At 43.5% G+C, this 144179-nt stretch overlaps 1 protein-coding gene across 2 annotated transcripts; it reads right to left on the reverse strand.

The window, feature by feature from the left end:
- Positions 1-53205: 53205 nt before the first annotated feature.
- Positions 53206-121040, reverse strand: SLC16A1 (solute carrier family 16 member 1). 2 transcript variants are annotated; one of them, XM_048496051.1, is made up of 5 exons: positions 120895-121040; positions 80399-80655; positions 66237-66380; positions 58220-59089; positions 53206-57204 (listed from the first exon to the last, which is right to left on the reverse strand). In XM_048496051.1, the coding sequence occupies exons 2-5, from the start codon at positions 80613-80615 to the stop codon at positions 56927-56929; spliced, it is 1509 nt and encodes a 502-aa protein (XP_048352008.1). In that variant the 5' UTR covers positions 80616-80655; positions 120895-121040; the 3' UTR covers positions 53206-56926. The 2 variants fall into 2 exon arrangements, with proteins under 2 accessions (XP_048352008.1, XP_048352009.1); XM_048496052.1 differs by lacking the exon at positions 120895-121040 and adding an exon at positions 106974-107077.
- Between the last annotated feature and the right edge of the window lie 23139 nt (positions 121041-144179).

Here is a 144179-nt window from a genome sequence, read left to right on the forward strand (position 1 = left end):
AACACAGCTTTGCCCAAACATCTTCCCTTCACCCACAGCCAAGCTACCTAACTTCACCATTCCTGCTCCCTTACACTGTTTTCCACCCCTTGCCCCCAGTTCCATGTTGCCAGCTTATTCCTGCTTAACCTGCCAGCATTTTTCAATAGCCAGCAAGTGGAAGTCAAAGAAAAGAAGCTGAACCACATGGGCTTAGCCAAAATACACTTAATGCTAAATTCTAATATCAATATATTGATATCCTGATATAAGAATTACAGAAAATGTTTGTTCCCATCATACACCCAATGTTCTCGTGAGCTCAGCCCCCCCCCCCCCCCCACTTCCAGGGATCGTGTAAAACTCACACACACTACAGGGCTTTTAAAAACTTTATTTCAACTTCACGTATTTGTACCATATTAGATCTATCAAAATAATGATGAATCTAATACAGGACTATACAAATAATAAGCTTCTTTCTCTTCCTGTAACAGCAGCAGTGGCGGGAAGAATGTGAATGTGTGTGTGTGCAAGCACAGGCGGGCGGGCGCAAGGAGAGGAGGGGAGAGGGAGAGAATATCATGTCGAGAACATGGTCTTTTTCTTCAGCAACATGTGGTCCAGGAAATTGTTTTGTCTCTTTCATTTGGGGGAAGAGAATTATTTTTGTAAAGGGCTACAATCTCTCTATATAAAAATCTAAACATGTGTTTGTCCCTGATGGTCTCCCTCAGAAGCTGCTAGATGGATCACCCCCAAATTTTCACAGGACGTTCCTCCCTGTTGCGGGCAGGTACTCTGACCTTCAAATCACCGAAAGTCCATACCTGAGCCAGGTAAAACGTCTTTTTCCTGGCGCACCAGGCCATGAAGCTGGCTGTGTTTAACTGTCACCCTTAGAATGTTCGTGCAGCATGTCTGTGGCCTGAGGGGTTGGTATGCCCTTAGAATGTTCGCGCAGATGGCCAGAGATGAGCAGTTAAAACAGTAAATAGGTAATACTGGTAACTAATACGAGTGGAAGTGAAACACATACACACTTTGCCATGTGAGACGTCAGGTGGGGTCCCCTTCACACACACCCGCAGGTAACTTTCACTCTCTGTGCCTCACTCACTGCTGACACACATACTCTCATACACATCCAGCTCATCCTCACACACCTCACTCTGCCCTCCCTCACATCCAACCACCACTTACCCACTTCCTCACCCATATTTGCCACAGCTCTCTTTTACTAAAAGCGAGCTGGAGTTTCCCTTTTTCTTCTAAGACAATCCGCAGGGTGGGAGCGAACCAACACTACTGGCTCCTCTTCTTTTGCACGTGGCCCTTTACGAACCCAGGGAGCTGGCCTCGATCTGAGCGCCTCACCACCCTGCCTCTGCTGCCTGACTGGGATAGCCTTCTTGCCCCAGTTCTGCCTTACCCAAGCCAGGACTGTGTGTGTCAACTAGCCTCATAGACAGCGGAATTCGCACTCTGGACAGTTCCGTTGTGGAATGGGAAGGGTTACCTTATACTAAAAAAACAAGACAGCATATAATGATGTGCATTGAAAAGGGAAAGAGGGATTCCATTTGACCACCCCAAAAGGCTATGCTGTGGATCATTGGACCTGCATGGACATCTGTGTGGCACTGTGCGGACTGTGATGAGAAGGACAATTGCCACAGCAACGCATGGCCGGGCCCGCTAGTATCAATATAACTACAATAACAGCAATATCAGTATGACAATAATGTAAACGGTTTTACAAAGCCAGCAGTCTTGAGACTAGATGTGATTACGTCTGTGCCATTAAGAGTGAGCAGATTGGTAAAATTAAGAGAACAAGGAAAAGCAGACCTGGAAGAGATTTCAGCAGACAAGCTGCATAGCAAGGAATGAGTGCTTCCTCCCATGTAAACAGAGAAATGTGAGGAGACCCCACTACAAGCCCACTGTACTGTGGGGAGCCCTGAGGTCATTGTTCCATGCATAATGGACCAGTGTTCCCTCAAGTAGACTTATACCTTTCTAAACCCAATTGATGCAGTAGAATGTAACTTTGCATAAGATGGTACTGTGAGTTTTCATGCACACACATTTTATATCCGTGTACACAAAATACAAGACTGTAAAACGAATCTACCTTCTGGCTAAAATTAATTTATAGATATTGTGTGCAAGAAACTGAACTCAAGAAGGAGAAGTCCAGCAATTTACATTAGGAATTTTAACATTCCAAAGGAAAAACAGCATATAGTGATTGGCCAGAAAAGGTACTCTTAAAATAGGGGCAGTGTCCTGTAACAGGGACATTTGAAGTGTAATGCAGCCTAAACATCTTCCTAACATGCTAGTTTCCCATGCTGCAAGGATTTTTCTCCATAAGGAACATTTTTATATGAGTCCCCACCACCAGTTTGAAATCTATAACCTAAATACATAAAATTGCCATCTCTGCTGCTGCTGTTTGCAAGATCTAGGTCTGAGTGATTCATCATCACTGATCAGTATAAAGCTGCAGACAAAAAATCCTTTTAATTGGCCTACAGAGAAGATGGTTTTTCATACTGCTGATTTGGGGCAGGATAGGGAGGGACTCCCCAGGACCTTGAATTACAGGCAAGGGCCTAGTGAGTGGATCCTTAAAGGGCAAGGACCTAATTATGAAATCCTAGTGAAATGGCTGTATTCACACTAAAAAAGGAACAGAGTGCTAGGGGTTTAGACATTTTACAGTGGTAACATTGGTAATTACTTCACAATAAAAGTTTGTGCAAGAGGTTTTGAATTCTTCTTAGAACCATAGAATCATAGAGTTGGAAGGGGCCATGTAGGCCATCTGGTCCAACTCCCTGCTCAATGTAGGATCAGCTTTCAGTATCCCAGACAAGTGTTTTTCCAGCAGCTGCTTAAAGACTGCCAGTGAGAGGAGAACGCACCACCTCCATAGATAACTGGTTCCACTGTTGCACAATTTTAAAAAATCTTAATATTCAGACAGAACCTTTCCACTCATAATTTAGACCCATTATTGCAAGTCCTATTTTTTCCTAGCCTTTCATCTATTTGGATTAGCAATGCCAACAGATCCATGTTTGCAGAATGAAAGTTGTAAGAGATCTCTCATGATACAATAGCTATCCTGTGAGTCAGGCTGCTCTAGTATGTAGTATGTAGATGATTGCAGGCGGTACACAGAAGGTTTAGCATTGACAGACCAGCAAATCCTCCTGACCTGAGTTTTAACATCTTCATCCAGACTGCAGGGGATTTCACACATATCTCACCCCTAAAATGAGTCTGTGATTTTCCCCAAACCAGGTTTTTTGAGAATTGCGCTATTAGCGAGTCTTTTCAAAAATAGCGTGTTGCAGCCGCTCGCAAGTGAATGGCCCGGCAGGAGGTGCTTTATCCACCTCCATTTTCCTTTTTAAAAATTGTTTCACTGCATACATCTGTGTAGCTATGCAGGTGCAGATGGTTGAATCATGAGACATTAGCATAATTGTGGGGGTTCATTTGTGCATGCCTGCATAGCTATGCATCGGTGGGAAGTAAATAAAAAGAGAGACTCATCTCCCTGCGAAGGTGCGACAGCAACCTGGCTTGTTTCCATGAGCTCCAATCGCTCCCTGCATGGATGCATGTGAATGCAAAAACAGGAAAACAGATTCCTTTATCCCGACTGCAAGCAGTTGTACACTTGATGTACAGAAGGGGCCTGTGTAAATATTGCCTGTTTAGAAACTTTATATTTATGTTTTATATTCGTTACTTCACCAAACCACTTAGTTGTTTTAAATAAATTCTTCTAGTTCATTTTTGTTAAACTGTTAAGAAACCTCTGGTGCCTAATTATTTCTGACAAGGAAAAGTGTGGAGAGAGAACACCAACACTCTTCTGCTTTCAAGGAGGTTCGCTGGATCTGAGTAAAAGTAACCCAATTAACTGTGTATTTATTTAAGTGAAGAGTGGGAAAAACAATTATATTCTAAAATAAAATCACTCACATGCTGCATTTTCAAAAAGAACCATTATGAAAGGGCTGCTCAGTTCCTGAAGGACAGGCTGTTTAACATCTCCTCAGGGCGCTTGAGGGTGGAGGATACATTGCAGCAGGCTGAAATGTTAATCTTTTGCTTTAAAGCAAGTCATTGTTAACCTAACCAATACAGTAAACACTACAGAAATAATTAATTGTCACAGAGTATTGAAGTGAATATGAACTGCTTGTCTCAAGTAACACCAGCTACCACTTTTGTCCTTTTCTTTAAGGAAACTGGGCTCCTTTTTTTTATCCCAGTGTGTGGCACATAGACGCAGCTCCCAGAATCTAATATTGTGGTACATCAGCGTGTACTTTGTGATGGAGAAAGTGGATTGAGTTAGAGTGAGTGATATTTGTGTCAAACTAGTATCTATGATGGATAGAACATTGGCAGGCAAGTCAAGCTAGTGAAGAAAGGGGTTGTCAGAGACTTATAGTAAATTCGCATCCAAGGATGGAACTTTAATTGAGCCAGCCTACACTGTACAAGGTGTGCTCTTTTGCAAGACAGACATTTATATGGCCACCATTCATGTGTCATTCTCAAAAAAACCCACGCCAGTCTGAAAATAACTTTCTCTACTCTTTTCCTTCATCAAATAGGTTATGGAGTTTTCTATGTAGTGCCAGTAAAACACCAACCTTTATGTGAGATTTGTAATTATCCTCCTAGGGTTTTGGACTTATTAAGGAAGTAAACCCAAAAGTGATCCTTTGATTAAAACACTGTTTCTACGGCAGAAATTCCACTGTACAAATTTACATGAGTGCATATATTGGCTTTATTAATGTGATGTATTTTGGTTGCATGGTAGATTTTTAGGGTGTTTTCATACCCAAGATTTATTATTTCAACATTCATGTATTTATTTGTATTTACATTTTTGTATGCCACATTTCTCACCATGGTGTCACTGACCCACAATGAAACCTGTAAACAGACAGTAGTAGAATTATAAATTTAGCAGTCAAATATAAGGACAACTGTATGGTCATGGGGCCATAATGCAATTATGCTACTCCCATGCTAATACCTCAGGAAAGCACTATGGCTAATTGAGCTTCCAGCCAGGAGGCACTCACATGGTGAAAGTGGGAATTACTCCTTCCAGGGATGTAATGTGGGAGATGCTATGGTGGAACAGCTGCTTTGCATGCAAATAGTCCAAGGTTCAATTTCTGGATTCTGCAAAAGTATTCTAATAACAGGTGTTGATAAGGCCTTTATCTGCATGGGACTATGGAGAATGACTGCTGGAAATGGTAGACAACCCTAAGTTAGATGAATTAGCATAAGGCCACTTCATACATGGTCATATGTTCATGCACCTGCTGTTATTTGTGCTTTTGCTATTGCTCAAAAGAAGCTGGTATGACTGATGGAGCCACCAGTGGTCTGAAATGGACTCTGGAATATTGGGAATGGAACTAAAGAGCATGAAGGAAAGAATTAAGAATGACTGAGTGAAGTTGTTCTACTGTCCCTTCTCTGCATCCTGGAACAGTCAGATTGCTCCAGTTTCTCAGAAGAAATTTCCTAGAATTTTTCAACTCCCCTTGTTCAGATTCAAATTCTCCATGGGGTGGATCCAACCATCTTTTGTACTGGTGAAAAAGAGAGGAGTTGTCCAATTTGATTATCCAAAATAAATTTATCCTGAGTGTCATGGGACTTTGAATGGACAAAAACGATGTGGGATGGGCTGTTGAATGCAGTAAAAAAAGCTGATCTAATCCATTGCCTGTACATTGAAATGTAATTATATCCATGCTGATTTCTAGATCATGAGGTGTATAATTACAGTGTATTTTGGTACACGTTGGAAACCATATTCCAGTTACCAATTTCTCAGCTACTTGAAACTGGAGCTGTAAGGCCTCTGCTAGTATCAGTAAACAGAAATAGAAGAGAATGTATGCTCATAATGGAATGGAAATCACTGTGTGGATGGGGAAATGATTTCAAAAGCATATCCAAAATTACCACAGATTTCAAAGGAGGGTCCAAGAGGTGGATCCTTCATCCTTCTGGTCGCCACATCTCAAAAAGGATATCAAAGAGATAGAAAAAGTGCAGAGAAGGGCAACAAGGATGATTGAGGGATTGGAGCACCTTCCTTAAGAGGAGAGGCTGCAGTGTTTGGGACTCTTTAGTTTGGAGAGGAGACGTCTGAGGGGGGATATGATTGAAGTCTATAAAATTATGCATGGGGTAGAAAATGTTGACAGAGAGAAATTTTTCTCTCTTTCTCACAATACTAGAACCAGGGGGCAGTGGCGTATCTACCTAGGGACAAGGGGTACCCCTTGTCCCCGGGCGCCACTCTTCTGGTCACCTGGGGGCGCAAAATTGCCCCCCCACGTGACTAGGAAGTCCTGCTGCCTCGACCCCGTCCGTGTCAGTCGAGGCACGCATGCAAAAATGACGAGGCAGCAGGACTTCTTGCTGCCTCCAAGCGCCCTCAACCCCCCCCTGGACTCCCTCCCTTCCTTCCCCCCCACCAACTGAGCTGCCAGCTGGCAGCCTGTAGTCTCTTCTGACCTCCCCTCCAGGCAGGCCAGAAGAGACTGCAGTCCTGGCCTCGGAGACCTGCTTTTATAAGCACTGAGGCTGGGGGTGGGACTTGGGGAGCAGGAAGGGAAGTGGGCACCCTAGACCTTGCCCATGTCCATGGTGACATGGGTGGGGTCAAGGGCAGTGGGGGGTGGAGCCTGGGGGAATCAGGGGGCAGAGCCAGTGCGGTGGGGGGGGCAGAGCCTGGGGGCATCCTGGAGACAATTTGTCTCCGGGCGCCATTTACCCCCTGTACGCCTCTGCCAGGGGGCATTCATTGAAAATGCTGGGGGGAAGAATTAGGACTAATAAAAGGAAACACTTCTTCATGCAACGTGTGATTGGTGTTTGGAATATGCTGCCACAGGAGGTGGTGATGGCCACTAACCTGGATAGCTTTAAAAGGGGCTTGGACAGATTTATGGAGGAGAAGTCGATTTATGGCTACCAATCTTGATCCTCTTTGATCTGAGATTGCAAATGCCTTAACAGTCCAGGTGCTCAGGAGCAACAGCCGCAGAAGGCCATTGCTTTCACATCCTGCATGTGAGCTCCCAATGGCACCTGGTGGGCCACTGCGAGTAGCAGAGAGCTGGACTAGATGGACTCTGGTCTGATCCAGCTGGCTTGTTCTTATGTTCTTAATAGCTGGGTCTATCTGGGGGCTTACTGGTGGGGTCTAGGGGGCTGCTTAAAGCCTACTGCCCCCCCCTCCTGGTATTGCTGAAGAGCCTAGCTGGAGTCTTCTCTGCCCTCTTCATGCCCTATGTGTGGTTTCCCAGGTTTCCCATGGAGGCATTCTGTCTGGTAAATGGGCACTCAAATCCCCCATATTAGTTAGCCAAATTTTGATCAAGGGAAGCCATGAATGATAGGCAATGAACTCAGTGAGACCTGGGGGGGGGGACCAAGCAGAAAAGTAGAGGACTGGATAGGAGGGGGAGGGAGGGCTGAGACCTTCCCCTGGCCTGAAAAGAGACCTACTCCACAGCTGCCTTCTGCCACCCTGCTGTCCAGCTGGTGTTGTGCAATGAAGATGCCTTGTAAGGCACTATTCATTGCTGAGGTGGCTGCTGCAGCAGACTCACCCTCACAGATGACTATAGGGGTTGGTACTGTGCTGGGGGCCTGCTACACAGGCTGGCTCCTCAGATTGCTAATGTTGGCACCACTTCTCAGCAGCAGTAGCAGCAGGAGATGGCTGAGCTGTTCTTGGTGGTGGACTTTGAGGAGTAGTATGATTCCTCTGCAGAGCTTTTCACGCCAAGGACCCAGATGATTTGGAGTCATCTGAAACCTCCCTAAAAGCTTGGTGCATCTACTTTAAAAATGCACCCAATTCACACATTCCTGGAAATTTCCCAAAGTAGCGGCTCCCATCTCCCATTAGAAACCATATGAAACAATGGGAGATATGTGCTATCCCTTTGGGGACCCCTGAATCAAGCTTCACCAAACCTGGTACGGATACATACAAGTCTCCTGAAGCTACCCTGCAGGTTTGGTGCCTCTAACCTTAAAATGCACTCCCTACAGGCAGAAAACTGCAAAAAAAAATCCTCATGGGCTCAAATGGAGCTGATTAAGGGGAGGGGCTCTGAGCTTTCTTTCAACTAAAAGTCAACGGGGAAAGTACACATCAAAAAACAATTGTGAGGGTGCATAAAGCCTATTCCCTAGTCCTTATCTCATTATGGAAAACATTTAAATTTTCCAAGCATGCTTCCAAGTTCCTCAATGGATAGCAGGTAGCAATTTAAATTTAACAGAGGCTGGAAAAACACTGAAATACATTAACACAGTGCAGGGTTAATCTGCGAGTGTGGGTGTGAATGTGTACAGAGTTTAGTACTGCTTCTGTTTAAAAACAGACTCCTGCCCACCCCAGCATTCCCTTCGTGGGAAAAGACGGAAAGAAAACCACACTGCTACATATACCTCTGTGAGTGTTCTGTGTAAGAGGGAACTTCAGTGGCTTGTACATGGGACTCTTCTATTTGCCTGAAATTTGGCAAGGAAGGCCATTGAGTGAATTCCCAGAAGTGGGATCAACACGATATATTTGGAGTGAAACCTCTGCACTTTGGATTTGGCCAAGGGTAGACAGGCACCACACCAATGAGTGGATGTCCACTGCAATCAGAAGAGGGGCCACTGATTGGATGGAAGTGCAGTCCACTCCCATACACACAAATCCTCATGACAGAGGAAGTTTCCATATTTCCTGAAACAGCCCAGTGTTGTCATCCATAAACATAAACTTTCACCTATGCAGACTCACTCTACATGTTCTGTGATATGTATCCTGCTACAGACACTGCATCCATCTCAGTGTGACTAGGACCGTGGTGGCGAACCTTTGGCACTCCAGATGTTATGGACTACAATTCCCATCAGCCCCTGCCAGTATGGCCAACTGGCCATGCTGGCAGGGGCTGATGGGAATTGTAGTCCATAACATCTGGAGTGCCAAAGGTTCGCCACCACTGGACTAGGAAGTACAAAAGAAGAAGAGTTCAGATTTATATCCCCCCTTTCTCTCCTGCAGGAGACTCAAAGGGGCTGACAATCTCCTTGCCCTTCCCCCCTCACAACAAACACCCTGTGAGTTAGGTGGGGCTGAGGGAGCTCCGAGAAGCTGTGACTAGCCCAAGGTCACCCAGCTGGCATGTGTGGGAGTGTACAGCCATCATGCTTGCCCTATGGTTTGCACAATTCAGTTGGAATATCTTCACACAAACATGGGCACTTATTGTTGCTGTTTACATTACCCATATGTTGGACAACATCCAATAAGTGCTTGAATTTTCTCTACAGTCCTCATCCTCAGACAAGCCTGGAAGGGGGAGGGAGTGTAACTAGCTTGCATGTGGTCATGGCTGCCCAACCTGTCTCAGTGTATAAAAACAACAGCCACAATTTATAGCTGGCTGTAGCTTTGAGCTACACACAGATACTAGCGTCCAGAAATGACTTCATTGCCTTAGAAAAGCAATCTCATCATCGCTGCTCTGTGTGCTGGACACACACACACACAATGCTATCTCTATTCATCTTCATAGGCCAGAAATTTAATAGCAAGCTCCGATGCAGAAAAGCTCCTGTTTCCAAGATGGAAACAGATGATAAAAATGATAAATCATTTCCAAAGACTTATGATAATGGATTATTGATTAATAGGAGAGGGCAAAGGAAACACGGGACATGATGGAGGTCATAAATCCTGTAAATTAGTTAACCCTTCTTGCCCTGAAGCACAATGTGAATTTTGTGGTCAGAGCAATCCAAGGAAGAAGCAAAATTCCTAGGTATTAATATGACGGGGGAATAAATAGAAAGTGATCATCATTTATATCTCCTCTTCTCTCGCCTTGATCTTACTGCATGTTCTCATATGACACTCTATTGCCTAAACAACATCATAAGCAGAATACCATAGCTGAATGCATGTCCTGAGAAGCTTATTTCATTTCATTCCACCTTGATCCTATACAATTTGAGTACTAATTTTCACACATTTTCCCAAACTACTTGCTTTCCTTTTCCAGAACTGTAGGCATAGGATTGTTTAGTTAAGTTTTTTGTTTAGTAAAATGTACAGTCAGCACTACTGTTTACATAACCTGTTCAATTTGAATTGGGTTGTGGGAGGAGGGAGAGAGGTAGGAGGAAACTCAAAACAGAATATTAAAATAGCTGAGGCAGAAATCCTGAAGTCATACAATTGTCCATGGCTGTTGCCTGCTGCTAAAAGAAATTAGCACACCAAATTGATTAAACACACCAAATTAATTAAGGGCACAAATATTTTTTCAAAAGGAGTCAAGAAGACAGATGCTTCAACTATCAAGGGAAAAGGAGTATTGAAATGGTTAAAATGTATATTTAGAAAGCAACTGCATTTTTAAAAAACTGAGTATAAACTGTGACAGATCCCAGAAATCAGTGTGGTCTGCACATTGCCCTCCCCCCTACACTTCCATTAACACAAAAATTAAAATGCTGATCTGCATAAAAACTTAACCAAAACAACTGCACTCCAAAGCAAACCCTAACTGATTTTTATCTTGTATTGCTGCTCTTCTTTTCTTCATTTCCCCTTGCCGTTTCTGTTATGGCATCTCCCTCCTCCTGCTCCATTCCCATCTGTTGGGTATATACAAACAGTTAACCCTTTTATAACTGAGGTGTGACAGACACTTGCAAAATCCCAACACCATCTCCTACTATGTGATCAACTTTTGCTGAGCATTTGCATAACACAATATGCCCCCAGGCTGAGATTCAAAGCACGCTCCTGTTCCAATTGACTTGCACATCTGCATAGGCTGAATCATGGTATCTTGGCAGTATACTCCACGTGGTGCCGGGCTAGCTGAGGTAGGCATAAATTCCTGCTTCATAAAAATCCCCCTCTCAATGGCTGCAACCCACCCTACATAATTTAGACAACCCTGCCAGTCAGTTTTCTGTTGGTTCGGGTGCCTTGGTTTTACTAGCTTGCTCATGTTACTTTTACATTCGTTTTTAGTATTCCTGCCTCCCCTTTTCCAGATATAATCATAATCAGGCCTTTACCCTGCAAATATTTTCAGGCTGAACAGTTAAGATGGATTTAGATAACCAGTTTAACTTCCATTCACACAGTGATACATTTATCACTGAGAGATAAAGCCTGTAAAACTGTTTCTTTAAATGAAACAGATAGGGGAGGAAGGGAAGCTATGCTAATCAAAAGCACTGATGTCATGGCCCCTAGCCAATAGAAGCCCAAGATCCTCTCCCAATCACAGACTGTGCCCATTCTCCTACTTCAAGTGAGAGAGAGAGAGAGTGTGTGTGTGTGTGTGTGAGAGAGAGAGAGAGAGAGAGAGAGAGTGAGAGAGAGAGTTGCTGTCAAGTTGCTTCTGATTCATGGTAACTCTATGAATCAATGTCCTCCAAAGAGTCCCATCATTAACAGTCTTCCTTAAGTCCTTCCTTAAGTCTTACAAATCTAGGCCTTTTCCGCATACATTATTTAAAACATTTGCAGGACTTCAATAAATTGTTTCCTCCATGGTGCTCCACGTTTCAATTCTTACCATTTGTCCCAGAAATGTTTCATTTTCCTTTTAATCCGTTGTATTTGAAAACCCTTTTATGACCATTATTTTGGATGAAAGGTTTCTAAGCCAGCTTTCCTTGCAGTGCAGTATTTTTTAAAAGTTTTAAATTTGCCACCAAAAAGCCAGTCCATTTCTCAAGCTCCTGTGCCCTCACTCAATTTTCCCCTGGGAGCCTAGCCCACTACTTTTTCATGTCCCTCACCTCTTGTTTTTCATCATTCATGCATTTTTTTTGGCTGTTTTTCTCACTCCTCTCCCCCTTACAGTTTCTCTTCTGTGCTGGTAATTTTGCTCACGAGTAAACCCATGGTTACATGAAGCAATGATTCAACAAACTGAAAAATCACCGAATCCAAGGAATACCAGGGTTGTAATGGGGAGGCAGGCAACGGCAAACCACTCTGAATGTGTATTATGTGGATATCCTGTGAGGTCACCATAAGTCACTTGTGATTTAATGGCACCAAAAAAAATCATGACTTACTGATGACTGTGAATGAAATATTTTGCTGGTTTGTTTTGCTAGCTTATTCTACTCCAAATGTTTACCACTGATGTTAATGGAAGGGGAGTGACAGAAATCACTATTTGTCTTGTGCTAGAATTAAATCTGAGTGGGATCCATCCTTCTCCTCCTCTGACATTTTCCCCCAGTGCAGCAATTTTTTGCCCTAGATAATTTTCTCACCTGCTGACACAAGACAATGAAATCGATGCACCAATCAGTCTGGAGATGTTTGAAACTATCTTAATCACACCTTAAAGGAGTATTACAATTGCTAGTTCTGGTTCACTGGTATCTTCCTCCTGGGCAGCTTGTTCTGGCACTATACTGCCCTCTTGTGACTTCCAGCATGAGGAACTATTAAGAAGGAAATGATGGTAAAGCAGAGAGGGGCTAATGGTATCTTGACCTCTGCTGAATGGTCTGTTATTTCAAAGTGTCTTCCAGGATGTGAGTTCCAGCTCCAGTCAGAAAATGCAAGCAAGGTATGAGGACAGAACAAAGAGAATTTAAAGGAGAAGAGAAGGGAAAAGAACATGTTAACGCAGATGTCAATCAGAAAAAATTATATAAATATATAAAATCTAAAAAAGACAACCCACTTAACATGCATAGGATTTATGGTTAGAAAGATTTTAATATAGAGCAGATTGTACCCAAAAAGTGAGAGTCAGCAGCAGAAGGGTGAGAAATCATTCTGTTTTCCCATCTCTATGAATTCCTCACTGTGAGGGAGGGTCTGTCTGCCACTGTCTCAAGAGCCTCAGTCCATCTTGAGGCTTTGCTTGGCACGACATGGGGTGCCGCCAAGGGGCTGGTTCAGATGGAAAGGGTTTTGGATGCTCTGTCCTGCTTGTTGTGGGCTCCTGTGGTGCTTGTCCCTGCCTCCCTGCCAGTGGGGAGGGGTCACCTTTGCCAGTGTGGCCATTCCTCAAGGCAGTGGGGTTCCTGTTGACCATTTTTGATCCCCTGTGTGCTTGTGCTGCTCCCCTCCCCACTGCACCCACTGCCCATTTGTTATAAAGTGAATTAACCCCATCCTTGTTGCAAAATCAATTGGTGCATTAAACCTGTATTTTTCAGACTGACAGGAAGAATGTCATTCTAAAGATGGAAACCACAGAACCGGTGGTGAAAATAGAAAGAGAAGAATTAAGGGCATTTACAGGTGGGACAGGGAGCTAGAGCTCCAGGTCTCCTTAGCTGGGAATGCAGGCAGAGCCCTCCACCCCTGCCCAGGTAGGGTCAAGGTCAGGTGATTTCCAAGGGGTGGAAAATGACTACTGTCATAGGGTTTTGCAAAAACACACATGTTGCAAATCTAGACACACTGACAGTCATTAACCCTGATCAGACTGATGCAGATGAACACCATGTGGTATGACTTTAAACACACATGTGCAAATATTTGTAAATAGCACTGTGAACAGCCTTGGACTGCTTGCAAGGAAGCCAGACTGCCTACTGAATAATTGGATCCCATCACAAGCAGGGCATGAATCAATCGAGCATGTTCTCTAGCTCCTGTATCTGCTGTCTGGTGGCTAGGGTTATCAAATGGAGCAGCCTTATTCCTTCTGAAAGCCCTAGCTGCTTCTTCACAACTAGGCAGACAAAATATTTACATTGACTGCCACCTCTCAAGATGACTTAGCAAAACAAGGAGATGTTGGAAAGATGACAGCTTGTGAACAGTTTCTTTAACATATATATTTAGGGCATATAGGCATAACGCAGGGCATATTTAGCCCATCTGAACTTTAGGGGGAGCTGTAGTATTTTAAATCTACTATTCAGGGTGATCCCCCGCACCTGGAGGCTGCTAACCCTAATATGTGGAGCCTTGATTTGGATCAAGACCACATTGCTGAGTGGGATGGTGTTAAGCAGTCCTCCTATGCCATTTTCCCCTATCTGAAGTGATCTATCTGAAGCTGCTGTTTGCCCCATTGGAGGAAACACTTGTGTCTTTATCTGGATTGGTTTCATGAGGCCAGCAAAAATGGCAAAGGGGGGGGAAACACTCCTTCAGCTGAACCATGGTCACAATCCAAACTGGAGCCCAATCCATCTGCTTTTTGAAAGACAAAAACTGTGTTGGAGCATATTCCTCAAACTTACTATGTGAAGGTCAGGCACTAAGAAATGAATAAGAGAGTTTGAACGGTTTGTTGTGCATGTTGAATTTCCCATTATCTGAATTCTTCAGGATGCTTATTTCTTTATTAATGTTTCCAAAATATTAGTTTATGAGCAATTAAGTTAGTGAGACCTGAATGCGCCAAACTGATGCAAAAATATTGCCAGACTAAGGGCCTTTCCCCACTTACCTTATGCCCCGCACTACTCTCCTCAAGTAGCGCGGGGTTCCGCCGGCACTCCCCACAACAGGGGTGGCAACAACGCAGCTGCCCCGACGCTGCCACTGTCGCACCCCCTCAGTGCACGGCATCCCTGGTCTGGCTTTCTTATAGCGAGCGCCTTTTATTAACATTGCGCATGAAACAGCGCTTGCGACGCATAAGAATTCGTGTTGAGTGGGGAAACGCCTGAAGAAGTTGTTGGGATTTTGCAAGTGTCTGTCACAACCCAGTTATAAAAGAGTTAACTGTTCGTATGTAAACAAGTTGCTGAAGTCCATGCAATGGTCACGTCCAGGCTTGACTATTGTAGTACAAACTCTCGGCTCACAGGCGGGCGCTTCCGCTTGCGTTTGCGATTCGGAAACTGAAAGCTGGTCCAACATGCAGCTGATGCTTGCTCACCAGGGAGGCAACCTTCCATGATCATATTCCAGTCTGTGTTGCGCCAGCTGCATTGGCTCAGTGACGGAATTCCGGGAATCATCTTCAAGAAGTGTGGAGTTTTTGACCTTTAAGGTATACCCTTGCAGCGACCTGGGACTACCTCATACCTGAGGACCGCGTATTACCCCAAATGTCCCTATTCAGCCTCTGCATTCCAGCAGAAGGCAAGGGTGTTACTGGTTGGTTCTTGGCCCCTCAATGATGCTGCAGGCCTCCACACGGGCCAGGACCTTTACTGACCCTGGCCCCGGCCTGGTGGAACACCTCTTCCCTCCAGCTGTCCGGACCCTGACTTGGGACAGCTTGAGTGAGTTCGCAGGGCCTGTAAAGACTGAAGTTGTTCTGGTCGTGGGTTAATCCATGAAGCAGCTGAGTGGCAATAGCTATGCATTCATTTACCATCTTAATTTTGGTTCCATCTATGTTTTTTTGGGAACAAGAATACCTCCATTTCAGAGAGGATTCTGGCCTCTCCCTCTTCTTTTAGGCTGGGAGATTTTTAATGAATTGGGCTGCTGGGAGGCACTGTCATTTGTTTGGGCGTGTTGGCAACCGCTGTCGTTTAACTAGTGGGTTTTAATGGATTTTTAGTTATTATATTGATTGTTGTGTGGTCACTATTGTGAACCCTATCTAATTGTGTATATATTGATGTTGTGCACCGCCCAGAGCCCCTTGGGGATGGGGCGGTTTATAAATCGAATAAATAAATAAATACATACATAAATACATACATACATACATACATACATACATACATACATACATACATACAAGTCACTGTTTACAGCCTGATCTATTGATTCAGGCCATTGCTTACATGTTAGTGAGTGCATTAGGGTGGCACACAATTATCTGAATTAAATGCAAATACTGAACAATCAGTTATGTTTTCCTTGTGTTTTGTTGGTGAGCCAAATACTGGATCAAGTTCTAGAAGGAAGAGTATCTTTCTTCTGTGCTATCTTCTATGATTTTCAGAATCTGGAAGCTGTGTAGTGGGGATGAAGCTTTCATTTGTCATTTTTGGTTTCTGTTGCAGATTCCTGTTTTAGCTTTAAATCTTTTCCTCAGTCCAGACCCAAAGTAGCTACTCTTTTTGCTTCCCACAAACCCTTCCCTTGTTATTCCAACACAACAATAAGAGGAGAAAACAGAAGCAGACAGGGCATCTTCATCTCCAACTTCAGCAGTAGATTTCATGATAAATGGGGCATCGTCAGGTTGCAACTTAGCAACCTCTTTATAACTATTAAAGATACTGAAGAATTGTCTTCCTTTGCATCTGATCATCCAGGGTGGAGTTAGGATGGCATGAGAGTATTGTCTGGTTCTAAAACCAAGAGCAAAGTATTTAAGGCATTGCTCTAAAGTGGTGACAACAAGAGGCACTTGTGGCTTCCTATGGAGAACAAAGTCAATTTGATGAGTTTGTGGGGAGGCACAAGAGCTAAGATTTCACTGAGTGGCTTCAGCTGCCCATGACAACATTAACTACTTTGTCTCAGAGAATGCACTGTGCACTCACAAATCATTACAAATAATTATTGAGGCTGATATCCCCCATAATTAAACGTAATCATTTCATGGTTCTTTGGCTGACCAAGAACCAGGCATTTGATGATAATGGCTTTCCCTGCCTTTTATTCTGAGTGTTATTAACTTCCTTCACTGCCCAAAAGGCAGTTATTAACACAAGAGCATTTTATAATTGGGTTTGTTCTGACTTGCAAGCTATTCATTAAATACTTACAGGCAAACTTGATAAGATCCCATTTCTTGGACAGAACAAAACTGTTATTCACTAATGGGCAATCTTACTCGTTTGGATGTGAGGTTTTATCTCTGAACAACCACCACCATTTTAATATTCAGTTAACAAATGTAATCATGTTAGGTAACAGACATTGTGGCCATCCTGTCTGAGTTGGCAGAGGAGCTCTCTTTTGTGGTACTCAAAACACCCAAAACTGAGCATTCTTCAACATCCATGCTCAGCATTCATATTGGGACCAGCCCAGGATTTTTCAGACTCTTTGGCTGTGTTGGGCCTCTCTCAAGCCATGATGGGTTCAACACATCAAAAGGATATAGCTTGGACTTAATTCTTTTCACTATGCCTTTTAGGGAAGGTCTGGTTTTGGGGTTGGAGGTTCAGTCTTTACCATGACCGGACCACTATCTACTCAATACAAAAATGAATGTAACATTCTGCACTTCATCAATCCATAGAGGGAGAAGATGGATTAAAATGGTCCACCTGTGGAGATTCTCATATCATGGATTCCAGAATGCTCTGGGGGATTTTAGGATTTCAAAAAAATGCTATGTTGAGCGTATCATAAAAACTTGAAACATGATGCTCCTAGAAGCTATCAACATGGCTGTACCTCATCTATAACTCCTGCCCTTGGGGTAGAACCCAGCCTTGTGGTTTACTTTGGAGCATGGTAACATGAATGAGGTCAACAGGCAACTAGAATGACACTGTGGAGTATCCATTCTCAATCCAACAAAGCATGCTATTCACAGATTGGAAGACCTATGAAGTTGCTGTAACAGCAGCAGAGAAATATTAATTCTCTGTTACCATTGCAACAGTTAGTTCACTACTAGCCCGATTATTTAAGGCATTTTTGCATTTGATTACTCCTAAATTTGAGCAGGTGATTTTTTACAAAGTTTTTTTGCTGATAAAATAGCTCAAATACATTCCAATTTTAATGCTAGTTGTAACACAGCAAAAGTAATTTCTTGATAACAGTGTCTGGTCTATTTGCAGATCATTTTGTTGCAGTTATTGCAATCTTGAACTCTCTTGAAGCCACCCCTTTGTGCTTTGGATTCTTGTTCATCCTGGTTGTTGAAATCACATAAGAACCACATTCATGAGTTATTGATGTCTGTCTGAAATTAATCACTGACTCATGGTGCCTTCCCTTGGCCACTTAATTATCTGCCTCATACATCAAAAACTATTGCTATAGAACAGTGGTGGCGAACCTTTGGCACTCCAGATGTTATGGACTACAATTCCCATCAGCCTGCTGGCGTATTGGCCATGCCAGCGCTGATGAAACCAATTATCCCATGCTGAATGCGTTATACCTTCGGAGCTAATAATGGGGAATGATGAAGTGTAGTCGAAGATATAAGGTTATCCCCAATAATTGCTTAATCTCTAATCTGCCTTTTCTGGGGAGGATGATTGCGAGAGTGATCATGGATTCTTCTGCTTTAGACTCTTTTCAATCTGGTTTCAGGCTTGGCGATGAGATGGAGATGGCACTAATGACTTTAGTTGATGACCATCGTCTCGACCATTGTCTCAATGTAGATTAAAGTCATGCTCTTTGTTTCTCCTGTGGGATTTACCTGCAGCCTTGGATACAGTGGACCATACCATCTTATTGAGATGTTCAGAGTTAGAAGAATGTATCAAGGGATTGGTTTAATCATTCCACACCAATCAGATTTAAAAGATTGCCACTAGAGACCGTTTGTTGCCCATGTGGGATTTTCCTTATGGGGTTCTACAAGTGCAGTCCTGGTAAGGGCAAAGCCCTTAGGAAAAATGTCTTGTAGTTTTGGAGTTGGGTGTAATCAATATGTTGATGAACCTAGCTCTGTATCTCCTTATCCAAAACTCCTGATGATCCTATAGAGGTCTTGAGTCATTGCCTGTCTGCTGTACTTAAAATAACTAAAAGTTGAACAAGTTGAAACTTGTTAAAACAAAGGTAAGGGTGGTTGGGAAGACAGAGCTTTTGAAGGACACTGTGGTTTACATATTCAATGAGAAGCTACAAAAAACCCCATTTCCTTTATGTTTGACTCAGGCCCTTTCTGCACAGGCCAATAAACTTGGGTGAAGGGTGGGATGAAACCCATGTTGGGCAGGAACTTCGCATGGTTCCCACCCCTAACACAGGTCGAACCTGCCCCTGACCCGCCCCTAACCCGTGCTGTTGGCTGTAGGGTGGGTTTTTTGACATTCGTGTTTTCAGCTATTCTTATATTTTAAGGCAACCCAAAGCCACGTTCGGTGGCGGGGATCAAATACAAGAATCACAGCCTCCAGCTTCCACCTGCACAGCCATGCAGGGAGAAAGCACCATAACATGGCCCTGGGGGCAGTCCTGCCTCTTCATAGGGAGGCAGGGACCCAAAACAGCATAAGCCTCCATGCAAAGGCACCCCCCCCCCATTCACATGGCTGGCTGTCCACAGGGCAGCCAGCCATGTGAATGGTCCAGGGCGAGGGCTGGTTCATGTAACCTGACTCTCACCAAGGTTTATTTTTCTCTCTTTCTCACAATACTAGAACCAGGGGGCATTCATTGAAAATGCTGGGGGGAAGAATTAGGACTAATAAAATGAAACACTTCTTCACACAACATGTGATTGGTGTTTGGAATATGCTGCCACAGGAGGTGGTGATGGCCACTAACCTGGATAGCTTTAAAAAGGGCTTGGACAGATTTATGGAGGAGAAGTCCATCTATGGCTACCAATCTTGATCCTCCTTGATCTCAGATTGTAAATGCCTTCGCAGACCAGGTGCTCAGGAGCAGCAGCAGCAGAATGCCATTGCTTTCACATCCTGCATGTGAGCTTCCAAAGGCACCTGGTGGGCCACTGAGAGTAGCAGAGTGCTGGACTAGATGGACTCTGGTCTGATCCAGCAGGCTAGTTCTCATGTTCTCATGCGCTGTAAGGGGGTGCACCGTGGGGGGGTGGGGGCACCGCAGAAGGGGGTGGGAGGGCGCCGCGGGGGGAGCGGGGGGCATGGGGGCGGGGGGGTTCCACCCCCCATGTGACCAGAATCGGTACACCCAGTGCACTGCGCACTCCCCATCCCCTGGTGGCTTCGCCACTGCCACGACAGCCTGTAGTCTACAGCAGGGAGAGGCAAATTTTGGGACCCAACTGACAAAAGAATGCAATATGAAGGTTCAAAAAAGGGTAATAGAAGATGCATAGAGGAAATCATACTTGGACTACAGCATAGTTCACCTCTTGATTTTATCATCCCTGTGCTATTATTTGCCCATAAAAAAGCACAGACTACATGAGTTACACTATCCACAATGAAGCAAAACACAAATGGAGCAGGGAGGACCTCTAGCCATCTTGCAAACACTTCTCCTCTGTGCTGTTTGCACAAACCACACAAAAGACATAATGGTTCCCCAGCACACAATTTTGCATGCGCCTAGCTCGTATTCCTTCAAGGCGTGAATGCCAGCATACCTTTTGTTGCTCTGACTCATCCATGCACCATGGGAAGGTGGATGAGAATGCCCCCAGATTCTGCTCTTCTTTCCCTTTTCTGTTTTTATGCTTCCTGGCAAGGCCCACAGCAACTGGGTCTCTGTTTCCCCAGGTGCGCTCTCAAACCTGTGCCCCATTTCCTTTGGCTCTGCAAGGAACCTCATGTACCCCTCTGGCCAGCCACAAGCTTTATTCTGTTTTATGCCTCCCCCAGCCTCATCTGCAGCCCTCTGCATCTCAGGATGCTGGAGTGTCTAGGAACTGCTACAGAAATATTGTTGACAGTTTAATGCAGGGTTGGCGCAGGGGGGAGTGTGGGCCAATTTTTTTTAAAAAAAAACCTTTCTACCATTTAGAGAATATTTAAGCAGAATGGGAAGATTTTTGGAAGTTCTTGTTCCTTTCACACTTATACCAGCTTTATTAACGTTCTGAATTATTTAACATGAAATCCAGTTTTAAAATATTGACCAATTAAATATGCTCACTGTTAAGTTTCTACTGGTAGAAGAAACCAGCAATCTTGTTCCACCCCCTTTCACCTTTTGTGCTGCTTCTGACTCAGCAAAAAGAATCTTCACAGAAAAAAATAGTCTTGGTTTTTGTATTTCCGTCATCCATATTTAAAATTAGTTTCAAAGGTTCATTTTCAAGTGCCAATAAGGCTGAAGGCAACAGAGTTAGGTCTTTAGGTTCTGATGATTCTCAGCCACATCTAGTGGAATGCTTGTGAGAAATGGCTTCACTTACTGACTTTTATGCACTATGCCTTTGCTTCGAGTTGCAACAACCTCAATAAAGGACCTTCTAAATATTTTATACCCAGTTGCATTTGTTTCATTAGATCTGTGTACTGTTTTGCCAGAAAAAAAGATGCTTAATAGGATCTGCTGGTACCTGATGGGAAGCTCCACAAAGAATACTTGTTTTATGTGTGTGTATATGCATTCCAGTTCTCACAGAGGAATTAATGTTGGTAAGAAATGCTATCTGCATATTGGTGCTTTCCAAAGAAACCGATGCTCCTTCTCCCCTCATTCCCTGCATTTAAATATAACATCTGACCCTTAGCTTGCAGGGGCTAGGACCATTCTCTGAAAGTCTTGCTAAATTTGATGCTGACTAATATTGCTTTGGTCCAGATAGCTCTTTTAATTGGATAGAGCCATTACGGATAACAAGACTTGCCATCAGTAAATGTGCATGGGAATGAAGGTAGATAAGCCCTTACAGTTAATGTGACTGAAAGACATGGCGGCAGTCCTAGTTAAATCATGTTAGAACCTTTTCATATGGGTTTTCTTTGGAGGGGAAGTCAGTACAGGCCCCATACATTTGGGAGGGGGGGTTCCACCCCCCACCCCCCCGTTCTTTTGAGTTCGCTTTCACCCCTGATGGTTTCCTGGAAGCCAGTTTGAGTCAGCTTTTTCCTCTTGCATAATGTTTCTGTCAGTTTTCTTTGTCCCAACCACCTCCAGTTCACTATTTAATTATTGGGCTATCATGGTTGAACCACTCCTTCTCCTTTCCCCACCAAGAAGACAAGTTATTTTTTTAATGAATCTAGAATATTGATATATCGCTGGGTTTTTCAAAAATTGTTAAACAAGCAATCTTTTTTCTCCAAGTCCAGTTGAAGACGTTTCCAGCTTGCCCTGTGTGAACAAATCAGGCGAACAAACCTCCTATGCAATTTCTCCCACCTGGATTTGAAGCTCTTCCCCTTCCACTCTGCTACTTACATTTTTACTGCTGACCACAAGGTAGATTCTCTGCCCACCTGCCATTTTATGAAGTTCACCAAGCATGTTTCCTCCTCTGGGAGCGGTGCTGTCCACCATTTTCCTCAGTGAAACAATCATTATAGCATGCCTGTTTTATGAAAGTGCTCTTTTCCCTTTTTTAAAAAATTGTTTGTTGAAAATGAGAAGCCATGAAGTTGCATATGAGGCTAGTCTTGACGGGGCATTTGTGAAGGGATGGGAAAGATTATCGCATTTATTAACATCATATTTTCATTGATTATATCATTAATTTTTAGAAGGATAGAGGGTGGGGTATTCTTTACATTGTTAAAGTGCTGTACTGTATTGGAGAAAAAAGGAGGGAAATATATTAAGTTATTACTACTATAAATCTGCTGTAGAAAGTCACCACCAATCAGAAGTCTTCTCTCATCTGAGGGCAGGAACTATTGTGCAGCTGGGAAAGAGTAAAGGAAGCTGAGTTGAAAAGGCACTGTGCTGCATTGACCAATAGAAGCTAAGGAGACAGGGAGCAATTGATAAATCCAAACAGAGTGTGGGCAACAAGTAACAGCCAATCAAATTGCTGGAAAATTGGCATGGTTGCAATGATTCCTGTCTTTGTGGCTTCAAAGCTATGCATGCATGGTAATTTTTTTTAAACAAGCATTTTCTATGTGAATGAACCAAAACAACATGGTGTACTGGACACAGTGTGTAACAGACTTCCCTCTGTGATATACCTCTGAAGATGCCAGTGACAGATGCAGGCGAAACGTTAGGAGCAAGATCTACCAGACCACAGCCACACAGCCTGGTAAACCCACAACAACTAGTTGAATCCAGTCGTGAAAGCCTTTGACATATCCAAACAATTGCAATTACATTCCTAGACAAAGAAAAGAAATATATACACATAAATTAAACAATAATGTAATAAACAATGAACTATAAATTATAACAATTATGAACAGTACATTGTAACATAATAACAAGCACTTTCTGTAATGTTTTGTTAGTCTGCAAAGTGCTGAATTCCCAGGCTTTTTTTTTTTTAAAAAAAGTAAGGCTCTAGTCTCTTTCCTTGTGAAGATATGTCATTTTCCTTATACATCCATGAAGGAAAGTGCTGGAGATTTTAAAATGAAAGCTGGGAATTCAGAGAAACGTTAGGAACAAGATCTACCAGACCACAGCCACACAGCCCAGAAAACCCACAACAACCTGTTAGGATATGGCTTTTAATTTATTTTCTTTTTATTCTGTTTTGTTTGTAACTATTTAAATAAATTTTTAAAAACTGTTAGTGTGTTGTAGCAAAGTGAAACAAAAACACAAAAACTACATTAGGTCTGACTCAAGAAAGTTTATTCTGGAATAAATCTGGTTAATCTGAAAGATACCATCTGATTTGTGTTTGATTATTTTCTTTGAGAAAGGGGCAGGATACAAATTTAATAATACTTAATCTAAGAATAGATAAATGAAAGCCATGCCTATGCTATAAAAAAATCAGAAATACAAAGTGAATATAAAAGAGAAACATCCAAGTCTCAATTAAATTGAAGAATGGGTAATATAAGGTCATGTTGTCTTCAGTAGAACAGATTAAAAGAAATCCCTCTATTCTACCATTGACATTAAAGGGAAGAATGCTTAAGCTGTCTGGATTGTATTTTTGAATTTTTGTTGTTAATGGGTTGAGAGTTGAGGGTGTAAATTTGAAACACAGCATTTCATCCATTATTCAAACAGAAGCAAGAGATTTGTATACAGTAGAAAGGTAAGTTGTATCATTGCCACGCTGGAGCCAGGATTATGTATGGTCTTTTCTGCACAGCATAAATATAACATTTTCAGGATGTTATAAAAGACCCATTTTCATTTTTTGCATGGTGCCAGACCCGTATTGAGAGGGAACTGCACCTGGGGCATATGTGTGCCCTGTACCCCCGCCACGGCCCCACTCACCCCCGCCATGCCCTGGAACACCTCTGCCACGCCCCCACACCGATGCGTACCTGGTGCGTCATACACCCCCTTTTTCCCTTGGTGCTATACCACTGCATGGTACCTTTCTGCAAGTGTGCTAAGCTCATGAAAATAATCCATGTTGTTTTGGTTCATTCACATAGAAAATGCTTGTTTAAAAAAAATTACCATGCATGCATAGCTTTGAAGCCACAAAGACAGGAATCATTGCAACCATGCCAATTTTCCAGCAATTTGATTGGCTGTTACTTGTTGCCCACACTCTGTTTGGATTTATCAATTGCTCCCTGTCTCCTTAGCTTCTATTGGTCAATGCAGCACAGTGCCTTTTCAACTCAGCTTCCTTTACTCTTTCCCAGCTGCACAATAGTTCCTGCCCTCAGATGAGAGAAGACTTCTGATTGGTGGTGACTTTCTACAGCAGATTTGAGTGGGCTAACGAATATTTTCCCCTCCTTTTTCTCCAATACAGTACAGCACTTTAACAATGTAAAGAATACCCCACCCTCTATCCTTCTAAAAATTAATGATATAATCAATGAAAATATGATGTTAATAAATGCGATAATCTTTCCCATCCCTTCACAAATGCCCCGTCAAGACTAGCCTCATATGCAACTTCATGGCTTCTCATTTTCAACAAACAATTTTTTAAAAAAGGGAAAAGAGCACTTTCATAAAACAGGCATGCTATAATGATTGTTTCACTGAGGAAAATGGTGGACAGCACCGCTCCCAGAGGAGGAAACATGCTTGGTGAACTTCATAAAATGGCAGGTGGGCAGAGAATCTACCTTGTGGTCAGCAGTAAAAATGTAAGTAGCAGAGTGGAAGGGGAAGAGCTTCAAATCCAGGTGGGAGAAATTGCATAGGAGGTTTGTTCGCCTGATTTGTTCACACAGGGCAAGCTGGAAACGTCTTCAACTGGACTTGGAGAAAAAAGATTGCTTGTTTAACAATTTTTGAAAAACCCAGATTGAGAAAAATAAAATGACATGAAACTGTTTTGGAGAAGAGATCTGTGCAAACATCCTCCCCCAAACCCTTTTTATACTGTCCTCAAGACGTTATAATTGTACTGTGCAGAACAGACCCATGATGTAGCCTGTGTTTTGGATATTTGTCTCATATAAAGCAAATTTTTAAAAAGTTTATGCTAGAATAACTGTCATTCATTTTTAAGATGGTGTTGGACTCCTAATTTATTTTGGTAGCAGGTCAAGTCATAGGGTTGCCAGATCCTGGATGGCAATCAGTGGGAGGCTCGGGGGGGTGGGTGCTGAGTATAGAGGGCTTGGTTGCTGGTGATGGTCTGACATCACTTCCAAGAAAACCCAGAAATGACAACACATCTCCCTAGGAAGCACCAGAAAGTTTTTTGTAAGATTGTATTGTGGCAATTCCTTGTGAAATGTGATATTACTTCTAGGTTTTTCTTGGAAGTGGTGTTATATTATTGGCAAAGACTTTATTTTTAAAAAAATCTCCCACTGGCCACTGGAGTGCTGGCAGGCAATACCCACTGAGGGACAGGAGATGTCCTTCCCAAAGCAGGCATATGGCAACCCTAGCTCCCAACCTGTAAAGCCAACTCACATACAAGAATAAATGCAGAAGGCTCTCAATCCATGAAAAATAAAGTTCCCAGTTATACCAAGAGAACGCTGTGCCCTACAGTTACATACACTAGGTATATTTTCCAATTAGTATGCATAAGTTGGGGAAACTCTGCCCCCCCCCCCAATCAAGTTAATTGTGTATGCTTATATACAAAGAGCTTACATGCCTGTGTCCATTTCTATGGAAGAGGCCTGTGAAGAGCACAAAACCAGGTTAATCAAGCACCAAGTGAGTTACAATGGCTGTCGTATCACACATAGCCTGGGGCTGCATATTGTGGAAACCTCCTCTAGAGAGAATGCTGGTCAATTTTGTGAAGTGTTGTTTGTTATTTTGACATGAATTGAACACTAATGAACTCTCAGATCAGCTGCATCCATAAATTTTCTGGAAAATCTTTCACATCCGCTACAAAATCCATTTTTCTTTCTTGATCTCATAAATATCAGGACACACAGCTGAGAGTGCTCATAAATCAGCAGGAATGCTCTTGGGATAAGTTCTGTCATGCTCATCTCAACGTTTATACCCTAGAGAAAAAGCGAAGATCCAGAATGAATTAATCCTTTGCACCATAGCTATTGTCCATTAAATGTGTTTTGCCACATTCAGCAGGAACTGGAGGAGAGGAACTGGTGATGAGGCTTGTTTAAATTGTTGCTTAAAAGTCTGCTGAATATTAAGGTTTGGAGCAAGAAGAATTTAATCTATTGAAACTCTAACACCTGGCACTGAGAGTTAAACAGGAACACACCCAGACCTTTCAGAAGAAAACATTTCAGTCAGGAAGGGCTGAAAGTGATTCCTGGTCCGCTATCGTGAGAGTCCCAGATAGGTATTGCAGTAGAGGTAGTAGTATTTATTTAGCCGGAATCAAAATGTTACCTACACTGTAAACATTTATGAGGGAAATGCAAGGATAGGGAAACGATAGTTTTCTGCCTGTTAAAAATGCAGAGCTTTTACGAGAGGTAGAAAACGAGGTAAATCTAACATTAGCAATGAACTGAGTATTCATCAAGATTCCTTAAAAATGCTATTAAATATATTGTTATTTATTAAAACGTTCATCTTGTCTTTCCTTGTAGTACAAGTCAATGGATCCCTGTGCATTTCCTAGAATCTACACCCAAGAGAATATTTGACACAGATTCTTTGACAGATAATCATGCTGCTCAAAGAAAGGCTGCTCCCATGGATGTCATATTGATCTCGGACCTGGGTTCTAATTGCAGCTCAGTAGCACTGCCAACTTTTTTACTGGCTGGGCCACCAAAACTCTAGTAGCTGCATGCTAGGAAAAATTCAATAAAGCACTTCTTTAGATACAGCCATCTATATGTTGGGAAGAGTTTGCCGTACAATTGCCAGACAAAGGTGGGAATCTCATAGCAGAAAGCTATGGTGAGTGAGGGATCAGCTAAGTGCTGCCGGGTGATTTCCCACAGTAAAAGGTGTTGAGACACCACAGCTCACAGTAGGGTTGCCAGGTCTGGGTTGGAAAATACCTAGAGATTTTTGGAGTGGAGCATGAAGAGGGTGAGGTTTGGAGAGGGGAAGGACGTCAGTTATAATAGTGGGAGATCTGCATCCACCGATTCTGAAGGCATGCAACCCTAGCGCACAGGCTCAGTTCCCTGCCTCAAAGTTAAGAATTCCACCTGGTTACCTTACTGAAATGCTATGGAAGTAAACAATTAAAATAATACAAAGCTATTTGAAAGTTCTATACAGGATACTCCTTATTATGTCTGTATTTGTAACAGAGCCTATAACATGGTTCTAGAAAATCTGTAATATTTACTTCTCCACCATCATCGTCATATGTGGGGCCCACAAGATCTGAATTCATCCAGTTACTGTTGCGACATTCCATCAACTTCAAGAATCTAATGTTACCATTTCCAGCAGTATTACAAGGCAATTTCGACAAATCCCTGTGAGAGAATTTGTAGGAATCTGCACATAACATCTGTCACAAGTAGCTTCATGACATCAAGCCAGATTGCAGGTATTTTAATATCTCTATCACTCACGTTCTGCCAATAAAACAAATGAGAACAAACCTCTGGCAGCTGGAAGCTCTCCCACTGCTGGATACCTTTTAAATAAAGAGATTTGAAACCACTTGATCTTGGCTTATCCTCTCCTGAAAGAAGGGATTAGCAACAGCTTCTTCACTCATATCTTCTCTCTCATTTCCTGTTGAAAGCTACTTCTCCACATGATCACAGCAGCAGCCCTCCCTGCAAACAGCTGGACCAAAGTGCCCTCACTTATTTGTTAAACAGCTACTTCCTCAGTTCTGGAAGACTCAGCACTACCTATAACATAAAGGTAAATAATTCAGGGATCTGTACCAGTAAGTCCCAAATGGAATGGGAAATCAAATCACTGAAAGTTCAAGGGACTTCATCCATTACAGCTGTTCTTGTTTTCTTCTCCCACATAAAGTAGCAATGAAGGTGGTAGAACAGACTGCAAATTTTCACAGCAAGTTAAGTGGGAGTTAGAACCTTTTTCCAGTTGTACTAACATTTTACTTGCACATACTTTTTAACATAGGGGAACATTCCAAAAATGATGGCTTACAGCAATGTTTCTGTCTTTTCACTTCTCCTGTATTTGAGATTTATTAATAACATATTAATCATTTGGATGCATGGAAAAAAATTCTCATGAAAGTTCTTCAGGATTTCAGCAGCTTTACCCCACTATCAACCTGAGAATGGATTACCCCACACAACATTTTCTGGACACCATTGCACAACTATCTGATGAACTTATAACCACAATTTTAGATTTTTTTAAAAAAAACCCTGACTGTCACAGTTACTTCTGTCTACAGCAAGGGTTCCCAATGTGATGCCCAAGAGCACCATGATGCCTCCCAACACCTTTCCTGCCATCCATCAAGTGTTTTTAGAAATTGGGCAGTGATATAGTTTTGAGGTGGGGGAGTTTGGGGAGAGGAAAGACTTCAGCAGGGCATAATGAAACACAGCCCACCCTCCAAAGAAGCAATTTTCTCCAGGGAAACTGATCTTGGTGGTCTGGAGCTCTGATATAATTCTAGGAGGTCTCCAGGCTCCACCTGGAGGTGGGCAGTCCTTGTTGTGGTCCTTTAAAATGGGTTACTTTTCAGATCAGACTGTACAGGCTACATACAGACAATGCAAACATTTTACTAAAATTTGTTTTTAAATCATAGCTGATATGGACCCTTCAATTTTTTAGGGTTTTTTTTAGATCACAAAAGGATGGAAGCCTCTATGGGGTATATAAACAGCATTTGTTGTGCCTCAGTGAGGCAGAGAGGTATGATTTTAATTAGACTTGGGGACTTCAGGATGCTAAACGTTGAGAACCACTGTACAAGTGGTCCTCGTACGTGCCTGTATAGAAGAGAATACTTTATCTCATATTTTAGAAAACCTTCACTTAACTGTAGTTATCTAATTGCAAGGAAACTTAACACATTCTTGATAACTGGTTCACATGTTGTTATGCAGTCAGTCATAGAGCTGTAAAAATATTCTGGAGTTTTTAAACTTATCAACTTCTGGCCCAATTAAGCCCAACCTGATCATTTAATGTGTTACAATCCAATACAATCTTTTTTGCATGTTCTCTGGTCACCCGTACCAGTTCAGCAAGATGAATGTAGGAATAGTAATTCTCTATAAACCTAGCAAATGCCGTAATGTGATGTCACCCCATCAGTCAGTAAAGACCCAGTGCTTGTGCTGGGGACTACCTTTACCTTTTTATAAACCTAGCACCAAGAATCTTATGCACTTCCTCTCATGCCAGCATGGTGTAGTGGTTAAGAGCAGGTGCACTCTAATGCCCATTCACTGTTTCCTTCATTACATCTGGGATGTTGATTATTCTGAAGCTTTGCAATTTCTCATTTATGCTTCTCCTGCCCAGAATGCACTGTTAAATTTATTAAATAAACAACATGCCTCTGAGTCATCCATCCATATGCCACCAGTTCTAATCCTTACTCTCCAAGGAATCATACTGAATTACATTTGTAGAAGGTCAAAGCCTACACAGTTCCTGAACTCACAGTCTGAAGCCACATCCCAAACTGCAGATTGGATGTAATGTTAGACTTCTGGCTCAATGAGCAAAACTAATCAAACGTAATACTTGAATAATTTTCAAATAATTCAAATAGTTTTTCAACTAATGATAATCAATTCATTTTCAAATTTGTTTCAGCACAAATTCGAAAGCAAGAAAAGGGAAAGATAATGTAAAATTCAATTGCCTGGGCAGTACTCTCTGTAAGGAAGGGCATTGACAGCCAGTTTAGGGAGATATTATTCTCTCATGATGGCTTCCACCAAAATCCTCATTTGCGTGTGCTGATCACAAAGTGGGAAGTAACTTTTAAATGTTACTACCATTGGAGTAGGATTCAATACAACCCCCTGAAAAGAGCCATCTAGCTCTGATTCCTGCTACTGTTTACTCCCTCCTTCTCAAGGGACAATGAGTTTGTGGAAGGGTATTATTAAGGGGATAGGAAGGGAAGAAAGGGGAAGGACATAACACGTTAAAATGTGTTTTAGACTTTTGGCCATATCAGAGGAATCAGGAGCACACCCATTCATTTATTCAAGGCAGCCACCTTGGTTGGAAATGTCATGTAATTTGGGGATGTGATCCTCTGGAGATCTCCCATAATTATAGTTTATCTCCAGTTTAATTCCCATGGAGAAAAGGGCTGCTTTGGGGGGTAGGCTCTATGCCATCATTATACTCCCTTCTCCAAACCCTAACCTCTCAAGTCTCTAGTCCCAAATCTCCAGTTATTTCCCAATGAGTTGGCAACCCTAATGTGATTCTTTCTTCTATAGGTTAGGCCTGGCTATTGCTGCCATGCTGTATGAAGCTAGAACGTGTATGAAGCTAGAATCTGCCCAAGAGATAGCTGTGCCATTTCAGTAGTTTCCATCAAAAAGAAAGAAAGACAACAAATGTTTCTAGCTGTTTTCTTTTCCAAGACATATTATTTTGGTTCACATTAGCGACCATATGGCAATTGTGCTGTACTAGTGTCCTATATATTCCGTTGTATTCGGGTTACAATTAAATATTAAAGTAACATCAGAAAGTGCATTTAACCTACCTGGGGATTTTTTGCACCCATGTGGGGTCGCTTCTGACATTTGTTTAACCATAAATTTGCCTCTTCTAAAAAAAAGCTCTCAGTCTTTAAACAGAAGCTGTCTCACATATTAAAAATGTTGTTTTTCAACAGAAATTCTTAGGGAAGGTGCATCACAGTGCCTGGTGGTTCCACTGCCTCTATCACTGGCTACAGTCCTATTCAAAGAAATGAATTTAACAGCAGTAACCTCCCCAGATTCCATCAGTAGCATCAGAACTATTCAGATTGTCAACTGATGGAACACTTCATTTCTTTCCAATCCTTTCTTTTGGGATATTGTAAGATTAGAAAGATATCCTTCTGTCAAGCAGAGCAGCCAGAATAGTTTTTCTAACTATCTTGAGGTAATTTATGGCTGATTAATATTTTTCCAAAATTCACTGATAGCTGACCTTAGAAAAACCTTTCAAGTGATTGCAAGCACTAACTGCAAAGTTATCTACATTCATGGGCAGAGAAGACAGAGAAAGAGCTTAAGTATCAACTCAGAAATCTCGAAATGAATTTTTCTTATCACCAAGACTCCTCTTAAAAATCACAGGCAATGGGAGAGGCTTACTGGTGGGTGGGAGGCAGTCTAACTGTGACAATGTCTCTGTGTGGAAATAATAATATTCCATCTGTAAGCAGTCAGATCCCTTCACCTGCTAAGGAATGCCACAAAGGCACTGGGACCAAAGGCTGGCATAAGAGCAAGACGTTGCTCCCCACAAAATATATGCCTTTCAGAGGCTTTTGGAATCCATCATGTGTGTTAAGTCTGAAAGGCAGTTGGCTGGTGAACTCTTCCCCTGGCTAGACAACGGGGCTAGCTAATCTCCATTGTGTCACCCTAAGGTGATTTAATCAGTGCTCTGACAGAACCATTATTTGCATGTGTCCCAGTAATCAATCAACAGTCAAGGATATAGCCAAGGCATCTTCTTGGGTCTTGATGACTCATCAAGCCTCTCCTATTGTTTTGTTTGAACCCTGGAAAAGCAATCCATTCTTTGCCTTTGGCTTTCCTGCCATTTACCTCATACCATCTCAGGACCCATTTCAGGGCACAAATATTGGTCCTTTGGCCATTCATAATGCATGTGTGTGTGTGTTCTGGATCCATGCACACATCACTGCTTGCATGTGGGCTCTTTCCTTTCCTCCTAGAAATGCTGAAATGCTGGTAATTTTCCTCTTCCACACTGCTTTGCCTAGACATCCATTCAAGACTGGTAACTAACCCCCATCTCTGAAACCCTATCCAACTTTTTTTTCTCTCTCAGAGAAATCTTGTATGTCTTATGTGCATACATTCATTGCTTAAAATATTTTTGTTTTACTATTTTTATTCTTTAATAAAATTATATTTTAATTGTACAATTTACATTTGAGAGTTTTCATCCAGGACTATTCTGGTATACATAGGTTCTCAATCCCAGTTACCCCGTCTTGCTCTCTGTTTCCAGCTAATTCCCCCAACTAAAATAGAGACTGCCTACTTAGGGTAACACATCCATATTCATTCAGGCATGTCTGATCAGGTCACACAATGATTGGGAATGTGTGCCAAACAAGCAGATGTTCAAGCAATACTAAGCATCAGGAAAGTGTTAGTTCATACTTGATCAGACTGATTCCCCTGGATTCCATTGTTTTGAGTTCTGCATAAACTAAACAAAATCTGTTCCAACAGGAAAATCCATGGATATATGGAATACTGAGAATATTTCCTGTGACAGGATATACCCTGGTACGCAACAGAGACATTCTATTAATCAGCATCTTAAAATGAAGTTCCTAAGACTCTGGATGAAGCCATGGGGTTGTTATATTTAAAGTGGCAGAGGTGAGAAAGTGAAGCATCTCACATTGAGAAGAATGTAAACAGAGCCAGATGAAGGTGAGAATGATATATTCTGCTTGTACTGGGCTTGTTTTCACCATGATGTTCTGTAGTCTTTAATGCATTCATTCTCACAGCTTCCCTGCAGTTAAGAAATGTTGAGGCAAATAAAGCGCTTAGCCTTTAGCACACCTGTAGGAAGGGAATAATAAACAATCCATTTGCTTTAACCTCCATTGGAAGTCACTCTGCTATTTCCCTCTTCCATGCAGATGAAGACAATGAAGATATCAAAAAGGTGACAGTCAGCGGTGTGAGACTTGACTCTTCATTACTGACTCATCAAGCTGTGGGATCGATTCTATTTTCCCACAGTTTATTGTAGTTCAAAGCTTGGTTAGCTTTAGCATTTCATTTTCTAAGGGCTCCCTGCACTCCTAAGACAGACATAAAAGACAAGAGGTCAATGAAGCACTCAGAAATAGCAGTGTCACCTGCAGAAGTGGAGCATTCTGTTCATTAAGATGTATGACAATAAGCCTTTGCTCAGAGAACACAGCACAAAGAAATAGCATAACAGGAAAATAGTGTGCTACCTTGAATAGAGAGGGGATGATTTGTTAAATAACCTAAGGTCACAAAATAAGGGAAGCCTAAAACGAAAATACGCATCTTCTAACAATATGTATGATATTGTTCTTAGCCTAAATGTTTTTATGGTATATGAGCTGTTCCTAAATCCAACCCATAATATTCTAATTGTGCACTATAATACTACCAATTTCATGGTGTACAGACATTCCCATCTTTCTCTAGTTTTGCCTACATGTATTGTAACATCAATACTGAGGTATTATAAAATAATGTCTGCTCTTGCTGCTTAGAAGCGCTATGATTATAAGATCATGGCTGACTAGACAGCACTATATCCTTTCATAATATGAAGTGTCTTTTATGTTGAGTAGCATTGTACATTGTGACAAACCTAAGAAGCAGACAGAAGCAGAAAGGCCTGAATGTAAAAAATTAATCCTACAGAGCCTGAGTGTGTGAGTGTCAGGCTGGGAGTTGGTGGAGTTTTAGAAGGAGGAATCAGAGTTTCTGATGGGATTTTAAGGAGTTCAGCTCTGTGATCCAGAGAGAACAGATGTGTTGAGCATCTGTGAAAGAAAGACCTGTGGTGCTGGCAGGAGAAGAGTATTGGGGAAGAAGAGGCCCTACTTTAGCCAAGAAGGGGAATTTACTTTTAGGGAAAGAAGCTCTCCTAAACCAAGGTTCACAGGGCTAGTTCATCTTCTGTTCAGCATGGATAGAACTGTGGGACCTGACTGAAAGAATTTGTGTCAGAGGGGGACTATTCTTCAGTCAGAAGAAGAATTTACACTGGTGAGAGAAAATTTCTCATCCTTAGTTTTTTAGAAGGATTTTCTTCAAATACTGTCAAGTGATCCTTGTTTTCGAAGTCTGGAGGGAAAGAGAGTTGGAAGAATAGTTTACAGACATCAGAGTTGACACATGAACCTCTGAGCGCTAGCTTGGGTAAAATCTGTGGAAAGTTTAGCATACTTTAAAGCATTAAGCATTAAGAACTCTGTTGGGGAAGGAAACAGAGAAAGGGAAAGGATGTAAAATGAAAGAAGCCCAGAAGAGCAAGTAGGGAGAGCAGCAGCCCCTGCCACTGGTAATAGCAGAGCCAACAGTGGGGATCATCAACAGCTAGGAAGAGTGCCAGTAAGGAGGAGGGAAAGGGCAAGCAAAGCATCAGAAAAACCCATTGCAGAGGAAAATGCTGGCTCACCTTTCAAGAGTCCATTGTCTTTCTAGAGTCCTCAATGGGCTTTACTGCTAGTAAATTAATAATTAATAAGTGCAATTTTTGGAATGTTCTTTGTCCAACTCTTAGCATAATCTGAAAGACTCCTCCTATCTTTTATGAAGATGTTTGAATAATACTATTTCCCGCTTTACTGCCATGACTGTTGTACACTGGCATAATGCCCATTGGGCAAGGTGGGCAGCTGCCCAGGGCAACACCTTGTGGGGGGCATCAAAATGCTGGGTTCGGTTTTGGGTATTTTTAGTGGTTTTCCATTTTTGGCCTGCAGGGGGCGAAGTTTTTAGGCTAGTGGCACCCTCAAAAGGGTAGCCCCATCTCCTTAGCAAAGAATGTGGGATGGGGTACCCCCTTTGAGGGTCCATAACTTTGGACCCCCTAAACCAAACTGCACCAAACTCTGGGGGTACCATAAGGACAGTTTCCAGATGATACCCTGAGATTTTGGTGCTGATACATCAAAAAATGCGCCCCCTGAAGGAACATCCCAGAAATTTGCCCAAGAATCTTTGTTCTGCATTGAGTTTTCTGTATTGCTGTCCATGGGGGTTGCAGGCTGGGGGGGGACATTTCTTAAGGCACAGTCTCAAAACTTCCAGGGTCTCATCAGGAGACTACCCTGATGATACTCCCCAGGTTTGGTGCAGTTTGGTTCAGGGGGGCCAAAGTTATGGACCCTCAAAACTGTAGCCCCCATCTCCTATTAGCTCCCATGGGAAACAATGGGGGATGAGACACCCCCTTTGGGAGTCCATAATTTTGGGCTCCTTGAACCAAACCTCACCAAACTTGGGGAGTAGCATAAGGACAGTCTCCTGATGATATGCTGAAATTTTGGTGCTGATATGTCTAAAAACCTCACCCCCTGTAGGCACCAATGTCCTGGTGCAAAAAAAAATTGGTCGTGGTGGAGTGGCCGCCCATGGGGGGGGGGCATCCAACTCAGGTTTTGCCCAGGGCTACAGTTTGACCAGGGCTGCCTCGTTATGCCCCTGCTGTTGTAGTAGTTTTTTTTACTTTGCTGAAGTTTGATTTCACATCTCCACTGCTCCTGAGGTCTGGCTCTGTCCTCAGCTTCCATAGGAGATTCTCTGAACTCCTGGTTGTTATGTGTTTGCAGGATCTTTGTGTCTAAATGGGCACAGCTGAAGTAAATGGCACATTAGCATTTGGACTCATTTTACTTCTCAGACTTTCTGACCTGTCTTGATCTGGAACTATTAGGAATGAACAATCCCTGCCACAGGATAAAGCTGCTGATACAAAGGTTAGGCTCTGCACAGAATATTTGACAGCCACAACCTTTGAAACCAGGGATAGATCAATGAAATGTGGGTTGTTGTTTTTTAATAACAAAGCCTAAACTGGTCCATGTTGAATTAAATTACATAACCTCTGAGACTCCTAAAACCCCCATAAACCTAAATTCAGAGTTTCTAAAATCTGACAAAGTGACAGGTTTAGGTACAGGGAGTAGAATAAGGTTGCCAACAACCTGGAGCGAAAGTGTACTGTCTCTTTAATAGAGGCTTTGTGTATGGAAATAGGCACCTGAAGATTTTAATGGCATGGAGGTAACATTTCCTGGTATATAATGTTCCATGAAGTCTCCAGGAGCTCATGCAGAGGCCTTTCACGTTATCTACTATTTGAGGGGATAGGACACATTTTCTCCAGGCTATTGGCAAGGCTGCATCATGGCTCCTCCTATCCCTTTACTAGCCACATGAAAGGAAACAGTTCAGGGGCTAAAGCTTTTCCATCAGGGCCTCAAGATGCCAGAATTTTTTTTAGTTGCTTAGCTATTAAAACCTTGCCGGGAGGGGAAACCTGGAGGGGAAACCTATTTTTACCATAGTGTTGAGATGCCAGTATGATGAAAGAGAAACTTGGAAACACTTTGAACACTTGTCAACAGATTTTCCTTTCAATTGTACACAGAAATTAGGGCCTACTTGGTGTGTATGGGGTGGCAAAGATCCTGAGCCTTTCACAGCTGAGATGGGGCAAAACTCAGCAGGTCAATTTTGTATGAAAGAACCCTGATAGAGACCTCCTCCGGTCCAGTTGCGGAAGGCTCTTCAGCCAGGATAAAGGTGAGACTAGAATTGTGAGAAGATATTAGCAAGTCTGAATTGACATGCACTGTCATAACGTCCTACACTCTAAAACCCAATGTAATATGTAAAATGTAGAAACCACCTGATGTTCGCTGACATCGTGCAGTTCAGTTTCTTTAGCTGAGCCGTTTGTTGTTGTAGAAGCAGCAAAATCCCAGTAACAATTGCTACAGAAAAGATCTGGAGAGAGTTAGCAGCTTTCCTTTTCACCTGGTCCATTGGCATGAAACCCACCAGGCTCCCTCCTTACCCAGAAAGTCTGAGTGTAAATGGAAGCACTGGGACATGCACTACTGGAGATGGGAGATGGCTAATTGCCTGACAGGGAGGAGAGGAATATGAGATGCTTATATTTAATTGCAAACAAATACATTCACAGGAAACAAGCTCATCCTCATGCATGACATGCAGCTTCTAATTAAATTTTAAACTCATCCTTTTTATTGTTCTCATCCCCCCACCCACAAGATATTCTGTAGAAATTAACTGTCTTGTCTACAGGTAAACCCATAATTAATATTTGGCTCATTCGGATTAAGATCAGATTATTTTTATTTATTTAATGTTACTTTTTTGCTTGATGCAATTATTCTCTCAGGAATGGACAGCAGTGGCTGATCTGTCATTTTTGGGAACTTGGAAGAGGAAGCATACAGTACTTCACAGATGCATAACTGGTGTGATGGTCAGAATTACCAGTGGGCCTGTAGAAAAATGTTGTATCCCTTTAAAAGAGGCTTATCATTATTATTTGATTTTGTTTAATATCACAGCTCCCAGTTCTTTAGCTGGTTGTTGTTGGCCTTTCATTACAACTCGAGCCTTACCCAGAGGCCTAGGATGTTGTAATGTATTGGTATAGCATTTGTGCGAATCCCAGTAGGGCTGCCTTCTGAATCTGACTGATGTTAATTTTGTCAGTTTGAAGATGTTTCAAGTGCTGCCCTAGTGTTTTCAGTATGGCCCCCACAGTGCCAATTACCACTGGGGTGACCTCAACTGGTTTGTGCCATAATTGCTGATTCTTGATTTTCTGACTGTGGTATTTAGTGACCTCCTCAAGTTCTTTTCCAACAACCCTGCAATCATCAGGTACTGCTTTGTCGACTATGGTCACTTTCTTGTCCTCGGTTACTGTGATGTCTGGTGTATTATGTGCTGATACTTTGTCCATTTGGATTTGGAAGTCCCACAAGATCTTGACCTTCTCATTTCCCGTGACTTTCTCTGGACAATGTTCCCACCACTGTTTAGCTGTCTTCTAATGTTCTAATGCCTGCATAAATTCCAGCGGATCATCTCGGTCACTGAGTTGTGCCTCTGCTTGTAATCAGTCTGGGCGATCTTTTTGCAGCTCAGTACATGACGTACAGTTTCGTTGTCTTCCTTGCACAATCCGCACTTTGCATCAGCTGAGGATTTTTCAGTTCTGGCCTTGATTGTACTAAATAAAATCAGTGTACTAAATAAAATCAGTGATTCCGTTTTCTTTTTCAGAGTTCCAGTTGTCAACCACAGGCAGGTCTTTTCAATGTCTACCTTGTCCTTGATTTTCTCTCTTCTTCTCCAGAAATTGGCCATGCAATGCTTTGTTGTGCCAGTTTCCACTCATTTTAACCACATTTTTCTGTACTCCTGCTTGGTTCTCTGGACTTTCAGTAAATACTTGTTCTTCACTTTTCTTCACTTAATTGACCAGTACATGTTTCTCCTCCTCCACTGTTACCTTTACTTGCAGGGCAATTGTTTGGCAACTGTTTGGCCACTGTGTGAGACTTAGCTGCACCACTGGTTTGAACCAGCAGGACTTTTCTTATGTTTTAATGCTTTTATCTGTCATTAGGAAAAAATAATTCCATGTGATTTTTTTCCCCAAAGGGAGTGAAACTTTTGGCACTACTCATCACACCCAGAAAAATATTACCAACTAAATGCCTGTGTTAAAAGTTCAGGGCCATTAAGAGAGAGGAAAGAATCTGAACTGTGCCTACTTAGAGCTGTACAAGTTGTCTTGAAGCAGGTACTTTTGACCATCTGTATCAAATATCTAATCAGACCTTTGGGTTGCCCGGAGATGTAATCAGAGTAATTGCCACTAGAGGATGCCCTAAACTGCAAAATCAGACTGAGTCTTCTGGACTATGTCAATAATACCAGCCCCAGAACAAACATTACAAAAATGGATACAACTGGTAGTCGTCCAGTATTGCCTATCCCAAACTCTCAAAGATACACAGCACAGAATCTTGGCAGACACTTTACACACTGCTTAAAAATGCAGAGTGTTCCAGATTCACATTCCTACCTAAACATTTTTTTAAGGGGGAACAATTTTTTTCCAAATAAGAGATTGTTTAGTACATCCTCCCACTCCAGCAGACATAGCCAGCTGAACTTGCTGGCTTTAATAATATGTAGAGATAGGATTACTGCCTCCCCCACCCTCCCCATTTCCCTCCCATTCATTCCTGGATGAAGAGACAGGTATGGTGGCAAAAAAACAAACCCTGACATTCTAATCTGAAACTTGTTTGCTAACAAGCTTGTGTTTTTCCTCATAAGAAGAAATTCAGCAGTTCCTTATGGTAAACAACTGATGATTTCACAATTTCTTTCTTCTGTTTCCCACTACATTTGAGCTAGGTCCTAAGATATTCAAACGTGGCTAATTTCAAAACATGAACAATCCACACTTCCACTTTACTGTCCTATTTTTCTTCTCATTCTATGATTGCACCAATAGGCAAAAAGGAGTGTCTGCATGATTTAAATCACACCATGTCGGCATTAATACTAAAAGCAGCATTAAATAAAGTATGCTCTGGTAATAATAGGATGACTTTTGGAGTACTAGCACTTGTAATCTGCATTAAGCTACATTTAAGTGAGATATAACCATTTACATGTATATTAAGGAAATGTAAAATATAGGCTTTAACCTGATGTGTTCAGTCTACTGGTACTTCTTCTCTCCAAACACTAGGGCAAGAAATTCTTGGTTGTTTGTCTAAAAGGGAGGACGAGAAGTTCAAGAAAATCAGGGAACATGTTAAGATTCCAGTTTTCCTAGTAGTCTACTTATTTGTGCCCTACTAAAGATAATCCATACCCTGTGGGCATTCTTGTAAGGAAGGCAGTGTACTACATATATTGCTTGTACTGCATAATATTCTGATCGCCACATGCTGATGTGGTTGAAAAACTGATCTTCAGTGCTGCTGGTGTTGTATATCTATGAATGAAATAAAACCATTATTTTCTCTGCTGACAAAGTTTCAAGTCCATTGAGCCTTTGTTCACTTACCTTTGATCCTTCTTTCTTAGATCAGTAAACAACTCCCTTAAATAACTGTGACATAGCAAGATGCCTCCATTGCAACACTGTGCAGACAGATCACTGTGCTCAGAAGGAACAGGAAAACTAACCATCTACAAGGACAGTCTGTGGTTTTAAAGGATCAAAATGGAAACAATTGCCTTTGCTTAAAAAAACCAAACTAACCATAAAAATCCATGTGCCACCAAGGAATCCCTGTGACCACACTGGCGCAGCAAAGCCTGATGCTGCATTTGCCCCAGCAACACTAATGCAGTCTGTAAAATGACACCAGAGCTCTATAAAATAGCTATCTAATGCTTGTAATTCCATACAGCCTCCAATGAGCTCAGGGAGCAATCATGGCTTTCCTCTTCCTTCCTTTAACTCTACAATAAGCCTATGGATAAGTTAGCCCACAAGTGAGGAACTGATCCAGTATGCTTCTCAGCTGAGTAGACATTTTAATATGGTTATCCTAACCTCTCTAACCACTACACCACCCTGGATATTCTCAATGATAGGGATGCCCTACCAATGCCAGCTTTCCTTCCTTCACTTTCCCTGACATCCTCTCCCCAGGAAAACTCTTGCACAGTTGTGCAGTGCTGATCACTAGGGATACAGTGGGAATCTTACAAAATGTGTCAGGGGGTCCTCATTTTCCTCTGCATCCCCCTCTTCACACCACATCCTATTTCCTTCCTTCTGGCAGTCTTCATATCCTTTTTCTTTTCCGTATTTCCTTTTCTCCTCTCACTAACCAATCAGCCTACCTTTTACTTGCTTCTTGAATCTTCAGCTATTGTTATTGTTTATTTTATTTATACCCTGCTTTTCCTCCCAATGAGAACCTATCATTCGCCTCTCCTCAATTTTATCATCACAGCAACTCTGTAAAGTAGGTTAGAGCAAGCTTCCATGGCAGAGTAAACATTTGAACCCGAGAGTCTCAGTTTGTGGTGAATCTCTAATGACGACACCATACTGGCTTTGCTGGAATAGCTGTTGTTCAGCAGTGGCAAGCAGACAAGTCTGTCTTCTAACTGAGGGGACTCACACACTCTCTCATGATTTTGGGAAAATAGGTTTGTTGTGAACTGTAAACCTTTCCCTCAGTTACAAGATGTCCTTAGGGTAGCAAGTGTAAAGTTGTTGGATTCACTGCCATGAGGTAGGTTTGTAGTGAACAAGAACACAGCTGGTTCTGGTGGGTTTTCTGGGCTGTGTGGCTGTGGTCTGGTGGATCTTGTTCCTAACATTTCACCTGCATCTGTGGCTGGCATCTTCAGAGGTGTATCACAGAGGGAAGCCTGTTACACACTGTGTCCAGAGAGAAGGAAATGTTTGGGGTATATATTGTCCATGTCCCAGGATGGGGAACCAATCAGTAAGTGTTTGGGTGGAACTTGTAATGCAAAGATATTGTTGATAGCATTGTACTGCGGGTGTGGTTTATCAGTCCTGGGAGTGATTCACATTTTCATGCCCTATAGCAGCAACAGCATTGGTGAATGCAAATCCTGTGTTAGGGTGGAGCCCATTGTTCATGAACTTAGCATGCCCTTGAGGTTTGCTTTTGGTGTTTTTAAGTACCGGTAGCCAAGCTTTGCTAATTTTCAAAGTCTCTTCTTTCCTGTTGAAATTGTCTTGGTGTTTGTGAATTTCAATGGCCTCCCTGTGCAGTCTGACAAAGTAACCTTCTGAATTGTCCAGAATTTTAGTGTTTTCAAATAAAATGTTATGTTCAGTTTTGTTTAAGACATGTTCTGCAACTGCAGATTTTTCAAGATGGTTAAGCCGACAGTATCTTTTGTGCTCCTTAATACGAGTTTGAATGCTATGTTTTGTGGTTCCTTCCCACAGCTGCAGGGTATGCAATAGACTCCTGCAGAAGTGATGGGGTCTCTTTTGTCCTTTGCTGAGCATAGCATCTACTGTATTTTCCTGGTAGGTTTGAAGATGGTTTGTAGGTTATGTTTCTTCATCAGTTTCCCTATTTGATCAGAACACAGCTATCACTGAGGAAGGAGCTGTATGTAAATAACATGTTTTTTAAAGAATAGATCAGCAGCATAGGTCTCCAGACAGTCAAAGGAGAAGCCTGACGAATGCACAAAAATTTAATCTAATGGTGCCAGAGTGTGGTCTGAATTTTCTTTAATGCTTGTAGGTACAAACAGGCTTCCACTGACTAGCCACTAGTCTGGATCTTTTCATATACAGAGTTCCAACCTGCCCATTCCCAAGAGTCAGACTAAATGGTACAAAGTCCTGTTTCTTGTCAGAGACAGGTCTTACAACTGGTTATTCTATCATCTCCGAGAGGTAGAGTTAAGCTGCTCTTCCATGCTTCCAGACAGAGGTACCCTTCAAACTCTTCTGTTCCTGAGGCAGACCCAAAGCTATCACAGCACCTTCCATGAGGCAGACCTGAATTAAGTGCTCCCCTCCAAAACACTCCATGCTCTGTGAAAGATGATTGGATGCTGAGCAGCACTGCCAAAGGCTGAGTAGATGTTTAACCTCTCAGGGATGGGACAGCTTCCTGTCTAACACAGTGAGTCATGAAAGTCTGAAGGCAGCAAGTCACCTGGTGGTTGCTGCTTGGCCTGGCCCCAATGAGTCATTCTTCAAAGTCCAGAACAGTCCTGGAAAATGTACTGCCCCCTCCTCCTGCTTTTTACTAACAAAAACTGTTACCGCTGCTGCTTGGGTAACATTAAATGATTTCAGCTCAGGCAACGTAGTGAGGCGCAGGAAGCCGGTGTTCTTTGAAAACAGAATATTTTATTCGAAAGTGGTTGCTACAGCTCAGGCAGGGGAATTGTGCTCTCGTAGCCAAGCGCAGGACTTTTTATACACAAAGATCAAAGGAGCACAAGGGGGCAGGTAAGGGGGCAGACCCTTACCTTGCAACAATAAAGAAACATCAACCCAATAAAAGTGAGGTACAATTACAACTTTGTGAATGGAACCGTGAGATCTTACTGTCAGGCGTCTTCCTGCGAGACTTTACAAGAGCCCAGGAACCGGGAGCGGAGAGTGTCCATTCATAAAACTGGGTGAGGCTGTAAACGCACCCAGGTATCTGGTTATCAGATGGGCTGCTTCCTTGAGTTATGTCCTGAGGCTTCTGCGCCTCAGTCCCACAACAAAATAAAGTTCAAATAGTCCAATGGTGGTCTTGGCACGTTCTTCAACAGCTGGGACATCTGGGGTGTTGTCATCAGATTTAATTTGTAATTCCAAGAGGGTCTTTGTTTTGCTAAAGAGATCTACCGGGTGTTGCTCCAAACTGAATTTCTGCACCCATATATATAAACAAGAATATCCTAAACTAACATTAATAAACCTTGAATCAACTGGAAAACTTAGTTAAAATGTATGATTGACAGAAGCATAAACATTAGGCAAACAATAAATCTAACACTAAGGGGCTTACATTAAGTCTTAAAGGAAATAAAAAAACAGGAAGAGAATCATGTGAAATATTGGCACAACCACATATACATGTCCTTTCTAGGCCATATGGAGACTTTTGGGTAACACTGGTCTCTTTGCTTTGGTCCTTAGCCAGTGCAGTCAGGCGATAGGCTTAGGAAAATATTTTTCATATTTTCCTGGCGGTAACAAAACTAAGACTAAAAGGCTAGCAACCCTGTTTGTGTTGTCTAGCAATATCTACTGAGGTCACTCATTTCTTCACACTTGGAAGAGTTTTGACCTGTATTGTTTTTTAAAAAATATTTCAGATTTTTCTGCAAGCCTGGGACATTTTTCATGTTTGTAAAAAGAACTGACTTGTCTGCTCATCTCTCCATTCTCTGGCTTTCAGTGTCCAGAGACTTGACCGTGTTGAGAATTAGATATATTGATGAGGTTAGAATCTGGTAATTGAGGTCTAACTTACATTCTTGAAAAGCAGAGAGGGCAGTGAGGGAAGATAGTGACTCAGTAGATATGTGCCTGACAGGGATATAAACCAGCCAGAAAAATTAACAGTTGTATTGCTAATTCACAGTGCAAGCCTGTAAGCTCCCCTGTGCTTAGTGTCCATAAAATCGGAGCCTGACTATAAATAAAATTATGATATGGAGAAAAAAATATCTGAAAACAACCCAAATAAAATCTCTGGCCATCTCTAGCAATTACAAGTTTTCTTAATTGGATTTAATCATCTGTAGGTGTATTTTAATCTTGCTTAAACCACATTAATCTATATATATATAAATCTAACAGTGTGTTTGTCCCTGATGGATTCCCTCAGAAGCTGCTGGACGGATCGCCCCCAAATTTTCACAGGACATCCCTCCCTGTTGCGGTCAGGTAATTGGACCTTCAAATCACTGAAAGTCCATACCTGAGCCAGGTAAAACGTCTTTTCCCTGATGCACCAGGCCATGAAGCTGTTTGTGTTTAACTGTCACCCTTAGAATGCTTGTGCAGGCTGTCTGTCTGTGGCCTGAGGGGTTGGTATGAGGGCTTAGAATGTTCATGCAGATGGGCAGAGATGAGCAGTGAAAACAGTAAATAGGTAATACTGTTAGGTAATACGAGTGGAAGTGAAACACATACACACTTTGCTGTGTGAGACGTCAGGTGGGGTCCCCCCCTCACACGCAGGTAACTTTCACTCTCTGTGCCTCACCCACTGCTACCACACAATACACATCCAGCTCATCCTCACACACCTCACTCTGCCCTCCCTCACATCCAACCACCACTTACCCACTTCCTTACCCATATTCGCCACAGCTCTCTTTTACTAAAAGCGAGCTGGAGTTTGCCTTTTTCTTCTAAGAAAATCCGCGGGGTGGAGAGTGAACCAACACTACCAGCTCCGCTTCTTTTGCACATGGCCCTTTAAGAACCCAGGGAGCTGGCCTCGATCTGAACGCCTCACCACCCTGCCTCTGCTGCCTGACTGGGATAGCCTGCTTACCCCAGTTCTGCCTTACCCAAGCCAGGACTGTGCGTGTCAACCAGCCTCATGGACAGTGGGATTTTCACACTGGACAGTTCCGTTGTGGAATGGGAAGGGTTATCTTATACTAAAAAAACAAGACAGCACCATATAACGATGCTGGGGATCATTGGACCTGCATGGACATCTGTATGGGTTGCGGACTGTTATGAGAAAGACAATTGTCACAGCTACGCGTGGCCGGGCCCGCTAGTACTTTAATAAAATCTAGTAGTAAAAGTGCTTGCCAAGTCAAAGTCTGGGTTATGTAATAATAGGACAAAATGGCACATGACAAGGACAGGAATAAATGGCAAGGTGACTTTGAGCAGTCAACTGCCTGAGGGAACTTTAGAATGCAAAAGCCTTTCACACCCCTTGCACAGGATGGTTTGAATGTTTTTGGCCCTTTGTGATAGTGTCCAGAGACGCCATGAATGTCAAGCCCAAAGGTTTCACCACCTTTGCTTTACTTTAAAGAACAGGTTTTGGCACAGCTCCCCACATTTCAAATGGCCACAGTTTCAAAGATCATGTGCTGATAGCTCTCAGCCTGCAGCTTCCTCTAGATGCCCAATTGTTCATGGACATTTTGATTGATTTTTCAAAGACATCTGTTGCCTTCCTGAGAGACCTTGCCCAAGGCAGCCTGTGACAAACACTGAACCAATTAAGACATGGATGCTTTAAGGCAGAGAAAGACATAAGCTGATTGACAGGAGAGCTTAGTAGTTAGCTGGCGTTCATAGCTTTCCCACAACTCTTTTCAGACCTAGTTACCCCAACAGACTGAGCTTTGGGTAAGCAGCTTTCTCTCCTTTCTCTCTGGACTCAAGAGATCTTATTTACTCCACACACACACACACACATGCACACACCCCCGGGGCATCTTCACAAAACACACATACAGGGAGCAAAAGATGGCTTGCAGGGCACCAGCTTTTACTATTTAACAAGTGGTCCTGAGTCAACAGGGTTGAATTTAAAAAAAAATATCCCCAAAAGGGAACAGGCAGGAATGCCAATCCCCTCCTCATGGCTATCACATGAACAAGCTAAATGAGCCGGTCTTTGAAAAGGACTGAAGTGCATTATGGCAATGATTAAGCTGCTTTACGATGGCTTGAATGCCTGCCTGTGCGTGTGTGACAAGGAGATTGAGAAAAGATCACAAGGACAGCCTTCACCTATGCCAGCACAGGAAGCAAAAGAGATGCCTTCTTCAAACCTTTGTCTTATAAGGTGCCACGGTGCCAAGAACAGCCATTGAAGCTGCATCAATATAATATTTGAGCAAGAAGTTAAGACAAGAAGCAGAGATAAGACCCAGGTGTGGTTTCAGGAATTTATGTGTGTCACAGTGACATTCTTGTAAATGAAAAGTTGCCCAAACACATGTCACAAGGAGAGCGAGAGCTACAATTTCAGTAAACGCCAGCCTGAATGTTCCTTGTAATTCAGCAACTCCACAGGAGAGGTTGCAGTGCCAGAGGAGCAACCATTTTTTGAGCAGTAAGTATTCCAGACAACTCTAAGCAACGTGGCTGATAAGATACATTATATATATTGTACAAAAAGTTTAAAGCTCCTTTAACTCTGCACTCAGAAGCCTAAGTCACTTACCAAGGATCCAAAACATCATTCTTTTACCACAAATGGCTAGAAGGAACAAAAGTGCTTTCCCAAGGATAGTTTACGGGGGAAGGGGGTCACTTTATGGCATAATAGGCTACTTTAGGAATCTCCAAAATGCAGAGCTTATCCTAGAAGGTATCTATTTATGTATTTAAATTTTAATCATATCTTGGATGCTAAATGTTGCACAACTTTTCATTATGCAGAAGGAAAAAAAGTCCCAGTGGAATGAATAGTGACTAACTTGTTACCCTAAAGATTAATTTATATAAAAAGATTCTCGTGAGGCAAAAAAGCTTTCCTATGCAGAGGCGGAGCAAAGGGAAACTGTGCCTGGGTCGCTTGGGTGCCCTGCGCCCCTGCTGCAGCGCTGCCTGCCCCCGCCCCGAACGTCCCTGCCATACTGCCTCCATGGCCTGGCCATGGCTCTGCCACAGCTCTGCCTGGGACATCACACCCCACCCCCACCCCGTGGGTGCTATGCCAGTGTTTCTATGTTAGGATCTACTTTAAAATGTGCCAGAACCTGTGAAAGACAAGTATTGATGCTTGGTTTGTACACTAGAGATCTGCAGTCTTTGCAAATACTGTATGTGTGTCAACCGAAACAGATATAGATACTGAGTTCAAACTGTAGACAGTTAAATACGTCTGAGCTCCTACACAGTGGTACAGTAAAGACCTTTTACCCGGTCATGTTTGAATCAGACACTAAGAATTCCAAGTCTTCTTGTGAAATAAATTGTTTATTATTTATCTATCGCTTCATTGCTTTATTAAATGCTGTAACCCATCTTGAGTCTTGACAAGAAAGGTGGACAAGTGGTTCAGACTGTAGACAGTTAATAGTTGACAATGAATAAAACTGAGATTCTTCTTCAACAATAGTAGATACCACTTCCACAACTGCTAAGACACATGGAAATTTTCTTGGAACACATGGAACCCACACCTGAAGAAAAACTGTGGAGGCTTAAAAGAGTATTTTAAAAACCCAGAAACTCTCTGTGTCCCAAGGACTGTTCCTTATCATATGGATCAGGCATGCATGCACTTTTGAACCGGCTGCACAGAGGCTACTGTATTTGGCAAGCTGTGTGTGTAATCTCCCTTATGTTGCTAAAAATGCCACCACAAGCTGCTTACAGTGGTGTGAAACCAATGCATGGTTTATCTGCATGGGAAGCTGATAAAAATGAGTTTCTTGCTGCAGAATGGAATGTTTGAACAATTGCTGCACAACATCCTTATGCAAAGCTGTCTGCTAGACAGAATCTGCAGATTTCAAAAGGTGTAGCTAGGCCACTGGGTCATCACATGAACAACTATGCTACAGCTAGTACCAACAGCCTCATCAAGAATCTTTGAACTGAGTTTTTAAGAGATGGCGCAATAAAAATCAAGTGCAATTGCTTTTAAATTGGTCCGTTAAAAAAGCAGAAAACACATTTTTTTGGTCTAGACTTAACCTAGTATGAAGAAAACGAAGAAATAAGGTTCTCTTCAGTGTCACAAAAAGGGCAAAGCAAGAGAGAATCAATGTGAGCCTGCCTTCTCAAATAAACCTAAAGGATCCAAGCAGAGAAAGGGGGGATATAAATCCAACTCTTCTTCTTCAATCTGTTAATCTTTTGCAATTCTGGGCAGTTGTTGTGGTTTTAAAACTGGTTTTAGAGGTAATTGCTATGGCTGCATTTCTTTGTTAGGTTAATGGCTCAAAAACGTCAGCTGACCTTTCACAATGGGCCTGAAGAGACATTGGTTGCCAAATGGCTTTGTTGAACTGCCTATCAGAACATTTGGGGAGATGATCCTTCCCAGTGGGTGGGGAGGGGCACTATGAAGAAACAGCAAGTTTGAGTCAAAGACAAAAATGGATAGAGCTGACTAAAGTAGCTTGGATGTGTAGGATCTCTCAGGGAATTTGTTGGGGGAGGGGAGGAGTTTGGATTTATACCCAGCCTTTCTCCCCTGTAAAGAGTCTCAGAGTGGCTTACAAACTCCTTTCCTTCCTCTCCTCATAACAAACACCTCGTGAGGTAGGTGGGGGTGAGAGAGTTATGAGAGAACTGTACCTAGCCCAAGGTCATCCAATAGACTTAATGTGTAGGAAACAAATTAATTTCATCAGATACGAGTTTGCTGCTCATGTAGGGGAGTGGAGGATCAAATCCAACTCTCCAGATCAGAGTCTACTTCTCTTAATGACGACACCACACTGGCAGATTAATTTTATGTCCCGGCTGGATGCCCCTTGGCCTTCACTGGAGATTTTATTGCATATATGTGCATAAAGAAAATATTACAAAATTGAAGTCTTCAATTATCTTTCCTCTAGGAACACTGGAGTTTCTCACCATTTGTGGAACCAGGAAATGTAGAACTTGCTTTTTGTTGTATTTTTGTATCCCCATCTGTTAAATTTTCTAATCAGCACTTGTCATAAGACAGTTGTATGCCATCCAAAGCTGATGGAAATTTGAGACATTTTCTCATGCTGCGGTTATACCACAAATAGAAAAAAGTGTGCCTTCCAAAGTTCGGAAAATTCCTCATTTAAGAAAAAGATACGCTGGTCTCACAACTCATGCACTATTTCTTTTTTGGCAGCTGTAGCTAGTGCTAAACAGACAGGGTCAAGGTACATATTACTTATGTAGGACAAAGTAACCAACACTGGGGAATGAACTGGCTTGGTTGGAGACAAATCCAAAGTTGGTGGAACCAAGAAAGCTCTAGGGCCGTGGTGGCGAACCTTTGGCACTCCAGATGTTATGGACTACAATTCCCATCAGCCTCTGCCAGCATGCCCAATTGGCCATGCTGGCAGGGGCTGATGAGAATTGTAGTCCATAACATCTGGAGTGCCAAAGGTTCGCCACCACTGCTCTAGGGTGGTCAGAAAGCATAGTCTAAGAGCTGCTGTAAGATAGCTGGCAGGGTCTTCTGACAAAGGGTTTCCCTGACAGAGAGCATATTTGGGAATATTGTGAGTTTCAACAAGGCAGTCTAAGCATACTTGGTGCTCATCAATGGCTGTCATCTTTGTGCCACAGGGCCTTGGCTGCCATCTTTACTCCACTGCCCCAGCCACACACAGAGGGAACACAGACAGCACAATTCCACTAACAATGCTCCAACCAAAAGGGAGAAATAAGCCTTGATAGCCAGCCAAACTGAACTCAGTTGGACAGACTCAGAGGAGGTTAGATAGCAAAAGCTGGCTCGGCACACACACAAACATGAAGAGCGGCTATATAGGTCTGCAAGCATCGGCAGCAAGAAGAGTCCTGGAAGAATGAAAGGTGTGCACCTCCCTGGCCACGAGACAGTTAGAGTGGGAAGGAGTTCTCACGCATAACGCAAGGAGGAGTGCACCCCCTGCTGTTGCTTTGGGCTAAGAAAATTCTGCCATTTCAGCAGGCCTGTGCAGGCGCAGTCCTCACTTGTAAGGCTGCACTGAAATAGATGATGAATTGTGGGTAACCACTTGGACACAGCCACAATGTGAGGGGGGGGGGGACATGTTTCTAAACCTCCGCTCCAGATGTTTTCTGGAACAAAATCTTCCCCAAGGAGTTGTTTGCCCCATGAAGGGTATATTTTCAGCATGCAGAGGGGAAAAAAGTAACTTCAGGGGAGGACAAGACAGTTTCATTTTGGGACACTAGACAGTGAAAATAAAACAACCCTCCCCTATCACTGCTTATTGTGAAGTGGGCAGCTGAAGGTTTTCATGACATAGAAGTAAATAGCAGCACTTGGTAAATAATATCCCATTAAGTCTCTATTAAAGAAACAGAACATCTTTTTCCTCAACCCTATCAAAACTGTAGTCTCTGCAGCCGCATTTTATTTGTAGAAAAATACTCAGAGAGCAGCAGCTTCAACACCAGGGGTGAAAGATTCGTTTAAACCTCTAGAAATTTTTTTAAGTGTCATTGCACAGCCACTTTTCTTTCAGCTTTTAATGGGGTATAGATTGCAGGTATCTGCTGGGGTGAGGACAGTACGTAGGTTTCTTTTTTTCTGTGCTTTAAATTATGATTTAGAAGCCATCTTTTGGCATTAGGAAAAATGGGATATAGATATTTTAGTATGAAGTTTCAAGTGACAAATGCATATAGTGCCAAAATGGAAGCCCATTCTTTCTGATATCTTCCATATGACACAGGTTTGGATCCAGACTAGCATTTCTGCAGTGCAAGAATATCCTCTCATACTATGGTTCCTCCAATTCCTCTTTCTCAAGAAAGCCCAAAATGCTCCCCTCAAATCTGGTTCCTGAGGGTTACCAGGAACAGGACAGGCAGCAGGTCAGACTTCCATGAGAAGGAAGACGTGTAAAAAAACCATACTTTGCAAATGGAAATCAAAAGCCAGGATCCAAGCCAATGTCAGTAGCTACTGATATGCTGCCATATGCTGATACGTCCTGAGAAGAACTTGTGATGCTTTATCTGAAATTGTGCCTATCTGCTTATTTCTTTATTTTTGCAGAGTAATTCTAAGTGCTTACAAGGGTATATGAAGAACTATTCTACGTTGCGTCAGCCTTTTTACAAGAATCTGAGATTTGAGTATTCCTGGAAAGAATTCTGCCTGCAGAGAAATCACCAGACTAAAAGAGAAAATAGGCCTGAGAAGAACCCCCCCCACCCCAAAAAAAAGAGAGGAGGGAATGAGGCAGGTTTCATTCCCTCTTAAGGATGTATATAACAGGCCCCCTGGATAGCTTAAGGGAAAAGAAGGGGAGGAAAATGCCTAAGCTTTTAAGAATAGCTCAGAAATAAACATGGAGCAGGCTCATGAAAAATGTTTATATGACGGCAAGCCTGCAATCAGTTCTGGAGCACAGCAACAACCTTCCCCACTGCTATTAGAAGATGTCACTGACCTAGACAAGATTTACTCTGGAATTTCTTGTTTGAATGGAACTTTGTCCTAAGGGCATGAACACTTAATCTACTATGATCTGCTGTTCTGGTTTCTATACTACTTTGGTGATCTCTTTGAAGCTCCCCTCCCCTCCTTCTTTCCCATATCACTTTATAGAATGGCCTCCTGCTGTTTCCAAGAGTTGCAACATATGGGGAGGGGTGGGGAGAGAGAATAACACATTATGATTCACTTGGAGTCCATAACCCAATAAGCCTATAATGCTAGGTTTATTTGGCGGCGGCAGCAGCAGCATTGGAAAGGACTTAGAATTAACGGCAAGAATTCCTTTCCAGTGGTTTCCTTTTTAGTGGACACATTTGTACAGTTGAGCCAGCTATGGACAGAATCTTGGCATTGTCTCTCACATTCTCCCTTTACCTCTGCAAGAAATAAAACCATTAGCAAAATTAAGCGGACATTTTTAGCCTTTGAAGTTCTGGCTCTCTCCATTCTGCCTTAATCCTTACGAAAGGAACTACTTGATATATCCAGTTTGCCCTATGTGCTCTAAAGCAGATTGCAAGCTGAATAGCTATATTTGGTCCCCCCAGAAACAGCACGTCAGCAGTTCTTAGCTTCAACCAGTTAAAAAGTCACTTACTTAAAGGACTATAACCGCAGGAATGTTGCTGAAAAAGAAAAGGCAGCCTGTTGTTCAGGAGGGAGGTCCACTCATTACTATTAACAAGGTACTAGGTCCAGAATCCACTAAGAGACAGGGAAACAACAACTGAAGATTCATTCCAAGAGGATCCCCCCCCTCCCCCATTAACCACTTCAAATTTCAGGGTGTTTTTTAAAGCTACTAATGGAAAGCACAAAGAATGATCCATATGCCCAATGAAATTAGCAGGAGATACCCTCCTTTGGTTTTTAGAAGTAACCATCAATGAGAATCTTGTCCAAAACGGTTGTTTGGCAATAAAGTGGCTGTTGACTCTTGAAAATTCATGTATTTTAGTGTTTCAAGACACAGATATAGAGCTGGATTCCTGCAAGTTCCTACTGTCACTACTTACAGTCAACCAATATTACATGCTCCAAGTCCATCTCCAAGGCCTTTGCAAGCAGAATCAGAAATCAACCCCAGCCCTATTCTATTTGCCAACTATTTTCTTCCCTCATTCCTACTCAGAAGTGATTTTTGGACCACACAACTTCCTCCCTAAGTTAATGTGGCAATCACTGTAACAGTTACAACCTTGTTGTTGTTTTTTAACAGAATCAGTAAATATGAACCTTCTTCACTCCACACAGGAAGTCCAAAGTTAAACCCTGCATACTTCCCAGGACAAGCTGAGGATATAGTTTAGCATCTTCCATATATGCTATATTTTACAAGTTTTGCAGCCCTGCAAATAACAATCTACATTAATGTTACTGACAAAATGATTACAGTGGTTACACTGTAGTTTGAATCCGAATCACTGATTTCAAAATGCACCACTAGCATCCACTGGAGCACACTGGCTCCAAGATTTAATTTAATGCTTTCATATTAGACTTTGGCTCTTCACTGAGAAGTAGACATGTGGCTCTACACAACTAGATTATTAAAATTAAATAATATGCTTTCAGGACTGAGGAACTTAAGTACTTCTATATGCTGGGGGGTGGGGAAAGAAGATTCCTAAATTGCCTTTTGGATATCTGTATGCCCTTGTACTTGGCAAAATATGAAGTCAAATCCAAACATATATAAATGCAGCTATTCTCATCATAATTCCCTGCACTTCGAAGAACATGGACAACACTACAGTTTTAATGGTTAGTTTATTGCATGTGGACCAGTTGCTATGAACTCCTGACAAGTGAAACTTTCAACATAATAAACTGGTTTGACAACATCACAGTTCAATACAGTACAATAAAATCTGTTTATACAAAATAGTCTATTGGCTTTATAAACACATTCTAAAGTATGAAAATATCCTGACCTGTCCTTTTACACAATTTTAGAGCAGAATGCAATTACAAAATAAAAAGTAACTAACTGCATCAGCCAAGACAACAGAATAGTGTACTTCACAGTGCATTGGGTAATACTGTTAAGGGGTTTTCAGAAACTTTTTACAAAGGGAAGGTCACTTGTCAAAATCTATATATTTGGATGGAAAAAATAAAATCTTATTTGTTCAGCTAAATTCATACTAACCATTTTGGACCATTTACCAACACTACTATTTGCATAGTTTTCTAAGCATACAGGGACTCTGCAATATTAAAAACATTCTCTTCTCAGTATGAGCTTTAACAAGGCAAGTATTTTATGGGAATGTCAGTTCTCTGAATGAAAAATTTCCACGACACACAGTGGAGGCAGGTCAGAAGGTAAAACTTCTTATCAAAGTTCTATCCTTTAACAGATGGGAATTATGGTGGGGAATTAGTATTTAACTATATGTCTGCATGGACCTTCTTGCAAACACTGAAGAGTTTAAAACAGTTTGATTTATTAATTCTAAAGGATAAACAAAGTACTCCAGTTCACTTCAACACTCATAATAAAACACAAACCACCTAGCATAAAGGCCTGTCTGGGAGAAAGCCCACAACTGCACTTATGTCACTCATTCTTCTAAAACTTGTTTGCTTATATGGATTCCGTAACACAATCCCTTTACCAAAGTAAGATTTTAGAGATAATCTGCAGCATCTCCTCACAAGATGACATTCACAAGACAGTGCTATTACTGAGAAGCCTATGAGGGTCCTCCAACCTGCCACTGCTGAAACTGAAGCCCATCATAGATCAGCACTGGCTTTGCTAATTGCAGACAGGACTGCAAATACAGGTGTTAGAAATTCTTGCACGACAGCAATCCTGCCCCTAGGAAGAAAATGGTTCCCTACAAGGAAACATCCTATATTTCTGGTGAATTATACAATGCTAAACTTAAACTACACAGGGGAAGTCATCTAACATTACTACAGAGATGATATGAATGTTATTGGATATTGTCCTGAAGCAGTCTTCTCTGATCAGGGCGAAGGAAACAGCAACAACAACATTAGAACTACCTGTTAGTGTTTCAGCTGTCACTGTCTGGAAAGAAACAGCAGTTTACAGGAAGATAAGTTACAAGAGACCAACAAATAATTTGGTTCCTATCAGGCCAGAGTCTCCCCATTCCACAAAAGAGCTACTCAAAAAGAGTACAAGATTGAGTTTTAGTTTCTCAGCATCCTAAAGACGACAAATGAAGCACAGCAACATACTACTTGCTTCAACACTGAGACTAGACCTTCACATTTGCAGAGGATATGTGGCTGCCCTCAAACACAACAGACCTATGTCTCTTCTTCCTCCTTTCATCTGGCAACAACTAGCAATACAAAACATGCAATGAGATACCACCAAACAGTGCGTGTCTCAGCACTTTCAACCTGCAGCCAATGAAACTGGCCCACAGTAATGAACCAACTATTCATTCCATCACATTTTATTATAGTACAGTAAAAACTGTAGAGAAAAAGAGGGGGGGAAATACTGCAGACACAGCAGCTAGAAGCACAGGGTTACCACATCATACGTTTGGTGCTACAGGAGGTTACCAGATGAGGAGACAGGTCCATATTTGTGTGATGCTAGCTAAGAATCCCAGGTATTTAGTTCCAGTCTCACGGTGTTTGAATGTGATACAGGTTTTTTTTAAGTATGAGATCAACATAACATTATTCTCTTCAGCAGGCACATTATGAAGTGAGCATCTGCTACCTTCCAAGAGAAGACCTGAAATTGTGTTTCTGCAAATTATTCCCCTACAGCTAACTAGCTCTCATAGGACTGAGTGACTCATGGCAACACACCTTAATGAAATTAAACTTACTTTGGAAAAAAGGGGTGACTTTTATTTTAATCCTCACAAGCAGACACAGAAAGTAATAATGCACACACACATCTTGGAATGTGGCAAAAGGGAGGTTAAATACAACAGAAACAGGTGCAGAAAGTGTTGGGGGAGGGCAGAATTGTCCAAAATAATTTATTTGAAAAAGTAGTGAATGTCACTGATTAACTTTTAGTAAAATTGGTTGTGGCAGGGAAACTGCTCTCTTACTCTTGCATGTAAATTTTGATTTTCACGACATACACACAGGATTTTCCCATCTTTTTTCAGACAAATGTCTTGCATCTGAGCAGTTAAGTATCATTTCATATTCTTAAGCCTATCATGAATAAATAGGCTGGGAACAAGTAGTGATGCCTCCATCTGGGCGGTCCAGAGGGAAATATAAACTGATCCTCAACAAGCTATTTTTCCCACTAATTAGAACAAGATCAGATGTTATTAATGCAAAATCATATCCAGAATGAAGTCAAGGATATTGATATCTTAGCAGTATCTGCTCTGTTAGCTAGCATTCGAGAGCACAGAGCGGAATATCAGAATTTTGCTTAGGTAGTAATTAGCATCAGAACTGAAAGCAGCAGAGTTGGAGAGCAGCGAAATAGCAGTAAGAGTGGCATTGATGAAGAGGACAAGTCTGATCCTAAAGACATGTACTTGGAAGTGAGACACTACAATTTCACTGGGATTTGCTTTCTAATGGACCTGGCTAATTTAGGCACAGAATCATTCTGAGAGATTGTTAAAAGGTTAAAATCTTGACAATTAAGGCAAGCTCTTCAGAATCAGCTCACTGTCTTGCACTAAAAGTCATTTCATTTTGTATTATTCTGTCAAGACAAACTTACTCAGCCAATGGCAGCCAGAGGCATAACGTTGTTTAAAAAGTAGGTTTGACTACATAATAAGTTAAGTGACAACAGCACGTATTTTACCCAGTTCCTCAGACCTCAGATTTAATCAGGAAGAGATTTAGAAATCCTGTATTAGAAATTATTTTCAAAAGATGCTAGCCACGCATTGCAGCCAGCTTGACCCTGTCATCCAGAAATGTCAGAACTGAAAAGCTGTTTCATCAACACCCACCAGTCTCTCCCCACCGCGCTACACACACACACACAAACACACACACACACACCACATCCGATTCTGCCACGATTCTGGCAGCAATGTGTTCTGGAAAATTTTGAAATGGTGTTCATTTAACACCCAACCTCGAGAGCCTACTGAATAAAAGAAGCCAGATAGACTTAATGGAGATGGCCTGGGCAGACTATAAACCTTCAAAGAGAACACTTTGTAGGCTGGAGTTAAGGCTTTGCCAAAATAGCCTAAATGTGGAAGCTCTAAGGCACGTATTAGTACGTTCACATTACAGTTTAAAAAGCTAGAGTATAAAAATTCCCCTCCCTTCCCACCCAGCCCAATAAAAAGATGGCACTGCCCACTGAGCTCTGTTCACTCCTGTCAAATGCTGATACACACAATTTGTAGCTTTGTTTTTTAAAAAAATGATTTTTACCCTTCTCACCACTGCTCACAATCAGTAGTGTTCCCCCATCCAAATATAACATATCAGGTTGATAATATTTTATCCTGTCTTATTGGACTTGAAATACCAGTCCTTCACATGTGGCTCTCCTCCTCTTTTATACCATCTTCTGTGGTTTTCTGAGGCAGGTTGGCCACGTCATTGCTTGGCTCTTTTTGTTTTTCAGCCTCGTCAATACTGGTTTCCTCTTCTTTCCCTTCAGCCTTTTGCTTGGCCTCGGTCTTCGCCTCTTTAGCCAAAAGTCGATAGTTGATGCCCATCCCAATGAACAGGAAGATCCCAGAGATTATCAGGATGATGCCGCAGGCCCAGTAGGTATATTTGTAGTCATGATACATGTCGTTCAACTGACCTAATCGGCAAAAAGGGAAAAAAGAGTACGTGTGATAAGACTGCCTGCAGAAGAAATTCACAACAAGGTTTGAGTGCCTCAGCCTTAGAATTAAACATATCTAGATGCTTCCTCCCTTTTTATGCTATTTCTATGAAGGCGCAAAAACACACTTTGGTTTATACAAACTATATGATGATGTATACCCAACCTATAGGGACAAAATCATTTTCACCACAGATGCATTTCTGGTGTAGAGCAGAGATCTAGGATCTGCATCACAAGGTCACAATATCATTCCACTGGCTTCTGGATGGTAGCAGAGCTAGTATAATTATTTATTTTATTTATTTATTTATATATTCGGTTTATAGACCGCCCTCCCCCAAAGGGCTCAGGGCGGTGAACAACATAGATAGAGCACAATATATCAAATTAAATTAAAATTTGTTACATCAGTTAATACAAGCTCTAAAGATAAAATATAAACCTTCCCCATTAAAAGCAGCGTTAAAATAGTATTAATATAAAGATGGCATCTCCTGTCGACTCCTTCAACCCTAAAAAGGGTGTTTGATGTTACCAAAAGGGAAGGGGTGAAGGGGAGGAGGGGGCCCTCATCAACGGCTGGTCTCCCCAAAGGCCCGGCGGAACAATTCAGTCTTACAGGCCCTGCGGAACTCAGCAAGGTCCCGCAGGGCCCGGACAGTTGGTGGAAGGGCGTTCCACCAGGCTGGGGCCAGAGCTGTAAAGACTCTGGCCCGGGTAGAGGCCAGCCGTATCATTGAGGGGCCAGGGATCACCAGTAAATTGGCCTCCGCCGAACGCAGAGACCGGGTCGGGACATATGGGGTAAGACGGTCCCGCAGGTACGGAGGTCCCAGGCCGCGCAAGGCCTTAAAGGTTACAAGACTGTTCTACACATATATGAGTGTAAAGGCAGAGTCTACTTTCTTGCCCTCATGTTTTGACAGCTGCTCCCCCTAACAGCATATACAACCCCACACAACCATTTCCCCAAACAGAAATACTCTACCTAGGAGAGGTGGGCCCAAAAGCACAGGGCAACATTCCACAATAGTCACTAAACCGACAGCACTGGAGAACCGCTGAGTCCCAACTAGATCCATCAGTGTCTCAAACAAGACAGAGCTCAACCAGCCAAAGGCAAATCCAAAGAAGCCAGCATAGATGCAAAATCCAGCGTAGGTTGTAGATAAAGGAGCCAAAAGGTGGCACAAACCATTGTAGATCACAGACACCGCAAAAAAATACTGCACCCTGGGCCTCACCCATTTGGTGTTTGCTACCAAGCCCATGGATGGCCTGGCAACCATATCTACAAAGGCCAGAATGGACAGCAAAAAGGCAGAAGACTCGTTAGAGAAATGCATACTCTTCCCATAATTACTTAGGAAGACTAATGGGGTAAACAATCCAAAAAACATGACCACATTGCCGAAAAGATACAGCAAGAATCCACGGTGCGTGAAGAGAGACAAATCCAAGAACTTGTTCACAGTCTGGAAAATGGTGGTTTTCTGTTTTTTTGTCTTCACAGCAAGAAGGTCTGTGTTGACATCTCCTGCGCCTTCTTCTTTTCCCCCAGATTTACCAGCCTCCTGCAGCACTTCTTTATTAACTTCGTTCTGCTGCTGGCCTGGTTTGGGCCCTATTGGTCTCATCAGGGACCCAGCAACACAGCAATTTAACAAAAGGCCCCCAAGAATTAAGAAGCTCCCTCTCCACCCAAAAATGCTGTAAAACTTTTGATTCAAGGGAGCCAATGTAGATAAAAATACAGGGCTGCCAGCCATCGCCAGTCCATTAGCCAGTGGGCGCCTCTTGTAGAAGTACTTGCCAATCATAGTCAAGGCCGGGTTTAAATTAAATGCAAGTCCAAGACCTAGAAAGCAAAAATAAACAGATGGTTAAGAGCACAACAACGGCAGTTTTGCATGGACAGCTTTAAGTAAACATTTATGAAAGAATCAGCTGAGCAAGAATAGTTTGATGGGCTCTTCCTAGGGACTGAGCTGTTAGGAAAGCAGGCTAGAAATGTTTCACTGCTACACATTTGACACCTCCATGCAGAGGTGTAGCAAGGGGGGAAAGCACCTGGTGCATTGGTGCATCCTCCACCCCCGCCCCGGAACACCCCTGTCCCGGAATGCCCCCACCACACCCCTGGAACGCCCTCGCCACACTCTCACAGGGGCGCACGCGTCACGCCCCACTGCCCCTGCCCTCTTGGAGCTACACCTCTGCCTCCATGAAACTGATACAAAGCTGTCAAGCAGCATAAGTTCAAGAATTCTACACATTAAAATGGCTACTGCTTTTTGTGTGTGGACGTAGCAACTAAATAAGAATTTAATACTCTGTAGAAAAAGAATGGCTTTTGGCCATCTTCTGGAAGGAACATCCATGGTTCTTACACCTCTCTCTTTCTGGGAGGGCCATCTGCAAGGTGCTATGGTTGAGGGTCACCACTGAGTAACAGCAAAGGCAAGACGACTTCGAGAAGGCCATATAATGTTTCCTACATGTAGGAAAGCCTCCCATCAGGAAACAGAGGCCTCTTCAATACCAATGTGATCTCCATTTACCAAATATAATGACATTCCTTGGTGGAAGTAACATATTCTTACAGCAAAGCCAACAATGATTTCACTAAAAGCTGCACAAGAGAGGCATGCATTGTTTTCTATCTGGCAAGCACCCATCTCTTCAGGAATTAGATGAACCCAGAGATACAAAGCCCTCTGGAACAGCTTTTTTTTCCCCTCTAAGGGCCGGGGAAAACACTTGCAAAAAAAATGAGAAGTTTCTCCAGAGCCACTTCATTTTTCAGGTGTCCTGTCAAAGTTGGCAGGTGTGTGCATTTGCTGGACGTTTGCTGGAGTGAGGGCGGGGGTTGAAGGAAGGAAGAAGATTGTGGATTCTCTGGCCAAGATGCAATTACATGATACCCATTACTGCTCAGGAGCCTGGCTAAGGATGATCTGATCTCCCCAGGCTCAAGAAACGACCCATTGGATACTCACCGTGAAGGGGTCTTCTCCTGGGTGGTTGGGGGCCGTCTTGTGGGTTATTCACCACTACTCGTCAACGAGGAAGCTTTTGGTCACTTCCTGTAGTTGGTCGTGGCCATCTTAACCCCAGTATCTGACTAGGCCGAGACACCGGGCACGCAGCACGGAACAGAACATAAAACGAACAACTACAACAGATAACCAGAACATGGAAGGGACCAAAAAGGTTGGAACCTACAGAACATAACTTGCTACATAGTTAAATTCCTGAAAACTAGCAGAGATGTAAAACACTTTTCTTGGAGAGGAACGAGAACAGGGAGGGCCAAGACAGCCCCTGACCACCCAGGAGAAGACCCCTTCACGGTGAGTATCCAATGGGTCGTTCTCCTGGATGGTGGGGGCCGTCTTGTGGGTACTCCCCAAGCAGTGACCCCTTAGGGTGGGTTCTGTTAGTCTCCAACAATGTGTTCCAGGACTCTTCTCCCAAAGGAGGCCTGGACGGCGTCTATGGAAGACAGCCCGTAGTGACGCAAAAAGGAAGAGGGCGAAGCCCAAATGGCAGCCCTGCATATCTGCTCCAATGGCACATGCTTAAAAAGTGCAGCATTGAAAGCTGCACTCCTGGTGGAGTGCGCTGTAATCCCCGCTGGGACCGGCAGCCTTTTTGCCTTGTGAGCCTCAATGATACAGGCCTTTATATTTGCGCTGATGGCTGTGGTGGACATAGGCTCGCCCAGGCAAGGCGGAACCACGTTAATAAACAGGGATTCCAATTTACGGAGCTGCTCCGTGCGGATAAGGAAAGCCTTGAGGGAGCGGCGCACATCCAAGTGATGCCACAACCGCTCTCTGGGATGGGTAGGTTTGGGGCAGAAATTTGGCAAGACTACCTCCTGGAGAAGATGGAACCTAGAAGACACCTTGGGCCTGAAGGAAGGATCCAACTTCAGCACCACCCTGTCCGGGAAGAAGAGGTAGAGGTTAGGGTTCACTGAAAGGGCTCTAATCTCTGAAACCCTCCGGGCTGATGTGACGGCGACTAGGAGGAGCAACTTCATTCTGAGCCACCGCAAATGGATGGATTGGACGGGCTCAAATGGGGATTTGGTCAGAGCGTCCAGGACTGTATGCAGTCTCCAGGAAGGGAAGCGGTGCTGAACCTGTGGCTGTGACTGCTGCACCCCCTTGAGGAACTGCAAGACATCTGGGTGTCTAATAATGGGAACCCCGTGGACCTGAGGTAGGACTGTTGCCAAGGTCGCCAGCTGTCAGCGCAAGGTGGAACTACACAAACCTCTGGTGAAACCCTCCTGCAGGAACCTAAGGATGTTGGGCACCGAGGGGGATTCAGGTTGGAGGTGCTTACGCCTACACCATCTGACAAATGCCTTCCATGAGGCGTTATAAATGTTGATGGTTGACCTACGTCTAGCAGCTACCATGGTATCCACCACAGCCCTAGAATAGCTCTTATCTCTCAGCCGCCTCCTTTTAAGCGCCAGGTGGTCAGCCTGAGCCAGCCTGGATCCGGATGGAAGAGGGGCCCCTGAAACAGCGGATGGAAATGACTGGAAGATGGAATGCGGGAGCTGTCGCCAGCTCCTTGAGTACAGAATACCAGGACCTCCTGGGCCAGTCTGGTGCCACCAGGACGATCTCCCTTCTCTCTAACTGCACCCTCCTGAAAAACCTGTGTAACAGAGGTAGAGGAGGAAAGGCATATAGAAGGCCTTCCGGCCAGGCTGAGGACAGAGTGTCCGTGGCCATCACATTCGGATGGTAGAATAGAGTGATCAAGCAGTCTAGCTGAGCATTCTGAAAGGAAGCGAATAAGTCCACCTTCAGAACCCTGAACCTCTCGGTAATCAGAGTGAATATCTCCGGTTTGAGTTTCTACTCCGCGCTGGACACCTTGGAGCGACTGAGGTAGCCCGCCTCCACATTCAGGCACCCTTGGATGTGCACTGCGTGCAGAGAGGCCAAGTTGATCTCAGCCCATCTGAGAATGTGGGAGGCTTCCCTGTTCAGGCAGGAGGATCTGGATCCCCCCTGGTGGTTTATGTAGGCCATTGCAGAGATGTTGTCGGCATGGATCACCACATGCTTTCCCTGGACCAGAGGTCTGAAGGCTTTCAAGGCTAGGAGGATTGCCCTGACTTCCAGAACATTGATGGGAAGGGTTGCGGCCTCCCCTGACCATGTCCCCTGGGCCAAGTGCATCTCCAGCTTGGCACCCCACCCATTAGACTGGTGTCCGAAAAGATGTGCAGTTGGAAGGGTGCTGCAAAGACCTTCCCCTGGTTCAGGTTGCTGGCTACCAGCCACCATTGGAGACTGAGTAGGACCGATGGGGAAAGCGGCAAGGGGAGGTCCCTCCTCCAAATGATGCGCTGGGAATGTGGGCGCAGGAATGCCTGTAAAGCTCTGGCATGAGCTCTCCCCCACTGAATTAAGTCTATGGTGGAGATCAAAAGACCCAGGAGACTCGCTAGCTGGAGCAAGTACGGATTTTTCTCCATCAAGACCTTCCGACAGGAGTCCCGAATCCTCTGTACCTTGGAAGGTGGAACAAACAGGGTGCAGGTGGAGGTGTCTATCAGAGCTCCCAGGTGCTCCATCCTGTGTGCCGGAATGGTAGAGCTCTTTTCCAGGTTTACTACAAAACCATGGGCAGCAAGCGTCGACTGGATCTTCTGGACGTCCCTGATGGCCCTGTCCCTGGACTGGGAGTGAATCAGCAGGTTGTCCAGGTAAGAATGTATGTGTATGCCCTGGCTGCGGAGGGCAATTGGGACAATGAGCACCTTGGTGAAAACTCTCGGGGCCGTTGCCAACCCAAAGGGGAGGGCTACGTATTGATAGTGTAGATCCCCTAGTGCAGTGGTGGCGAACCTTTGGCACTCCAGATGGCCAACTGGCAGGGGCTGATGGGAATTGTAGTCCATAACATCTGGAGTGCCAAAGGTTCGCCAGCACGGCCCTAGTGAGAACCTCAGGAAGCGGTAATGGGATGGGTTGATTGGCACATGTAGGTAAGCCTCCTTCAGGTCCAGGGACATTAGGAAGTCCCCCTGTTGGATGGCTGCCACTGTGGACCTGAGGGACTCCATGCGGAACCTGAACCTCCGGAGGTGCCAGTTTATGTGGCGCAGGTTGAGGATGGCCCTCACATCCCCATTCTTTTTGGGCACCATAAAAAAGTGGGAGTAAACTCCCTTGCCCCGTTGGTCCTGAGGAACTGGCTCTAAGGCCCCTATGCCCAACAGGTGGTTCGTCGCCAACCTCAACCTGTCCCTCTTGCTCGGGCATGAACCTGGTGGGGAGGGGATGAAGCGATCCCTTGGCAGAAACTGGAATTCCAAGGAGTAGTTGGCGGAAACGATCTCCTGGACCCAGAGGTCGGTGTGGGGGGGCACCCACTGGCGATGAAAGGCCAACAGCCGACCTCCAATTAATGGGTCTGCATAGTCACGCCTTGCCTCCGGTGTCTGGACCTGGGTGGAAGGTTTTGTTAGACTTCCCCTGTCCCCTGGAGTCCTGTCGTCTGTGGAAGGAACCCTGCTGCTGCTGTTGCCACTACGGAAGGCTGGGCGGTAAGACTGAAAGGGCGGCTTGGCACTGAACCTGGGCCTATCAGACCTCACATACTTGGGCATGGTCTTTTTGTGATCCTTGGTTTCAACAAGAATCTTCTCCAACTCGGAACCAAAGAAGATCCCTGCCTCAAAATCATAACTTGCTACTGTAGTCTTAGACTGCGTGTCAGCCTGCCAAGATTTAAGACAGAGCAGTCTGCGTGCCACAGACGTCGTTGCCATGATGCGGGAAGTGGTGAGGAACGCATCAAGGGTGGAGTCTTGCCAAGAAGGAGACTGCCATGAGTATCCTCTCAGCCCCCTCTCTAACCCCCCTGTCCCCTGGCGGAATGATGTCCAGGAGTCGCCTGAGCCATACAATAGCAGCTCTGGCCACCGTGGCTGAAGGTGCTATAATCCTGGCAGCCATGGCCATGCCCTCGTGGGATCTACCTTCCTATCTGATCCGCCTTCCTATCTACAGCATCCCTTAGATTTCCCTCTCCATCTCTGTGGACCAGGCCCCCTGACTGGAGGGCGGTCACCGAGGTGTCCACAAGAGGGGTTTTAATCAACCTGTGGAGATGCTCAGGAGCTGGGTAGAGTTTTTTGAAAATGGGGGGAAGGCCCTGTTAGCTGCTGGGTTGACCCATTCCTTTCTAAACTTCCTCTCAAACAATTCTGGTAAGGGGTAGAACTTGGCCACCTCCTCCTCCTCTGAGAAAATAGATGGGAGGCCCCTGGGGCAACCCTTGATGGGTTTGGGGGCAGCCGTGGCCTGCGGGTCTACAGCTTCTTGAGAATCATGAGGGTCCAGAGCCGAAATAGTTTTGGCTAAGAGGGTGGCTAGCTGTTCTGAATTAAACTGACGGTAACTCTGATCAGAAGTCTCAGAACCTGGGTGTCAGGATCAGAGAAGTGATCTGAATCGGAATACAGCTCCCCCTCGCTCAAGTTGCTCTAATCTGAGCCATAAGGAAGGGCTAGCCAGTCCCTGTCTGATCTGCCATGTCTGGGAGATCTGGAGCGAGACCTACGCCCCTGGCAGGCATGAGTTCCCCGGAGGGGGGGGCGGGGGAAGCAGCCTGCATTCCCTGAGTCACCTCCTCGCTGATGGAGGAATGCATTAGGGCAACAAGCTGCTGAGGAGAAAACTGACTCCAGGTGTCAGGCACAGCCAAATCCAGCCCTCTCTCCCCCCTGCCTGCTACTTGCATGGGGCAGTCCTGAGGAGGATGATCCAGCTGCGTCTCCTCCAGGGCTTGTGGGCACGAGGCTCTGCTGAGCCGATGCCTGCGCTGCAGCTATGGCAGTGGGAAAGGCTCCCGAACTCGAAGAGCCTGCCTGCGAAGTGTTCCCTGCAGGCTGTAGATGGAGCCCCAGCCACTCTGGTGATGAGCGTGGACGGCGCGAAGAGGGCCCAGCCGAGCACGTGCGCCTTCCCCTGCGCCTATGAGGTGATCGGGAGGGAGATCTCCGAAGGGCCCAAAGGCCGGTGGAGGAAACGTTGTCCAGCTCGTCTCTCCCAGCCAGTCGGCTGTGCGGAGGAGAGCGGAGAAGTCTCGTTGCAGCCCGAGTGTTCTCCGTGGCTGATTGCAGAAGCCCTCACGGGGCGGAGAAAATGGCGCCGTAGCCAAGTCGTTCCCCTCAGAGCGCTTTTGGCGGGAAGGTGGGGGAAACGGGCAGAACAGAGGGAGGCTGACTCGGCACCAACAGAGAGACTCAGACGGGGAGCGGACGAGACATAGACGAAAACAAGAGACACAAACGTGAAAGGGAAGGACAGAGAAGGCAAACAAATTGCTAAGCTAAGAAGAGCCTGCCGAATTAGCTGCACTCATTGACGAGGCAGGAAGATATTGGGGTTAAGATGGCCATGACCAACTACAGGAAGTGACCAAAAGCTTCTTCCTGCCTCGTTGACAAGTAGCGGTGAATAACCCACAAGATGGCCCCCACCATCCAGGAGAACTAACTTTTCCTTGGTGTGGAAAGAACCATCAAGTCAGAGCTGATTTATGGAGACCCACAGAGTTTTCGAGGCAAGAGACATTCAGAGGTGGTTTGCCATTGCCTTCCTCCAGTTGGCTGAGAGAGTTCTGAGAGAACTGTGATTGGCCCAAGGTCACCCAGCAGATGTCAGGTGAAGGTGTGGAGAATCAAACCTTAGAATCTATTAGTCGTAACCACTACACTAAGCCAGTTCAGCTTTTCAGTTTCTGCTTACAGCAAAACCAACAATGAATTTTCCCTTAGAGGTTAATATTGACCTCCTCTCTCTGAATCACCTAAAATGATTTTCCTCAATACAAACAGAAATTGACCTCAAATCTGTGCAATTGCACACTCAGCTATTTGCAACTGTAACTGTTATTTGTGCATTAAGACTGCTATTAAGGTAACCAAGAAAAAATAGATATCCTTTACTTGCATCACTCACCTCCCACAACTCCAACACAGAAGTAAAGCTCTTCCACGGTATTACAGAAGGAAGCGGCAATCAAACCGCATCCTGACAGACAGCCGCCTGCGATCATTACTGGACGACTGCCATATTTATTCACTAGGATGCTGCTAATGGGACCTAGGAGAAATGGAAGATGCAAACAATAGTTACTCAGACGTCGAACACTTTTATTCTTTATTCATTTGGAATATGCCAAGCAACTATCCAAACTAGACAAAAGACCTAAATACTCTGGATTAATGGTTTCACAGAGCACCAATTTTGTTGTTCAGTGCACTATCCCAGATTTTTAAGTGTACATTTCACAATTTGGTTTACACTTTACATGTGGAGACAATGGAAGTCCAACAATGCGCGTATATCCATCAAGGAGCAAGGACTGCTGAGTTTTGTGTAAAGTGTACTTTTAGCAGCAGAGATTTGCTACTGTAACATGGTGAGAATTCCCAAACATTCACACTTTTTTAAGTAAAGCTTGTTCCCTAATACTTTTTCGCACTATTTTTTTTAGCCTATGGTTGCATCTCTGGCTACCTCAACTGTCCTGAAGCAGTAGGCACCCACTGAAAGAGGAACGACTTGGCATAGAACAACCCAGCACCAATGATGGATCATCAATAGACTGTAAATGTCAACAGCACATCAAGAGTACAAGAGATAAATTACGCAGTAATTGTACTTCACCCCACCATGGATTTGTGCTAGTGCTAATAGGGTATTAGGAAGCTATGAATGTTAAATCCTATGCAAGGTTGGAAGTAAAGAGCCATGAATAAAATTCCTGCAAACATAAGGTACAGAACAACAAAGTGTTTATGTATTACCGGTACATGTATTTTTACCTCTTTTTTGCATTAAGGAAGTTATTGTTCTCTGCCATCTCTAACTGAAATTAAAATTTGGATTATCATTAAGAATACAAACATTCAACCTATTTTGGAGCTATCATTAAACTGTAGCTTTCAGACAGCATGCATAGTGTACTTATACCTACATAAACCATGATGTAGATTATATTCTGGTTATACTCATCTTCATCCAACAAGCAAAAAGACTATCAGAAAATTTAATTTTAGATTTATAATCCAAGTTCCTGGTTCAAAAATTAAAGAATTGAATCCATCAGTAAGTTCTACGGATGCAAAGGCAATCCTCTAGCACAAGGAAACTTCCATGGATGGAAGAGGGTCTTCCACTGGCACTGTGCTCCTTGGGTCAGAGAACTGAACCGGAACTAGCAGACCAAGCTGATAGGATCCAACCAATTGTACCAAGTCTACAATTTCTAGCACACAAAGTGATAATTTTTTCATATCAGTTTCAACTCAAGATGATTTTGAAAACCAAGTTCTGCATCCTTCTTGACAGTGGTAGAGGTTCCTACTAGTTTTCTTTCAAAAATGAGCAGAATATTTATTTACCAGAACAATTGGACAGTGATAGAGATTTAAAATTTCCATAAATCTGAAAATCGTGAAAAAATTAAGAAAAAATGAAATTCTGTGGGAAACTGTGTGCAATATTTGCTTTCCCATCAAACCTATTCTTCTGCTATAACATAAGAGGCATTTATGTATAACTTAATTAGTATATAGTTGCATTCACAAGCATATTTATGGAATTTAGAGGCATAAATGCCTTGGTTTACTAAAAACAAAATTACAAATACACACAATACAAAAGTGAGAAAATTAGAAATTGCTGCACCCCCTACCCCAGTTTGGGCTGTTAGTCTATCATTCATACCAAAAGTATGGAGACTTGCCCAAGCTCATCAGAGCTTAGGAACTAACCAGGGTCAGCTACTTGAACAGGAGATCACCAAAAAAGTCTAGGGTGTTACACAGAGGAAAGTAATGGAAAACCACCTCTTCTCACCCCTTTCCTGGAACACTGTGTAGATGGGGTCGCCATAAGTCAGTTGTGACACAAGGACACATTTTTTTTGCATTTTTTTTCTTCAGGAAAAAGATTTTCCAGGCCTTCTCATCTTTAAACAACCTCATAGTAGATTAACAGGAATATGCTAAAGGTACAACAGAATTGGCAAATAGATTATTTTAGTATTTTGTATAGCCAGTTCACAGGCAGTAAGGAGCTAAAATCAAAATGAAATCTTTTCCAGACAAATTGTTTCCATGTATAAATTGTTTTCTTTTAATTACCACCCGGTTTGAATCTAATTAATGTACATGACAGTCTTAAAAATACTTTGTCACAAAAAACCCTTAAATTGAAAGTAAACAACGATTAAGAGCAGACTCAATTGGCTAGACACTGAAGCCTGTTTAAATAAGTGGCGCTCTCACGCCAGTGCCCTTTGCACCGTGACAGTGGGAAAACGCCACTTTTCAAAAAACAGTTTTTAAACAGTGTTTTCATGCCGTGGGGGGGGGGGGTGAGCAGGCAGCTGTGCGAACTGGTGTTTTTATTGTCCTTAGGGCGCTGTTTTTGGGCAGTGCAGAAGCGGCCGCAGTGTCTACATGATTCACCAATTGTAATGCATGCATGCACAACTCACCACATGCAAAAGCTTAAAGTCTGGCCTGGATATGAAACATTTGAATTATGTGTTTATTGTGAAGACAGATCTACATCACTACAACAAATAGAGAACTGGCGAAAAAATTTGCGTTGTCATATCTAACTGTTGTTAAGAAATAGCTTCCATAATGTTTTGCAGAACATGAACCATGATGAATTATAGTTATAGAACGCTCTTCATCAGCAGTTTGTGCCAAACATTCAGTCACTGCTAAAGCATCTGGAAAAGAACCCTCTCCATTTCTGAGCAGATTTGTAGAACAGAATTTCTAATTAACTGAGGCACAACTGAAAGGAAAACACCTTAATTTAAGTAACCGTGTAAAAATAATCCTGCTTTTTACAGCAAGGTAAGTCATAAGTAAATAAAGTTTGGGAACCAATTCTGTGATGTTTATGGAATCTTGACATTTAAATAAATTAGTGCTGAAAAGTCTGCCCTTTGGAGTTTTTACCTTCAAGATATGAAGACTGGTTTTATTTGCTTTGGTTCCTATTTTCAAGCAGCTCTTTTGTTTTGCCTGCAATTCAGGAAGACCTATCATACAATCCCACCACCCACCATGTGGTATGATCTATTTATAGAACACCAATGGCGAGTAAGGCGTTGAAGGCAGCAGGAAAAGAGAAAAACTCAACATGAGATTAACTGACAATCAAGGAAGCTAAGCCCTCAATTTGCAATACCTGAGCAAGGCTGTTAACAATAAGGAGAATTTGGAGGTAAAAAAATGTTTTGCCCTCAAGTCATAGTTGTCTTATGATAGATTTTGTGTACAACAGGAAAAATGAATTGATGATTTGTGGATTTGAAATACAGAACTGTAAGAAAACAGACACAACAGAGAAAAGTGTGGTGCTTATTAGTAATATCGTAATCTTTTAAAAATGTGTTTATACTCGGTACAGATTAAATCAGGCCTTTCTCTTTCCTTTCCTTGTTATATGTAATTTTTGTGTCCCACCCCTTTTGTTTGACCCCTGTATGTTTTTTTAAAATCTTAATAATAATAAAAAGTTCAACTGTAATAAAAAAAGCAAAAGACATTCAGAGGAAGACCCTGGTATTCCTTGGAGGTCTCCTATCTGAACATATGCCTGGGCTGACCATGCTTAGTTTCTGAGGTCTGATGAGATCAGGCTAGAGATGCCCGGGTCAAGTCATCAATTCAGGGCTACCAAGGCTATTTCAGTCCCAAAACCAGGCCTAAAACCAGATTGGAATGGATCCAAACAATCCGCTTCATTCAGAAACCCCTGAAGTTGGCCAGCCACATTCACTCAAGCACCTTGGTCAAGAATTGCACATTTGAAACTGGACGGTAGTCGTTCAGCACCTTTGTGTTCCAAAATTTATTATAACCCAATTCTCCAGCTGCAATTCACTCTATGGACTTTCTACCACTGCATGGCATGTGTAAAATGAGGAAGCTTTGAACTGGTGCCCAGTGGCAGTTTTAAGTTGGATGAGAGGCAGTAAACTGAAGCTTAACCTTGACAAGGTGGAGGGAAGATTGGTGAGAAGAAAGGGTGACCTGAAAATTAGGGTGTCCCTGTTCAGGATGGAGTTACACTTCTCCTAATAGAGCAGGTTGAGTGCGTGTGCTGGAAGACCCATCCTCCTGGTGGAAAACCAGGTAGTAAAGGTGGCATAAGGAGCCTTCTACCAGCTTTTCTACTGTCACTTTTCCTGGGTTAAAAAAAAAAAAGATCCTACTACTGCGATGCATGTCCTGCTAGCATCTGGCTTAGACTATACAATGTGCTTAGTGCAGGATTGCCCTTGAAGATAATCTAGAAGGAACAATTGGTACAGAATGCTGTAGACATAATAACAACTGGAGTGGATCATAGGTCCAAACCATTCCAGTCTTGTTCCAGTTATCCTGGCTCCCATTCTGCTTCTGGGCAAATTCAAGGGGCTAGTTTTGACCTTTAAAGTACTATACAGTCCAGGGCTTTAAGGACTTCCTGCATGAACCTACTTGAGCACTAGGTTACCTTCAGAGACCCCACTTCAGATGCCCTTATCATCTGAGGACAGGTGTCAAGCCAAGAGTGGAATTGGCCATGGCACTAAAATCATAGAATTCCCTCCTCAGGAAAATAAGTCTGCCCCCCTCTCCCCCCCCCCACCCCCATGTTCTGCTAGGGCAGGGGTAGGGAATTGGGGTAGGCAATTGGCCATGCTGAAAGGGGCTGATGGGAATTGTAGTTCCTGAACATCTGGAGAGCCGCAGGTTCCCTACCCCTGTGCTAGGGGGTGAAGGCTGTTTTCTCTGCCATTCCTTTATTAACTCTCCTTCCTGTTTCTTTTAAACTGCTGTTTTACATGCATATACTATTTTTAAAGTTGATCTTTTTAACTGTTTGTTACCATGAGGATCCTAAATGTTTTAAATAAATAAAATTGGGTTATTGTCAGAAACATCAGAAAGGACATGTGGAAATGTCTTAGTTCATATCTTTGTCAAAGTAATTAAGTCAACTATTAGTGAGTGAAAACAATTGGGGGGGGGTTAAGAAGGGTACAGAGAATTTAATCCTTTTTCTACCACCAGCTGGCCCTTTTCCAGAGATCTCCGCAATCTCACTTCCTTGCCTGATTTGCTGTACCGCATGCTGAGTAGAGAGGAGGCAGGCAGAAAGAAATGCCCTTTCTTTTCACTTTAGATAAGCAGGGGCTGGCTAAAGTTCAGCAATGGTAGAGAGATCACCATACATGAACAAAGGTGCTATGGTAATTTAAAATGGTTATAGATATATATTTAATACTAGCGGGGCCCGGCCACGCGTTGCTGTGGCAATTGTCCTTCTCATCACAGTCCGCAACCCACACAGATGTCTATGCAGGTCCAATGATCCGCAGCATAGCCTTTTGGGGTGGTCAAATGGAATCCCCCATTCCCTTTTCAATTCACACTGTTATATGGTGGTGTCTTGTTTTTTTAGTATAAGGTAACCCTTTCCATTCCACAACAGAACTGTCCAGAGTGTGAATCCCACTGTCCATGAGGCTGGTTGACACGCACAGTCCTGGCTTGGGTAAGGTAGAACTGGGGCAAGCAGGCTATCCCAGTCAGGCAGCAGAGGCAGGGTGGTAAGGCGCTCAAATCGAGGCCAGCTCCCTGGGTTCTTAAATGGCCATGTGCAAAAGAAGCGGAGCTGGTAGTGTTGGTTCACCCCCCACCCCGCGGATTTTCTTAGAAGAAAAAGGCAAACTCCAGCTCGCTTTTAGTAAAAGAGAGCTGTGGCAAATATGGGTGAGGAAGTGGGTAAGTGGTGGTTGGATGTGAGGGAGGGCAGAGTGAGGTGTGTGAGGATGAGCTGGATGTGTTGAGAGAGTATGTGTGTTGTGTGGTAGCAGTGGGTGAGGCACAGAGAGTGAAAGTTACCTGCGTGTGAGGGGGGGAACCCCACCTGACGTCTCACACGGCAAAGTGTGTATGTGTTTCACTTCCACTCGTATTACCTAACAGTATTACCTATTTACTGTTTTAACTGCTCATCTCTGGCCATCTGTGCAAGCATTCTAAGGGCATACCAACCCGTCAGGCCACAGACGTGCTGCATGAACTTTCTAAGGGTGACAGTTGAACACAGCCAGCTTCATGGCCTGGTGCACCAGGAAAAAAACATTTTACCTGGCTCAAGTATGGACTTTTGGCGATTTGAAGGTCCGAGTACCTGCCCACAACAGGGAGGAACGTCATGTGAAAATTTGTGGGCGATCCGTCCAGCCATTTCGGCATTAGGGCATGACTAACAAAGTCACTGTTAGCTAGCTAGCTAGCTAGCTAGCTAGCCAGACAGACAGACAGACAGACAGACAGACAGACAGACAGACAGACAGACAGACAGACAGACAGACAGACAGACAGACAGACAGACAGACAGACAGACAGACAGACAGACAGACAGACAGACAGTTAAACCTTGTGTGTTTGTCTGTGTGTTTGGTGGGGTGGTAGATTCCAGGACTACTAAATGGTTGGTTTAACATGTTCTCAAAATAATTTAGTGGCATTTATGACAAGTGGTTCAGACTCTTCAATGGTCCATATGCTCACACCCTTTCAGAAAGAGAGAGATTCCAGCAGGAAAGAAAATGGACAAGACCAGCCAAGAGAAAACTTGCAAAAATGCAGGTCTTTCTACAAGAAAACCTGAAAAGTAGAATAGAAGACTCAAACAAAAGATTACCTTTGGATGCCTCACCATGTCTGAAAAACCACAACACATAAGAATACACTGCTTTGGGAGACCTTTTAGAAGACAAGACATTCTCACTACAGTATCCAATAACTGTCAGAAAAAGAGAGTTCTTAGATGCATTTTTCAGATTCTACTACTGTGAATTGATGGGGAATAAACACAAGTTGCATTGTAACTATACAAAAGAGACTTTATCAAATGTTTAGTATTCCAGCGCCTGACTGCAGGTTCATGAATGGAAATAGTCATAAATTGTTGGGAATAGAAAGACAAAACTAACTCCCTTTGGCAAAGAGCAAAGCACCCCCCATTTAAAAACATTAATAATTCACATCTCTGGTGATTTTATTCCTTCCCTTTACAAGTGCCTAAGGGGTAGAGACTAATCAGATAAAGTCTGTGAACCACTATTTTTATTCTGTTTTGTGGCACACATGACTACCTAATTCTTTCTTAATGCAGTTCATGTAACAGGAATATTTATCTGGAACAAACTCACCAGAACCTTGTTCCTTAACACTGATCATATGAGAGCAAACTGAAGCTGTTCCCAACCCCATCTCCTTTGTTGGATTAAGCAGTCACTGAAGTCATTTTTGGTCACCCCACAGGGGAAACACCGTGCAAGACCGCCACCACTGGAAAGTATTCGTTCAAATGTTGCCCCTGGACATTCCTTCTTCTAGCTGAATACAAGTTCCTTGCATTGTTTTTGGAAATGCTCACAAAGTACCACAGAAAAAATTATTAATAGGGATTATATTAATCCAATTCATTGCCTTACTTCCCCTCCTATTACCAAACTTTAGTCTGAAACCCCCTCATGATGAAGACCCAAGGATTTGGCTTACATTACTCTGTAAAATGCTATATAATTTGATAGCACACTGTCAATAATAGGAATGGTGCTTAGACTTGGAGGTACTCCTACAAAAGTTAGAGAGTTAATTACAGACACGTTGCAGAGTTGTGTACTGCACCACACTGTCCAGCTTAGAGGGTTCTCTGTATAAGAAAAGAGTTTCAAATCCCAGACTAATAACTCTTGCACAAATGAACTGTTGAGACTGAAAAAGGGGGAGGGTGGATCCTGATGAATTTATGTTCCAGCAATCATTTTACAAGGACTGTTACGCAAACAGAGAATTTAAGAACACAGATGCCCCTGTTCTGGGACAAATGAGCATTGTCACTTTCCTCTTTTTTTGACAATATGGATTCCATCTCAATCTTTTGCAAATGAGTATTCATGAGATGAATTCTCTGAACCATTAGAACAAGCAACAATTACAGAGGTCTCATTAAGACAGTAACAGTTTATGCACTTACTTAACATTTGAGCAGGAGAGTTTGCCGCTTGCCTCGCAAGCAGATGGAGGACAAAAAAGAAACTGTTCCTTTGCAAGGAAAAACTCTTGTGCTCAGGCGGTCTAACAGCACCTGCTTTGGAAGTTAGACAGGTCATCCACCAACATCAGAACAACACAGAAGCCACCAATGCTCACTTGACTTACGAAGAGGGAGGTCACGCCATACTGAAAAGGGTGGAGGGGCACATGAGAGGAGGCCTTAAAAACAAGCTAGACTCACTATGAGAGTTTCATGAAGTAAGAGATAAAGGAGAAGGCATTTTGGATGACAACGAAGAGTCCAGAGTTGTCTATAAAACCAATTTCCTAACAAGCATTACAGAATGCAAGCGGGGGCCGTCATTTCTCCTTCAATCTCTTCTCTCCTTTCCCTGAAAATCACTCTAGCCCCATGGTGGCGAACCTATGGCACTCCAGATGTTCATGGACTACAATTCCCACCAGCCCCTGACAGCATGGTCAATTGGCCATACTGGCAGGGGCTGATGGGAATTGTAGTCCATTACCATCTGGAGTGCCAAAGGTTCGCCACCACAGCCCTAGCCTTTTTCCCTGTGTCCTTATCTCCTTCCCATTTTTCAACCAACTTACTTTTATCTGCCCTGTTCCATCTTCAGCTTTCTCTCCTTCCCACTTCCTGGTGACTCTCCCCCTGAAAACAATTTATGTGGGGTCAGCTGCTGAGCTGGAGCAGGCCAGTTGGCAAGTGTAAGCCATCAGGTCAGGCTTAGCTGAACAGTGGGGAACATGCAAGGACTTGTAGGGGCCATCTCTCTTTCCCCATCCCCGACTCTTTGAACACCATTTCCGCTTTCCCTCCATCTGGCAGGCCCCATATCTTTACCTTTCCATGCTTCCTTTTTCTCTTCTCACTAGTACCAACCACGCTGCCCCTATCTTCAGCTGTATTATTTCATTTATAGCCCACCTTTCTACACAAAGGGGACCCAAAGCAGCTTACATTGTTCCCTTCTGCTCCATTTTATCCTCACAAAAATGCTGTGAGGTAGGATAGACAGAGTGTGTGTGACTGACCCAAGATCACGCAGGGAGTCTTCATGTCAGAACAAGGATTTGAACCTGGGTGTCCCAGATCCTAGTCTAAAACCCCAACCACCACATCACACTGGCTTTCTTGGGGGAGCTGATGTTGAACAGCAGCAAACAGCTGGGCCTGAGTGAATCATGAAACTTGCCCACTAGCAAGTTGTCTAGTAGATGCTCCAGGCTGGGCCTCAATGAATCCTCCCTCAAATGCCAAACAGCTCTGGTCAGGGACCTGATCCATTCCCCTGCCTTTTATTCTCTGCCAGGTATGAGACTGGTGGCAGTACAGGGGACCAGCCTGACACAGTGCTCAGGAGCAGCAGTGGCACAGTGGTTAAAAGCAAGTGTACTCTAATCTGGAGGAACCGGGTTTGATTCCTCACTCTGCCGCTTGAGCTGTGGAGGCTTATCTGGGGAATTCAGATTAGCCTGTGTACTCCAACACATGCCAGCTTGGGCTCGTCACAGTTCTTCTGAGCTCTCTCAGCCCCATCTACCTCATAGGGTGTTTGTTGTGAGGGGGAAGGGAAAGGAGTTTGTAAGCCTCTTTGAATCTCCTTACAGGAGAGAAAGGGGGGATATAAATCCAACTCTTCTTCTTTGTCTTCTCCTCCTCCTCCTCCTCACTATGCTGGGGAGCCCCAGGAGGCTGCAGCAGCCACCAGCCAGTAATTTTCCCCTTCGCCAGGGTATATGCCCCAGGGCATTTCCACTGGCATAGAGCCATGTTGCCTTCACAGGTTGCTTCACCCAATCCCGCCTCACCCAATCTCTGGATTGGGCTGTAAGTAAGCCAACTTGATTTTCATAATGGAGTATTGTGTCAAGATCAAGGGATGTAATTGTACCTCTTTATTCTGCATTGGTTAGACCTCACCTGGAATATTGTGTACAATTCTGGGCACCGCAGTTCAGGAGGAATATTGACCAGCTGGAGCGGGTCCAGAGGAGGGCAACCAAAATGGTAAAAGGTCTGGAGTTCATGCCCTACGAAGAGAGGCTTAGGGAGCTAGGGATGTTTAGTCTGGAGAAGCGTAGGTTAAGGGGTGACATGATAGCCATGTTTTAATATTTGAAGGGATGTCATGCTGAAGAGGGAGCAAGCTTGTTTTCTGCTGCCTCAGAGACTAGGACAAGGAGTAATGGATTCAAGGTGAAGGAAAAGAGATTACACCTAAACATTAGGAAGAATTTCCTGACTGTCAGGGCTGTTCGACAGTGGAATTCACTGCCTCAGAGAGTGGTGGAGTCTCCTTTGGAGGTTTTAAACAAAGGCTGGATCAGCATATGTCAGGAGTGCTTTGATTGTGTGTTCCTGCATTGCAGGGGGTTAGACTTGATGGCCCTTGTGGTCTCTTCCAACTCTATGATTCTATGTAATTTAATTAATAAAACCATTTTCATCAAACACAAAAGGCTTGGTATGTGTCATTGCTGGGGGAAAGCTTTCAGATTCTGTATTTGAAATGCTTATGACTAAGAAATTGGATGTCTATCCAGAGTTTACCAAAATGCTATTTTAGTTCAGATATGATTAAAATAGTGTGTTTCTACATTGAGACTTTGCTATTTCTACATTGAGTCTTTACTAGGGAAGGACCCCTCACTACTGCAAAACAGTCAGAAAAATACTTATGACAATAACAAACCTAAATTTAGTATTGCTAATCTTTGTACATCTTTCATTCTGGCAGCGTAGTATGTAAGTTATACACATACATTTTACACCCACACACAGTGCAGAGGTAAATTATAATTAAGCAGGGACGTAGGTATAGATTTTTTATGGGGGGGTTCAGGGGTGGGGCCACACCCCCACCTGCACATGACCACACCTCCCCAAGCCCTGCCCCCGGCCTCAGCGCTTATAAAAGCAGATCTCCGAGGCCGACGGCAGACTCCCCTGCCCTGCCCTCAACCAGCTGAGCTCCCAGCCGGCAGCCTGCAGTTCTTTCTGTCCACCCCTCTGGGCAGAGGCATAGCTAGGGAAAATGGAACCCAGTGCAAAATCTGATTTTTGCGGGAGCCCCCCCCCCCCCCATGGGCGGCCACTGTGATGCTGGAATCCACCCCCAAACAGCATCTCTTTCAATGGTGTTTAAACTAGAGAGTCCAAATTCTCCTTTTAAATACACCTTAAAGGGAGAATCTGGGGTCCCCAGTTAAAACAACATTGAAAGTGATGCTGTTTTGGGGTGGATTATCCCCCACCCTGAAACAGCACCACTTTCAATGTGGCGTAGTGGTTAAGAGCAGGTGCATTCTAATCCTACACACGGGTGACCTTGGGCTAGTCACAGTTGAAAGTGATGCTGTTTTGGGGTGGATTATTCCCCCCCCCCCGAAACATAATCACTTTCAAAGTGGCATAGTGGTTAAGAGCTGGTGCATTCTAATCTGGAGGAACCAGGTTTGATTTCCCGCTCTGCCGCTTGAGCTGTGGAGGCTTATCTAGGGAATTCTGATTAGCCTGTGCACTCCTACATACAGGTGACCTTGGGCTAGTCACAGTTGAAAGTGAATTATCCCCCACCCCCAAACAGCATCACTTTCAATGTGGCGTAGTGGTTAAGAGCAGGTGCATTCTAATCTGGAGGATCCAGGTTTGATTCTGCGCTCTGCTGCTTGAGCTGTGGAGGCTTATCTGGGGAATTCAGATTAGCCTGTGCACCCCTACACAGCTGGGTGACCTTGGGCTAGTCACAGTTTTTCGGAGCTCTCTCAGCCCCACCCACCTCACAGGGTGTTTGTTGTGAGGGGGGAAGGGCAAGGAGATTGTAAGCCACTTTGAATCTCCTACAGGAGAGAAAGGGGGGATATAAATCAAAACTCTTCTTCTTCTTCTTCTTCACTGGGGACCTCAGATTCTCCCTTTAAATCCATGCTGAAGGGGGTGGATTTAAAAGGATACTATGGGGAAATGTGGGGGTTGCCTGCTGTCAGGGGTGCAATTGTTAAGCTAGCAGCACCAAACTTTCAGAGTATCTTTAGGAAACTCTCCTAATGATACCACCCAGGTTTGGTGAAGTTTGGTTCAGGGGGTCCAAAGTTATGGACCCTCAAAGGTGTAGCCTCCATCTCCTATTAGCTCCCATTGGAAACAATGGGGGATGGGAGCACCCCATTTGGGAGTCCATAGCTTTGGACCCCCTTGACCAAACTTCACAAAACCTGGGTGGTATCAGTAAGAGGCTCTCCTGATGATACCTCCCAGGTTTGGTGAAGTTTGGTTCAGGGTGTCAAAAGTTATGGACCCTCAAAAGTATAGCCCCCATCTCCTATTAGATCCCATTGGAAACAATGGAGGAAGGGGGCACCCCTTTGGGAGTCCATAACTTTGGACCCCCTGAACCAAACCTCACCAAACCTGGCTGGTATCATCAGGAGAGTCACCTGACGATAGCCTGAAATTTTGGTGCCACTAGCCTAAAAGATGCGCCCCCTGCAGGCCAAAAACCAGAAAAACACTAAAAATGTAAAAAAACACAAACGGGGGCGGAGCTTCAGACATGCAATGGGGGTTTTTGAACCCAAGAACCCCCTTACCTACGTCCTTGTAATTAAGATCTTTCTTAAGTCATCAACTTCAGTAAGAACAGAATATAAATGTTACAGTGTGCTGTTTGGAAACCAAACTGGCTCCATGCCACTCCTTTGCAAGTTACTAGCCCATCTATACTATTTCTTCATTATATAACAAAACGAATCATTGGATATTACCATGAATGCTGCAACTGCAATAAAGCTGGGTCTTAAATATGATGTACTTTGAAGTTGTTTGAAATTAATTTTTAGCAAACATACCATAGTTAAAATTTAAACTGTATTTCACTCTTATGGGTTAAAAGTTGAAAGGTGAAAGATATTTTTCAGTCTTATACTTTAAATCCTCATTTTAATACTTACGTTACTGTCGTAACATTACAAATATTGCAAGTTCAATTGCAAGAAACTGAAGCAAGTGCATATAACTAACTCTAATCTGCTATATCTCTAGGCAGGTTTCTCAGTCATTATGTTCATTCAGTTTTATGACATTTACATCCTGCCTTCCTTTCATCAAAATGGTATACACAGTGGTCCCCAAGTGGTCTTTCATTCAGACAGGTAACCAAATCTGAATGTGATCAGGTTTTATAAGGTTGCAGTATCTTCAAAATGCCACCCAAAGTGAAACGCAGAATGAGAAGGTTGTGAAAAGTCAATTCTTTCTCTGCTATTTCACCATATCATCCCAGAAAATCAATTTCTTTTGTTTTAAGAAACAAGTCATGCACATGCCCTAACTACTTAAGTTACTCCTCCTTCATCTTTTTTTCCCCGAAAAAATGAGACAAGGAAAGTAGTATAAGAAGCACAACTTTAGAATTACACAAGTGATTCCCTAGAAAGGTTTTATTTATGGCTTTGAAAAGAAGAAAGGATAGATAGCGCAATCCAAACACTGTGGAAATCGGGGAAGGTGCTGCTGCCATGCTACTGTCAGAGGACTTCCAGGCAGCACCAGGAGGCAGTGAAAAGCTGAAAAAAACCAGTTGCCTGAAAGCCCTCCATAGGGCTCAACAGAGTTACACGACCCAAAAGGGTGGCATACGTCCATCAATCATCCAGCTGGAATTTCTAGGGGTCCTTGGGGCCTACTTACCTCCCTGTTTGCCCTCCCAGCCAGCGTAAGTGTCATTTCAACTGGCTGGGAGGGTGAATTTGTCAGTGTAAGCCTACTCCGTAGCCACTATGTCCCCCACACTTGAATGGGCAGCCTGCCTATTTTTTCCATTTGAAATATTAAAATAAATTCAATCCACCACACAAGAAAACAAATAAGGTACTTAAAACAGATTAATGATATCTTCTGATGTCTAACTAACAGATACATAAATGAGAAACAGCATTTAAAGCAAACCTCCTTCTCAGACACAAATGATTAAATTATGCAGTTCATTCAGTTTGCAAACTTACCTCCTCCGTACATTACTGCAAGCATAATGGAAGAGATCCAGGACACTTTGCTGCTAGATGCGTTAAAAATTTGCTCTATTTCTTTGAAGAATACTGTGATGGATTTAGGAAATGCATAGGAAAAGCCAATTGAGATAAAGGCACCGACAACTACAGCCCAGCCCCAGCCCCCTTCTGGTGGTGTGTATCCCACAGGGCCTCCAATCGCGGCTGGCATCTTGAGCCAAAGGGTAGTAATTCAGCTAGGAATCAAGGATCTGCAAAGAAAACAGAACAAGACAGTTACGATTGCTGAAGTCCCTTGGGCTTTTTTAGGTCTCTAGAAATAAACTAACTGCTGCCAAGACTTCCCCTCTATTTCGAACCAGAGACAGAGGGAAATGGTCCATCAGAATGAAATCTAGCATTTGCACTTAGAGTCTCAGTGTTATTTCAGACAGCTGTAAAGCTACAACTTGGCTACTGTCTAATTTATATACTATTTTTTAGTCATTAGCAGTTGGTAGCTAGGTTCTTAGATACTCATGTCAGACCATATTGAAAGATGTGTTTTCATGTGCACTTAATTCAAAAGGCATGTGGTTTGAAAACACAATTTCAATAGCTCAGGACTGTGATCCCAACCTAAATTAAAGATCAGCAGTTAGAGACTAGTATTAGGGTTTAAGAGAAGCTCAACTGTAATTATTTTGATATGCCTGATTCAGAGATTTGTAAGGTTCTTTTGGGGGCAGTGGTGTAGAAGTTCTGAGTAACTTGAAGTAACTTGAAGAAACTGAATGGGTGTCTTTGCAATTACCTGCACCTCATGGTTCCATCACTACCATCACCACCACCCCCAGTAATAACTGACAACCTCTGACAAGTAGCTTGGCTCAGCATTTTTAGAAATACAATAGTCCAGTTTCCTGTCCATGTTAAATCCTAAAGATGGATGCAGATACATACTCATTTTAACAGTAAGCCCATACGAATGAGGTATAGAGTGAATTGATCCTATCGACTGTATAGTAGCAGAAGTTACAAAATAAATTCTAAGCTTTCTCACAAACATTTAAAAACTTTGGCTATTTAGACGGAATTGGAAAATCTCTGAATTTCAAGGCTACAAAAGGTAAGCAGTGCAAAGGCCAGTTGGCAGAAACTTTTACAGGGTTTCATTTTAGATAGGGAGGGGGTGACTAGAGGGGTTAACTTGGTTTGAATTAGCACAAAGACAGCAAAACCATGAGAATCAATTGTCTGTGAGTGGTTGAAAGCAACATGTGAATAATTGATCTCCGGGAGTCTTGGCTCCTGACAGCTGGATAAAAATCAACTATATTAAAAAAATTAAAATTGGATTTTTAAACATTTAAGCCAGATTTTTAAAATAAAATGCGTTTTGAGGAGAAATCCATCTAAAGATATTTTAAATAGTTTTCTATTCAAGATACATTATAGTCCAAAGGTTATTCATTATTAAATAAGAGCTGCTTTTAAATTATGTAGCATGAGGCTGTATATTCATGCAATATTTAATTTTTCTGGTAAATGAATTTCATTAATCCATTCACAATGCCATGGTCTTCCAGAGATTTCTGTAACATTATCTTGGGTAATTTTTCCATCTAGAATATATTATCATAACTTGATTTTGCAGTTCTCAAAACTGTGGATTTGTGTCTGCAGAGATAACATGCTTCTTCACAGCAAAAATGTTATAAAATAAATATATGAAGTTCAGAAAAAGACCTTAATTCTACTGTTGCTTTGCAAAACTATGTACACAGAATCAACCCCTTAACTTCTAAGTGCTAACTTTCAAGAAGTTCAATGAAAAGAAGATTGTTTGGAGTGGAATTGATTCTCACAATGAGCTAAGTGTGAGGAGGGAGGGACAAGCAGTGAAAATAAAAGTTAAACCTTTTGAGCAGAATATACCAAAAGACTTGGGATCTTTGTGTGTATAGCCTGAGGTTCATTACATTAATCTCTCCCTGGACAAGCATATTTATAATGGAAGCAACTGTAACACAGTTCGGGACTATTTTAATGAAGTTCCTCTCCTATAGGTAAGGCAGGCATGTGTGTAAAATGCAAACACTGCAGCAAAAATTCAGTCTGGTGGGCCAAATGAAACTGGAGATAGTCCACCTCACAATAATTCCATAATTATCCACATATTTCTAAAAGCATAATCCAATTAGAACTAACAGTAGAACTAACCTGAAAAGTTATTATTCTAAAAATGAAACCTTCATCAGATGATGAATGTTAAGACTGAGTCTTTCTGTAGAAAACCATGATTAAAATCTAGTCTTACAGACTAGTAATTTCAATGGTGATTAAATCAGCTTGATTTCAATCAAATCCACCCAGGCTCCTGGTAATGTGGGTGTATCACATAGAGGCTGCACTACAATTCAAGTCACACTGATTTCTACTCTCCTTCCACTATGCAATAATTCTCACTTCAAAACAGCTCATAGTTGGAAGAAGCCTCCCCTCCCCAAAAAGGTCACATTAATCAACCTTTAGTCACTCTAGTAGGAAGCCCTTGTTCTAAACAACATCTTTGGTTTTAAATATCCATTACCTATTAGTGTCATAGTAGAAAATAACACAAAGCAGAGTTGAGATACAGGGCTTAATCTCATTGTTCGTTAGCAAATCTATGTACACAGAATCAACCCCTTAACTCTTAAGTGCTAAGTTTCAAGATTGTTTGGAGTGGAATAGATCTGCACAAGGAACTTAGTGTGAGAAAGAGAGGGGAAGTGTCAAGGGTCCAGTTCGCATGTACTGACAAGGATAGATAATGTGGCATCCAAGAGTTACTTAAACAAGCAGAGAAGCTCCAAATCTTCAGTCATACACCCAAAAGCCCTCAGATCCTGTTCTGGGCAGAGAATAATCTCTTGTCCCTTTACACAGAACACATAAAGGGGAAGGTGAAAATTCAGGCCAGTTGGCTGAGTCAACAACAAATTCATCCTGGAGAGTGGACCTTGAAGAAGGACGTCTTCACCCAAATTGCCTCCCTCATGGGAACCCCAATTTTGGACCTCTTTGCATCCCAACTCAACCAGCAGGTTCCCAGGTTTTACCCCAGGTCCCAAATCAAGTGGCAGAGGTGATGGATGCTCTATTCATTAGGTGGCGTCAAGGGCTCTTTTATACAATTCCACTCATTCCAGTCATACCCAGACTTCTCCAAGTGATCAGAAGAGAAGACAGAGGTGCTGCCAATTGCTCTGTGGTGGTCACGTCATCCTTGGTATTGTACATTGCTTCAAATGTTGGTGCTATCCAGCTCCCCAACTTGAGGAACATTCTTCATCAAGGACCCACATTATAATTTGAAACACAGCACTGAAGACTAGTCTAGACACAGTGTGTAACAGACTTCTCTCTGTGATACACCTCTGAAGATGCCAGCCACAGATAGATGCAGGCGAAATGTTAGGAACAAGATCTACCAGACCACGGCCACGCAGCCCGGAAAACCCACTCCAACCAGTTGAATCCAGCTGTGAAAGCCTTCGACACTACTTGGGAAGTTTAAATTATCTTGGTAGAACGGTCCATTGGTTACTTACCGTGAAGGGCCCTTCTACTAGGAAGGGGGAGGACGTCTGGATGGGTGTTTCCCAGCTCGTTCTCAGGGAGACAGGATGTAGTTTTTCGTCACTTCCTGGGAACCGGCTGGGCACCCATTTTGGCTCCAGTGAGCGACTGTCAAAGCAGTGGAAGGTTCCGTTAGTAGTTGGAGGAAGTGAGGTCGGTTTGTTAAGTGTTGTGCGTGCCCTTCGAACCATGATGTCATGGGAAGTTCGTGTTCGGAGTACTCGCTGTTCAATTCAGGGAGGGGCCAGATCGTCCTCCCCTTCCCCTAGTAGAAGAGGAGCCCTTCACGCATTAAGTAACCAATGGACCATTCTACTGGAGGGGAGGACGTCTGGATGGGATCTCTCAGAGCAGTTTCCCCTCGGGTGGGTAGATTGAGTCTCCGATTATGTGCTCCAGCACCCGGCCTCTGTCCGAACGCGGCACAGGAGGCTGCTAGAGAGTGTAACTTGTAGTGCCTGATGAAGGATCGATGGCGTTAACCATGTGGCTAAGCGCGGCAGATGTCCGTCAGGAGGAACCTGCCTTCTCAAGGCTGCGTTTGTAGCTGCACCAAGCGGGTGGAGTGCGCTGTGATACCCATCAGGGGTGGTATGCCAGCTGCCTTGTAAGTTTCACAAAATATGCATGCCTTGAAATGATAGTGCAGGCTAATTGCAGCCTTCAGACATTTTGTGTCTCTCCCTGCGTTGGGGAGAGACGTTGATGAAAAGGCTGTCCGATACACGTAGTGCTTCTGGGTTCTGTATGATGAAAGCCTGAAGGCTCTTCTGACATCCAGGATTTGTGCCAGAGGCTGCTCGGGTGGGATGTTTGGGAGAAGCGCCAGAAAGAGCGAGGAAGAACTATCTCCTGGGTGAGGTGAAAGCTGGAGCCAGACCCTTGCAGAAAGGGGGATGGAAGGAGGGTCCAGCCGGAGGACAATACTGTCCTTGTGGAAGATGCAGAAGTCCAGAGTGTACCCGATAGAGCTTGGATCTCGGAGACCCAGCGACCCGAGGTTATGCAGCCAACAGGGAAGAGTGCGTCTTCATGCTTGGCAGCCACTTGGAAGGCGGATAGTCTGCACGGGTTCGAATGGAGACTTGGTCAGAGCCGAGAAGGACTGTGTGGGGAAGAAACTTCCAGGTAGGGAAGCGGTGCACTGTAGGTGGTTGTAGCAGCTTGGCCCCTTTTAGAAACCTGACTCACGTCTGGGTGCCTCGAAAGTGAAATTACAAATTCTCCTGTGAGTAGAATTTGGCAGGACGGTGCGATAATGCATACACTTGGCTTTAAGTGTGGCACTCGCGTGGAGCCGATGTTGAGCCCCCCCCTCCTTCCTGGAGGAAGGCTAGGACCTGTGGGAGGCCCGAGGGGGAACGGTGGTCTACCGCCTTTCTTCTACACCATCGGACGAATGCCTTCCAGGAGCAGTTGTAAATGGCGCGCTGAGTAGAGCTAAAGCGTGAGGCCAGGAGGGATTTCCGTCACCTGTTCTGGAAGTAGTGCACCTTTTTGTCTTGTGGCTTCTCGCTTCTCTCAATGCGCCATGCGGTCCGGGTTGGAACCACTGAGATTGGTGCACTGGAGGCCCCTGTGGAAAGGCATGTCCAGTGGGAGTGGTAGTCTGGATACCGGGTGATGTGGCCATCTCCAGTATGGAGAGAGAACCATGGTGCGCCCTAAAGCCAGAAGGGGCCACAAGTATCACCGTGGCCCCTTCCTCCGCTTATCTTTCGCAGAAGTTCTGGGTATGGTGGGGAGTTGGAGGAAAGGGCGTGCACAGGACGGGCGCTCCTCGGCCAGTGTGCTGATAATGCATCTATCCCCATGGCCTGGGGGTGGTGGAACCTGGACATGAAGGCCGGAAACTGTCGGGTTCTCCGCACCCGACGCGAAGAGGTCTATCAGCTGGCTCTCCCAGCTGTTTTGAGATGAGACAAGAAATATGGACGGGTTTGAGTCTCCACTCTGCCTCTGAAAATCGTTCCTGGCTGGCTGAGCCAGTCTTCTGTATGGTGTTCGTTTGGCCGCTGATGTGTTCCGCTGTTATTGATAGGAGATTTGCCTCCGCCCAATTCAGGGATGGCCAGGGCTTCTCGGGATGCATTTGGGAGATGATCGTGATCCCCCCTTGATTGGTTGGAGGTAGGCCTTGGCCGTGGTAGGTTGTCGGGCGCTTGGACTACAGGGACGTCATGCGACCCTCGAATCATCGTCATGGAACCGCCAGAGGAGCTAGGGCGATCGCTCTGGTCTCCCAACTGCGTTGATAGACAGGAGGGGGGTGGTCTCCTCCGCTGTCCAGGTAGGTCCCTGGACGAAGTTGTCGCCTAGAGTGGCCCCCCCCAGCCTGATAGGGACTGGCGCCCTCTGTGACCTATACTTGGTGACGGGTCCCGGTGCAGGAAGACCTTTCCCTGGAATCAGGTTGTGTTCCCGCGTCCACCATCGTAGATTCCTTTTTAGTTTTGAGGTGATGACGCAGTCCTGCCTGTCCCGTTTTTCCATGATGTGGAGTTGGAACGGCCGAAGGGAAGCGTTGTAGCGGCCAGAGCGTGTAGCCTTCCCCATTGGACCTGCTGTCGAAGACTGACACCATGAGGCCCTACAGACTCTTGCCAGGGCTGAGTAGTAGGAGGACTGTTGAGTCGATATGGCTGTTGTCACCAGCTGCTTTATTAAGCCCTTTAGCCTCTTTCGCGAGGGGACTGAAAGAAGGGGAGGGTAGTGTGTGGATGTGTTGATTATGGCCCCCAGGTGTTCCTGGTATGGTCTGAGATGGGATGAGTGTGCTCTCTCTCCAGGTTGACCAGAGAAGCCCGTGCTGCTGTAGAACTTCCTGGTACCCTATGCTACGTCCTTGGGTTTGCTTGCCCCCGTGACCGGGCGATCGAATGGAAAGTATATCGTCCAGAGTGCGGGTACACGTGGATTGCTTCTCGGAAGCGCAGTTTGGTAATGGAGTGCGAGAAGCACCTTGGAGAACACACGCAGGGGCTGTGGCAGGGCCAAACGGGAGAGCCCGAAACTGGTACTGAGTCGGCCCCCACCGCGAACCTGAGATACTTCCGGTGTGCAGGGTTGATGGGAGGCTATGTAGGTAGGCTCCTCGGTGAAGGTCCAGCGAGGTTAGGAAGTCTCCTGAGCAGATGTTCCGCTTATTGACCGGAGTGTTTCCATGCGAGGAAGCGTTAGAGCTTGATGTGCTCTGTTGATAAACCCGAGATTGAGGGATTGCTCGCCAGTCCCCGTTAAGCGCTTTGGGACTGTGGGAAGAAGTGAGAGAAAATCCCTGAGGGATCGCCTCCAATTCTGGCACTGGTCTCTATTGCTCTGATGCTGACTAGGTGCGAGAATTGCTTGTTGGGTCCCTGCGTGCCTTGATCAGACTGGAGTTGGCTGGGAAGCTCTTGAAGCGTTGCCAGGGGGGAAGTTACAGTTGACCTCGATGGAGTAGCCCGATTGGGCTCCACCTCGGACCGTCCCACTGGTCCACGTGATAAAGCCTGTCCACTGATGTCCGGAACTGCTGCAGGCGCACTCCCCCACTGGCAGGGTTTTGGCGTCATTGTTTGGCTGGGGGGCCGGTGCGGAATGGCTTGCCGTAACGTTTTGGCTGTTCGCGAAAGCGAGTTGGAACTGGAGGCTTGTCCCGCTTAAGCTTTCCTCTGACAAGCTGTGTTGAGGTTGCCATCGGTTTGCCCTCACGTGCTGGTCTGGGTAGCCAGAGTCGCGATGTGTCCGGAAGGGCAGTGGTGGAAGGGCGAGCTTCCCTGGGTGGTAGGTCTCCCTCCTGATGGACTTCTTGGTATTGCCCAAGCCTTCTCTTTGTCGTCAATGTCTCCACCCAGGATCTGGGTCATCCAGTTACTGGACCGAATAGGGTGCCACCCTGGAAGGCGTAGGGTCAGCTACCACAGCTGTTTGGAGGTGAGGTCCGCTTGCCAAGCCTGAAGCCACGTGCAGGGCGCCTCTGGCCACCACCGTGCAGTGGCCACTCACCCTTGCAGACATGAGTAAGGCATCGAATGTGAAGCGTCCGTGTCCAGAAATGAGGAGCTGAGCATGACCCTTTCCGCCTCTTCCCTGATCCCCTGCTGTTCCGGCGGGGATCCTGTCCAGGAAGCTTCGGCGAAGCCAAACAATGGTGGCTCCTGGCCACTGTGGCCGACTTACCACCAGGGCCTCAGTGAAGTGGCTGCCAAGCCCCTCATGAGCCCCTTTTGAGGAGTCATGTCTGACCTCTTGTCCATTTGGTCCCTTATAGTCCCCACCCCGTCCTTGGACACCAGTCCCCCTGACTGCAGAGCTGCCACCGGGGCGTCTACCAGCGGGGTCCTGGGAGCATGTTGGAAATGCACTCGGGGACGGGGTAGAGAGCTTCTTGAAGGCGTATGGGGAGGTGCTTACTGGATGCGGGGATAGCCCATTCTCTCTTAATGCGGCGTTGGAAGAACTGGCACTGGGAAGAAGTCTTTATGTCTGTCTTCCTGAGGAAAAATGTCCTTTTCCCCTTTGGGACAGCCCTTGATGGGTTTGCCTGAGGTGGAGGGCCCAGATGGGTCCTCCAGCGTCAGAGGGGTCTGTGCAGTTCCAAGAGAGCTCGCTATGGTTTTGGTGGATCCAGGAAGGTGAGATTCTCCTGATCAAAAAAGCCTGAAGAGTATTGATCGATGATTCTCTGATTGAGTGGCCTCATTATCAGAGAAATGGTCAGAGTCATCTGATCTCTCCTTCAGCTGAATTCCTCCCTCTTCCCCTGGGAAGTCCAGTGGTCCCCACAGGCGTGGGGGTTCTGGTGCCCACAGCGGTCTGGCAGGGTTGGGAGTGTGTGGGATGGCTGGCCTCCTGTTGCCCTGATGGTGGGATGCACAGGTAGGATTGTATCTCCTCCCTCGCCTTGGCCACCCCTTCATCATTTCCACTAATTGCCTCATGCGAAGAAGGCCGACATGAAGCCCTTGGTCTGGAGAAGCCTCCCCCTCCCTGCCCCGGCCGGAGCGGGAAGTCTCTTACCTGCATGTCCTGAAGAACGGCCGCTTCCTCCTCCTCCCTCCTGATGCCTCTCCGTGAGCCCCTGAGGTTGCAGCTGGCGCCGGGCTTGGTGAGAGCCTCCAGGCTTCCTCGACGACCTCCGAGCCCCCGAGAGGGGGCGGGCTAATGAGGACGACAGGCTACTTCTGGCGCCGACCCGGCGGCGTGTACTCCGGTCGTTGGCGCATGCATTCGCGAGGAGGGCTTCCGATGCGCTGGGTGAGCCCCAGCCGGGGCCGCCAGCGTTTCCGGCTGCTGAAGCGCTCTCCGCGCCCCTGGCGGGGCCGGCGCCCTTCTGCGGTTTTTTCTTGCCGTGTGCGCCCTTTTCCGGGCCACCGGCAGTCTCCGCCGCTTTGCCGCCTCCCTTTGTCTTCTTGGAGTGCGGTTCCTGCGCTCCTTGAAAGGCGTCTCCCGGCCGCGTGGACTTCCCGGTCTTCTTGCGGCCGGGAGCTAAGGTTTCCGCCGTTTCCTCTCCCCTGCAGGCAGCCCTGGTGCGCTCGGCTAGCGCGAGGGCGAAGGCCTGTCTCTCTGGGGAGAAAGGTGCGGAGGCCATAGTTGGAAAGAGGCGGGAGGGTAAGCCCTCGTGGCATCGAGGGGGGGCGAGGCAGCGTTGGAGGAAGGAGAGGAGGGAGAGTTTCAGGCAAGTTGCTAACGAAAGGAGAAGGAAAAAAGGAAGGAAAAAATCCAAGGTGAAAAGCTTTTGTAGCCTGAGCTGCAAAAAACGCTGTTCTCCCTGCAGAGACAGGATTTAAACTGGAGCCAAAATGGGTGCCCAACCGGTTCCCAGGAAGTGACGAAAAACTACATCCTGTCTCCCTGAGAACGAGCTGGGAAACACCCATCCAGACGTCCTCCCCCTCCAGTAGAAAGCATCATCTGCCTGACAATTTACTGAAGAGGCAAAAAGTCCTTCCTATCCATTGGTTTCAGGCATCTACTCCTACCCTTCTGGAAACTCAAACAGTACATAAAAGTAGTTGGGGGGGGGGGGGATGTTGTTGAACACCACTACTGAAACACATCTGAGGGATATTAGAAGACACTTTAGGGTGATATGTCCAAGTACTGTATTCTCACATTTTTATATTCATTCTTGAAATGACCTCTGAAGGTTAGCAAATGAATCTAAATTTAGCAGTGGAAGATAAGAAAGGAATATCTCAATATTTGCCTACGTGACTTGCATAGGGTTCATGGGATCAGGATTCCTGTACGTGCGGAATGCAGCTTGTGACAGTTTTAGTCCCTGCCTCCCCTCCCAGTTTCTCACCTGACCTCTCAACTAAAGTAATAATTTTAGGCATCCCAAAAATATAGAAGTCTCCTTAATTACAGAGGTCCGTAGCCACATGACTCGTAGTTAACATGTACAGTAATGAGCTTCCCCTGTTCTCCTACTGCTAACTATTCTTCCTGAGCAAAGCTTGCAGATCTCCCAAGGAAGTGTTTTCATAGTGTACTTGCATTTTCTCCATTAATATCTTCCCAGGAATAGCACTGGACACAGCATGTAACAGATTTCTCTCTGTGATATACCTCTGAAGATGCCAGTCACAGATGCAGGCGAAACATTAAGAACAAGATCTACCAGACCACGGCCACACGGCCCGGAAAACCCACAACCACCAACCAATCCCACAGTACATTAATGTCTATTTGTGGTTTGATTGTTTGTTTGTTTTGCTAACAGCCATTGAAGAAATTTGTGTGCATGTTACATTTCCAGGTAATAAAGACACCATGTATAGGAACGTGGATATTTGAGTACTAGTGAGGTCTCTGGATACCAAATCCAGAGACAATGCTGTAATGGGGTGTGGGTGGGTGGGATTTCTGAGGGCCAAGCTTTAAAATACAGTAACAAAAAAAGTAAAACACAGAATGTATCCTTAATTTCACAGCAGAGTCTTTGTACAGTCAACTTAGTGTTGCAACAAAAGTGCACAAAACAGTGGAAACAAAATTTTACATACCAAATAAGAGGAACCAAAGCTTGTTCCTCCTTGTTTAACAAACAGTAAAGCTAGACACTAGACAGAGCATGGTATGCTTATGCCTGTGGAAATCAATGAATCTAACTCTGGGCTTAACTGTTCTGGACTATGAAACATATGGCCACACCATAAAAATCTGGACCAGTTTTTATATCAAAAGAGTGAAATAAGATTTCTTTTACCTAATTTAGTTCTTGCTAAACTGCAGTGACAATGAACTCTGTACTTTATTCAGCCTAACTAGGAAATGGTACTGCAATATTGATCAATGAGATTTCAGTTTAATTTTAAACCGATTTCATTTTAGGATTTGACCTAGGTGGTAAATGTATATTAAACTATGGCTTGGACCATTTACAGCTTTTGCATTACAGTTACTTAGTTTAACTAAGATTGTGTTAGAGATTGTGTTCTTTTTAATTAACAGCCCTAAATATTAACAGTAAAATCATGGTCAGATCAAAGTCACACGTATACATCCAGCCAGTTTTTCTACTCCGCTGCCCCAGTTCAAAAGACTTTTGTTCATGCAAGTCCTATGAAACCCGTTTAAGAGACACATGGTCATTTCATTTCAATTAGATGCATGAACCTAGAATGGATTAGAATTCAATAATGCGATAGCGGGAAGTTTCATGATCTTGTTCTGTATTGATGTGGTGGTGGTGTGAAAGTGTTTATATTTATTTTTGTTCCTGTATATGTTGAGAAAATAAATAGATATACATATATAAAAAAGAGACATATGGTCAGATGAAACCACCCTTGATTCAGGTGCCTGGTTGTAGCATGTCTTGACTGATGGAAATATGTGGAGGCTCCTGCACTGAATGTTCCACTAGAGATATGAACCAGACCTGTGGAAGCCATTACAGAGCCCCAAATATAACTAGGGCTTGTTCCTGGCGTGCCTTCCTCAGTGCCTTTGGTATAACTGGTGGAAGCAGAAACACATTCTGCAGTCCCTGCGGCCGTGGGGAGGTGAGGGCATCCACTTGTTCTGCCTATGGATGATGGTATCTAGAAAAGAATTGTGGTATGAGACAGTTGGAGGCCAAGGTTAAAAAAAATCATCTTGAAACACCAAATTTGAGCATAATCAATTCAGAGATCTCTTTTTTAATAGTACTATTTGTTTGTCTGGTCAACCAGTCCCTTTGGGTGTTGAGGGTTTCCTGGAAGTGCTCTGCAGAAATCAATTATAGGTGCATTTCTGCTTATAAAACAACCTAGCTTCAAGGTGCCATCCTCCTTAGAGCAAGAACAGTCTTCAAACTCGAAACTGGTTTTATATTAAAACATTCATTCACTTACCCACTATAATGTGATAACACTTTCTATAGAACAATATTTATTTTATTTAGTTTATCCTGATAGTCATGCAATCCAGAATTGTCAAGGAGTTCTTTCCTTTCTTTGATTCAGAATCTGCCACAGATTTGTAGCCTAAACTTTCAAGACAGGTGTTTTTTTTTTAAGTTACTGGACAACTACATAAGGGCATTTGGCTGTTTCTTGATCAAAATGCAACAAGTGATCATCACAAGCAGAGCCAACTGCAACAGAGTATTAATAAAAGAAACATTTGAGAAATATCACACATATTCTCTACTGATTCATCCAGACCAGTCCCACTTGTGTATAAGCAAGGCTTGGCAAATCCCAGGTGCCAGATAATCATGTTGCCTAGAAAGTTCACTATAGCACCGAGTATTTTTGCAACGATGTGTAGTGTTTCATGAACATTGTCTGTTGAAATACAAAATTTACTTTTCATTTCACATCAGAATGTTTTCTTGCATGAATGTTTTCTTGCATGACAAAAAATGGATGTGAGTGATGTTGTCATTTTTTTTGAATGTGTTAACTTTATGCCACTCAGTAGTGGCAGATGAATTAATTACTTAACCAGCTGATTTCTATACTGGCTCAAACACTCAAATGGAGCTTTTGGATGTAAAAAGAAATTATAAGAAACTGGGAAGTAGTAAAGTTAGGGTTAGCTTTTTACTGTGATGGCATCTAACATTATTCCATATCAATCTATCTAATTCTCATAAGCAAATCTGTGAAAACTTTTAACTCTAGAGATTGGAGCCATAAACAAAAAACAAAACAGATCTTTCTACAAAACTGAAAACCAAAGAATAAGAAAACTAATAATGCACCATGAATAATAGAAGCAGCACCTCCATTTTTTAGAAACAAATGCCCTCAGCAACTGTTGCTAGGCAACCACACAGGATTGCCAGCCATCAAGCCTTGGTTTCTGCAAGTAAAAGGCAGGGGATGGAGGCAAGGCCTTTTCCAGGCTGGATTTGAATCTGGGTCTGACTTTCTAACCACTATACCACCACACTAGCTTTCAGTACCTTGTGTACTCTATGGTGGAGTGAAAACATCTGTGTTCCTGGAAAATAATATGAGATATAGTTGACTCATTATTGAAAGCTTTGCCTAACTACCTTCGGGCTTCCAAGAGTTCAGAAGAAATTGCTCTTGTGACAGCAAGGTTTCTTTATAACTGTAAGAGCTAGAAATATGTGCCTTCCTTTTTAAGAAAACTAGGGAATCCATTACTGGAGCATCCTGAATAACTGCTCACTCCTGCTTAGAATCCCTATTTCCCAATTAATGGCCAAACCAATTCTTGCAACTGTAGGATAATGCATTTCTGCTTTATATATTTACTTATTAGAATTATTGTAACCCATTGGCAGTTGTACCTGAACTGTCTCATAGAACAATAAAAACACAATGTATAACAATACAAATGACAATATAACATAAATCTGTCATCATAATTTACACTGAAAAGCAATATTCTGCTCAGAAAAATAAACTACATGTCTGCAGAATACCTCACTGAGTAAGCAGGAACTGCTTGAACATGAATACACTCCCTCTAATATGATACATGTTTTAAAGGTCAATATGTTCCCAACCAGATGAATAAATCCAAGCAGTTAACAAGGGACCTGAGTTGCCCATTGAAAGATGAGTTCCAAAACTGCCCCCCAAATGCACAATTAATCAAGAGTTATACGAGGGTGCCTAGTTTGCAGCCTGTTCCACCATATAGGCCTAAAAGGAAAGGTTGGACACTATCCCGGGCAGACTAGCAAATGCTGTTTTTGAAATTATATCTTCCTGCAAAAAAATTATTTTTCCTGTACATCACTGGAATTGCCATGAGGGGCATGGGTTGAACAGGCAAGTTGCAGCATCGATTGAGCCAAACACCTATTACTTACAGGTTTCTACATTTGTCTAAACAAAGATGCCTTAGTAGTTAGAATTGGAAAAGATATATGGTTGGAATGATTCTCTTCTCCTCCATTAGTGTAATTTATTTATTTATTAAGATATGGTTGGAATCCATTTTTCTTTTTTATAGTTCACTTGTTTTTCTGAAGGTGTCAAAAAGTGATCAGTAGACCATGAATCTTCATAGGTGGGTTTACAAACTACCAGTCCTGGGATTAGGCACAAAGTTACTTAGAAGAAACTGTCTTCTAGCTCAAATCTGGCACAGATGGCGAGACTTCGTAACTAGTAACCAAAGATGCCCATGTGGGGTTCTAATAACATGGTAACAAGCTGCTAGAAGCTTCCCTTTTCAAGAGACTTATCCTGCCAAGTTATGAAGCAGCCCTAATTGGCAGAGCATGGTTAGCATTACTACAAGACAAGGCTGTGAATGGTATGCACAGCTGAGTTTTAGGAGATGGCTATACTTCTACTGTCAATGCCATTTATTGTGGGTGTAAAGTGCTGTCAAGTTGCAGGCAACTTTTGGCAATCCAGTCGGATTTTCAAGACACGAAACTAACAGACGTTTTGCCATTGCCTTCCTCTGCACAATAACCCCAGTATTCCTTGGTGGTCTCCCAACCAAATACTAACCAGAAATGACCCCGCTTAGCTTCTGAGAACTGATGAGATCATGATTTTCATTAATTGGTTTATATATAAAAAATGTATAGGAGGTCTGGTACAAGACTACTGCACAAAGCACTATGGAAACAGGAATAAGTTATTTGTTTCAGTCATCATACAGAGAGCAAAATATTTGTTAGATGCATGACTATATGCTCCTGAGATAAGATGCAAGTAGGAGGTATAAATTCAGCAACCCTTGCAAAGAGAAAATGGCTTCATACATAGTGGCAAATGTTTTAGCCTTTCACGTCTGAGTCATGAGCTCTTCTCTGTTTCCCTTGTTTGCTTGTAAGATAGCTGTGCTGGTCTGAAGTAGAAGAAAACAAGCTTGAATCCAGGGGCATGCTTAAGATCCATGAAAGCTTATACCAAGTATAAAACTTTGATGGTCTTAAAGGTGCCACTGGAGTAAAAAAAAAAGAGAGAGTAGAGCCACTATTGCCTTCTTCAGTCCTCCTGTGAACACTTGAGAACTTAAGAATAGATTGATAATGTCCACCATATTTCTTAATCACCAACTTTTCACCAGCCATGACTGAGAGGGATCCAAGGAGCAAATAGTAAGCTTTACAGCTGCCAAGTTCCTGTCAACATCGGCCTGGGAGAGTTGGCTGAATTGGTCCAGCACAAGACCTAAAAACAGCCAAGGGGCCTCCAGTTCCCTTACTGTGTCAACACTCACAGGCAGGTCCTGGTGGAGTGAAAAGGTTTAACTGCAAAAATGCTCGCAAAATTCTCCCCACTAATAGCCAAACCATTAATATTTTGGGATCCCAGTTTGGTTAAAGACCAAACTGCTCTATAAACAATTGTGCTGAGTGAGAATCAGTGGACACAATACAGGCCACATACTATTTCTTTTTAGCAGCCTTCACTGCCATCCCATAGAATCTCACAAATTTCCTATCAAATTTTTTAATAACTTTGTGATGAGTATGCCACCGAACATGCTCCAGTTGTCTAAGTTCACTGTAGCTCCACGGTATACTATGGAGATAGTTTGGCATGGGGGCAAAGAGGACACAGGCAGCGATTACATCTATGGTTACAGAGAGACAACTATGCCAGTCCTCTACTGGCCCATTGAACAAATTGCTGGGAGACATTGGATCCTGTGGAGCATTCTGGAAGCCAATAGGCTCCATCAGTCTCTATGAGCAAGTATAAATCTGCTCATCACCTACACGGGGGCAGGGGGGGGGAGATGGAATACCCAGACAGGCCTTCAGAGCACAATGGTCTGACCACTGCACTCCGTCAATAGAGACCCGTCTCACATCTAATGCCATATTGAAGATCAGATCTAGTGAGTAACCTGCCAAGTGTGTGGAGTCTGAAACAAATGGATAGAGTCCAATCAACACTTGACCCACTTTAACCATATCATATCTATTCCTGCCCCACCCTCCTTCCCCTTCCCTCATTAATACTCCTTACCTACTTTCTTATACAAATAAAAAAGTAGGGGTTATAACAAGCTGCTCTATAGAAGGAGTGAATAGTCCATACATCACTGGCAACCTCCAGACAGGAGTGCATTCTAATGAGCGGTATTTTCCAAGCAGATATTTCAGACATTTGATGCAAGCCTTTCTTGCATCTGCCATCATTGCTGTTTACTCCATTTTTTTCAAGTTCCAGTCTGGTTCAACCTGCCCCTCACTGGCCCTTCACAGTACCCACAGTAACTCCCCAGGCCCTCCACAATGCATTCAATCAGTAATTAGTCAGTATAGCACAGAGCAAACACTTCTCCTAGCAGTTCTTCCTGCTTGCTGATAATAGTTTCAGTTACTAAGCCCACCTGGGTGCCTGAGGTCTTCCAAAGATGCCCGAGTTTTGATGAAGCTAATCAACTCAGTCCAGAAGCAGCAAGTTTGAGATTACTCAACAGACATTAATGGTGACATAATACAGCAGCCGAGAACAAGGCCGATTAGAGTAGGCCAGATCAGTTCTAATGGCAAATCTCCAAGCCATCTCTGGCCCCCTCAACAAAGAAACCCACTCAGTTACTCCCGTGTCATAATTCTTATACCATAGTTCTAATGCCTAATGGGTTGCAGTAGGGAGAGGAATCTATGTGACAGCGAGGTTGTATACTTCAAGGCATTTTATTACCCTGCTGACCTTTCTGCCATTTCTGTCACTTCCAAGAAAACGAGGGGTTTAGTGTTCAGTGTCAATGCTCTGAAATGCTCCTAGGAAGTGCACCTGTCACTGGGAGAGTTCAGCTTATACGTCAAGACTGTTCACAGCTGCACTATTTGATTAAAACCTTATTGATTTCAATATTGATTACTTCAATCAACTGGGAAAGCACTTTTCAAAACTAAACAGTAGACAGTTAAAAACTTGCAGCGCAGGTCTTAACAAAAAATTATTTGGCTTAAGAAAAAGCCCCTAGTCCACAGTTTTTTATTTTAACGAGCAGGTTTTCAAATTATTACAATCACAAAACCTAATCCTAATTTGTTTAGTTTTGCCTACTTTCATTAAACCCTAATGACAACAAAAAGTGAACCACTAACTCTATCCAAGGGGATCCCAACATGGTTTCTGATTGGCTGTGCAGAGCTTTTTTTAATGCTGCTTTGGCAACATCTGCCACCACAGCACAGGGATCTACACTGTTACTGAAATTAAGCTGTGCCAATCATTTGTTGCTGGCTCTGCCTCCTGCGGCAGCCATTTTGTTGCTGTGCCAGTCTTGCTTTGTCAGAACTCCAAATGTGTCTACAGGCTCAAAAAGGTTGAGGACCCCTGCTCTAACCTAACTTCTCCCTAGTTCCTCATAATTTTATTATAGCCTTTAAAAGCTCTATTTCATTGAATACTGAAGGCAGTATAGAAAATAACTGGTAGAGGAATGTCACTATTAAAGAGTATAAAGTTAACATGAACTGTGACAAGGATCTCATGTACATTTATGTTTATGTCCTACAAAACATATTCTGATATGAAATTCTAAATAAACTGGACATTTCTACTGAGGATTGTCAGAGAAACTACAATAAAATTACTGCTGAAAATACTAGGCAATACAATACATTTCAAAGTGACCTGGTATTTAATGAATTCTATTGTAATTTATGAACTATTAAAGCCATAGCTGGAAGCTGCCATATTAATAAAAAATTTCCCTATTGTTTCACGTAGGAAAGACTGGTTTCTGTTTTCATCATACACATACATAATCTTAAATAGACAGCGCACAATGTAATCAACCCTGTATAAAACAGAGTCTACTATGTGTATTATATCATCCCACACAGATTTATTTGGAAGAAAAATATTTTATTCGTGTTCATTTGTTGACGATATTTCTAAGCAGGTAAAAACCTGACTTATCAGCACAAACCCCCCATTCATGGCAGGGATTTCTACAGTGCCACACAATCTGGCAGTAGCTTCCCATCAGTTAGCAAATGGAAAACACAAATCCATGTTTTCTAAGATGTAAATCTTCTGCTGCACAATGTTCTTGTTGTTAGGACTGTGAATGCTACCTGTAAGTTAGACTTGAGAAGGTTGTTACTGTGACCTAGATAAAGGAGCACTGTGAACAGGTGATGCAAAAGAAATATTTCACTGTGTTTACAGTACTATAAGAGTATCTGTGTAGTTTTTGCTACACTGATGGAGACTCTCGCCTCTTTTGAGCTTCCACTTGCGTTTAACCTTGCACAGTAATTCATTCAGCCTTCTCTGGGTTAGCATCCAGCCTGAGTCTGCCTCTGGCTGCTACTTCCCAAATCTGGCAGCGGATATGATTTTTGCAGTGTCATTTTGGACTTATCTGTTCTAATTACTAGGAATATGACTACTTTATACTCATATATGACTTGCATCTGCGAATTTGATTTGCAAGCACGTCTCACACGTAGCAACGTTTAGAGGGAGCTGGAACTGTTACAAGCTTTGTTTGGGGAAGCTGGTGTATATAGCAATGACGACTTGAGCTAGCTTTTTTCTTCTTCTCCCACAGTAGAGTGGAGAAACAAATGAGCAATCATAACAAAAGAACTGCAAGAAAGTATAAAACAGGCCTGCCCTTCAGAGTAAATACAGTGAAAGTAGCACAGGGTCATTTGATCAGACTACTGAAACTCTGACATCAGTTTAAGAACTTCCTGATGCTGGAAACTGTTGCAACATGGAAGGGGGGTTTTCTGCTGAAATTTACCAGCATGAGGATTGGCCAGAACTTGAATTACACAACTTGAAAATGTATAATGATGTAGGATTACTCTCATGCTATCTAGAATTCTGATTCCTTTATTAGACTTATACCTCACCCTCTCTGGCATAGGAGGATGTATACATGGAATGAAAAGAAAGTGGACTGTATTTGTATATATATACATACACAATTGTAAAGCTGAGCAAGGGAGTCCAGCTGTTGTGTACATCTCCATGTTGAAGAGAAAAAACTTTCCTTTTTATATTTTTCTACTAGCGCAAAGGATACAACTTTTAACTCTGATCCCTCTAAGTGACTCACAGAGCCAGTCGGAGAGAGGGAATGAAAATATGCAAATATTCTTTCTATATTCAGGATTATTCAGTATTTGCTGTGGTTGAAGGCCTGGATTATTAACAGCCTTCTTAAATAGGGTGCTAGGAAGGAAGTTGGATTTAACTATATTATCAAATGATGCTAAATGTTTATTCTACAAAACGATGAAATAGATGCCCAGTGACAGTAAAGCAACATAAAAAGCAATTTCAGAAAACATCCTGTACATGTCATGTTTTATTTGCTGTGTAAGTTACAGATCAAGGACACACAGGTCATCTTGTGTGAGTAACTGTTCCTGGTATATACATTTTGACCTCTATTCCAAACTCCTGCCTATCTTAAGTACAGATTAAAACATAGGCCGATTATGCACAAGGCATCTGCTACGCAATGGGGGCAAATGTGTGTCGCCACAAGATTTCTTGTATGGACATTTTTTCTCAATCCCTGCTTTCACTTCCTATTCTCCCCGCAGCAAGCAAAACCACTTCTAGCAAGAATTTAATTTTGCTTCACAGTCAGATTTGCCAGTGGGCACAGATTTGTCCTGGACCTCTTCCCTCCACCCACAGCCAGCCCACCTAATCTCCCCCCCCCCATACTGCTTTGCACACTTTCCCCTCCTCCCCGCTGTCAACGACTTTCTGCTTGTCTAAATGTCTGAATTGATGCATCAATATAAAGCAGGGTCTCTTTGGCTCCACCCCCTTCCTCTGCTCTGCTTCTACCCTCCCTGATGATCGAGAGGGCATTTTTAAAACTTTCTTTTAGACAAACTTCCATTTTAAAAACTGGTCTCTTTCTCTTGCAGCAGTAGCAGCAGCAGCAGCAGCGTGACTGACTGACTGACTGACTGACTGACTGACTGACTGACTGACTGACTGACTGACTGACTGACTGACTGACTGACTGACTGACTGACTGAGTGTGTGTAGGGAGGGGAAGAGAGTATCAGCAAGATATGTGCCTTTAACGCAATTGATGGGCAGAGTTAAGAAAAGCAGTAAAAAAGAGACCGGTTGAGATTTCAGGAAGCAGCTGCACAGCAGGCACTGGGCTGCCTCCTCACGGATAAACAGAGAAACGTGAGGAGGGTCTCTGCAAGCCCACAGCACAGAGAAGAGTCCCAAGGAAAACATTCTATGTGTAATTAGCCATAGTTTGTTCAATTTTCTTAAAATGATGAAACTCAGCAGACCTGTATTTAGGAACATGACTTGTTTTTCAGCCTTCAGTGTTACTTATTGCTAGAGATGTACAAACTTCAGACATTTTTGAAGCCACAGAGAATTTTTTGAAAAACTAGGGGAAAATGGTGCAGGGAGCCTAAACTTATTTTATTGCTATAGTAGAAGAGGTGTATAATTTAAAGCAGACATCTCCAACATGCGGCCAGGAGACCAGATTCAGCCCCCTGAGAGGGCTTATTAGGTTCGCAAGCCGGCAGAGCTACTCCCCCGCCTCTCACTCCAGATGTGGCCTGGTGAACTAGCCTTCCACATGCCGATTTAGGGGACAATGAAGGAGCCTTGTCAGCAGGCAAGCCTCGCTTGCAGGTAACCCCTCAGCCTTGCACTGGACTCTTGTTATAGTTAGGCTATCAAGGATAATGTGGTCTCACCTGCTGAGGCAGCCACCCTCACCCTCCCCAATGCCAATCTGGGCGGGTGATCCTGCTGTGGGAATCCTCCGCCCCACCCGCTCGAGCAGGGGCCAGCCTGCTCTAGCCTCCAGCAAGTCCCGCACACACCACTCTGTGCTCTCTAGCATCTCTGACTCCTCTGAGCCCCCTACCCTTGGGCAGCAGCCACCTGGAGCACAGGCACCAGGCACTTCAGCCGAGTCCTCCCTGCTCACCGCGGTGCGTGCACGTCATGTTCAGTGGCCCAGGCCAGCCTAGATGTGTGTGTGTGTGAAGGGGGTGATTTTCCACCCCCCACATGATGAACTCTGTGTGCACGTGCCCACAGAGAGGGCTCCGAGTGCCACCTCTGGCACCCGTGCCATAGGTTCGCCATCACTGCCCTATGGCCATGAGGAGTGTGGTATATCCACTAGCCCCACCCTTGGGGAATGGTATCCGGAAAAGAATTGCAGTATGAGATGACTGGAGGCCGAGACAAACAGATCCACCCTCAGAAAACCAAATCTGTGATCAGCTGGAAAATCTCCCTTCTGAGGACCATTTGTTCTCATCTATGGTTTGCCTGCTCAGCATTCTGCTTGCGCATTGAGTGATGCCTGAATGTGTTCTGCCTAAATCGACTGTAGGTGCATTTCTGCCCACAATAGAATGCTCTTCATTTCTCGATGCAGGGTGGATGACCTGGATCCCTCCTTGTTTGTTGATGTGGGCCTCTGCTGAAATGTTTTTGGTCCTGATGAGAATATGTGGGTCCCAGATCAATGAGTGGAAGTGTAGAGCACCATCTTGATGACCCTGAGTTCTAGGCCATTGATACTCAGTTGCTTCTCTTTTTTTGCCCAAAAACCCTAGGTTGGCTGTTCTCGCAGGAAAGCTCCTCAACTGATCAGACTGGTGTCTGTGAAAATCCGTATTATATTCTTTTGAATGTAGGATTGTCCTCCAGTTAAGTGGCTATGGTTGGTCCACCAGATCATGCCTTGCCTGTCCAAAGTTGTTTGGGTCAATTTCTTGTCCTTTTTCAGAATGATCAATGACTGGTGGAGTGGGAGGAACAATTGGAGAGGTCTGGAGTTCAGATGAGCCCATGGGACCAATCCTATGCATAGTATCATAATGCCCTGTAGTTAGGTCAGGGACATTAACTTTTCTAACTTGGTTTTAGAGCTGTTCTTGGCCAGGTCTGATATCTTGTTGACTTTCTCCTCCAGAAGAAACAACATGTTCTTTTGGTACCTATGATGACCCCTAGATGCTGTAGCCTCTGGGTTGAAAGGAGATTGATTTGTCTCTGTTAAAAGGTAACTGTGGTTCTCCAAAACCTGTATAATCTGACTTGTGTCCTTGAAAGCTTTTTCCTTGGTTGATGGACAAATCAGAATATCGTCCAGGTATGGATGAATCAGGACTCCCTGCCCCTGGGCAAGGGCCCTTGCTATCACCAGCACTTGGGAAAACATTCTGAAGTCAAAGACAGTTTGAAGGGTGGGGCTCTGAGCTGGAAATGCTGACTTTGGTAGGAAAAAGTAAGGAACCAGATGGGTGGAAGTCATAAAGGCTTCTGGAATGACAGCTTTGGTGAGCATAGAGTCTCCATATGAATGTGTTTTTGGGTCACAAACCTGTTAACATATTTCAAATCTAAAATAGTTTGCCAATCCCCATTTTTCTTATGTACTGTGAAGAAGATTAAGTAAACTCCTGTTTGGCCCTCTCTGAGAGGTTCTGCTTCTATTGACAAACCTGTTAACATATTTCAAATCTAGAATAGTTTGCCAATCCCCATTTTTCTTATGTACTGTGAAGAAGATGGAGCAGACTCCTGTTTGGTACACTTCGAGAGGTACTACTTCTATTGCTGTGTTCATCAAAAGATATTCTTTGGCAGATAATGTCCTTCTTTGTTTTTCCTTCCTGAGGGATCTGGAAGAGATAAGGAAACGGTCTGGGGGAAGACTGCTGAACTATATGGCACAACCAAATAGAATGATTTATTATACCCAATGGTCTGGTTGTGACTGAAGCCCATGAACTTGGAATTGCTGCAGTCATCGTTTCGCTAGCCTGGCCTCATTATTTTCCTTAACTGATAGGCCAACAGGTCTTATTAGATCAGTAGAACTGGAACTAGGATGCCCTGCTGAAGTACCAGTCACTGCAAAAGGAGCCTCTGCTGTTTTGACAATGGGTCCTCTTATAGTCAGGACTAGACCATGGAAGAGTGAGTAGGAATGAAAGGAGCTGGAGAGAAAGTCTCCTATCATCATTCCGTAGTCTTTGGGGCATAGACTTCTTTTTGTCTAGCTAGTATATCTCCCGTATCTCAAAGCATGGTAACCTTTAAAAGGCCTCCTTATTCCTTTCAGCCTGGATCTGCCCCCTTCGGACTCTTCGCCCTGGTCAGAAACCTCAGAGAGGTCCAATGCTATGATGGCCTAAGACAAAAGATTGATAATCTTGCCCGTTAAATAATCCAGCTGGCTGTTCTTCTGTGCCCGATTCATCCTGTGAGGAGAATTTGCCTGTTTCCATTTCATTATCTGATAGGGAAGTGGGAGTGATGTTTCCTGGAAAAAATGGCCTGGGTAAGCACCTGATGAGAAAGTCTTTCTGGCTGCCTTGGTCCAAAATTCTCCTCATAGTGGTTGACCTGTCCCTTCTAAGACCTGGATAGGAGTGTGTAGGAGAACGGCAAGAGTGGGTGTGAAGAAAACTGGAATCCCCTGTATGAGACTGAGGGAGGAGGCAGGCATCTGGAAGTACTGTAATTGCTCCCTTAGGGTCCACTGAACTGCTTCCATTTCCCTGGAGCATGTTAGCTGCCCCCTCACAACCTTGGATGGGGGGGGGGGGGAAGGTTACCTCTTGGACCTTCCATTTCCTGTGCTCTCCAAGGGGATAAAACCTTGCATCATTCCCACTCTGGACTGAACTGGCACTCATTAGAGGCAGTTCCTCCTATGAGGCCCTTTTTGCTTTTTTTTTTTTTTTGCAGCTTGTTAATATGCTTTTGTTTTGGCGCCTGCAACTATTTAACCTTTTGTTTGTCTCTCTCTCCAGGCCGGCTGGTTGTCTCAAAGTGGAGAGAACAGCAGTTCTGGGTCTGTATCCTCTTAAGGGAGGAACTGATCCCCATTCACGTCTTCACGGATCTCAGCATCCTCCATAAGTGAGGAGATGAAGGGGGGGGAAACATATAAAGGAATAGAAAGTGTGCAAATAAAAGAGGCACAATAGATTAGGGCTGAGGAGATCTCTCTGGCTGTTCACAACACAGATTGAAGAAGCTAGAGAAGGAATAGCAACAAATGTAGAAAGAAAGAACAGATGCTGCAGAGGACATATCTTGGCTAATCTCCCTGTTTGAGCCAAGAGTTTCTTGCCTGGAAGACAAGAAGTGAAAAGTTTCAGACCTGACTCCCTGAGAAGCCAGTGGGAAACACCCAAGCTTCAAGATGTCCTCCTCCTCAAAGCTAGTTTAATGATAGCCATTAAACTCAACACCCACCTACCTGAAGTTCCACTGCAAGACTTCAGTAGATTAACACCAGCTTTTTAAAAATAACTCTCTTCAGTACTGCAAGCTAGCTGGTTCTCCTGTAAGCAAGAAAAACTATCATCTCATACTGCTTCTGCTGCCAAGATTGTTTATATAGTGGATTCAAATAGGTTTAAATGCCTTTCATCCAGCCATTTGCACTTTTCAAATGGAAATGCATCACTATAATAGCTACAGAAGAAAACCTCTCCCCAGATAACAAAATCAGTTTAAAATCTAGCAGGGTAACAGTTTTAAAGGAGGCAGAATTGTAACAGGTACAGTACAAAAAAAGTCTACTTAGAGGAAGTCTCAATGACACTTATCTGAACAGGCATAAGATAAAAGCTTATTGTCATATCTCCCCTCATGTAAGTCATCTTAAGGAATTCAACTGGAGTGGAATTTTGCTGGTCCCCTGAAGCTGGAAATAAAAGTCTGCCTGAGTTTGGTATACGTGACTATTAGTGGCACACAAGGCCTCTATGCCACACAATAAGTGATTGAAGGTCTGTTTGGTTGCTGCATAGCTCACAGGGTGAACTAAGGTCAGCAACAGCCAGCCAGGCCGACTGAGGGTTTCCCATGTAGTGGAGAGAGAGGGGAAAAATCCCTTTCATGTCAGCCACAACATATCCCACAGTCAGGCAAAAGAGCCAGGTCCTCCCTGGTATTTGAGGTCATAGTTTTTAATATGGTCAGAGTATTCAAATGATGGGCAAAAAGTTGAACATCAACATCCTTTTCAAAGAATACACACTGCCAGCATTTCAGATCCTAGCCTGCCATACTACTTGAACAGCATATAAAGTATTATGTAGAGAAGTGAAAGCTCAGGGAAAGGGGGGTGGGGGGACACAGAAGAGGTTCTCAGTTTCCTCCCTCCTCTGGAGATTTCCTCCTCCACCTCCACATTTCTCAAAGAAGAAACATAAAATTGAGAAAGATCACAACTGGCATGGGTCCTATTTCTGCTACTGGAAGGGGGTTGAATCACTGTCTGCTGCCCCACCCCCACCCCCGCCCCACCCCCGCCCCCACCCCATATTTGAGACCATTTTGGCCTGCAGAAGGAAGGCAAAATCAAGGAAGTCCTGTTTCACTGATAGAAATCTCTTCTGCCTGTAGATATTTATCACAAGCACAAGGTCCCATCTGCTCTTTTGGAATGTGTGAAATATTTTTTTAAAAAAATGCCTAAAAGTCACTAGGAACATGAAATATGGAGATTTTGTAGCTAAGGCATGTACACAATTAGATAACTTTTCTACATTATTGAAGACATGTACCACATGTACCACATACATTATTGAAGACATGTACCACATACCACATCAATTCATTAAGTGAGATTATGCTATGAAATGTAAATGAAATGAAATAATACTGCACACTATTGAAAAAGTCAGTGTTTTCAGTTTTCTGAAACTTAACTCAATATTCAAATATGCTGCTAGACTATTATTATTGTTATACAACCATTTCTTTCTTTATTACAAAATTGGTGTTTAGTTCTTTTAATGTTCATGCCTCTCAAACAACAAAACATAAGATACACTAAGGAAGAACAGAATGCAGCATAGTGTTAGTATATGCACATTTTTGCTTGTAGAACAAATGAACGTGCCTTGTAGTAGGATAATTGGATAATCATGGTCAGTACTTTCTACTCAGACTGGAAGCAGTTTTCCAGGGTATCAGATCGAGGTCTTTCACATCATCTTCTACCTGAACTTATTAACTGGAAATGCTGGGAGCATGGAATGTTCAAAATCCAATCAGACTCTTTACCACTGAGTCACAGCCACTCCCAAAACTAAGGCATCAATACCTTTAGTTTCCATACATATAACAGTTAGTACTGTTTTATATGTTAGGTTACACATTATGCCTTTTACATTGTTGAAGCAGTAAAATAAATTCAGGCTTTATAAGAAACTACTGCACTATTTCAGAACTTCCTTTTCTGTTGAAACGAAAAACACTATCTCTCAAAAAGGAAAGAGAAGACAATTAAATTCCAGTATAAATGAAACGTTCTAGCTGCAGGGTTTGCACAATTTTTTTATTCTAATAGGAAATCATAGGCAATTCTAATTTCAGTTTTAAGAACTCTTCTGTTAGTTACCACAAGATCAGAGGATAGGTGAAAAGCTCAGTGATCTTTAAGAGCTGTTTCCAACCTAAAGGAAGAGCTTACAGAATAAATTAGTGTGGCTTTTTATGCCCCTACAATGAGACTCACTCCCCAGTAAGTGTGCAACTGCATTCATGTGAACATTTATATGTGAGTAAATGCTACTCACCAAGATGTACTTCTGAGCAAACATGCATAGGTTCATCCTAACAGGGAACCTGAGGAAGGATGGCTGCTACTCCTCTTTCTCCTCCTACATTAACTCAGGTTTTCCTTTCTGTGCCTCCGCCTGATGCAGGACAGAAAGCACAAACAATGCTGGATTCTGAGGTTCCCCTTCATGTGCCTCTCTTCAGACCTAACACACACAGGGGCTTTGGCTGCTGAACTTCTGGCCCTTTCCTAAGCAGAAAGGTGTGCCTAATTAGGCCTCAGCAGATTTACTTTGTCATAGGCAGCTGTTGCAGAACATTTTTTTGCAGATTAGTTAAAATGCTTTATTTTGACAGTATCCAAAGAATACAGAAAGACTGAATTGATTTCAGGGAACTGCTACTTTCCTGCAGTTGCCTCCAAAACCCATTTATAAACTAATGGAACTTGTCATGTTTACAAAGATGGGTGGGACATCTCCAACTCTGGCCCCACCTCAGCTCAGAGGGGTCACTGAGACCCCTTCCGCACATGCACAATAATACACTTTCAATCCACTTTCAACACACTTTGCAGCTGGATTTTACTGTGCAGAATAGCAAAATTCACTTGCAAACAATTGTGAAAGTCTATTGAAAGTGCATTATTCTGCATGTGCAGAAGGGGCCTCAGTCAGTCTCAGGGGGAGAAAGGGAGCTTAAGAACTCCAGGATCCTCCCCCTCCTTACAACCATTCCCCTCCTGCACAGCCTGGAACAGGTAGCAGGGGACCCCCTGACTCTTTCTCGACATGTTTAAAGGTAGTGCTGCATTTCTCCTGGACATCCACACTTCTCATCAAGAAAGTAGTCCACATATGGGAGCTACTTTTCCTGTTGTTACGCCTGGCCTCTGCCACTCCCATCTTTACCTGGGATGTTGATTAGTTGTACCTCCCTCTTCTTCATCCCCCAGCAGCGGAAAAGTGTTCTTCATCCCAGGACTGCATCCTGAACTAATTAAACTGCCTACAGCTCTTCAACGTCGTATCAGACAAAGTGAAATTAGCTCTTATATTCAGATGAAGTTCACAGCTATTCCATTATGTAGCAGTTCCAAAAAGTAGTTCTTAGTAGCCTTCTCTTTGTATATACTTGTAGAACAACCTTATGTGAACCACTGATCCATCTAGCTCAGCACTTTCTGCTCTATCTGATAACAGTTCTTCAGGGTGTCCAGTAGAAAAAGATACAAATCAGAAATTCTTTAACCATGTTCTGAACCTGGGATCTTCTGTTCTAGGCTATGCCGTCCCTAGAATAGCACTTTAAGCTTTTTCAGGCCATTTCCAAAGTACTATTATACACACAAGACATCTGATGCAAGATGTATGTATTTAGTGTTACATTTCTTTCAACACTAACATGTACACTAAGCACACTACTACAAGCTATTAAACAGAACTCACAATATCCCCTCCGTCTCAACAGAGGCCCTGGGGAATGTTCAGAGGAAAGGAAAGCAAAACTAACACAGGTTGGAAAGGCTGAGGTTCATATAAAGAAACACATGAAGCTGCCTTATGCCATTTTCAACAACTGGTTTATTAGCATTGGCAATAGGGTCTCTAGTAATACTATCTGAGGAACCTACTACCTGATCATTTTAGCTGGAGATTGATGTGAGCTTCTGCATGTAAAGCAGATGATCTATAATTGAGTCCCAGACTCACCACAAATATCAATTAGAAATATCCAGTGCAATCTTTAGCTGCCAGGCCTCAATATGTATTAGACAATCCCTTACAAAGCTGAACTGTGTTACCTTCATGCAAAGTGTTCTACAGCTAGCCTACACCTCAATCATTCATATTCAACTCCTGAATACCATACAGAGAAGGCAATCAACACAAGACAACGGTTAATTCAGCATATATTCCATCCACTATTCATATCACTTAGCTGATGGAGGGCTACTTTGACGATACCCAGAAGCACTGCAAGAGCAATAAAGCTTTTAAAGAGCACAGAGATTCTGCATATTCATGATATTAATCATGGATATGCATGTTAGTATATGTGTCCTTACATTGCTTCATAACCTGTATAATGTTCAAGAGTTGGTCAGGAAAAGTACAAGACCTCTTAATTTGACAGTTCATTAGCACAACTCAAGAAATAGTAGATTTATTGCTCAAACTGAGATCAAGTGCTGAATTTAGTTTTATAACCTTGCTTTGTCAATTTAATGAGTTATCAAGATATATTCCAGTCTACCCATTCCTCATCTTCTTAAGCCCTTTGGGAACCAGTTGTTTTATTCAGAGAATAATCACATTAGTGTTAGATTTATTTCTGTTCCTGTCACCTTCTCTATAAAAAGTGTTATATAAAGGGCTAATCAAGATTTGATGTTATGTTCTAGTAAGAGTCAAGAGTATCCAGGTGAGCATTATTGTGTGCAAGAAGGCTTCCAAATTTTACATAGCATTCTGCCAATCAGTTGATTTGCCTTAAACTAAAATTGAGAGATGTTAGGAAATTTGATTTTATTGCATGTGTATTTTCTGTATTGTGTGAGGAGTTAGAATCTGTTTATATTTATCAAGTTCTTGCCTAATAAGAAGAGTTAAGCTTTATTTTAAATAAAATCATCAACTCAAAAAAATTGTTTGTTTTGAAGGCAAAAAGTCAGATTTCATTGTGCTGTGAGAGTTAAGTCTCTCACCATTTGTCTTAAACAAACCTAACTGCAGATTCTGAACCTGTATAAGCTAATGAGAAAAACTCTCCCAGAACTGAGCAGTCGAGATACCTAAATTGAGAAAGAAGTAGATAACATATCACAGGATAAGTAGATCAAGCACAACCTCTAAGAAACCAAACCAAGTTTTCTTATATATTTTCTTTAAACATAACTCAAGTAAAGAAGTTCCCAGTGTTTCACCTTTTCTACTAGTGCGTAGTTTTGGGAACTTGAAAGTGTTCCAGATCAGAAAGCGTTCCACTTTAATACAGGGCAGCCTATCAGTCTAAAGCATACATACTTGAAAGGAAGTTTAAGCAGGACTTGCTTCTACAGTGTATACTGTCAATGAAACACTAAAACATATAGAGTAACAGCCATCTCAATTTTCATTTCTCATTTCCAGATAACTACTTTGGAGTTCTTTTTCCTTCATATATAGTGTGCAGAAAGTACACAGCAACAGTAAGGAGTTGCCTGTTCCAGGGGAGTTGCCTATTCTGAAGCAATGTAGTAGTTAGACCACAGCTCTAAGAAGCCAGCTATTCCACTGCTATTCTTACAACACAGCCTCCTTTCAGTAGGCAGACATTTCTTCTTGAGATTGTCTTTCCACAGTTCTTCCCATCTTGAATTAAATGGTGGTGAACCGAAATCTGTCAAAGCAACATGGACCAGCAAGGACTGTGTTAAAAAAAATACTCAAATGGAGCAGTTTGAGCTGTAATGACTACCAATGTTACAAATAAACTGGTATATAAATATATTTTCTTCTCAGTGTTTCAATCTGTTAGTTTCTAAATGGTATTTTTCAGACCTAAGTGACACTAACAAATATTAACAAAAAAGCACCCTATTAACTCTAAGTTACTCATTAAACTGTGATTTCATAGGGAAGATGAAAACTTGACTGCAGACAAGCAAAAAATAATGCGAAGTAATGTATCTTAGATGCCCTAGCTCTGTGTGTCTGAGAGTACATGCTAAAGGTTAGCTGGCAGGAAGGAATGCAGCAGCCAACTCCTGTGCACATTACACACCATCTACTTTAGCAGCTTAGATAAGCTTAGAACAAGCTTAAGTCCAAAGTACAGTGCAAGGAGTGTAAGCAAAACTTCTTTCTTCAGTAACATGAGAGATCAATTCTTGCTGCAAATGAAACAAGCCTGAGGCTTTCCAATTCTGAAGAGAAAGACATCCTTATAGAAGGGTAGCCATTGGGTTTATTATAGCAAAACTTTGTTTTATGCTAAGGCCCTGCCTAGATCGCCATGGGGAAAGCTCACCAGGCTTATATCCAGTGTAAGACTGTGGGTGATCTTTCCTCCCCCCTCAAACACATAAACATAAAGCTCACAAGAATGTAAAACACAATTCTTAATCAACAGCAGTATTTGCTAAAGCCACCTCATGTAGAGCTATGAAGAAACAGCACACAAAGGCAAAGATTGACATATCTCCTGCTGTAAGGTTGTGGCCAAGACTCAGGAGTAGTTTTGCATTTCATATGCTATGCAGTAACAGAACAGAAACAGTCTGAATTGAATTAGGCTTTAAATTTCGCATGTGTGTGCATGGGCTGTCATGTCACAGCTGACTTATGAATAGAGTTTTCAAGGCAAGAGATATCCAGAGTTCGTTTGCCATTCCCGGCCTCTGCATGGGCTGAAAGAGTTCTGAGATAAATGTAACTGATCCAAAGTCACATAGCAGGCTTTGTGTGCAGGAGTGGGGGAATTCAACCCAGTTCTCCAGATTCTAGTCCACCTTTCTTAACCACTACACCACACTGGCTCTAAATTTAGCATAAATACTGTCATTTGCTTTCACAAAGTACAGCAAGGCTACTGTGTTAACAGTTTTCTACTAAAGCATCCAAACAAGACAGCAAGGTTACAGATTCTTATTACAAAAAAAAAAAAAAAAACATTGGCAGCATCCTTCTCCTCTGAGCACAAAAGGACATCCTCTGGGTTATTCTCATTAATCAGTCATGGAGTTAGGAAACAAATTCTTCTTCCTGTTTGATTTAGGATCATCCCCCTTCATCTCAGTTCTGAACACTTCGAATAGCAGTCAACAGTAATCTATCTACATAGAAAATCATGAAAGGAAACATCAACAGGAAAGAGCTCGAGTAATGGTTGCCTGCAACATTAGAGTTATTACAGAAGAGCAGTAGGTCAAGATAGTATAACAGGGAAAACGATGAAACAGGAGGGCACAATGCCCTCTTGTGCTCAGAGGAGGAGGACTCTTCACGTTGAGTATCCAAAGGTCGTTCTCTCTCTGAGCCAAAGGACATCTTCTGGGACATCCCAGAGTACCAAATATACATTATTGGTGGAGCATCATTTCCAGAATCCTGAATGTGCTGCAATATCCTCCTGCCAAAGGCCATGTCAGCAGAACTGTAAATTTTTATTCTATGGTGTAGGATGAAGATCATGATAGCAACCATGTGGCAGCTCTACAAATTTCCTCAACAAAGGCATTCTTCGTAAAGGCTGTACTTCTGACAGAATGGGTCATGATGCCTCTGGAAACCTTGATGTGCTGCACTCTGTGTAAGCCTCAACAATACAGTTCTTGAAGTATTGGCTTATAGTGGATGCTGATATATTACAACCTAGGTTGGGAAGAGAGACCAAAATGAACAGAACCTCCATCTTTCTGATAGTCTGAGTCCAAATTACATATGTTTTAAGCGCTCTTTTCACATCCAGGGTATGCCACACCCGTTCTTTTGGGTGCTTTGGATCCCGGCAAAAGGATGGAAGAAAAATCTCCTGCTGTTGATGAAATTTAAAGTCCATTATTGGCCAGAATGCTGGGCCAGTTTTCAGGATGACTTTATCCTTATGAAATACACACAGAGAAGTTTTGATGGAAAAAGCTCCCAGTTCCAAGATATTTCTCCCTGATGGGCTTGAAAGGAGATTTCATCAAAGCTGTCAGGACTGGACTGAATTTCCATGGGGGCATCCATTCCCTCCACTCTGGGATGGGAACCATTTGAAGAACCTCCTGGTCCAGTAGCTTGATGGAGATGCAAATAGATCTTTGACCGCCATTTTGGAGGACTCCTTGTGAAGGGCAGACGATCTCAACCCCTCATGTTTGGTTTGCGGAGACAATGTCCATGTTAATTAGAACATAGGAGTGATGAACTTGTTCCTGGAAGCTCAGCTGGGCGAGAAAGATGGTGCGAAGCTTTGGATGATGGGGAGATGTGCCTCTCTTTCCTTCCAGTGGCCCTATACTGGCTGATCATTCATGGTGCCCCCCTGCCCTACAATCTAGTCAAGGTCGCATCAGTGAAAATCTGGATGTAAGCCAGAATCCAGAAGGACTTCTCTGAAGTCATGTTCTTTGGTCTGGTTTACCATGCCAGGTCACATTTGAATTCCAAGGGAACTAGGATGGAGTAATTTTCCCATCTTACTATCAGAAGTTGATAAGAGCGAAGAAGCTGTTGAAGCCATTTCGAGTGCATCCGAACCCACTGCATGGTATCTAAATTAAAAAAGAAACTGTCCCATGAGACTTACCAGGGAAAAAGGGATGCTGGTGATGACTGTCTTGGTCAGCTCCCTGATTTTCTTGGCCTTTGACTCTGGGACAAAGAGCTTCTGGCCACAGTGTCTATGAGAACTCCCAGATGTTCCAGATGCTGGACTGCCTGGAGAGAACTTTTCTGTACATTCTCAAGGAAGCCATGAATCTTTAGGAAAAGCAGGGTTTGTTGTGTGTCCAAGATGGATTGCTGGTAAGAACTGGATTAGATGAGATCAGATAGTGATGGACATGAATCCCCTGGTGAAATAGTATGGCAATTAGGTTGACCAGCAGCTTTGAAAACACCCAGAGAACAGTACACAACCTGAAGGGCAGGGCCGTGTATTGGAAATTATCCTTACCCCTCCCCTGCCAAAAAAAATGCAAAAAATGCAGATGGACTGGACAGATGGGAATGTGTAGTTATGCCTCTGTGAGATCTATAGAAGTTAGATACTCCCTGGGCTGAAGAGCTTCTGCTATAGTTTTAGGGTTTCCATCTTGAAATGTCTCAGTCTAATGAAATGATTTAAGTATTTCAATCCCCTTCCTTTCTGGGTTTGAGTCCATACCTCTGCTGAACTCTTCAACAGGCATAGATTCAATGGCCTGAATGGCTAAGAGATGTTGAATTGCCATCAGGGTTCTGCTTTTCTTTTTAGGATTTTGGGGGGCAGGAGATGCTAGGAAGGAATCTGGTGGGAGGTGGAGGAATTCTGTCACATAGCCACTGAAGACCACCTCAATCATCAATTTGTCTGGGTTTGAGTTTATCCTTGAAGTTCTGTAATCTCTCCCCCTGCCCACCACCAACGCCACCGGAATATTTTGCAAGTTGCGCCTTGGAGGACTTGTTGTCCTCGTCTGGGCGACCAGATCTGGAATTAGGTTTGCGGTAAAAGAACCTAAAGTACAAGATCTGAGAAAGCCAGTCTCTCTTTGTCACAAAGGTAATCAAGTTAGCTTATTTATTTAAAACACTTTTGTGCCACCTTTCCACCCAATGAGGGTCCACAAAGCCATGAAAATAAAAACAGTTAAAACAGGCTGTTGTGGGTTTTCCAGGCTATGTGGCTATAGTTTTAGTTCCTAACATTTCACCAACATTTGTGGTTGACATCTTAAGAAGCATGTCATGGTAACATGCATGGCACAGTGTGGAGTGATTTATGTTGTGGAAATCTGTTTGTTCCTCCTGTCAGGAGGGAGGGAGGGAGGCGTATTTGCAAGTGTTCAGGTAGAGTTCATCTGCAGTTGATTTCGTACATATGTGATGACCTTTGTGACAGAGAGAGACTGGCTTTCTCAGATCTTGTACTTTATCTCTTGAGACTTTGGGCACTAGCATTAATTAAAGCCAGCCAGTGAAGTCTGTGCTACAGATGGGTGCAGTTGATGAAGTGATAACAGTAAAGTATGGTTCTACATACTTTTTAATCTCTTGAAACAAGATACATTCTTCCATGAAATCACTGTGACTCCAAAAGCAATGACACAACTACTGGTCCTCGGATATTTTTTCTGTGGCTGCTCACCAGAAATAAAGTGAAATAAGTATGTATTGGTATTTAGTTTTAAGTTAATGGGAGAGTTTGAGTTGACCAGTAAATATTAGTAGGATGTAGTGGTTCGTAGAAAAAGTAAATTAATTTCAAGAAGATGCAGAGTAATTTTAAAGAATGGATGTACTGTATACTTTATTCATTCGTTGATTTTCAGATTATTTTCTTTTTTGTTGCAAATGTCTGGGTGTTTGTGGATTTCTACAGCATCCCTGTGTAGTTTGACATACTAGCTGTCCCAATGTTATCCTAAACCAGTCAGGGAGCCCTCTACTGGCAGATTTATGCAGGTATGCAGGTCAAGAGTCATACAAATTGATTTTTCTAAAAAAAAATGACTTATTTTTATCTATTCTGAGTCCATATTTTTCACCTTGACAGACCCCAATAGGTCCTTGACTACCCAGAAGCATTCTGCAGGTCTACACTGTGAAAATGAAACAATGGTGGGAAAGTATTGCTTCTTTGCTGCCATCACCATCCTATAGTAGGCTTTCAAATGAGTTCTAGCCTATGTCTTGTCAAATTTGTCCTAAGTCTTGGCCCATCATCACTTTAGTCATCTTCCCTGTGCTTTCCTCAACCACAGACCCACAATGAACCATGGGACTGCCCAGGATCTTTAGTCTGTGGCAGAGGTTGGCAATCTTTACCACCCAAAGAGCCATTTGGACCCGTTTTCCACGGCCCTGAAGATCTACCGAGCCGAAGAGGCGGCTTCGCACGGGGCCGCCTCTGGTTCGGCTCCTTCACTCACCTTTCCTTCCAGCGCTGCTCTGTAGGGCCTGCCCAGTGCCGCCGCTTCTCGCGCTGCGGGAGGCGGTGGCGTTGGGCAGGGAAACCTCCTCTGCCCGACGGAGCAGGCAGCAGCCTGCTCCATGGGGTAGAGGGGGGATGGAGGCTGTGGGGATGGCACAGGGGGAATGGTGGCTGCTCTGGAGGGACACGCCCACATTACCCTCTGACCTCCAGGGCTCAGAGGACAGCGCAGGCGTGTCCCTCCAGAGCAGCGCTGGAAGGAAAAGTGAGTGGAGGGGACGTGAAAAGCAGCACCCTCACGTTCGGCTCCTCTACTCACTTTTCCTTCCAGTGCTGCTCTGGAGGGCTGGAGGGACATGCCCACGCTACCCTCCAACCTCCAGGCCACGCAGAGCTGCAGTATAAGGCTGAAAGAGCCGCAGGTTGCTGACCCCTGGTCTATGGGCTTCCAGATGCAATCATGTCAATTTCCTGGGTCATTTCCCCCTTCCTCAACTTGGGATGGATGGTCTGCTCGCAAAATCATATACCTCACAGAGTAGCTATGAGAGCAGAGAGAGGAGAAAGATGAGCTTGAAGAAGTTCCTTGATTAAACAGCAGGATAAACATGCTCCAAAACAATTAATCATTGTAAGTTAACGAAAAGCAACCCCTTCATGCAATGCTGAGATTGCCTATCAATCATTCACAGGGGTAAAGTAATTTAAAATGTTTAATATTTTGTTCCCTTCAGAGTTAATAACAGTTACCTGTGCTTTGTATTATCTGGCTGCATCCATTCCAAAATTTATGTCTGGAGATAGATCAATGTAAACATTGAAATGCACCATTTTTAATAACAACCTTTAAATTTATCAATACATGGAAAATTATGGATTCTGTCATGTATTCTCCCATGACAGAGGGATGTATTATAATACCCTACTCAATAGAAAGACCACTGTTACCATCTTAAAATTTAGGAGGTCAGGTCAGCAAATTCTAATCTATGTAGTTAAAAATTGTAAGAAGAACATGACCTAATTTAAGGAACACAGTACACATGTAGCCCTGGAAAATATACAAAATTAAAATGAATAGGATTTAGGAAAGCCAGCATGCAAACCTGAATTTTTCACCAATTAATACTTCAGCAAGCAAGTCAGCTAATCCAATCACTGCAAATGAAAAGCCTTTAACTTCCTTAAAACTCACTCTCATACTTCCTGCCCATAAGGGTCTTTGTGTCATGTGAGGGAACATGTCCTCCTAATCTGGTGTTATGACCCAACATCTCACCAACCCAATCAACCACAGCAGCTGCCAACGGCACTACAAAAACACAAATACTCCCTCAAGATCCAATGCAATTTAGCTGTGCATCCAAATGTCTGCAGGCTGGAAAATGCAGACTGACCAGCACTGTGGATACAGAGGACCCCAACAGCATACAGAGTAGTCAGAACCAGGGCTAGAAAAATTCCAGTTGCCAAGATGCCTGGAAGTCTTGTGTTGACACCTAGAAATCTAGAACATTTTCATTGGTGAAGGAAGCTGGTCTTAGGAATTTACGAAGAAGCAAGGTTCTCAAAGGGATACTGTAAAACTGTATATTAGGAAGTAGCAGGTATGTAACAGTCTAAAACATTCTTTCTCTAGTTACTTTTCTGTAGGGAAAAACCTATGCATAAATTATGTTGCTTCATTACAGGAGTTTTTGCCCCATTCAATTTTCCACAAATGTGTCTATTGCTCTCAGACACTGCATTACCGTCTGTATTTTTTAAATCAGGGACAAGAGCTTTTTTAGAACTTGCACAAACCCAGTTACATTACAGTCCCATCTCAAAGGCTCCCTCCTTTTTATGATGTAACAAATGCAACATTGGGTGGGGGGATTAAAAACAGACACCAAACCTAAGACAAAGAAATAAATTTCTGCAAGAATCAATCAGGAAAACAGGGGGCATGAAGAGGCAAAGTACACTGCTGCCAACACACCCTTACTTGTTCAGAAGTAAAACAGTGAAACTAAGGAACACAAGATACTCCACCTATTGGATGTTAATTAGCTTTATGAGATCACCAGCTACAAAGTAAGTAAAGGACAAACAGTTTCCTTGTTTGGTAAATGAAAATAAAGATACAGTGGTGATGATGATCACCTGGGTATACTTACCTAGAAGCAAAAGATGCAAGTGAACCTGACTGATGTAACACACATGTAACCTTGAGTTAGACTGACTGATTGTCCTGACAAGCTGTAGGGGTGGAACTTCCAGTAGTAACTCAGCATGTGATAGCTAACTGACTCCATCAGTTGCATCAGGGTCACAATTAATAATGCTGAGAAATGGGGACATCCACAGCCAAACATGTTGCAGTGGAACTTAGGACTGGGGGTAGCAGGAAGACAGGCTGCTTTTAAAAATGCTGTTCCTTTGCTTCACTAGTTAGCACCCATTCTTCTGTGAAAGGCTGTGCCAACCATATTGAAGTACTATACTTAGTATTTATTTACTTAATATATACCCTTACCTTTCTCCCCAATAGGACCCAAAGAAATTTTCAACTTTCTTCTCTCCTCCATTAAATCATCATAACAACCCTGTGAGGCAGATTAGACTCAGAGTATATAGTTTGGCATGGTATTTTTAAAGGGTGCAACACACCAGAGTTTGAGGGGAGGAAAGGATCCATTCTTACAACTATAGTGGCAGACCTGAAAAATGCCTGTTTCAATATCAGAGACATCATCAAGGTTCAATTCAATAAAGTTATATATGGTCAATTACAGCATACCAAATGATGGAATTATCCAGTTCGAACTGCACTAATAAAGCTACAGAGGTTCCCACGCTAATTGTCAGTCAATTGGTGCTAAAATCTCAGTGAACCTAGCCACACAGTGCATAGCTATTTCCGTTATGAGGCATTCATTCTCTGTGCTGCTATCACAAATGCAAGATTGTACAGTTGCTTTTCTATAGGGAAAACCTATGCACGCTTGTAAATACAAAAATGTACAAGATTTTGCACCTCCGGCTGTTTATATTGCTGAGTCATACTCGTATGATTGATTGCTCATTACAGAAGAGAAGACTCCATTATCAGGTACAAATACCTCACCCTGAGAAAGAGAAAATGGCAAGTAAAGGTGTCAGAAAATAAATGCAATAGAAGTTGAAGAGGCAAGGCTTTGCAAACAGTCATATGGAAATAGACTGTACTCCAAACTAACTGAGAAATATTGCCATGTAGAGGATAGGGACAACTGAAACTCAAAAATAGAAGGTCTGCCACAGTCAGAGCCAAATTATCACTTTTTCTGTAAATTCCTTTGCATACTTTCCTGTTAGAAAAGTAACTAGTAATTTTTTTTTGGGGGGGGGGGTGATGGAATGGGGTTTTTTCCCTAGTCATGGGTAAGCAACCTGGTGTGCACAGTAACTGGTGGCCCTTGATATTAACATGCATTTCCAATAAAACATGCACCCTGCTAATTCAGTAGAGTTCAGATGATGCAAATGTGCATCCAAGTTCTCAGGCAGAGTTCACAGAATACTATCTATGCACACAGATCTACCTAATGCTAAAGGACAATAATTGACTTCTGTTCTGAGCAGTGCCTCTTAGACCACTTCTTTATGTTTAGCCTTTTGGAACATATACAAACCTGAAAATCTCAGCCACATCATTTCACAATATGGAACCTTAGTTTCCCAAAACAAAAATCCTATATAACCCAAAACAGATCATGTGTGGTAATACGATCAAGGTGAATGAAGAAAACAGTCTTTATGTAGAACTGCCAATAACAAATGTTGATGAAAAGCAGAGTACGCAGAATTTGTAATTTCTTTTTTAAGTTCTGACTACTATATCTTAGATGTGCCTGAAGAAAACAATGAACAGTACATTAGTTCACCAAATTGTTTCAACACACGTTTAGTATTAAGTGTCATACCTCTTAAGCTCAAAAATTCACAAAATAGCACAGTAAACAAGGCAAGCCCATGGGGGGGGGGGGACATGAGGAAGTTTTCCCTCTACCCCAAGTTAAAAGATAACTTTTTGAAAGGCTCACAAACTCACAGAAAAAAACATACATAATACATCTACCCAGTTATGTGTTCTTTTCCTGAGATACCGGTAAATTATTTTGAGTAAGAGAGAAGTATTTGCTCGTTTGTCACAAATGGAACCACAGTTATCATGTGATCTTGTTTTAGCCGATTCACACCACACAAAGTATGCATTACGTTTTTGTTCTCCACATTAGGTAAACCACAAGCACTAGACTCAGATCTCTTTATCGCTTCCTAGATGCAACATCAAATAAAGATATTGATATGAGAGACATCACAGATCGTAGAACCCAAATACAGCCTTGCCATGCCCCCAAATAGTAGTCTTCTTTTAAAAATGAGACCGTCTATGCATTCAGTTATGAGTTAACCAACAAATTTGTGTGAATTGTGCCACAAGTGAACCAACAAAACATCACAGCAAAATCCCTACTTCGCCTTTATACATGTGCTGAGAGAGTGGACTTGTGTACTGCAAGCTAACTGTAAGACCACTGATGAAGTTATCCATTCCTTTCCAGATAAACGACCTACAAAAATAAATTAGTCTCAGGACAAAGATGCCCCAGTCTAACAGTACCACCACAAAAGTGAGGATCTCTCTTTCACAGAGAAAGGCAGCACAAGCCACGAGCTCAAACCACTCACATCCAACTCCAACCCTGTTGAAGATGTACATCCATCAACCCATTAAACCCGTACACCACCTAATCCCACGTGCCTGAGCATGAAAGCGGACATGCCTTCCCTTCCTCCCAGTCCCCGGACAAAGCAAACCCTGAAAGAGGCTACCATCAGCAAGCACTACAATAAATGACCACAAAACTACATTACGAGCAGCGGGATGGGTGGGGAGGAGGCTTCCAAGGGCCACCATAGCCGGACGGCCGGCTGACCACGAACCCCAAACCTTCAGCCTCCATGCTTTCTGCTCCACGACTCTTAGGCACATCGCTAGCCAAAATCCTAGGACAACCCGCCCCCCACAACCCGACTAGGCGGTTATTGAATAACCGCTATTTCCTTTCACCTCCAGTCCAGAGAGAGGATCTCCCAATATCCGTCCCCCCCTTCCGTCGTCGACCCCACATACGCTTCTTCGTCCTCATGGCCCCATCCCGGGACGAAGGGCAGCCCCACATGACCCTCAGTCCGCTATCTCCGCCTCTCCTCCTGTCCTTGCCGGCCACGTGGAGCACCGGCGGCTGCTCCGCCAACCTCCAGGCCGGGGAAGGGGAATTGCTACTCTCGCCGGGAGAGCAGTACCTGTTGCGCGCAGCTGACCGGTCCGGGACTCCTCCGCTTCTTTCGCCTCTCTCCTCGTTCCCCGGCCAAGTCGCCGCTGTTCCCGCCCCCTCACGCACTATAACGGGCTACTGGGGAGGAGCGGCGGAAGGCGGGAAGAAGGAGGGCCTTAGAGTAAAATGGGCATTTGTGAACCCTGGGAGGTTTCTTTCCACCACCCCTTTTACATGCACACCAGGAGCCCCTATTGGGGAGGGAGAGAGAAGGCAAGAGTAAAGCGGCTCTGACTCAAAGGGGAAGGGGGGGTGTTGCTTGCGGCCACGGAGCCGGCAAGGAGGTCGTGCGATCTTGAGGTTTCTGAGGAGAAACCGACCGGCCATCTGTGTTTCAAGCTGTCAACACTCTCCTCCTAGAAGAAAAGGGACCGGGCTTCCAGCCTACTGTTCCTTTTTTGTTTTTGTTTTTTGCTTGAAAGCCCTGCACCCTTACCCTCTCTCCCAGTTAAGTGAAGAGAGAGTCTCCCCACTCCTATTTATTGTTTGTAATTCCCTAGAAGCCCATTTCAGCATTAAAATGTGTTCCTGAGATGGTCCCTGACTCAAATTCAGTGTACTTGTCTTTCATCTAAAATACAGCAATGAGGTACTATTTGTTGTTGTTGGACAGATGAAGCCCAAAAGGTGTAATTTATGTAAAGACCCACAAGGACTTGCAGAGAGCATCTCACCTTCCCCTCCTCCGTTATTCTTTCCCCTATCTGAAAGCACCCACAACTCCTTTTCTGCTTTCTTCTCACCCACCTGAAATCCTACATTTATCTGTCTGTCCCGTCTCCCATCCCCTGCCCAATTTTCAGCTTTCCCTCCTTCCCTCTATCTGGCGGCCTCTGCCTGAGAAACTGTGGCCCAGTTGCACCTTATGACAATCTGACAGGGCTTGGGCACCTCATTTTCCATTAATCACTATTTCCTCTTTCTATTCCCTAAAAACTCCCATAACCTTTCCTTTTGCCTTAATTGCTGCTTCCTTACTGTACTTCCATCCACCTATTTTTATTTTCCCCCTGTCATCAGGTTTCCCTGCTTCCCTCCCCCTGTCAGCCTTTGCAAAGGAAAACTATAGCCCTCCTCTGGCATCTGTTGAAATCCATGGCATTAGTAGTAAAAATTACTACACATATCTCTCATATCTCTGTTTTTCGAGAAGTAAAAAATGTACCTACATACTAGGCTTTATAGTTTACTTTTTCATTTCAGAAACAGTGATAAGTAGTGGACAATCATAGGACTGATGTGCCCCTCCTTGTATTCAACTTACAATATATCAAATACAAATACAAAACCTTTAATGGCATATTAAGAGTGGTAAAATACAAATTATGTTAAAACCAATTGACTAAAATTTACACAAAGGTTTCACTCTTGATCAGGGGCGTACCTAAGCGAACTTGAGCCCTGGGCAAAACCTGAGTTTGATGCCCCCCCCCCCATGGGTGGCCACCCTCCCCCACCATGACCAAACAATGATTTTTTCCACCAGGTCGTTTCAAAGTCACCATCACATTATAGAACATCTCCCAACTCACAAATCTGAACATAGCAATGGGCCATGCCACACAGCTGAAATAATATTTGGAAAACATTTTCAAAATGCTTTCAAAAATGTTTTATTACTGCTATGAAAACATTTTATGGTGTTGTATCCAGTCCCCCCCCAATTGGGGAAACAGAATCCACTTTCAATGTTATTTAAGCTGGGGGCCCAGAATTCTCCCTTTAAAGGTGGGATTTAAAAGGCTTATAGAATCTGGGCTCCCTAGTTTAAACAAAGTGATGCTGGAATCCACCCCCAAACAGCATCATTTTAAATGGTGTTTCAAACTGGGGAGCTCAGATTCTCCCTTTAAATCCATGCCGTAAGGGGGGTAGGATTTAAGAAACAACAACAACAACAACAACAACAAGCCTTTATTAGGGCACTGAGAGGAATAAAAAAGAAAGAGAAGAAAACAAGCATTGGTGGGAAGGGAGTGAATTTAAAAAGAGGAATCTGGGGAAATTTAGGGGTGCACTGTTGTCAGGGGTGCAATTATTAAGATAGCAGCACCAAAATTTCTCAGGAGTATCTTCAAGTGGAGACCCTACTGAGTGATACCACTCAGATTTGGTGAGAGTCTGGAGTTCAGGGGTCCAAAGTTATGGACCCTCAAAGGTGTAGCCCCCATCTCCTATTAGCTCCCATTGGAAACAATGGGGGATGGGGGCACTCCCTTTGGGAGTCCATAACTTTGGACTCCCTAAACCAAACCTCACCAAACCTGGGTGATATCATCAGGAGAGTCTCCCAAAAAATCCCTGAAATTTTGGTGCTGCTAGCCTAAAATCTGCGCCCCCTGCAGGCCAAAAACGGAAAAACACTGAAAATACAAAATCCCTCACAAACCTGCAATTTTGTCGCCCACCACAAGGTGGCGCCCAGGGCAGCTGCCCACTTTGCCCAGTGGGAGGAATGCCTCTGGTTCCAGCACAATTCTTATGTTAACTTCCTGGTATCACAGAAACAAATAACAGCCCCAGACCTGGTCCAGGGGATGCAGAGCCTGACGCTCTGAGACAGAGGTGTATCTATGGAAAATGGGGCCCGGGGCAAAGTCTGAGGTCCCCCCCCACACACACACACACACAGTGTTCCATTCTCCCTAGATACATCTCTGGCTAGAAGGCTCTCAGTTGCACATGTGCACCTTTCGCACATGCAGAATAATGCACCTTCAATGCACTTTGCAGCTGGATTTTACTGTGTGGAATAGCAAAATCCACTTGCAAACAATTGTGAAAGTGGACTGAAAGTGCATTATTCTGCATGTGTGGAAGGGGCCTCAGTCTCTCCCCCATTTTGAATACATACATGAAAACTTGCCTACCTTAAAGGTTTGTTTTGAGGACTTACTGACAGAGGCGTTCCTCCTATTGGGCAAAGTGGGCAGCTGCCCTGGCGCCACCTTGTGGTGGGCGACAAAATTGCAGGTTTGTGAGGGATTTTGTATTTTCAGTGTTTTTCCGTTTTTGGCCTGCAGGGGGCGCAGATTTTAGGCTAGCAGCACCAAAATTTCAGGGATTTTTTGGGAGACTCTCCTGATGATATCACCCAGGTTTGGTGAGGTTTGGTTTAGGGAGTCCAAAGTTATGGACTCCCAAAGGGAGTGCCCCCATCCCCCATTGTTTCCAATGGGAGCTAATAGGAGATGGGGGCTACACCTTTGAGGGTCCATAACTTTGGACCCCCTGAACCAGACTTCACCAAATCTGAGTGGTATCATCAGTAGGGTCTCACGAAGATACTCTGAAATTTTGGTGCTGCTATCTTAATAATTGCACCCCTGACAACAGGCACCCCCTAAATTTCCCCAGATTCTCTTTTTAAATTCACTCCCTTCCCACCAATGCTTGTTTTCTTTCTTTCTTTTATTCTCTCAGTGCCTAATAAAGGTTGTTGTTGTTGTTGTTGTTGTTGTTTTTAAATCTACCCCCTTCGGCATGGATTTAAAGGGAGAATCTGAGCTCCCCAGTTTAAACACCATTTAAAATGATGCTGTTTGGGGGTGGATTCCAGCATCACTTGTTTAAACTAGGGAGCCCAGATTCTCCTTTTAAATCCACCTTAAAGGGAGAATCTGGGCCCCCCCAGTTTAAATAACATTGAAAGTGATTCTGTTTCCCCCAATTGGGGGGACTGGATACAACACCATAAAATGTTTTCATAGCAGTAATAAAACATTTTGAAAGCATTTTGAAAATGTTTTCCAAATATTATTTCAGCTGTGTGGCATGGCCCATTGCTATGTTCAGATTTGTGAGTTGGGAGATGTTCTATAATGTGATGGTGACTTTGAAACGACCTGGTGGAAAAAATCATTGTTTGGTCATGGTGGGGGAGGGTGGCCACCCATGGGGGGGGCATCAAACTCAGGTTTTGCCCAGGGCTCAAGTTCGCTTAGGTACGCCCCTGGGTACGCCTCTGCTCTTGATCCAAGTGCCTTTGTTAAAAACCTGGCAACTGATTCAGTAGTGTGGGGATGATGGTCACTAAGCAAGTATGAAACTATTTCCTTGTCTGATCTCACTGAAAATTTCTTCAAGATGGCCTCGAGAAAAAGCAACCGATAGACTGCCAAATCTTTACAATGAAGGAGCACGTGTTCAGTTGTTTCGGGTAGGCCCGCTGCACAGGAACAAGTCCTGTTCTCCTGTGGGATGCCATGATATCTGCCTCTTGTTTGGGCAGTCGGTAGCACATTAAGCCGAGCAAGCATAAAATATCCACAGAGATGTGGATCGATTAAATTACTCATATATTTAGCCATAAAACCCGGCAATGGTGGTGAAATGCCATAAAATGTGGGAGAACAAGTTCTGCAGGCTCCAGCTGTGAGAAGCTGCCCTTCAATGTCAAGAGTACGTTGTTTAAAAAATAAGCCAGCCTGTCTTTAGTCCATAAGTCGCAGTTGGTCAAAAGATACACCTATGTTGTTTATTTGATTGATAATTTTGGTGTGCCAGGTGGAGTGGAAGTGGTCGCTTAACAGAATATATGTCAGACTGCCCGGGAGGGCTCTAAAATGAAGGCGAAGCCAGTATTTAAACAAAGAAAGCCAAACCCGGGAAAAATCGTCTTGGCTCCGGTTTCTAAACAAAGAACTTGATACGTGACTGAGTTTGGAAGACCCAATAAACGATGAAAAAACAAAGATTGAACACTCTCTAATTTCTCAGCGGTTTTTTTGTTCCCCAGATTGGAGCTCCGTAAAGTAATTGTGGCAGTAGTTTTAACTGAAAAACTTCCATTGCGGCAGGAAAAAATTGACCGCCTCTGGTGTGAAAAAATCTGGATATTGCCAACACTTTGGTTTTACTTGTATTGAGAGTCTGGTGGATATGAGAGGTCCAGGTTAAGGAATGGTGGAAGGTGATTCCTAAATATCTGTATGAATGGACCTGTTCAATCAATGCTTACAATATATCCTTTTAAAGCCTTTCCCTTAAAATTTTTTCAGAATCTGCCAGCTATGTCAACCATAATTATGACTCTTCATACTCTTAAATAGTGCAAATTAATATATTATTTTCAAAATGCTGGGCTCAATACTAACTGAAAGAATCGTGTTAGTATTTCTGTGCATTTTATGCAAGCAAAACTGGGAGTGATGAACTTTGGAGTAGATTTTTCTAAGTTTGTATGCTATATGTGTATAGTCTTAATATTAAATAAATAATTTCAAATAAAATAACAGATATTTCTTAAGCTGTTTATTTAGGCAAGTTAATGCTGAGGATGGATTCATATACTTTAAGCCACATCTATCTATATACATAAAAATGGAACCATGCGTTTGTTGCTTCGAGAATAACCCCGCCGCACCTGCTGGCCCAAACGCTCTGAACATTTCACAGACCCTTACTAATTCCCCCGACTGTGTTCTTACATACCTCTCGCTGTCAGACAACACACCTGAGCCAGGTAAAACATCTTTTTCATGGCTCACCAGACCATGAAGCTGCCTGTGTGTAACTGTCACCCTTAGAATGTCTGTGCCCTTAGAATGGCCAGATATGAGCAGCGAAAACAGTACATAGGCAATATCTCGAGTGGAAGTGAAACACATACACACGTTGCTGTGTGAGATGTCAGGTGGGGTCCACCCCTCACACGCAGGTACCTTTCACTCTCTGTGCCTCACCAACTGCTACCACACAACACACCTACTCTCATACACATTCAGCAGAGGGAGAGGGAAGGGACGGAGGGGGAGGCATGCAAGGGAAGAGAAGTGAGGGAGGGGAGAGAGTGAGGGGTGGCATGCAAGGGAGGGGAGGGAGGGCCCAGACAGCCTAGATTCCCTGAATACTGAGGTTACAGTTCAGAAAACCAGGTTGCCTCCGAGGCATGCGTTACTCAGGAGTAAACTTGGTAAAGCAACCGTGACATACTTTGAATGGCTGAGTCACGCCCCTCAGAGGGTTTACTCAGAAGCGACACCCATTGCCATCCCCCCAACTTACTCCCAGGTAAAAGATCGTGACCAGCCAACCTAGATGTGTGGGAGGGGTGCCTTTCCATCACCCCCCCCCCCCAAGGAATGTGGTCACACACATCAATGACATCGCACAGTATCAGCCTGCACATTTCCGTGAGCACGTACTGCTGGCCTCTGCAATTGATTTGCTGCTACTGTTCCTTTCCCATTTCACCACAATAAGCCACAGCAATGCGTGGCCGGGCCCCACTAGTTTACTATAGGTTGGAAACATGTATACAACATTTAAAATATACAAACAACATGATGGCAACTTTGAATGCAAACTGATATTGACTGAGACTTTGAGTGAGAACTGATATTGAAGGGTGCAATCTAAGAGAAGCACCACTGTACATATTGGGACTCACTTCTGAGTAGACATGCATAGGACTGCTCTGTAAACCACATATATAAGCTCCGTCATTGTTTCAGTAAACTATAGTGACAATTATGACACATCTATGTATTTATTATTATTATTATTTGTTAAATTTAATAGACCGCCCTACCCCTGAAGGGCTCAGGGCGGTTCACAAAACAATCAACATTTGAATACAACAAATAGTTTCAGTTAAAACAATAAATAAATTAAACATTAAAACACTAGCAGCAGTGATCTTCCACAATTAAAATAAGTAGATGATGTCCGGCATTAACCCCCCGGGAGGGGACTGGCCGATATTCAGTCAGCAGATGACAAAGCTGTAAGGAGCAATGAAGAAGGGCAGACTCAGTGGCCAGCCTCACCAAAGGCCCGGTGGAACAGCTCGGTTTTACAGGCCCTGCGGAACTCCCTGAGGTCCTGCAGGGCCCTAACAGATGGAGGAAGAGCGTTCCACTAGGCAGGGGCCAGGGCTGTAAAAGCCCTGGCCCGGGTAGAGGCCAGCCGCATCATGGAGGGGCAAGGGACCACCAGTAAATTCGCCTCTGCCGAACGGAGAGGTCGACTCAGGACATATGGGGTAAGGCGGTCCCGCAGGTAACTTTGCTGCCCAAAGGAGCAGTGGTGACTTATTTCCAAATAATGGTTGAGATATTAGTGACATTGTCATCTGACAACAGTAGGTTCTAGCCCATAGAAGCTTGTGCTTTATTAAATCTGTTAGTCTGCTGAACAGTCTAATCCAGAGGGAGACAGCACAGGTCTAATCCCCTCTGGAGACAGCACAGGTCTATGCCAGCAGAAATGCCCTCTCCAGGGCACTTACTCGAGCGGAGAGGCAAATCTACTGGCGCCTGGCCACTGTGGCACCCTGCAACACCCATCCTCACGTCGGTACTCCCATGCCACCCCCAGCTGTGCTGGCATGGTGGGGGCGATGCAAGGAGCAGGGACAACTTTAGCCGGCCTCTGTAGCCCGATCAGCCCCCATGCGATGAGTGAGTCACTGGCAGAGATATGCCACAATTTCCTTGGTGTATTTTTACTCACCGCTATGGGGGCTTTGAAGTGAGGGGTGTTTTGTTTGTTTGTTTACATTTTTGGGCTTCCCATACCTGGCCTGGTGCAGCGCGGGGGGTGGGGGGGCTTCGGACTTATGCCACCCTTTTGGGTGGCGTAACTCTACTAAATTCTATGTAGGTTTTCCAGGTGGCCAGGATTTTTTTCTTTCTTTTAGCAGCCTCCCCAATGCTGCCAAGAAGTCCTCTGGAGGCAGTGGAAAGGCACTGCAGCAGTACCATCCCTGGCTGCCTCAGGTTTTGTATTGGGCTGAAAAAGTGCTACCTTAAGCAGATTGATTTAGCTGAGTATAATTCTGCTTATGGTGGCAGTGCAAAAAGCCCAGAGTGAAACACATTTTGGGATGAATTATAGTGACCATCAAAGTGCTGCTGGCCATATGTTCTCTCTTCATTTGGGAATCACCTGTCAGTGTAACCTAAAATTAAACTGCACAGACTCATTTTGCTCTCCTCCCTGCCCCGCAGGGCTAAATGCTGAATAATGTGCTTCAGATGAGAAACAGGAAACATAACCAACAACCAGTGACACTGAACAGATGGGAAATAGATCAAAGGCAGAAGTCATCACCACAGCAAACGTGATAACTCAAGATGAGTTTCATAAATGTTACAGCACTTAGTGCTGCTGAGAATTCAGAACAGGACCTTACTACCTTAGGCAGTAGCACAATTATTCTAATCTATTTTTCACTCATCTTTTTTTTTAAGTTAAACTAACATAAGAACAGATGAGTTGACCAAGTTACTTAAAAATGTTAACATGAATTTAAGTCAAGAATATGGCAGATCTTGCTGTTCAACACTGAAAATTAAAAAAAAGATTACATTCCAAGACAAACACTACCTACCTGCAACTTCACTGTGATCTCAATTTTTTGTCCACATTCTTTGGCCATTTTGCTAGATCAGGAGGCTGGGTTTTCAACTGCTATAGCAACTCTAAAATGCATCTTCCTGCACAGTTTAAAAGCCTGGATACAAAAGCATGGTAGTAATCAACTTACCCTACTGAGAAAGAAGTATATGCTCAGGTCCCATGGTTTCAAGTCTTTAGGCTACCTGATTCATGGCCACAGGAAACCATACTTATGAAAAGACACACAAGTGTCAAGCCTGATCTCAGACACTGTAGTTCATATTAAGCTTGGTCTGCATTTTTTGAAGAGGGCTTTTTGTTTTGTTTTGTTGGTAGAGGAAGACAGTGGCTGTTTTCATATGTTTCCATCCCCAGTTTCTATCCTAGTCTGGAAGATACCAATCAATGCTTGGGTTACATACTAAAACTGCATACATCAGTTTGCAGAAAAGGAACTAAGAATATTCAAATAAACAAGATTAAGCAGGAGTCCAGTAGCACCTTAAAGACTATCAAAATGTATTCCAGCATATGCTTTCAGAGTCAAAGCTCACTTCATCAAAGCCAATGAGAGTTCATTCATATGGATATATACACCATGGATCTAATGAAGTGATCTCTGACTCATGAACTCTTAAGATGGGACGAACTTTGGTCATGTTTAAGGTGACACTGGATGTCTGCATAATTTTGCTGCAACACAGCTACCCCTCTCAAATAAATAGGAAGTGTGTTCTTGAATAAGATAGCCAAATAATGCTTTCTCCTCTCTAAACTCTTTGAGAATGTAGTGGAAGAGTCCTCAACTCTTTAACTAGCTGGGGGCGGGGAAGCTAGAGAGGAATAATCCAGTTTCAGGTTAACTTTACCACAGGTGCACACTCAATCAGTGCATGATGTAATGAAACCTGGTTACTTTGCAACGAAACCTACAGCAAAAAACAACAAGAGTTATTCCTTTTTAGCAAACACTGGCGCGAGCTAATACACTTTAACTTATACAGACAATAGAATCTTGTGTACCTGATAAAAATATCCTGTTTCAACATACTATAAAGTCTTTTCTGATATGACCGAGATAGCATTTGGGTCAAAAAGAGACCATCCAAGACAGAATATCACAGCTTATCATCAAGTATAATATGAATATATGAAAAGCAATATAAATATGGGCAACTCTCAACATTGAGTAAGCTGAGAAAATGGATCCAGCATCACATGAAACACTGAAATTGACCAGCAATAGTGTACTTCTGCTCCAGTTCTTCTAGCCGGACACTACTATTTGAAGGACTGACATTTATATCTAGTAGCATACCATGCCTTTTTGCTTTGCAGTCCTAACTTGTGTGTGCATGGTGCTAACCTTCAAAGTGGAGCTTTGTACCTGTTAGATCACCTCTCCAAATGTACCCCCAAGAGAGCACTTCGCTCTATGGATAACAACTTGTTGATGATACCTGGCTTGAAAAAATCTCTGACTGTCCTCAACAAGGGCCTTTTCAGCCCTGACTGTAGCCTAGTGGCACTCTCTGTCGAATGAGACCCAGGCCCTGTGGGACCTATCGCAGTGCCACAGGGCTTGTAAAATAAAGCTGTTCTTCCAGGCATAGAATTGAAGGCAGCAACAGCATTCCATCATAGCTGATCCCCTTTCTCCCCTCTTACCTTTCTGTTGCTTCTTTCCTTTCCCCCTTTCCTTCCTCTCCTCCTTTAAGTCATTTCCCTTTGTGTGGGATTGATTTTATGATGCCTTTTAGAATGTATGGTCAAATATTTCAATCTGTTAATTTATTGTTTTAGATGTCCTGAGTCCATCAAGGGGAAGGGTGGCCTATAAATTATAAATAAATACAATTTGGGGGGTGGGGGTCCGGATGGAAAACTATTAATTTATTATTTTATAGCAGTTCAGGTAGAATCCTTGGAGTAATTTGTATTTGTTTACTCATAAAATGATCCTAAAAAGTCAGCTGCAGGGTAATAAACCTGCCTGGTTGCTCAGAAACCCACAATTAAAAGAAAGTATTATTTAATGATTAACAAAGAGACCCTTATATATTGGGAGTTCATCATGTCCCCTCTAAGTACTGCTCTAATTAGTCAAATTTACACTTAAGGGCTTAAGCTCTTTTTGTATTGTGTACTCATATCACCATCACAAACATTTCTTCCTCAAGAGGAAACCAGTCTTTGATCTTATCACAAAAAGCCTTAAATCTTTGGCTCCACATCCTGATGTCTCTTCCTTTATCAGCTTACCAGCTACCTCTACATCAACCTGGACAGCTAAACAAAACTGTTTGTATCATCCCTTCAAACTGATAAGATTTAATGTCTACTGGATAATTCGTTCATAATTCAAATTCTTTGCATGTAGGTGAGCCAAGTAAAACATAGAAGGAAAGATTAAGAAAAAACACTGACTTGAGAAACAAAAAGTTCATCCAACCCCAAGGAATCCATCATCTCTGGGGCCTCCTCATTTATCTTTTCTGTCAACAAAAGGAATGAGTAACAAAAAAACTACAGCTTAGGCTAGTGCTCACCTGAAAGGAAGATATGGCTTCTGAAAACATCCAGCTCTTTGGAAAGGATTTCCAAAAAAGGCACAAAATTGTTCATACTGTGCAAGGTGTGAGTAAGGGTGCAGAATGTGAATGAGAATGCACATTTGAAAATAATACAACTTAGATTGATGACATTTCGCATCTAGATGTACACCTGGATGGCATTGGAATGCAAGCTGGGGAACAAGCTGAATTTGGTCACTGTAACTGGACTAAGCTGATTTCTAAGGATCTGATTATGCTATTCCTTGTAATATTGTTTTATTTCATTTATACTCCACTTTTTCCCTTGACCCATTTCACTCTGGTTTCAGGCCTGGGTTTGGGATCAAAACAGTTTTAGTTGCACTAATGGATGATTTGCATTTAAAATTGGATAGGGAACAATCTTTCTTGTTAATATTGCTGGGCCTCTATGAAAGCCTTTGATATGGCTGATCGCTCCATTCTTATCTATTGCCTTGAATGTGGAGCTGGTGTCAGAAGTGACTTGACAGCACTTAACACAGTTAAGGGCATAGCCCTTCAGTGGTTTGATTCTATTCTATCTGACCAGACACAAAGAGTCTCAACTGAAGGTACAGAATCAACTACTGCGTGGGATTTATCTTGTGAATGCCACAGGATTGTATTTTGAAATTGCAACTAACTTTTAACTGAGCTTCTCTCTCTCTCTCTCTCTCTCTCTCTCTCTCTCTCTCACACACACACACACACACACACACACACACACACACACACACACACAAATACACACAGTTGTATTTTTTTAGATAACTACATTTTCTACTTTTGGGCCCTTTCCGCACGGAGGCGGAAGGGCTTGGGTCGGCGTTACCATGCGGACGGTCCCAGAAAGAACTGGGAAGACGGCGCCATTGGGCGCCATCGCCCAGTGGACTTACCTGCTCTCCGGCCCTCTGGCACGTCACCGGGACCTGGGAACACGCCTCCCCTGCCCTGCGCGCCTGCTTCAGCGTCGCAGAGCAGGGGGGCGTGTCCCCAGGCCTCGGCGATGCGCCAGAGGGCCGGAGAGAAGGTAAGTGGAGGGATGGAGTGGGGTGGGGGAAGCGCCTGGAAGCCGCTGCAGTTCGCACGGCAGCGGCTTCCAGCCGGCGTTTCCAAGAAAGTGCGCTTCCCAGCACACTCTGGAAACGCTGGCTTGGCGCCGGTCGGGTGGTGCGAGGGCAGCGCGGCTGCGCTGCAGCTGCGCCCCCTGTGCAAATGGCGGCCTGGGGACGGCGTTTTTGCTGTCCCCAGGCCGCCATATTCTGCCCGTGCGGAAAGGGTCTTGGTCTCTCTCTGAGATTCTTCACATTCATGCAATATATTAACATTGTGTGACGCAAACATATAAATCGTGAAGTGTGCTAAGAAGCCCAATTCAAAGTGCTGGTACTAATCTAGAAAGTCTAAATGGGTTCGGTCCTGGGTATTTGAGATAGCATATGTGCCATAAGAACATAAGAACATAAGAACTAACCTTCTGGATCAGACCAGAGTCCATCTAGTCCAGCACTCTGCTTCTTGCAGTGGCCCACCAGGTGCCTGCCTGGGCACTGAGGTCAGAAGGGAGGCTCACCTGGCTGTCCTGCCTCCTTCAGATGTGAGGGGGATGTGGACATTCCAGAGGGCCTTCCCTGCAGTGGCCCTTGCACTGTGGAATGCCCTCCCACCAGAAGCCCACCAGGGACCTACTCTCCAGGAGTTTTGGTGCATGGCGAAGACCGACCCTTTCATCTGACTGGAGGGGGGAACTGATCCCCCCCCCCCTCCACTGGGATGGGGATCCTTAAGGTATCCTGTACATTCCTCCCTCTTTGGGGGTAATTGTGGTAGAAATTTTAGAGTTTAAAATGTTTTGTGGTTTTAGGATTGGTTTTTATTGTACAGGATTTTATTGTGGCTTTTATTGTAATCCACTTTGAGACTGTAGTAAAGGGCTGGGAATAAATCTAAATAATAAATAGTTGCCTGGACTCAGCTGATCTGGCCACTCTGATTCATACTTCTGTAACTGGATTGCTACAATGTCCTCTATGTGGGACTGCCCTGGAAGATGACCTGGAAACTACAATTGGTCCAGAATGCTGCAGCTTCACTGCAGTCAGGGACTAGCTGCCCATTTTGAAATCACTTCATTGGCTGCCAGTCTGTTCCCGAGTCCAATTCAAGGTGCTGGTTAGACCTTTAAAGTTCATCACAACCCACATAACCTAGGACTTGAAGGACCATCTCCTTCCATATGTCCTTGTGCACCAGCTACAGTCATCAGGCAGCCATCTGCTGGCTATCCCACTACTTAGGGGTGGGCTATGTTGCACTGACCACCAGAGCCCAAGCCTTTCCCATCATGGTTCCAGCTCTATGGAATGGGCTCCATGAAGATGGGAGAGGACTCTCCTTGGAGATCTTCAGAAGGTGCTGCGAGGCCTGTCAGTTTTCCATAGATTTTGAGGGGATCTGAACAGCAAGCATTTTTTAAAGGGAGAAAGGATTTGAGGGATTGTTTTAACTTTGATTTTAACTGGGGATGTTTTAACTATTATTGTAAGCCACTTTGAACCAAGTGGAAAGATGGGATATAACTATTTAAATAAATAAATAGTCCATTAGCTATTCCAACGAGATCAGGTCTTATTTTGGCACAAAAATGAGTCTTGTTCATCATAAGCAACTCCTGTTGTTGTGTCCCATTTGCAAATTTCCCTTAACAATCACAGTAGGTACATGAGAGATCAATGCCTGTGCCCAGTGATGCAACTCCTTTTGCCGCCTCCTTTCCTTATGGCATACAAAGGAACTGGCATCCTGAGTAGGACTTTGTGATTATGCCAACTCTGTCTTCCCACACACAAACATATTGTGCTTTCAGGGGTTTTTTTTGCCAAGGAGAGCCTTATTGAAAGGACTGGTAGCAGGTGTTACCAATGTCTGTATGCTGGCAGAACAGGCATAGGAAATGTATAACGCTTTAAGCCAATTACAACATGGCATTTCCCTCCTCATGAATGCCGCTGGCATTATCCTGAGGAGAAATACATGGAAAAAATTGTAGGTCAGGCATGAAAATTCAAATGCATTCCACAATGGAGAGATCCATGGGTTGAAGTCACCAGGCCTATAGTACCCAATTCATGGACCTTTCCAGGATGTTCCACTTTGAAATGGAAATTTATTCCAAAATTGTTCCCACAGAGCAAAACACTGCATTGGAATTAGCTCCCAGAGTAAACTCTAGAGCAGGAGTTCTATGACTCCATACTCTAGATAGAAGTTGGTCATTATGTCTCACATATATAGTAATTCTAGCCAAGAGGCATTCCACCGTTCTCTGTGAATAACAGCTACATATGAGAAACAGTGCATAATTTTCAGCTGGGATAACTGGAGAAAGCAGCTGGATGGTAAGCATGATAGATAACCAGCAACTGGGGGAGCAAATCAAATTACATTGCTTTTGGCCATTATCAGTTGTAAGTTGTATTGTGGATAGTGCCTTCTTAGGAGAAATTCAAGGCAGAGATTTAAAGCATGATGCTTAAACTCTTTTTCTGTACATTCCATTCTGAATATATGCTGTACATCCCATCCCATGCTTAATATAGAAAACTGCCCACGGAAAGCTGCTTAATAGCTTGCCTCCCCTTGTTTTGGTCCAAATGAGACCATTCAGAAGGGTCCCATACATTCTACTTTTATTGTAGTCTTATAGTCTCAGTTCTGTTTATTTTATTTTTTTATTATATCAAAGGAGAAAGGACTTTGCTTTACACTTTCTGATAGGACTAGTTTGGTCAAGAGGAACCAAACTGTAGCTGTATAAGGCAGTGTGTAGGTATTAATTGCATTGATCTCAAATTGCAGTTATCTAAAGTAGAGGCTCAGCTTTCTCTGACTGTGTTCTATAAGCTAACTAACTCCTGTTTCAGATGGAATCTGAATATGTCTGTAGCACATTATAATAAGCCAATTTGATGTAGCACACAATTATTAGCATAGTGGTCAAGACTGGTGGACCCTAATGGGGGGGACTGTGTTCGATTTCCCCACTACTTTATGTGAATTATGCTAGCCCATGGGGAGGCAAACAATGGTCAATTCCCCACAGTCAATTGTGTGATACTCATGCGAAAAAACATGGTTTAAGCAAGAACTCCCACCGCTTAAGTGCCAAACCTGGATTCATTCCGGTTCTGGCATGCGCACCCCCACTTATCCCACGTTTTTTCAGAACCTGCATTGAAGTGCACCTTTTTTTCCCAATCACACGCTGAAGCCAGATTGGTGTGGAGAAACGGGACAGACGCAGCTTATTCTTCCCACCCTTCGAACCTTCCAGCCAATCAAAGTGCAGTGGGTTGTGCGCAGAGCATGCACAGCCTTTTTTTGTGCCGTGCTGGGTGTGGCTACGAAGGAACGTAAATAGCAAGCTACGGTACAATGATTTTGATAAATTGTTTATGCGTGACTACGTTCGAACATAAAAACGAGAAGAATAACATGAATTTTCAATCAGGGGTAGAATAGTGTTCCCGCTCCAGCTAATCAGAAGGTGGGGAAATTCTGCCTATGCATCTACGTAGCAATGTAGCTGCACAAAAAAAGTTTTTAAAAAAGTTCCCGCCCCAACACAACACAACAGCCAATCAGGACAAGGAAGAACAGACCTGCCGAGCAGATCGCGTGTTCGTGCGGAGTGTTACATTGTTTGAAGCTGTGATAGACATTGAGGCATATGCTGCAGTGGGGTGGGAGAAACCGCGATGAAAAGGTGCTGTTTCTTTTGAAACCTGGTTGTATCCAGCTTTTATTTCTCAGTGGGGAAATGGCCTATGGCAAACCACCTCTGAACATCTCATGCCTTAAAAACCTTATGGAGTCACTATAAATCAGCTGTGACTTGACAGCACTTTTCACAGACACTTCAGGTTATAATGGAGTAATATAGAAAATCTAAACATTCTTCCCTCCTTCTTTCCTTCCTTCCTGTAATATTTCAGCTAAAATGTGTTACACAGCTCCTTATTGGTATATTCAAATATAACCTCTTCCCGAGATCCAACAGTTTCATAGCAGATAAAACCAACAAAGGATTGTAAGTGCTGGAATGAAAATACCCCATGTTTTGTTTTCTTTTACAACCTGAAAATAATGTCTTTAGCCCTTCTCTGTTAGGCCGTTTCCGCACGGTGGCGGAAACGGCTGGGTAGGCGCATTGCGCGCCGACCCGAAGACGCTGGGACCGTCCGCACGGACGGTCCCGGGAAGAGGCGGGATGCTGGCGCCGCGGAGCGCCGGCGCCCGGCCGACCCGGCATGTCCCCGGGCCTTCGGTGCGTCGCCGAGGCCTGGGGACACGCCCTCCTGGCCCTGCGTGCCTGTTCCAGCAGCGCAGGCCAGGGGGACGTGTCCCCAGGCCTCGGCAACGCGCCGGAGGCCCAGGGACAAGGTAAGTGCCGGGCGGGGGAGGCAGCGTGAAGCCGCTGCTGTTCGCTCGGCAGCGGCTTCACGGCGGCGTATTCCCTAAAAGAGCGCTTCCCAGCGCTCTGGGAATACGCCGGCTTCGGGGCGGCGCAAGGGCGGCGCGGCTGCGCTGCAGCTGTGCCCCCTGTGCGAATGGCGGCCTGGAGACGGCGTTTTTACCGTCTCCAGGCCGTCATTTTCTGCCTGTGCGGAAACGGCCTTAGTAAGTGAACACATGTAGCTTTTTTTGCTGAATATATTTCTTTCTTCCCATTTGACTTAGTAGTTCTTTTGATTAATGTCAGGAGGCTGTGATTGGCGTCAGCACAAATGTAATTTAGTTGGAGGGGAAGAAACTTGCCACGGATTTGCAAGATTTAACAATGATTGGAGAGGTTTCAACATGTGTAGCCAGCAGTTGTGGTTGTAACAGAAAACCCATTTGCCTCTCTGAAAGATTCTTCACATGTCTTAGTGGATGTTTGTTATGGAATCATAACAGGCTGCTGTTCGTTTACCCTGGACCTTGTCCCCAGTAGGTCAGTCCTTCCTGTTGCTACTGGTTCTTGCTTATTCACAAGCTCCTGTAGTGTCAACATTTTCTGTGTTTTATTCGGTTGCAGAGCAGAAATCATGTGCTAATCTGGCATAGAGAAAGCCAACCTTCTACCCTTTCCAAAATAGGCTGTTTCTTAAAATGTTGACCTAATCAACCACCTACAGTTAACTAGTAATGGAGCTAGCTGTAAATGAAGTTTAGCTCCTTTCTTCCTAACCAGAAGATCAGTACGTCATGAGAAATGCTGCTGTTATTGGAAAAGGATGAGTGACATGTGGATACTTCTATGCTACTTTTATAATGTAGTGAAACCCATGAAAGTCTGTGAAACTCATCATTTGGATTTCATAGATCTCACCCAAAAGGCAGAAGAAGGGGTCTCCTCTTCTACATTCTCACATAGGTTTGATCTCAACATGCACTGTATAGAATATAATTGCATTTGACCACATTCTTTATCCCTCAGTCTTTTTCTGTGCTCTATTGTCAGCCCTTGGACTTGTTGTTGCAATCAGCCATCCTGTTAGGTGTAAATCAGAAGTTGAAAAGAGCCATAAGGAAATTGTCAGTCCTTGGTGCTCACCTTTCTTATTTTCGACACAACTGATCATGTAAACAATGGCAGGATTGTTGCCTCAGGTGAATCATTTTAATAGTTCCATAGAAAAGCACAGTGACCCCTGAATGACGCACTAGTAATAAAAGATATAACTGAAACACCCTGGAGTTCTTTTTTTTATTTTATGAAGACAGATAAGTCTTTGGTGTTTTCCCTACAACCAATATATCCTGGGATAAGGAAGTGAAACATCCGGGTTTGGCCATGAATTCCGCATGGCTTCTAGGCCTAAATCAGCCCCGCCCTGCAATATTTGCCTTATCCTGTGGCTTTCAAAAAACGATGACATAGCCCGCACTGATCCCGCTTGCATGCAAGCAGCATGGGGGCTGGGCCGGTTTATTTTTCCAGCTCCAATGCCAATCAGAACATCAGAAAAACGGAATCTACATAAACGTACGATGTAAACGTTCATGTGGAACATGAAAATAAATCGGGCTGGTGCATAATTCACTGGAGTTTTTCCTCCCGGCTTGAATGCGCTGACGGGCAGCCGTGCGAAGGGAGAAACCGGGATAAAAACACGCTGGGATCTACCCCAGGATATTTTGTCCATGGGGAAAATGCCTTTGAGGACTTTATTGCTTCTAGTGTCTCTTTATTGCATCTAGGTGCTATTTTTATTTAACTCAGTCTTTTGTTTCAGAATGTCTTCATGTGTTACCACTTCCATAGCGGGAGGAAAAGTCTCCTTAGCAGACACATCTCTTACTAAACCCTATGATGCTCAAGCAGTTAACAAATGTTCAGACTTGGTTACTTGGCCTCTGCATACAGGAAAACCATTTCAGGGGCTGTTTTTCATTTCCTCTTTCAGTCTCTTTAGTTATGCCATGCAGATAGTTACAGCCCAGAATAGCCCTGGGTGATAAAATTGGAATCCAGAGTCCTCTTTGGGTTATCAGTTCATTCTTTCTCTTATATCCCTGAAAACAGAAGCTACCACTTAGTATTATAATTATATGCAACTCAACATTTTTGAATTGTTCCTTCCTATCAACACTTACATTGTGTGCTTGTAAGTGAAGAATTCAAGCAGTTTTACCAGACCAGTGGAGAGTTAAGGACTGTAGGTCACAGGCAAACAAGCCACTGCAGAGCAAGATCTCAATAATTGCTAGGATTTCAGATTCCCCATGATTTAGGCTTCAGATGAGACATCTAGATAGCAGTAGGGTACTTCAGACTGAGAAGAAAAAGAAGAAGAGTTTGGATTTATATTCCATCTTTCTCCCTGTAAGGAGTCTCAAAGTGGCTTACAAACTCCATTCCCTTCCTCTCCTCACAACAAACACCTTGTGAGGTAGGTGGGGCTCAAAGAGTTCTGAAGAACTGTGACTAGCCAAGGTCACCTTTCAGGCTTCATGGGTAGGAGTGGGGAAACAAATCTAATTCACCGAATCAGAGTCTGCTGCTCATGTGGAGGAGTGAGGAATGAAACCTGGTTCTCCAGATTAGGGTCTGTGTGCTCTTAACCACTACACCATGCTGGCTCTCTAATCATAATGGAGAAATGCCATGAACAGTAAATTTTAACAATTTTTTTTGCTTGCAGTGCTATTTTGCAATGCCATTTTAAAATGTCTACCAGTATTTTTGTATTCCTGTCAGAGTTTCAGAGATTTAAATGTGATTCTCATTCAAATTACTCTGCATTAGTAAGCATCATCTTATTGCCCATTTCCCTTACTCTGATTTAGGAAATGATGCTGAAAGTAGTTCTTCCTAGGAACAATGGAGATGTTTGGGGATTTCCCTCCCCCCTCCTCCCCCCAAATATGTAATGTTGTTCCTGTTTATCATAAGGTCACATATAGTCCCTTGCAAGTACAAGATCTCCTTCTCTCTGGAGTATCTATTCTATTTACAAGCACTGGAAGAACCTCCTGGACTTTATTTTCTCCTGCCCCACTATATGTAATCCTGGGTTTGCAAATGATAGAGAGAGCTCCAAAACAGAGGTTGGAGAGCACAGAATGATTAAGATGCATACCAGGTTCTCCCACACACACAAAAAGCATGTGTATTTTGTCACTCTTGGAAATTGAGACCATGGAGAGCCACTGCCAGTCTGAGGAGTCAGTACTGACCACAGTAGACCAATAGTCTGTCTCAGTACAAGGAAACCATGTGTTCATCCTTTGACTGAAAACACTATTTCAGAGGGCTTTATCCTAATTCATTGGATAGGGTAGAATATGTCAGACATGTACTCTACTTTAAATCATCTGTGAAACAGGGCTACAATTTGGCAGACTGGATTCCTTGGGTAAGGTGTGTAATCCTTAAAAATAACAACTGGGTGAAAAACTGGTTCCCATTACAAATGTCTTCCCCACTGAAACCAACTGAAACAACCAATAAGAAAGAAAGAAAACAAATTATTAAAGAACAAATCAAATTGAAAACCACTCTTAATAATATTTTGCTTTAAAATATTTATGCGTGTGTGCCATCAAATTGCTACTGACTAATGGCAGCCTTATGAATTAATGTCCTCCCAAATGTCCCATTGTTAGCAGCCTTGCTCAGGTCTTGCAGATTGAGGGCCGTGACTTCTTTTAAAGAGTCAATGCATTTCATGTTGGGTTATTCCCTTTTTCTGCTGCTCTCAACTTTTCCTAGTATTGTCGAAGGCTTTCACAGCTGGATTCAACTGGTTGTTGTGGGTTTTCCAGGCTGTGTGGCCGTGGTCCGGTAGATCTTGTTCCTAACATTTCACCTGCATCTGTGGCTGGCATCTTCAGAGGTGTATCACAGAGCGAAGTCTGTTACACACTGTGTCCAGTTAGAAGGGAATGTTTTTAGTGGGGTATATATTGTCCATGTCCCAGGGTGGTGAACCAGTCAGTAAGTGTTTGGGTGGAACTTGCTATGCAAAGGTGTAGTTGATAGTACCGCTTTAACCACTGTACCACACTTGGCTCCTTTAAGATCCTAGAAAGGAAGGCACTAAATCACACCTTTTTACATCTTAGCAATTGTAAAACAATAGCCATGCAATGCAAGAAAACATTTTCTCAGACATGATATTCGACACGGTAGAGGAATGGCAGCTTTGCAATACATTAGATGGGCGCCAACAAGTATTCCACACAATGCACTGCCTGGCAGAAACACTATACCCAGAAACCTATCAGCACTATCTTATTTGATGACTAAAGTCAACATGACTGTCTGTCATATTAGCTGCTGACTCCCATCCTTCTACTATGTTGCTGTCCTTGTTGAACTGAAACAGACAAGAAGCCAGAATACAGAGCATACATTCATTAATGATTAAAACATGTCATTCAGTGCCAGAGGATATAGTGATGGCCACAGGCATATACAGCTTTAGAGGGGAATTGAATTAGATTAAACATAGTCTTCCTGGTAAAAATCATGATGTGATGCCATCCCATGGGTGAGTAATGACCCAGTGCTTGCACAGGGGATTACTTTTACCTTTACCTTTAGATAGATTAATGGATCTGTAAATGTGTTCTAACCAAAGTGACTAAAGGGAACCATCTCATTTCAAGGCAATAGGCCTCTGAATACCAATGCCAGGAGGCAATATCTGGTGAAGGTTTCAGTCTCTGTGCACTGTTGTTGGCCCTCCAAAGTAACTGGTTGACAAATGTCCGATTCAGGATGCTGAGCAACAGGGACTGGAGGCTAGATGAACTAATCTTATATTCTTAGGCTATTATAGTAAATATTCTTATTTAGATAAGCGCTTCTCTTTAATTTGCTTTAAATGCAAAGGACTTAAGCAGGAGAAGCACAGCTGGAAGCAATAGTGCCAAGTTGGGCCACTAGGAAACAAGTTTCAAAACAATCCATAAAAGGGCTGTGTTTATCATTAACTGGGAAATGAGGAAGGAAGAATTGGCAACCCCACCACATTCATGTATACAAAATTTAACTGGGTTTGGCATCGGTTTGTTAATCAGAAAACCAATAAATGATGGTCAGGATCCAACATGGAAAGTCGGCTCAGCTCAGAGAAAAAATGTGTTCAATAATGCAGTGCAGCAAGGTATGGAGAAGGGGTGGGGGGAGGTTTGGCCTTGTTTGGTCTCTCTTTGGCTTTGTGAACCACTTACCACATGAAGATCCCAGAAAGAAATAGGAAGTTTAAGTTAACTTACATGCACAGTCATATTTATCTGTAGAAGAAGGGGTGTGTGATTTATACCCTGCTTTTCTCAACTGTAAGGAGTTTCAAAATGGCCTACAAACTCCTTCCCTACCTCTCCCCACAACAGACACTTTGTGAGGTAGGTGCAGCTGAGAGAGTTCTGAAGCACTGTGACTAGCCCAAGATCACCCATCAGGCTTTATGTGTAGAAGTGGGGAAACAAATCCAGTTCACCAGATCAGAGTCTGCCGCTCATGTAGAGGAGTGGAGAATCAAACCTGGTTCTCCAGTTTAGAGGTCACTGCTCTTAACCACTACACAATGCCGTACCTTCTCTGCAAGTAATACTTTTAATTTAATTTATAAAAATTTATACTCCATCTCATACTTGCCTCTCTAGGAGTCTTGCACAGGTTAGAAACATTTTTTTAAAAATAATAAATCCTAAATAAAATACAACAATAAAAACAATTAAAATAACATTAAAATACCTCCACCCCTCACTCCCCCACCACTCTAGTCCAGCAGCTGTAAAGGAGGTTTCCAGAGAGGCTAACGAAATGTCTGGGCAAACAGGAAGGTCTTCACCATGCCCATAAACCCAGAAAGGGTAGCCACATCTCTGAGGGAAGACTATTCCAAAGCCTGGGGGCAATCACATATAAAGCCTTCCTGTGTGCCCCTCCACCTGGGGGGGGGGGTGCCCCAACAAGAATGTCTCCCCTTGTGACCTCAGTGCCTGGAGAGGGCGGGATATAAATTAAATGTGAAATGAAATGAAATGAAATGAAATGAAATGAAGGTGTTCTTCAGGTAAGCAGGGCTCAAGACTTTTAGGGCTTTTTATGTCAAGGTCAACACCTTGAATTGGGCCTGGAAGCAAACTGAGAAACAGTGCAGTTCCTTAAGGTCTGGCATGATGTGCTTCCTGCCAAATTTACCAGCTAACAGCCTAGTTGCCACATGCTGCACCAACTCCAGCTTCTGGATCGTCTTCAAAGGCAGCATCATGTATAGCGCATTAATTGTTGTAGAATGGGGACACTTTTTCTAACCTGCCTGAAATTGGAGGGCTGGGGTCCCTTGGTTGAGGGCTACAATCTCTGGGAATTTCACCTCACTTGGGAAATTATACCCAGAAATATCATTCCCATTGCTGCTAATTGACACAATTATCATATTTTTAAATATAATGTTGAGCTTTAATGCCAACATTAAAGACTCTGACTCAAGCTTTTAAAACAACCAATTACTTCACTTTGAATCCAAACCCCTTTTTGATAGACCCATGTACAATGGACTATTAGAGGCTTTTAAAAACAATTTCCTGGGTAAAGCTGGATGACTTTTTTTCAAGCTCATTTAAAATGGACATCTGGCATGGCTGTGCAGTGGGTAATTGGGACTTTGTGAGATAAATTCTATGGCCCACAGAAATCAGGAGAAAGCCATTCTTTCTTGCTCATTTTGGGAAATTCAGACTCCCAAAGCCATGACACCTATAAAGATGAGAGGTGGGAATTGAGGCATCAGCCCAGCATCCTACTTATCTGGACACCTTTGACATGCAA

The sequence above is a fragment of the Sphaerodactylus townsendi genome, linkage group LG05, assembly GCF_021028975.2.
Source record: "Sphaerodactylus townsendi isolate TG3544 linkage group LG05, MPM_Stown_v2.3, whole genome shotgun sequence".
Taxonomy (NCBI): domain Eukaryota; kingdom Metazoa; phylum Chordata; class Lepidosauria; order Squamata; family Sphaerodactylidae; genus Sphaerodactylus; species Sphaerodactylus townsendi.

What these genes read in the sequence shown, in the direction of transcription:
- SLC16A1 (XM_048496051.1), bottom strand. Translation starts at nt 80,615, where the DNA reads ATGCCAGCCGCGATTGGAGGCCCTGTGGGATACACACCACCAGAAGGG. An exon ending in CTGTGTTGGAGTTGTGGGAG is followed by an intron (nt 59,090 to 66,236) that starts GTGAGTGATGCA and finishes TTTGCTTTCTAG; the next exon opens with GTCTTGGACTTGCATTTAAT. An exon ending in TTTGGGCCCACCTCTCCTAG is followed by an intron (nt 57,205 to 58,219) that starts GTAGAGTATTTC and finishes TTTGCCGATTAG; the next exon opens with GTCAGTTGAACGACATGTAT.